Consider the following 144,179-nt stretch of genomic DNA (forward strand, 5'->3'; position numbering starts at 1 on the left):
TCCAGATGGTCATTGGCAAACTTCAGACGGGCCTGGACATGCCCTGGCTTGAGCAGGGGGACCTTGCGTGCGCTGCAGATTTTAATCCATGACGGCGTAGTGTGTTACTAATGTTTTCTTTGAGACTGTGGTCCCAGCTCTCTTCAGGTCATTGACCAGTCCTGCCTGTGTAGTTCTTGGCTGATCCCTCACCTTCCTCATGATCATTGATGCCCCACGAGGTGAGATCTTGCATGGAGCCCCAGACGAGGATGATTGACCGTCATCTTGAACTTCTCCATTTTCTAATAATTGCGCCAACAGTTGTTGCCTTCTCACCAAGCTGCTTTCCTATTGTCCTGTAGCCCATCCCAGCCTGTGCAGGTCTACAAATTTTATCCTGATGTCCTTACACAGCTCTCTGGTCTTGGCCATTGTGAGAGGTTGGAGTCTGTTTGATTGAGTGTGTGGACAGGTCTTTTATACAAGTAACGAGTTCAAACACGGTGCAGTTAAACAGGTAATGAGTGGAGAACAGGAGGGCTTCTTAAAGAAAAACTAACAGGTCTGTGAGAGCCGGAATTCTTACTGGTTGGAAGGTGATCAAATACTTATGTCTTGCAATAAAAATGCAAATTAATTACTTAAAAATCATACAATGTGATTTTCTGGATTTTTGTTTTAGATTCCGTCTCTCACAGTTGAAGTGTACCTATGAATAAAAATTACAGACCTCTACATGCTTTGTAAGTAGGAAAACCTGCAAAATCGGCAGTGTATCAAATACTTTTCTCCCCACTGATATATTTTTTATATATATAAATGTTGCCTTAAGAGTATTTTTCAAAATGATTCACAGCTGTTATCGCTGCCAAAGGTGCTTCCAACAAGTATTAACTCTGGTGGGAAGACATGCAATCAAGACATCTTTTGTTTTGTTGTTTGTAGTTAAATAGGAACATTTTCTATAACATTTATTTCACTTTGAAAATGTGGAGTAGGTTGTGTAGATCGGTACATTTAAAACATTTTTTTTTAAAGTATTCCCTTTGAGATAAACATTTGAAGACATAAAAATATGTATACCGTGCAAGGGGTGTGAAGACTCCCTAGCGACTGTACATCTATTCATTCAAAGAATATCAGGGGCGAATTTTCTGTCAACTAACGAGGAAACTACCCTTGAGGGAACCACTAATGTCATGCCATGATGTAATTTCACATAATAGAACACTAAAACTAGAACAGCATTTACACTTTCCTTCAGTTTGGGACATTTAACTTCTGTTATGGGAAGGTTAAATGTCTGACAAAAACACTATAAACACATGAGCCATCTGTTTGGCTGGGGGTTATCCAACATGTGACTGAATTAGCTGTGCTTTAAAGGAAGGTCACTGCAATCAGCTCGTTAAAGTGGAGAGGTAGAGAGAGCACCCTCCGCCCTCTGGACAGGTAATCTGATTGTAGATTGGGGCAGAAAGAACTGATTACCTGATGGGACTCACTCTCAGTCAGATCACAATTGGTGATGGTGGACATGACCGGAAACATAAAATAATTTCACTGGAAGAGACCATGCAGGGTGGGGCGAGGAAAGAGAGATAGTGTGGATGAGGTGGGGAAGGGATTGGAGATGGGGGGGGGGGGGGGGGCACTGATTGAGCTGAAAGGAGGATGGTATATATAGGAGGAAGTGCACGCCTTGGTCCAGAGATCAATCCACTGTGTTATCGCCTCAGCAAGAGAGAAACACAGAGACGAGAAGAAATAAGAGAACGAAGTAGACCAGAGAGACAATCCGTGTGCGGGCGAACACAGATACACACACCCTCACAGTGACCCACAGATATCAATCCAGCCAGCCGTGATGCGTGTGTTGCCAGTAATTCTGCCCCTGCTGCTGTGTGTGGCAGTGGGGTTGAGCCAGGTGAGGGCGGAGGTGAGCTTAGTGAAGATGTGTGGCAGAGAGTTTCTCAGGGCCGTCGTCTACACCTGTGGAGGCTCCCGCTGGAGACGGCTTCTCAACGAACCGGAGCAACTGGAGGGTGAGTTACCCATCTCTACCTTCTACTTTAAACCTCTGTTAAATCTGTTACTTTTCACTTCTTCCTCCCGACTACTTTTCCATGTTACCCTTTTTTTTTTTTACATGCTTAGGTTTACAGACCTGATTATCCATTTCTGATCCATATCCTCCTACTTACACTTCTTTAAACGTATTTAATGTAGTATCGTCACTTAAACTCAAGATTCCCACTCACACCACTGACATTTTACGTCAGGAGTTGTTCCACTTGATTAACAGAATTACATAAATTGACCAGACAATGTATCTGTGAGTCAGTGATGGGGTCTGTCTGCAGTGATGTACAGTGACACTGCTCCAGTGGGGTGTGCAGTCAGGAAGGCAGAAAGTTGATACTCTGGCTGGGTCATGGAGGTCTGTTACACTGTACTGTCCTCTGGAACATTCAAACCCAGTGGAACTCAGGTCTCCTCATCTGATTGTGATGCTGACCCTATCAGGGTCAGCCAGCATGTTCCCACTGGACAGACAGCAGCAGGCTAACCCAGTTAGCATATTAGCCATGCTCATTAGAACCAGTTAGAGGAACAGATTCTGGACAAGACAGATAGCACCAGCAAAACCTGTACAATAATTTAGGGGTTTCCTCATTTGACAGGACCATGTATAGCAATTACACTGTTAAACATAGACTGCATATAAAATATCACTCACAGACAATCAGCAAGCAGTGAGAGAGAAAATATTTTTTGGGCTTGGATAACATATTTTAGTTGACTGCTTTCATTCTTGAATAGCTGTTTTTGTAAAGCAAGATGGAGTTATGGTATGAAATACCTGAACTCATATTAGACTGTAATAACATGTTATTTTATGTGATAATTAATGATATTGATCAATGTCATGTGCAGGTTTGGCAAATGGGGAGCTGCAGCAGAGCAGCCTGGAGGACCTGAAGGCCAGCCTGGGGTCAGAGTTCAGCAGACGGGACCTGAACCTGAACCACATGCTGACCACCGTGTGCTGCAAAGTGGGCTGCAAGAAGAGTGACCTCGCATATCTCTGTTGAGACCTGAGGGTCTTTGTGGTTAACTTCTCACCCCCTCTTAAACAGACTTGCTCTCCTCCTATCCAAACCTGTCTTACCTTCTTCACGAAAAACAGAAATAGGGTGCATTTGTTTTATCTCACCCTGTGCCCCGGTGTCACTATACGACATTGGAATGGTCTAAAATGTGCAAACTCCGCTCACCCGGTGAGGTAAAGCCAATGCATCCATAGGAGAAAAAAAAAGAATGTGAGGTTTTATATTATATCCTCAACCGTTTCAGCCAATCACAATAATTGCACAGAACAATCAAAAATAGATGTATGAAATCAGAGCTTAATAAAGACAGAGCTTTTTAGCTAGTTGTTGTCATAGATTTAGTACATAGTAGTGGTTGAGAGGACTTTTACTTGACGTGCCTGTGTGTGTGGATTACAAAGAGGAACTTTTCTCCTGTCATAGTTTGTATCGCATGAGGTTTATGCACAGGATGGAAACCAGCCTCTGTTAAATGTGTCAATGATGAGAGAGTTAAGAACCAATGCTGAATTCAGGGACTTTCACGTAACTTTTTGAAGACTAGTCCTGATCGTACCATATATCTTGCTAGCCCTAGTCTAATAAATGTTCTTACATATTGGACATGCATGGGAGTGTGATCCTTTTATTTCTCTGTTACGTGAGTAACAGTGTGAAGCTTTAATTCACTGTGGATTATTGAAACGCTTTGATCATTTTTGACTCACGGCATTCTTTCACTACATGCTGTTAGTCATAAGCTCATCTCCATCTATCTTAAAAAGAACAGTCTGCGGTTGCTACATCATTTTTTTGTTATGCCTCATGAACATAGTTCAACTGTCATACCCCATCAGAATCCAAAACGGAAGATTGTAAACAAAGTAAACGTATAGCTTTAAAACATTATTAGAACTATAATGTTGATATTATGGATGGTCAGTCCTTGAAACTGTCTCGGTCTATGAATTTGAGAGGGATGACATTTTTGTAACCTCACATTTCATCCTCTGGGAGAAGATGATCTGAATGTTTGGCAGAGGAAATACACTGAATGTACAAAACATTTCCATGACAGACTGACCAGGTGATGCTATGATCCCTTATTGATGTCACAGGTTAAATCCACTTTAAATCAGTGTAGATGAAGGGGAGGAGACAGGTTAAAGAAGGATTTTTAAGCCTGAAGACAACTGAGACATGGATTGTGTATGTGTCCCATTCAGAGGGTGAATGGGCAAAACTAAATATTTAAGTTATTTTGAACTGGGTATGGTAGTAGGTGCCAGGCGCACCGGTTTGAGTGCGTCAAGAACTGCAATGCTGCTGGGTTTTTCACGCTGAACCGTTTCCTGTGTCTATCGAGAATGGTCCCCTACCCAAACGACATCCAGCCAATTTAACACAACGGTGGGAAGCATTGAAGTCAACATAGGCCAGCATCCCTGTGGAACTCTTGACAACTTTTAGAGTCCATGCCCCGACGAATTGAGGCTGTTCTGGGGGCAAAAGAGGGCGCAACTCAATATTAGGAAGTGCAGAACTTCAATAACCATTAAGGTTATTGAAAGGAAATCATTTGTAATCCATACTGAATTGGACCAAAATAACAGAATGCAAACAAATTGAGCAAACATAATTGATACACCTACTTTATTTCCAAGAAAACTGACAATGATTGAAAATCTTGATAGCAGAGTAGGTCATCCTGCATACGTTAATAACATTTCATTAGTACGGTACATTACATTAAACAATTGCATATTCAGTATCCTGTGCATTGGATAACACAAATAGATGAAATAACAAATATATCCATAGAAATATAAACGAAGCAAACAGAAATATATACAGGACATTGAATTAAACTACAAGGCTAATCATATGACAGCAACATCTCCGTTTGACGTCATCCCTCATAGCACACAATCATAAACCGCTGCTTATTCGCAGGAAGGCTTAAAAGACGACGTAATTACAGCCAACCTCGATGTGGCTGGAGGACATATCGAATAAACTGCATTCGGGAGGTGAAAAACACCTCCGTTGTGAGTTGCAAAGAGAAAAGAGCGCTCCGTACACGTGTCCAGCTCATAACTTTTATTGGTTTTTTGGAAAGAAGCAAACTCAGTTTCCCCATCAGTTCCTCTTCACATCGTCTGGACAAACACAGCTTGCACAGGTGATTGATAAAGAAAGAGTACAGAACCCAAAGCAGTCTGGCTTAGCAAGCCACACAGAGACACTCCCTGCTCTGGTCTTCAGTTCTCACATTTAACAAAACAGGTTATAGCGTTGGTTGGAGCACTTCACTTCAGGACTATACCGCAACTGTATGTAGATGTACATTATATTATCCATGCCGGAAAACTTCGCTTGAACCCTTGTTCCTAAACTGCTATACAGAGAGCCCGCACCACACCATTCATTAATGCCTTACATAGAAATGCCTACTTTATGTTCAGACAACATGCAATCAACATGTAATCACAGCGCAACACCCTCTAAGACACTTCTATGGCACTTCTATGACAGGCATATCAATGGTGCCATGTAGCTTCATGAAGCACAGATATAATTTTTTTGACATACTTGCGATGCCTACACGAGGAGACGTCTTAAGTTAAATGTCGTCACACACATTTTTTGTTCTCTATGTTGAATATCAGAGCATTCAGGGAGTTTATAACATTATCAGCAGTGCTCTTCAAACGAAACAAGATTTTTTTTTGTCAGTTTTAATAATATTCAGCTTATTTCTCACTCTTATAGAGGACTGTCTGGAGTACACGCATAAATACAAAAAGCGTTTTGGTCATCTAACCTCCCTCCAAAAACCTCGTCACCATGTCATCTCACAGAGACCGTTACCATTATGCAAAATAAAGCCATGGATTCAAGCGCTGGTTGGTTTGATCTGAAGGGGAGTGTTCATGCTGTTTGATGCAGAATAATATCCATTCAGGGGGTTTCAGGTAGGTAGGAACACATCGCGGTGAATGGAAATAGGGCCTAAAATGGTCAAAAGCTGACTGACGATCCATGGTTATAACTTTCATAAAGCATGACGTACGCATCCAGGTAGTTATTCATCTTGTTTTTTTCTTGTCATTTATACCCCCTCCCACCCAATGCCCATATATAGCTCAAATTGTCTGTTGCACTTGAGTTAAAAAAATTATATCTCAAATAAATTCCAAAATTATACCTTATACATTATACTGTACACAGGTTACCCAACTACACAGATAACAAAAAAGATCATTCAAATATGTATACCTTTAAGGATTCTAAATTGTGATACCATGAAATTATATTCATATACAGAATCACATACTTTTTACATACTTTTTAAATCATTATCATCAATAAATAAAAATAGAATGCTGTAATGTACTCTGAAGTAAGTCTGCCACTGCTGTCTCAGGAACAACAAAGGCTATTTGACAATACACGGAAAACACCAAAACGCCCTTTAAGATATATATATTATCAATTCAAAATGACACTTTGTACAGGTTTTTCTAAAGGGAAACGTCTTATATTTGTTTTATATTGCAACCAGGAATTGACTTATTGTTGCAGCTGCCCAACTACTCAGGACTTATGAGAATTATGAGAGTAAATGTTTCAACCGGGTATTAAATCAGTGCATTCAAAGAAGGGAGAGGAGGAGTGTGGTGGTGAATTACATCATCAAAATAAACAATGTCCTTTGACCCTGTTGTGCCTGTGTAGAGGGCATGCTAACAAATCAACTTTTAAAGCCAACAGTATAAAAACTCCATTACCCAGAATTCTATGGTAGCTCTAACTGTGTCGAATCACAGGCATGCGAGAGGCAGCATGAGGAAGAACTAGCCCCTCTGTTAAGCCAGAGATCTGTATATTATGACGAGATGCTCAGGTCTCCGCCCTAACATTGGGAGTCGTTGTCCCAAAGGCAGGCGACAAAGCTTAAGTCCAAAAAAAAGCCCATAGAAACACACTGGGCTTATTTTGAAAAGATTTTGGCGAGAGCGAAACCTCTCACATCATGGTGCGCCTATTCATCTATAGTTCACGCAATGACACAACCAAGCAGTCTTCTTTTTCATGCATCCTCATCCTCTCTTAGCATAACATCTTTGTTAATGCGTCAAAAATAAATAGTGTTTCGTTCACCATTGAAACCGCGGGTTTCTGGTTGCGTTGCGGTTGATTAGCTAGGCAGCTGCGTTAAGGGTTAAACAACACCACATCTTGGAGAGGGGAGGGAGACAGAGGCATGTAGCTTTAGAGAGGGTAAACCTGGGATGGGTGTCTATAACTGCAGCAATACAGATGTTCTGAAATGAATACATTTTTACAAATACAATAATTACACCTTTAAAACTGTCCACAACGCTAAATGCAAGTTATACAATACTGCTGGGTACAGTAGGCTGTGTGGCCTGGGCCTGTCTATCTCGCGGGTTTAGAAAGGAGTGTCTGTCTGTCTGTCTGTCTGTAGGGAGGTGGTGGTGTTGTAGGTTTCCATTACTCAGTAGAAGTCCATTGAGATGATGCCGTTCAGTGTATTTGTTCAGTAGTGTTGTGCAGTAGTAGGGTGGAGTATCAGTTGTCTGCCAAGTATTTTCCTGAAAATGACAAACATGCTTAGATTACTATACGTTCGAATGCTTTTGTGCGAACAGAAACCGACGCGAAGTCGCGAATCCAAAACATATTGCATGTTAATATTGTATTACAACAGCGTAGTATGACAAATGAACACACGTATTCGAGTTGGCGATTCAGTGATACTACTATTCCATTGTTTAGGACAGGGTCTCTCACCTGCTGCGAACCTCTTCTTGACGAGTGAGAAGCGGTACCCGGGCCCTGCCAGCTCTATATCACAGCCTGACAGAGTGCTGCCCTCACTGGTGAACTGGACCGCCAGGGAAGAGGGCTTACTGGGACCCTCCGACAGCTGGAACCGTGCCAACAATGAGCCAACGCCTGGGGACGCACAGCGAGAGGGACACCGGCTCAACATGACAGCCATAAAAAACAAATGTCTTCATCAGTATGCTAGGAGTTGTAGCACTTTTGAGTTTGGGAGACAAATACAATGCTTTATTGTTATTATATGCACAGACATGTCAAACACACAAGTGCAACTCCACAGCACACAGTAGCATATCATGACTGTAGGTTGTCTGTTCCTTTTCTATTAGCTGATCGACTGTGTGTGGAACCCTCTCCTGCCTGAAGGAGGGGGGGGGGGGGGGGGGTTCTACTTCACTAACATATGGAATTGTTTTTGAGACGGTCATACCGTGGTTCATTTGCTATTTGATTTTGAATTTTAGGGGCCCTTTAGGTATCCCCCCAAAAAATATATATAACAAAAATGTTATCAAATATTGTATTTGGCCTTTACTAAAAAAAAAGAAAAGAGTTAACAAATAAATCATATGGATTAAGGTTTTGAAGTGTCTGTCCTATATCTAGGAGATATAATAAAGCTCAGGAAAAAATTTGTTTTTTTGGACCCCTTATTTTTTGGGGCACAAAACTATCTCCATACTCCCATTCATTTGTATGAGTTACCTTCATACGAGTCCCGTGACACTTGTGGGGGTCGTAAAGCAAAACAGAGAACACCATTGTGTTCGCGAGAGTCATATTCGTTTGTAGCCTAAACAGTTCGGATGCTACAGACTTTTTCGTGAGAAGACAGATTTATTTTCAGGATGTCTCATGGTCTGGCAAACACCCCTGTATAGTAGTAGCTCATCCACCTTCCACTGCAGATATCTCTAGCTTAAAGTGATGGAATTTGATGGGGATTTGTGTATTATGTTACTTAAATTGATGCACAGGTGTGCCAATAGACGCTTACGCAAGGTGCAAATTACGAGAGAGCCAGGGGAGGCTCAGCTCCCCTGAATGAGGTTAGCTCCCCTAAATGCATTCTCCTATTTGTTTCAAATGTAGTGATAAATATGTTTTAAGGTGGTAAAAATGAAAATAAAAGCTTCCAAATGAAACGAACACCCCCACCTCTATGTCATGGTTCAAACCGTTTATTTATATGTGGCAGCGTTGTCCACTCAGTAGTGTGGAACTTTAGCCTCAGCTGAGCTCCTTTACGTATAGATTTTCCTCCGTACTTCCTAATTTTCGCCATTTGTTTGCCACGTGTCCTTGATAAAAATAGCCTATGCCTCCTCATTGTTTGTTTTGTCAGTCAGCTATTTAGAGAGCTCATTGCTTTGTTTTTCAGGCTGATCCCCCCGGATCAGCTGATGGTCAACAATGTCACTAGACAACAAGCCTACAGCTAGACACCAATGCGCATCCATTCCATCCAACAAGTAGGCCAGGGTTTCCTAAACACTGTTCTCGGGACACCAATGGGGTGCATGTTTTGTTTTTCCCCTAGCACTACACAGCTGATTCAAATAATCAACTAATCATCAAGCTTTGATCGTTTGAATCAGCTGTGTCGTGTTAGGGCAAAAAACAAAATGTGCACCCCTTGGGGAAACCCTGAAGTAGGGTATACGTTAATGACAGTAGGCCTATAAGGTGACTCCTTCAGTTAGAAGAGGAACAACGTTATTCCTCTCGATTCTTTTCCCCCTCTCGATTTTGCAATGGCATAGGCCTACATTATTTGGGATTTGTGTGCCCATGAGAACTGTTTTCACGGTTTAACATAATGAAACGTTACGTTGGCATAGTAACACTTACAGTGCATTTTCAGATCTCCCCAAGATCCAGGAATCTTACAGGGTTTAGGTGAAATGTTCTAATTAAATTGTCAAAAGCTTAATAATTACAAATAACGCTGTCATAAATGTCATTCATGTAAGGAAAGACAGGTAGTGTTTTATGTCACACCATCTGAGAAGACTCCAAGCATTAACTCAGGAATTATGGACAACTCATGAACTAGGGTGTAAACATGTTTTGATTCAAATGTATGTATTATATTGAATGTAGGCCACCTGTTCTGCGTGTGTTCATGTGTGTAAAATTGCCTCGGCTGAGAGATTAGGCTGCCAGCAGTGGTGTAAGCCGAGTGGAGGGTAAACGAGTAAATGCCGTTTAACCATCTTTTTCAGAAAAACGCATTAAAAGTGTAGGAAACGTTACTTTTTTTCACCACGACCGTTAATCACAGTTTACCCACTTTTTTTTTTTTTTTACCACTACATCACTGGCTACCGGTAGCCCTATTAGAAGTTCATGGTCACACACATTGTAGCCTAGTCTAGTAAATTGACTAGGTGTGTAATGGTGACAATCCAGTTTTTTCCCGGGGTAGTCTCAGCCCCATTTCAGGTGTCCCGACTGTTCAGGCTACAAAACGGTACATTTGTCAGCAACACGCATCAATTAATGTAGACCTAATCGATGGCAATCGCTGAATGTCATTAGGGACACTTTTTTGGTGTTTTGTAACAGATGTCTATTTCCATTCATCACTTGGCGCGAGTATACACGCAGTTTGGATGCTGGAATTATTTTGGAGTGGCCAAACATGTACAGGTAGCCTACATTTTGAAGTTGACTGGTTGTGTCATTCCACATTAAAAGGTAACTCATTCTTACCTTTTAAAGGACGTCTCTATTATTAGTCCCCTTTAAAAAGAATTGTGYACGCCCCCCGAAATGTCATGGTGTAATTCGCACTCTGTTCATAAGGATTTTAATTCCTAAACATACACCCCAAATAAAGTTAGTTATGCAAAGCCAAGCTAAGATAGTAAGTATTAGAGCCTGCTATTGGCACAAGATTAGTACATTAGTGGAAACAAGGATAACACACTGTGTTCAAAACATTAGGAACACCTCCCTAATATTGAGTTGATCCCCCTTCTGTCCTCAAAACAGCCTTAATTTGTCAGGGCATGGACTCTACAAGGTTTCAAAAGCGTTCCAGATGGATACTGGCCTATGTTGACTCCAATACTTCCCACAGTTGTGTCAAGTTGGCTGGATGGCCTTTGGGTGGTGGACCATTCTTGATACACACGGGAAACAGTTCTTGACACACTCAAACCGGTGCATCTGGCACCTACTACCATAGGCACTTCAATCTTTTGTCTTGCCCGTTCACTCTCTGAATGGCACACATACACAATTCATGTCTGAAAGCTTAAAAATCCTTATTTAACCTGTCTCCTCCCCTTCATCTACACATCTATTGAAGTGGATTTAACAAGTAACATCAATAAGGGATCATAGATTTCACCTGGATTCGCCTGATCAGTCTGTCATGGAAAGAGCAGGTGTTCCTAATGTTTTGTACACTCAGTGTATGATATTAGTCATTTCTCCTGGGCTTTGGTGTAAACAAGGTTATTTACCTCCATTTTCAGATTTCTGGGAAATATCAGGAATCTTCCACAGGATTCTCTTCTGCTCTGCGTTCCTGGAAGAACAGAATCAAACGTAATCTGTTACTCTTTAAAAGCCAGGAATAGGTTTAATCTGGGTTTGGGAAACTTTTCAAACTTGCTGTCTTCAGCACAGGGCTGAGCCATAGAGTCATGGGCTGTCTCTGGCTGGTGCAGCCTTCTACTTTTAATTATCAAATAAATTCAACAGAAACGTATTGTATATGGTTCTGACATACAGTATAGTCCTCTGTCTTACCATGCGGCGGGGGGAAGCACAGCCTGTAGCTTGGTGACCCCTCCGTCCACGTGGATCAGGAACTGGACGTTGTTGAGAGCCACAGGTGTTGTCATGGCGCTGGCGTTGTATTTGTAGTCTATTCGGAGGTCCGTGCTGGTGGGCACACACCGCCAACTGGCCGCCAGGTTCAGGGGTGTCGAAATGAGGCCCTGCGCTGATACCTGCCCACACAACAACCATAGAGATGAATCAACGACACAGAAATGTCCAGAGAAACTGTGCATAATCGAGTACAAGAGTTGCTGACCTGGTACTTGAGCATGTCCACATTGTAGTATGTGGCCTGGGGTTTCTGCTCAGCCACCTTCTTTAGATGGGTCATCAGGTTTGGCATGTTCACCCAGAAGTTCTTGCAGTCAGGGTTGGGTGTTGTGGCGGTGTCACTACGTGGGCAATAATAGAACACAATATGCATTTTATCCTATGATCTAATGATTGATCCGTCTTATTATTCAACACCGCTATTCAACACCGGAGACACAACGGAGTACAGCACGAGTGATATTTGCGTCTACCACACGGAGGTCAGGACTACGGCAGCGCTGAGATTGCAAACGGACACACGTGCTACACAAAAACAACCGCGATGCCTTGTACGTACGAGAGTGCGGAATAACCTTGGAATGAGGTGGTTAGTCAAACCACTGGGACCAACTCACAGTGACTCAGAGCCCAGTGAGTCACTGGAACTGGAGTTGGGTGTATTGTTTTAGTACAGTATGGATTTAAAATGTTCAATTTGACATGTTATAAATACTACAGTGCCACGTGATGTTGTGAGTGGTATAATATGAGGGAAGTTGCAGTGGTCTTTACCAGCATAGGCGTTTTTGGTACAGTATGTTAAAGCTACAGTGTGATGATGTAATATTATAAACACTCCAGTGTATAATGTTGTGAGGGTTCCAGTATAATGAGGGGGTGTTACAGTGGGCCTTTACCAACAGAGTAGCTGGGGGTTAGGCAGCACATGCTCCAGCCGGCTGTAGTTGGTTATGCTGAAGGTTAGCACGGCAGGGGACGGGTTATTGGCAAAGTGCCGAGTGATCCCCGCTGGAAACGACAGCACCATCTCACCTGTGATCTTCACAACACACCTTTAGACAGGGGAGGAGGAGGTTAGAATGTCTAGAAGGGGAGAGAGAGGGACAGAGTGAAGCAGGGAGATATAGAAAGGGTCAAAGAAAAAGAAAAAAGAGAGAGAAAGAAAGGGACAGATAATATAAAGGGAGCGAGAGATAGAGGACAAGAAGAGAGACAAAGAGAAAGAGAGACAGAAAGAGAGAGAGAGAGCAAAAGAGCAAGACATACATTGACAGACATCTCTCTTATCAAGAGGTCTCTGAGTGGACCTACTTGTTGGGGTCGGCTCCTTTGAAGAAGGCATTGACTGTTTCAGTAAAAGCTGCCGCCACCGGAAGGGTGTCCTGTGCCCCCATGGTGAGAGGGCTGGGTCCCCTGGAGCAGCCTGTTTTAAATCAGTACACACATGTTTAATAGCAATAAAGAGAAAGAGAAAGAGAGAGAGAGAGAGAGAGAGAGAGAGAGAGAGAGAGAGAGAGAGAAGAAGAGAGGATAGAGGAAGAGAGAGAGAAGAGAGAGAGAAAGAGAGAGAAAGAGAGAGAAAGAGAGGAGAGAAAGAGAGAAAGAGAGAGAGAGAAGAGAGGAGAGAGAGAGATGCAGACAGATAGAGAGACTCAGAGAAACAGACTGAAATAGACCAGAGGGAAACAGTATGAGAAGCAGAAGAGAAAGACTATCAGCATTAAACACAAGTCTATAGTCCTCACAAACACCTCCTCTAGCCAGCTCCGCTACATAATTCATCCAGAACGACTCCTCCCGTTCCTGTAGTAACCAACCCCATTTCCATTTACTAAACTCTCTCTCACCGGCAGTGTATCGATGAAGATGGAGAACCAAAGACGTGTGAGAGAACCACGTGATTAGAATGATCAAAATGAAACCAATACCTGTGTATGATGGTTGGGTTTTGCATCTATAAACAGCTCATCGTCTTTGCTTGTGAAATAAATATTTAGATGTACTATGTAAAGTCCCTCACAACTGTTACAACTGTACACAGAGTAACAATTCCAGGCTTCGCTATATTTATGAGGACTAATAAAGCCCAGTTCATTGTGATTCAGAAACACTGAAAAGAAAAGGAGAGAGAGAAAGAGAAGAGAAGAAAGAGAGAGAAAGAGAGAAAGAAAGAGAGAGAGAGAGAAAAGAGAGAAAGAGAGAGAAGAGAGAGAAGAGAAGAAAGAGAGAAGATTCATGCGTAATCCAGACATGCTGTTGATGGCCGATCATTGGGACAAGATCAAAGATCAAAAACCAAAACCCAGAAACCAAAGAGAAGTGAGTCCACACAAAAAAGAAAAACGACAAAAACTAAGATTAGTAGAGCACCTAAGAATGACGATCTTCCAGGAAAAGACAGACTTGCGGCCACGCATGTGAAATGGGAACGAATGAGACGCGAGGAGAGTGTAAGAAAAAGGCATGTAGAGAGTCTCGGGAAATAGCTGGTAGGCAGTGAGTGGCGGGCCATGGGATGGAGGGGAGAGAGTGAGGGGGGGGGGGGGGGGCTTGCACAGAAGAGGCCGAGCCGGGTCGGGTGAGTGTGCACACTACAGTTAGCCGTTGCAGACACAACACGCTCAAATTAGGTAAATTAAAACTTTCCCGCAAACCAAACCAGGGAAGGCTGGTCATTCTCTGTGGTAGGGGGAGGGAGGAGGGAGAGGAGGAAGGGAGAGTGGGTGAGGAGGGCGGGTGAGAGGGGGAGGAAGAGAGAAGGACAGTAGCGTGAGTCACACGGCAGGTCTATCACACATCACAGTGAGGTGAGGTGGGGCATGGCACAGCAAGCCAAAACAGTGCCATGATAGAACCAAATGGTGTGTGTCTGTCTTCGTGTCGGCTGCCTACGAGCTTTCACACTATTGTGCTGACCTGAACCGTATTGTTCTGGCTCGGATAATACCTTTCTACATTGTCCTTTCCAGCATGGTTCCAGGCAGCAAAGGATCCATAGCCAGGTCAGAAAAGCGCTGACCAGCTCTGCTCAGCTCAGTAGTGTGAAACAGGTACATGCGTGTGTGGGAGGGGGCTGGACCAGGTGAAATAAGGTATCTCTTGGTGGAATGGCGGATCTCTAGGGGCGTGGCGAAAACAAGCCAAGCCTGGAGAGGACTGACTGGGAACGATACCTGGCAGATCATTCATACTGCACATACAACGTTCATCTACACACTGCTATAGAAAACCCTTCATTATCATTATTGTTACATGAATACTTTTACATCACATGCCAATAGTAGCCCGTTTTCTTTTTGTGTCACACCGGCCATAGTCTTTCAGAATAAATGGACTCTGGCTGTTGTACCTGATGATGTACACCAGGGGGCGGTGATTAGGGTAAAACCAGGGGTGCTGGAGGGGGTTGTTGGGCTCACTGTTAAGGTGTGACCGCTGAGGGTGGTTGGGACCTTGGGAGGTTGTGAACGGATGGATGGAGTGGAGGTGAATGGCGGACAGGTGTTCTGATGGGGGTTGCATGGTTAGAGTAGTGGAGAAACACGTTCCCATGGGTGGAGTGAGAGGGTGAGAAGGCAGAGGCTAAGGGGATGTCTAGTACGGGGGGGGGGGGGGGGGGGTTGGGATATGGGCACCAGAGAGCTCTCTCACTGGCTGCCTGCCTGTCTGTGATGATCGGAGTGGTGAGGATGAGTGTGGCGCGATGAATACCAACCAGTTGGAGACACTCAGGCTAATTCTCCTGCCAGACTTCAAAAGCAGCTAGGCTCTGTTTCTATCACAGAGTGTGTGTGTGGATCGAGAGTGCCCACAGATGCCACAGAAGCTCTTCAGACAGGCTACACTCTTTACACACAGGAACGAACACACACACACACACACACACCACCGCAGAGTAACAGCATGGTTGAAAACACAGTGCACTCCATACAGTACACACATAATAACTATCACACAAAAATGGATGTTGCCATGGTGATGTGGGCAGCAAAGGATGGACAGTCATAAAAAAAATTATACTAATAACCTTGTAGGAGTGGGATGATAAAAAACAGATGCATGACATTTCAGCTTTATCATTGGGATGCTTTTCATTCAAGTGAAAAATGGAAACGAAATCTGTGGCGTACTCCAATATCTCAGTTCAAATTCACTCCCCTCATATGATAGCTGCCATCAACTCTGAGATGGATTGACAAAAACAAACAAACAAAGCAAGAAAATGATAATGGATGGATGACCTATGACATCAGACGGTCTTCAAAGCTTGGGTGGAACTTTGACCACTCCTAGGTGCCACCCCCTTCCTCTCAGAAAGCCTCCCTCCATCCACACTATACTGTACCTGCCAGGGAATCAAAGGGCCTCCCAAACGTGGGCAGTTTGTCTACAAAAGCATCATCTTCTGACATCACAACAAGCGACAGCCCAAAAGAAAAAAAAGGACAGAGCAAATGCAAATCAAAACAAATCAAAACAAATCAAAAACCCTGTCAGGAATAATGGTAATACATTTTAAAAAATGGACAGTGTCACAGTAAAGAGGGCACGTTGTGAACGAAAAAATGATGGGATGGATGAAAAATGTGGAGAGAAAAAAAACAACTCACGACTCAAATACAAAAATCTATGGGATGAGAAACACACAAGGCATGATCAGCATTTCAATTGTGTGCTCTCCGCTCTAAGCCTACTTAGGTTGCAAATCATATTCCACTGTTCTCCTCACAGATCTAAAGAACATGACGTACACTACCGCTCAAAAGTTTGGGGTCACTTAGAAATGTCCTTGTTTTTGAAAGAAAAGCTAATTTTTGGTCCATTAAAATAACATCAAATTGATCAGAAATACAGTGTAGACATTGTTAATGTTGTAAATGACTATCGTAGCTGGAAACGGCTGATTTTTAATGGAATATCTACATAGGCGTACAGAGGCCCATTATCAGCAACCATCACTCCTGTGTTCCAATGGCACATTGTGTTAGCTAATCCCATGTTTATAATTTTAAAAGGCTAATTGATCATTAGAAAACCCTTTTGCAATTATGTTAGCACAGCTGAAAACTGTTGTGCTGATTAAAGAAGCAATAAAACTTCTTTAGACTAGTTGAGTATCTGGAACATCAGCATTTGTGGGTTCGATTACAGGCTCAAAATGGCCAGAAACAAAGAACTTGCTTCTGAAATTTGTCAGTCTATTCTTGTTCTGAGAAATGAAGGCTATTCCATGCGAGAAATTGCCAAGAAACTGAAGATCTCGTACAACGCTGTGTACTACTCCCTTCACAGAACAGCGCAAACTGTCTCTAGCCAGAATAGAAAGAGGAGTGGGAGGCCCCGGTGCACAACTGAGCAAGAGGACAAGTACATTAGAGTGTCTAGTTTGAGAAACAGACGCCTCACAAGTCCTCAACTGGCAGATTCATTAAATAGTAACCGCAAAACACCAGTCTCAACGTCAACAGTGAAGAGGCGACTCCGGGATGCTGTTGCTGATAATGGGCCTCTGTACTACTATGTAGATATTCCATTAAAACAATTGTTTAAATCAGCCGTTTCCAGCTACAATAGTCATTTACAACATTAACAATGTCTACACTGTATTTCTGATAAATTTGATGTCATTTTAATAGATTTTTTTAAAAAGTGCTTTTCTTTCAAAAACAAGGAAAAGTGACCCCAAACTTTTGAACGGTAGTGTACGCATTGTGTATCTAACGAAACAGTAAATACCCAGCAAACATTTACCACATCATGCTTCGTTTAAGGGATGATTTAAAATGTCAATCTCTGGGATTAATACCATGTGTCTTTATGACTGACTGAATGACCTCGTAATATACTGTCGGCTCTTCTGACAGTAACCTTCTCCCCTAGCTGAGTGAACGGTTACAGTATATTTAACCATTCCATTACGACTTATTAGGCATGTTGTAGTCTTTAAAATCGTTTCCCGCATTCACAGAAATGCAGTGTACAATGAGTGAATACACTGAGTGAGTGTAATACATAACACTGAGTGAATAACTGTAACTCAAGCATCCGCTGGAGGAGTGCATGAGGATTTATTGAGAGAGAGTTGAGAGTCACAGAAAAGCACCAGCAGCCGATGGACGCCGCCATCTCAGCAGCAGCACAGAGATTGACCCGAAGCAAACGCTCAACACAGGTAACAGCACAAGTACTGTAACACTATCACAGGTACAGTAGCACAGGTAGTGATGAGAGAGAGATGACGCGGTACACACACCTGACACAGAGACAGTGAGATCTTTACCGACGGTGGGGGTGGTGGCTGCACTCAAGGAGTTGTTGGAGGAGATAGAGGAAGTGCTCTCGGCCCGAGCCAGGGGGGCGATTGGAGGGGGGCTGGACGAGTGACTGACCGGGGGACTAAAAGGCCGGCTCTGCATGGGGACAGAGTGACAGAGAAAAAAAGATAGGTTTTCATGTTAGATATCCTATTAGTGATATGATTTAATTATCAGTAATTTAATGTTCAATCATCCTCACAGTTCAGCATCGATTTTTTGGGGGGGGATAAACGTGAAGAACACTTGAAACTAACGGTCAAATATCTACTACAGGTCAATTGCGGATGTACCATAAAGTATAAAAAAGGTTTTGTTTACGAGGAGGAGTGTGCTGCTTGACGAGGTTTGAGGTTTTTATTACTGTATCGCGTACCATATCCCCTACGCTGTTTTTTATATATATATAAGAGTTGTTACTGTGCAAGTAGGGTGTTATTACAGTGTGTAGTAAGTCAAGTGTAAACAAAGATATCATCACGTACCACGTCCCCCATGCTAGGTTTCCCAGGAGGCAGTTTGGGTCGTGAGGAAGGGCGTGGCGGAGGTGGGGGAGGGGTGGGGCTGCTGACAACAGCTGATGGCGCTGACGGTGTAGCAGGTCGAGCCGGAGAGGACGCTCCTGCAAGGGGGACAAGAGGACACCTGGCTTAGAAGAACACTAGGACATCACTGTCCAGAGAAATCGAAAATAAACATGCGGGGAGATCCTAGCACATCAAAACAAAACTGACCAGACAGTCTTCTCTAGAACAGGGGTGACAAACTCATTCCACGGAGGGCCTAGTGCCTGCGGGTTTTTTGTTTTTTCCTTTCAATTGAGACTGAGACAACCAGGGTAGGGGAGTTCTTTACTAATTAGTGACCTTAATTCATCAATCAAGTACAAGGGAGGAGCGAAAACCCACAGACACTCGGCTCTCCGTGGAATGAGTTTGACACGAGCTCTAGAACATCTAGTTTATTCTAGAATAATGATTGGATAACCTGGTTTCCTGTTGACGGAACAGTATGTTTGATTGAATTTCCACTGAGCTAAATTGAATTGGATAGAACGACAGCGAAACAACACACACCAGTCCACCATGGCTATCTATGAGGAAGGTTTTGGCAGACAGTAGTGCAGGGGTGTCAAACATATGGCACAGGGGGTCCAATCTGGCCGCTGGTGGTTTGAATATGTTTTTTATTTTTTATAAATATACTTCAAAATGACTAAAATCAAATTGAAACTGTGTAGAAATGATAATGGACCTGTATTCATACAGGTTCTTGACTGTCCAGCTCGCAAATAATCACTTGACAGCAAAGGAGCATTGAAAATTCCAAAATCTATGGATAGAGGACTATTTTATGCCAATTTTTAAGGCAAAGAAATATAACAAATTACCAGTGCGGCCCTCTGGACCTCGTTTAAGACCAAGTGTGGCCCCTGGGGAAAAATGTGTTTGACACCCCTGCAGTAGTGGGTGATATGATATATATTTTTTAAACACTCTGGTCTCAGTCAGTCACTTTATTGTTTATCTTGAGGGCCGATTTTCCCACAGGGGGACAAGAAAGTCAGAGCCAGAATACCCACTCATCCCGGCATTCCGAAGTGCTGTGTCAGCAGGATCTGTCCCGGCTGTGTTTTCAGTCCTGAATCCGGTTGTCCCGTTCCATGTGTTAAACTAAACTAACTAATGCCCCTCATCATGGTCACATAGAATACACACACAGTCAGGTCTACACTACACACTTCTCTTTTTAGTCTACAACAGAACAATACTGCATAACGACCGTCATAATTGTAAAGCACCGTACATAGTCCATCGGATACACTGGAACATACTGGGTTTGATATAGAGGCTTCAGATAGAATTCTCTAGCCCACACACACTCACACAGCACACACAGCTACACTAACACACATTACCCACACACACACACTACACACACCACGAACCACACCACCCATCTCACACACACACACAGACACCACCTACTCAACAGAACACACACGGACATACAGAGTCTCGCTAGCACCACGAGAGCCACACGTAGCTGCACACACACACACGATTTTTGGCGTAAGACAGCTCTCAGGTCTACTACCTAAGAGCAGTGTTTCCTGTACCTAGATACCTTCTCTTTTAATACCTCTGGGGGTCTTAATGTGAGGATTGTGAGACATGAATAAGGCAAATCCAACAAGCATTCAAACACATCATACTTATCTTACACTACAGACGTTTCAACACATAGCTCCTCAAGATCTCAGCCGCACAGAGATCTATAAATCTTGAATAATAAATTCTGGGAAAGTTTCCATGTGGTTTCATCTCCAGCACACCTTTAAAATATGCAATGAGGAGAGCTGTGTTCAAAACATAGGAGTTGGCATGGGCAGTAATGGGTGCTTTAGCATGTCAATATGGAGGCTATATATACACTGAGATCGCCAAATTGATCGTGGTTTGACTGTTTTGTGCGGGAACTTTTGAGTAGCGATTGAGGAAAAACAACCACTAACATGAAGGTTGGCTTTTAACATTCCTGTCCTGTAAAAATGCAATCTTTTTATATAGAACTATTGAGTAGACATGTTTAGATCAACAGATTATGTCAACGGAAACGCACGAGTTTTTGTAATCTACCTAATCAATCCAAAGGACTCAGAAAATGACGGCCATTGCTGGCACAGTAAGCTAGCTAGCTACGTCGTTTACCTAAAATAACTGAAATTGTTTTCTTCTATCGGCCCACAACCAATTGTGAAAATGAAAACTCTGGAAGAATCTAATGGTGGTTTTGCTCAAACTCCTGACATCCTCTCTCCTCCTCTCCTTTCGTCTCCCTTTTGAAAAAGGTCCAAACGTAATTGAGAAGATGGCGGAAATGAGAGGGTAATGGATGAACATGGATAAAATTTCTGAGCACTCACATGACAAACATCAAGGCAATTGGAACATTTAACAAAGCCTTGGAATCCCAAAATAATGTGCAAAAGTGATAAAACAAATGTTAGCTAGTTGTGCAACGATACAATTTTATAGATAAAGTGTTATATGTCTTTTTGCGGTTTTCATACCACGTTGTTTTAAAAATGCAATAAGATTAAGACAGGAAGACAGGAATTCAGTTCAATCCATTTATGCTAGAAAGTGGGTTGTGTCTTAATAACCATAAAACCAGGCGTATGATTATAAATCCTCCCTTACCAAGTGACTACAACGGGCCGCTCCAGGTCAAACAGAAGCCACCTAAACCTAATTTCAACTTGCCTTAAAATATGGATGGTGCATTTAATGTTCCTAGTTTTTAATCAATCCAACATTTATTTATACAGACAAGTCAATTAAGAACAGATACTTTTACAGTACAACATAATTAAGTTGTGCTTACACTACTTGCTGTTATACATCAGCAGTCTCTACGGGCTGAGGCGTAGGATGCGACAGTAGGTCAGATGTAATGGCAGGCAATCCGTGGGGTTGGTCTGTTATGGATGGGGGTGTTGTGTAGGATGAGGTTAGCCTTCAGGGGTACTCACCACTACCCGTACCACCTCTGTCGTTGGTCCTGGCGAGGAACCACTGCGCCTGTACGTAGGGGGTGGAGGAGCGCGGAGGCGCAACACGGGAACTTGGCCAACATCTTGGGTGACACTGTGTGGTGTGGTTTCACTGAGGTCCTCTTTTCGAGGGGCAGGTGGGACAGGCAGAGCTGCTGCTTCAGGACTCCTCCGTTCCTCCGCGGCCAGACGAGGTGCGGGGGATGGTGCGTGAGGGTGCCTCCACAGGGGCAGGGGGGCTGGTGGTGGAAAGGTGTTCTTGCTTTGGGAGAAGAGGGACGCAGTCAGGGGAAGGGGCACAGCTGGGGGTGTGAGGTGACAGGGGGAACAGGGGCGATGCTGGAGGTTAAGTCCGAGAGTGGGGACGCAGTGGGTGTGGAGTGGGGGGTGGTGTAGGGTCCTTTGGTGGAGTGTGAGGGTGGGGGTGTAGGGTTCTTAGGTGTGGGTGGGACTGTGGGTAGGGGGGGCACTGGTTCCTCTGTAGGGGGTGGGGAGGTGGGTAATGGGAGAGACGACAGGTCTTCCTGTGGGGCGAGGGGAGGTGGGGAGCAGGGGAGAGAGAGGGGGCAGGGACAGGTCCATCCAGAGGGAGAGGGGAGGTGGGTACAGGAGGGGCGGGGGGATCTTCTGGAGGGGGTGGACGCGTTGGAGGGGGCGGTTTTTCAGAGGCTGCGGAATCCTCCTCGCTGAAGCAGATCCACTTGTCGGCAGACTCCTCGCCAAAGGCAGAGGGCTCCGCTGGGCCGAAAATGTTGTCCAGGTTTGGGATGGAGGTCTTCCTTTCTGAGCCTTCTGTCGATACTGACAATTCTGACAGACAGTCATGTGCAGGGAGAGAGGATCATAACAGTTTGTATGAGAATGAGAGAGAGCCGACAGAGATAGAGAGAGACAGCAAATGCAAGAAAAAGAAAGCAATACAGAGAACAATTAAACATACAAAGAGGGGATGGTTTGGAGATATATGAGGTGTAGCGAAGAAGGGAGGGAAGGGAGGAGGGCTGGAGGGAGGGATCGAGGGGTCTTACCGGCAGCATCTGCAGAGGGGGAGCCAGTCAGAGGGGGGGAGGTCGGTACATTCTTGGGCGGAAGCGGGGGCGGAGCTGCAATGATATCAGTGCATCCGTGAACAGCCTGTCACTCTAAAGGGTGGCGCCATCTAGAGGCACCTGGTGTTAGTGCCTGGCTGCGCCACACCAGCTCAGCACAGCACAGTACAGGTAGGGAACTACCATACAGCCCCATGCCATATATTACATACACCACCATGCATATGGCCCATAATCCATGCAGATGCAGGGGGGGAAGTGGAGGAAGAGGCAATTGAATCATGATGCTCAACATTAGTATGGATTTAATTATGTCTCTAACTAATGACGGATGAAATGAGAGGGTTAGTACGGGCTGCCGAGGAAAAGGAAGAGTTAATGGCACACTTGTTCACAGACTCTCTCTCCCTCTGTTCATCCGTCCAGATCGCTCATTAGGTTCAGTCATGAGGGTGAGGTGGTTTATGAGGTGAGTTGATGGTTCCGTGCAGTCATTCCAGGAAGTGCAAACACAAATGGAAAACTTACTGCCTGTAGGGAAGGGTCTTGTGAAAGAGAAGTCTGGGCTCAGTGACTCAGACTCAGGTAGAGGAGCACCCCACACGCCACACATCACTGGCTCAGATATACCCGCTACGTTCAGGACAGACAGGGGACATAACATAGAGGGGGCGTCAGTTTAATAAGCTAAAAATAGATACCTCTTGGTAACTGCATGTTAAAATACTGCATGTTAGCATCTACAATAAAGACATGAATTGAATCTGAATTCTTGGACCCAGATTACCATTAACCTAAACGTGTCATGCCTATAACCGACCAATCACTGCTCAAACAAAAAACAGCAAGAAGTAACGAGGTAATATCAGTTTAATTAGCTATCGTCGTGGCGAGTATCTCCTACAACCGAAAGCAGCATCTTATACAAGCTCATCCGTTACTTACAAATAGAGAATAGCAACCCTATCAGTCTCACAGAATCACGTACTTTTAAATAACCCCTCCATTGAGAAAGAGGGATATCAGCAGGGACTAACAACCTCGTCGAGAAACCTCTATCCCTGAATGGTGTGTTAAAAAAAAAGCAAAGGCTGCTGGATCTGTATGTAGTGACATTAGCTATGCTTCGGCAGGTAGTTATATAACAAGCTAAGAGCTGTCCAGTCAGAGCCTGCAGAGCTAGTATAGAACCCTGACTGTGAGAGGGGTGAGGGGAGGATCCACACAACAACAAACCAACCAAGGTGGAATCTCATTTACCTCATAGTGCTTCTGACCACTAGCATGTTTGTGAGAGTTTTAGTTTGCAAGACATAGTGGCAGTGTGTGCAGCTGACAAGGGAAGAGGGATAGTGTCTTTAGAGGTGGCCGAAAGGCAGTGGAGGAAATAGGAAGCATCCATCTTGTTGGTGCTATGCATCTGCGGTGTGTCTTCAGTGTCACAGCCAGCGTCAGTGCTCCCACGACAAGCCATTGTCGTTACAGTGCTCGATCACAGAAAAACAAGGTAGGGATGGACACATGCATGCACACACACACACACACGCACACGCATTTACATTTACATTTAAGTCATTTAGCAGACGCTCTTATCCAGAGCGACTTACAAATTACACGCACACGCACACACGCTAGTTCTGAGAGATTTGTGCTTTTTGAGGTCAGTTCGAGTTTTATTTTTAAAAAGAATCACAGTTTACGATTTCTGGTTATTTCTTTATTTTTTATTTTTACATGAAATTATTTTAGTGCTTTTTAATTGAAATGCCAAATACTGAGAACATTCAATTGCCAAAACATTGAAAACCATCCATTGTCTTATTACTTTATTTGATGACTTTCTTTTATTTAATTCTTTAGTCACCAACTCTGCTCAACTCATCTCAAATCATCTCAACTTCACGTTGGACGCGTTCTTCTGCCCAGGTGTTGCTGACGCATGCCAGATCTTACATATCAACTAACCACATCATACAGTACTGTATGTTATAGCAATCTGGTGCCCGACGGAACAGTCGATGACTTGGCACGCAACCATGGGTTGATGCATGCAAAGTCTGAGCAGGGAAACGTGACCGTAATCTCTGTGCTCCCTAACGAGTCATCCTGTTCAGCTAGGCTAGTAGCTCACTAGATGGCTAGCTAGTAGCTTCCTTATGCTGCAGAGCTGTCTGACAAAATTACAGAGTCCTGCAACTATCAATTGTGTAGAGCTACTTCACGAACTGTCTCTATCCCTCTCGTCGTTGTGTACATTCCTCTCTCATGAGTGTCAGGGGCCTGGATAAACAGGGCGGGCAGTGGATTATGGGCATTGTAGTTCATTAGCATGTTTTCTGCGCTGAACTAAGTTGAATTTTTTCCTGTTGAAAACTACAAATTCCTATAGCATCCCAGAGTTTGTTCCTGATCTGATTTCTCTCGTGCTTGCTTGGATTTCTTTCTAGAGAAACGGCGAGTTGATCTCACAAAGAAAATACTAACTAAATGCAATTCAAGTAATTGAACCAATGTCGATGCTGGTTAAATCACTCAGCGCGCGCACACACACACACACACACCAAACAAACATCAAAGAAAGTTGATGTACCTTCAGTTTTCTGCTCTCCGAAGGCTGTCTCCAGCGGAGGCCCAAATAAGGCTGCAGTGTCCTCTGGTACTGGTGCGGCTTTCTTCTCTGGTACTGCTTTCTTCTCTGGTACTGGTACTGCTGGGGCTCTCTTACTTCTGGGAGGGAGATAAAGAGGGACAGACAGACAGGGTTAGTAGGCTGTAGCATTCTCTGGTACTGTGGCTTTCTTACTGCTGAGGGATGGAGATAAGGATAGACAGGGACAGCAGGACGAGTCAGACGATCAGTCGACCACAGAAACTAAGACAAACATGCTTCAGTCACCTCACTCAGCACACTACAACAAGAGAGATGCATTCATGTCATAAGGGAAGGAAGGGGATGTATCAGCTTCCGAATTAACGTTACTAAATCAGTGACTGCTGATTGTCATCAGAGACTGGAAGTCAACAAGAGGTTCATGTAAAACTACGGATGTACAGACCAGTGGATGACTACACAGCCACAGCACCTGGGGCGAGTCTGTAACAGGTCAGTGGGCAACAGATAAAGACGTACCTGGGGACTTGTAGCGCCGGGGCTGCCAATGTGGGGACCTCAATGGGTGCAGGACGTCTTGGCCGAGCTACCTGTATCTCTTCACCTGAGGAGAGATTCGTTCACAGTCGTTCACCTCAACTGACTCATCATACAAACTGAAACACATTGAAGCTAATCAGTGACTTGGCTTTTCACCTGAGGCTTTTAGCTTTAAACAACAAGAGGAGACAACTTAGGTACTTACCAGAGTCCTTTGTCATCAACCCCTATAATAACAACACATACATTTGAAAAAAGACAAGAAAACATATCACACATTACATTTCACACTCAAATGACTCATATGGAAATATTAAAGGGTTTTAAAAATCCATGAGTCACACTGTGTTAATGTGCACATTAGATACAGTATTCCCAGGAGGGAGTCTATCCACTAGGTCAGAAAATGGTCTTGGTAGCCTAAGAATGAGCTAATCGGATGAGAGCATTGGCTGGGCTGACTTAGCAACTGTCTCCACAGGGAAGTGGAGATCCACTAGGTCTGTTCTCTCTACCGCAGAAATACTGTGGAACAATCTAGGAGCAATTGGTTTCAGTACAGTACACCATCCATGTCTCAATTGTCTTAAGGTTTAAAAATAATTATTTACCAGGTCTACTACCCTTCATCTACACTGACTGAAGTGGAATTAACAGGTGACATCAATAAGGGATCAAGGCTTTCACCCGGATTCACCTGGTCAGTCTATGTCATGGAAAAAGCAGGTGTTCATAATGTTTTGTGCACTCAGTGCATAGTGGGAGTTCAGTGGTCACAGAAAGCTGTCAGAGACAGATAGAAAGAGTAGGTCTTTGAAGCCTCGTGTAAGCCCAAAACATTATACACCCTGCACAAAATTGAGAGGGATAGATATATAATACAGATGAGATTGTGTAATGAGAGAGAGAGATACAGAAACATGGTGAGAGAGACAGAGAGAAACTCAGAGGCAAAGAGAGAGAAAATGAGAGAAAGAGAGAGCAGGGAGAGATAAAAAGAGCAAGAGACCAAGACAGAGAGTGCTGCTTTTTAGTGAGAATACAGTGCATGAAATAACTCTCAAAGAGACACGATAAGAAGGAAAATAGAGGGAGAAGGGAGGAGGGAGAGTGAGAGAGGAATCACTAGAATGCGGGTCTGAAGTGAGAGATCAAAGGGTTCAGCTGTCGACAGATGGGGTGAATCTCAAATGCCCTTTCTCAATTTCTTGCGTCGTGTCATCCCTTCTCCTACCCAGCTCCTTAATATATCAGAAGGAAGCAAGGAGGCGGCGAAGACAGAGGCTATGAGGAATCAAGGAAAGACTATTCAGATTCACCCAGGGACTGGGTGAAAAATTAGCAATATTTTCCTGATCTGTTTCAACTGTCAACTCCACCGCAACCTTCTCCCCTCCACTCCTCCAGCAGGTTACAGGAAGCAGAGTGAGAAAAAGCGTTTGTAATTTACCCCAGGGACAGACACGGAATGGAGGGACACTTACCGGGCTACGTCTCTATGACCAGCAAAAAGGAAGAGAGAAGAGATACCTGGTCAGAGAGTGATGAATCAGTAAAGCACACCTCTCCAAATTAATACAGTTACACTCACAACACAACAGTTACACTCACAACACAACAGTTACACTCAGTCAGTTAGAACCAGTAGCCTACTTCTCCAAAAGGCCCAACCAGATTCATCACCATTAATGGCTGTAATGGAAATTCAGCTTAGTCATCGCCGCACCAGAGAGACAGAGTGGTAAAGAAAGGTACAGTAGTTTACTGTCATAGTGATGTCACTACGAGAGAACAATGAGCCAGATACTTCACAGGACGTATACATCTGAAGCATCTCTTTAAGTTCTTTTCACCACCAAATATGGTGAGAGGAGAGGAAATCCTGTGGCAGAAAGTGGGAGACGTTAGAGCTAGATGAAACCTGGCCAATATTCTGCTAATTCTCTCAGAGATGAAACACTCTAGCTCAATACAGTTTTCTGCTCCCGAAACTATTGTAAATGACCTGACTAGATCATAAAAGGAACAATTGTCCAGACAGAGGKTTGAGTTTACGAATTGACGGTTTATTAACCCAACTTTACACAGGCTACTGTTTGGCCGTAGCCCACGCCAAATAAACAAAAGATACCCCACAAGCCAACCGTGACCTTCTCTTGTGAAGCCCAGACGTAAGAGAGAGAACAATGGCTAAACCTGGTCTTAACTTCCAATGCTCCATCCCCCTGCCCAACCCCCCTCCACGCCACTCCGCCAACCCCCAGGATGCCCGGCATCAGAACATTCCAGGCATCCCCGTGATTGGCAGATAGCAGGTTTATTGGCATGTCGGACCCCGCGACCACTGGTAAGTACAACACAACCCACTAATAGCCTACCACATAACACACCGCTGTCTGTGCCGGTCGCTACACAATCATCTGTTACGAACAGAGTGCACTACGTTTTGTGGACTTAAACCTCTCAAAGTTTTTAAAAAGTTGCATTGTTTTAGAAGGAGTGCAATGGCGAATTGAGTTATTGCATACGCTCACTTCACAGGAGTAGGTGTTCCCTAAATGAAACATGCAAATACATGCTAGAACACGCCAATGGGATCTCGGGTAGCTTGTGCTTGGCCCTGCCCACCTCCTTGCTTGTCCTGCCCACAACGCTTAATTTGCTCCGGTTGGAAACGACACCCTGTGATCTATCTTGGGTTATTTATTTTAAAAAATTGGTATAGGGGCTCCGGCACTTAGCTGTAGGCTACTTCCTGGTGGACGGGGCAATGAGGCAGGAACATTGTGTGACTGGAGCAATGACAGGTCAAGCAGAGCGCTGCAACATTTTAATAGGACTGTGGTGTCATCATTAGCCGTGCCAGTTCGAATAGTAGCATGCTTTTTAAGAGTGCATGAGCCACAGCCTGAATGTGCTTTAAAATAGATCAACCACATTGTCTCACATCTGACCTGTCTGATAACTTGCAAGCACATGGGATAGCTACAAATATGTTTGGCTACAATATGCTGTCCTAACATTCGAAAATGTTACCAAAGTGACATTGTCAAGAGTTTTTTTTTTTTACTATAAACTTGTAGCTAATTTTGGGTAGTCTTCACCACCCAACTCTACATCTAGCTAAGATGTTTTGTGGTGGTAGAATCTGTATTTATGAAATTTGAAATGTGCACGAAAATTTGCTAGCTAGCACATCAGATAGCTTGTGTCTGCTTGCTGGCTGAACCAGTTTCAAATCAATCCATATGAAACATCAGTTCACACACTCAATGCTGAATACTCCCGCTAGCTAGTGTATTGAAGTTTTAGGTAATGCACAAATTAGTTTTCATGACATCTGTTCTGGCGTGATTAGTGTGCGGAGTTCTACAACACAGCTGACTGCTCTCTGCGGTGTTATCGCGTTGGCAACATGTTTCAAAGTAGCGAGGCACAGTGCCAGCTATCAGATACATGCGGATTTCTGAGAACAGTTCAATAACTTTGGTGCAGTACAACTTCATCAACAAGCTGGCAAAATAGCTACCGTATGGCCATTCAAACAAGCCTTCAATAGGCTGCTAGCAGGAGAAAGTTTGCTCAGCTGATCGAACATGGTTTGCGGTAGTAGCCAGTGTGTCATCTACCGAGAGCGGAGTGATTTTCAGAATTAGGGATGAGTTCCACAGATCAGTTGAGGGACGAGCTTCGCGTAGAAGTGATGGCATCTGACGTGAGACACTGGGCCGCCGACTGACTGATCTACAAATCACCTTGCATCATAAATAACTATTCCTTATTATTTGTAGATCAGTCAGCCAGTCACAATTTGCCCATGATACATTATGGTTTTGATGCTCTTGAACACAGCTATCGAGATCAACCATGCATAATGGAGTAGAAAGCAGAGAGCTGAGAAGGGCTTAAGAGGAGCACGGATGACTCATTCACGCGCGCGAGTGAGCGTGATGATTCATCCGTGGGTGTGCGATCATGCATGGGTGTGTATGTCAATATGTTGAGAGAGAAAATCACAGTCATCCACAACCCATAATGACTGATCCAATTGGCCCGGTCCTCTCCACTGTTCGGTGGACCTGCTGTGGCTTCATTCAGCTGTATCCTTCTCCATCTCCCTTTTATATCTGCATCATTTTCTGCCCTTCGCCACCTCCCTTGTAATTCTTCCCATCATTATGTTCGTGTGGAATGCAACTGACTGACTGCTACAGCCTCAATTTAAAATCAGATTCAGGGGACCTTACTCAGAGGAACTGAAATAAAAGCACATACTCACACACACACCCCGCACATATAATCTGCTGAGCTGTTGTGTCTTAGCCGCTAGCCAAAAGGTGCATGGATATTATGAGAGAAAGAAGCCAGATTTCTATCTTATCAAAGGTCACTATACAGCAGCTGTCTTCGTGCTGGTACTGTGGTAGTCCCAAATCCCACAACCATTGGTTCTCATTCAGAGCAACCTGTTCTCCACAAATCCTGGTTCACCAGTACACCTGTGTTGTATTGCTATTGCATATTTCTCATACTCTATTACAATGGACCCAATGGACACCCACCAGGCATTCAATGTGACCCTTAGAGAGAAAAGTCAGTATGCCGAATCACAAACAGAAAGGGAGAAAACAGACATGCAAGTGTGCAATTCATGCTAACAGAGAGACATCGAGGGAGAGAGGAGAGAAAAAGAAACCGACAACGACATGCCAAGAACAGGCTTACCGGACTACTCCTCTACAGAAGTTAGCAGGTAGAAGGGGAGGAAGGTAGAGGGAGGAGGCAGGACAAAGAGAGAGAGAGAGAGAGAGAGAGAGAGGAGAAAGAGGCAGAGGGGATACTATGTTATCGTAGATCATCCACAATTACTGTAGACACAAAATTGACTGACCAAACAAACAAGCGTGGCAATAGTTATCTACTCTGATTTACGTAAGCGCCGCGGAGAGAGCATAAGTATCCCCTATCTACCAATCGGTCCATCCATTTCACTTTCCACACCCATTCGTTCATCCATTTACAGTATATCGATAAGTGACTTTGATCTGATGAGTGACTGGATGTTTAATCAATAGTGATTGTTGTTGAGTACAAGGGAAAATCTAAAGGATACATCTATTGCGCCGTGTACAGAAATGCCCATGGGAGTATAATCTGCTCTCACACACACACACACACGTCTTCCTCGGTCTCTCTTCTCAACAGCCATCCCCCTCTAAAAGCACCACATTCCACTTTAATACAGAGACATCGAGGTCAAGGGAGATAAAGAGGGAGGAAGAGAAAGAGGCGAAAGGGAGAAGGAGAGAGAGAGAGAATGCAGGAGAGATCAAATGAGGGAGCAAGAGAAAGCCAGGGAAGGAAATGTGGAAATAACCTCGTTGTTCGATTTAGCCTGTTAACCTTTGCTCTCTATCCCAGCTCTCTTTAGCCAATGTCCTGGTAACCGTTGCCAGGGCTACCTGGGTAAGCACACAGTTGCAATGGCGAGTGAGGGTCCAGCATGTGACTCATGTTTAATTCATGACTGAGGTAAAAAGGTAGATGTTCCAGCACTCTGGACAGACTGGAAAGGTTTTACTAAATGGAGGAGATGCTAATTGGCACAGACTTAATCTGGAGAGTATAGGACAGAGGTGGCACTGCTTTCTATTCAGACGTGGGAGTTGGAACCGTTGCTTGGGGATACATCTCTATATTAAAGGACTTGAAAGACCTGGGGTTAAATCCTTCTACATTAAAGCTCTCTCCTAGACCCATGGCACGTAGTCTCCAACCCTTTCTGTCCCCTAACCTAGTACAGTGACAGACCTTTCTGGAACAAGGTTTTGACATTGAGTTTTAGGTGATTACTTGACCTACAGAAAGGAGGACATAGTACAACTCTCTATGACTGACTGGCCACACTCAGAACCACACAGCCACTGTCTGCTATTCCCTGATCTATATTGTAAAATTCCTCTACACACAGAGAGAGTCAGGTACACCTTAAAACAACCAAACACCTGCTCACTCTTCCAGGTTAGTGAGCTAACGGCTAGCAAGCGGCTCTACAGCCAGTGGATGGATGAATTATTGAGTCTGTAAGGTTCTCGTATGACCAGAGACGGTCTTTGCGTACGTACAGCATACATCACGGCCTCACTGTGAATACCCACTTTCCAGGCTGAATTATTTACACCAGGTATGACACTAGAGAAGGGCTGACGGGTGTGGAGGGGGTTGGAAGGGAGGGGCCCCATCCCAAAGAGAAACTCCTTAAACACCTCTCCCTCATTTGGATCACTCTGCTAATGTAAGGTTTTAAGTGATGTTTTTAATTTGAGTAGGTTTGAATCTCATGGTTTCTCATGAAGTTGTCGTCATTGTGGTGGAGGAACGCTCTCTCCGGTTTAAAGTGTATAATGAGACTCAATAACACAGTGTCCGTTGGTTTCTGTGGGCTGCTTAGAGACATCTGCCTTGGGTTAAACTCCACTCCAGTAATTGGTAGTCCACTGAGGTCACAGCAGAATGCTGAAGACCTGCCAGCCACCATTTCTCTCCCCAACATCCCTAGCATCAGCAATGTATTGTGTAGTAGAGGGTAAACAAACCCCAGTGTCTCTCTCCCTAGCTCACTGTTACTACAGGTATATGGATGGAATGAGCCTCTGAGATAATATAATTCACTCACAGACAGGCATATACGTGGATTAATGAGGAGAAAAAACATGCGGTGTGACAGAGAAACACACAGAGACCGTAAGAAATGTGTTTTGAACGTTGGAAAGAATGTCTTAATGAGGAACAGAACAGCAAGCAGACAACAATTCAAACACATTCTAGAATACAGTATACAGTAAGAGAAAATGACACCATGGCTCCAGTGAGGGCAGAGCAGTGATGGCGGAGGGAGGGACTCACCAGAGGAGAAGGAGACAGCGCTATGTTGCCTATGGAGGCTTTGAGTTCATCTACTGAGGGGGCCAAACAGCTGGCACTTTCCGCTGGTAAAGGTTTAATCTTGATCTTAAACTTTTTCCGGTGGTCCTCCTCTCCCTCCGACTCGCTGGAGGAGAAGAAGTGCTCCTTGGGTGGTTTGGAGCCAGGTGGGTTGCCGTTAAAGACAGTCATCTTTTAATATCTGAAGATCATAGGTCATTTACAATTGTATTTCTAGGAGCAGGGTGATGTTGCCCCTAGACGGTGAGCTTAGGCCAGTTTAGCATTTTCCCCACTAAATGGTTAAGGTTAGGATTGTGGGAGGCGAAGCTGATCCTAGATCTGTACTAGGGGAAACCATTTCTATATCTACAACTCTACCAAATACTAGATACTACAGCATACAACAGCTTCTAATCAGGAGACCGTAGAATCTCCTCGCAGAACAGCAGGTTCCGAAAAGCCTGGCGAATCTCCAAGCAATATCAGTCTAATCAATATATAGTTGTTCTAGGCCATATGCTGTAAGCTGTTATTGAGTTGAAGTAACACTCAGTTATTTCTCGGCTGCCTGTTTGTTATTGAGCTGAGATGAAATTATGCTCAACGGTCTCAATGTTGATTTGTACTCATAGGCTGTTCTGTGGTGGGATGAATACAAAATGTTTCTGATCTAGATAGATAGTCATTCACTAAGTCAGTCATTGAGTCAGCCAGTCAAACACAGACTCTACATACAAACAGCAATGTGCTCATATTGTGACATAAAAGCTATAAGTCATCTGTGATTTGGTGGAACTATAGTGCTATAGGTGTAGTATTAGGTGTAGGTGTACTATGTAGTGTGAAATAGTTCATATCTAGCTCCATTAGGGTGTAGCTAGATGATAAAGGATATCTGATCCTGGCCCCTCCTCCTCGTCTGGCCTGAGACTGTAACCTTCATCGTCCACTGTAGGGGTGTTCTGAAACACACGAGCAACAGACACACCAACATCACACGCTGTATTTACAACATGCAATCAGGGTTGGGCTCAATTCCATTTAAATTCTGTCAATTCAATTTACTTCCTGAATTGATTGAATTGGAATTAACCTCAACCGATTGATTCTACATTAACATACACTCAGAATCTTTAGAAACGACAGTAACAGAAGGGTCAGAAGAATATCTACTGTCCATGACATATAGATCTTTGAGAGTATGCCAGTAACATAATCATAGGTTTGTTTTTTATATGAGCTTGTTCAAAGGAAGATGATTCCATACATATCTGTCCCAGTCGATCTCTCCAGAGAATCCATTGACAGCCGCACCATTGGCTTTCTTCTGTGACTGAAAACAGAATGACACAATCACAATCAATTCCACCAATCAGGATCCTGATTACTCAACCCATGCACTACTACGCTAAGTGATTGGCTACTCAATGCTACCGATACAGAAACTACCAATTAGTAACTATACACCTAAGGATTACCTAAGGTCTAGTAGAGTAGAGTCTATAGTAACTACATATCCTACACTAGACGGGACTCCAATAGTGTTCAATACCGATTCAATCTCTTGGGGATCCTGGATGATGACAGTCGAGTCCACAATACAGAGAATACAAATACAATCAAATCATGTAAGGAAATTCAATACCTCACAAAACAGTTAAGTTCAACAATAAGACTAATTTCATTTGATTCTGGAGTCAATGAAAAAGGGGCACCAATGTCACAGTGCTGATTCACCTAAAGGACTGCGCAGTATTAAACCGAGCTTGTAAAATAGGCAATCATGTCTTCACCTTCTAGCAATGACATTATTAAGCATCTTTATTGACAACACAATTCAATAATTGTGAACTATTTCACAGTTGAACAAGTTGACCGATTAATCCATTGGATAAAGCATGAATGATTTTGTGATACTTACACCCCCTTCTCTGTCAGGGGAGCCCCTGTGAAAGAAAGAGAGAGAAAGAGAAAAAAGGACGGGAGAGGAGGGAGCAAAGAGAAAGTAAGGATCTTGATATCCACTTTCCATATTTTCTCCTAACACTTAAGCGCACTACCAATTAGCAAAGCAGCTCACTGGAAAACCGCAGTATGTAGGGGCCGTACAAGACACACTTAAGCTACCCTGATCACAGTCAACACACATAGTAGGCTAAGAATAAAATTAAATATAACAGAATAAAATAAATTATATTTTTCCCACACAACTTGCGTCACGGCAACGTGTGGAACCGCTGTCATGTAGAAAAAGTTACACTATATATACACAAAAGTATGTGGACACGCCTTCAAATGAGGGGATTCGGCTATTTCAGCCACACCCGTTGCTGACAGGTGTATAAAATTGAGCACACCACCATGCAATCTCCATAGACAAACATTGACAGTAGAATGGGCCGAACTGAAGAGCGACTTTCAACATGGCACCGTCATAGGATGCCACCTTTCCTTCAAGTCAGTTCGTCAAATTCCTGCCATGCTAGATCTTCCCCGGTCAACTGGAAGTGCTGTTATTGTGAAGTGGAAACGTCTAGGAGTAACAAAAGCTCGGCCGCAAAGTGGTAGGCCACACAAGCTCACAGAACGAGACCGCCGAGTGCTGAAGCGCATAGCTCATATAAATAGTCTGCCCTCGGTTGCAACACTCACTATTGAGTTCCAAACTGCCTCAGGAAGCAACGTCAGCACAAGAACTGTTCGTCAGGAGCTTCATGAAATGGGTTCCCATGGCCGAGCAGCTGCACACAAGCCTAAGATCACCATGCTCAATGCCAAGCGTTGACTGGAGTGGTGTAAAGCTTGCCGCCATTGGACTCTGGAGCAGTGGAAAGAGTTCTCTGGAGTGGTGGACGAATCTGGGTTTGGTGGATGCCAGGAAAACACTACCTGCCCCAATGCATAGTGCCAACTGTAAAGTTTGGTGGAGGAGGAATAATGGTCTGGGACTGTTTTTCATGGTTCGGGCTAGGCCTCTTAGTTCCAGTGAAGGGCAATCTTAACGCTACAGCATGAAATTACATTATAGACGATTATGTGCTTCCAACTTTGTGGCAACAGTTTGGTTTGTCAAAATTGGTGTGGAAGAACTTAACTGGCCTGCACAGAGCCCTGACCTCAACCCCATCGAACTGCCTTAATTCTGCCGGACCCCAGGAAGAGTAGTTGCTGCCTTAGCAGCAGCTAATGGGGATCCATAAAAAATGCAAATACACCTCTGGGATGCATTGGAAAGCCGACTGTGAACCAGGCCATATCGCCCAACATCAGTGCTGCTCTTGTGCTCTTGTGGCTGAATGGAAGCAAGTCCCTGCAGCAATGTTCCAAAGGTGTGGAAAGCCTTCACAGAAGAGTAGAAGCTGTTATAGCATCAGCTCAACTCCATATTATTATCCCATGATTTTGGAATGAGATGTTCGACAAGCAGGTGTCCATATACTTTTGGTCATGTAGTGTACAGTACATTCGGAAAGTATTCAGACCACTTCAATTTTTCCACATTTCGTTACGTTACAGCCTTATTCTAAAATGGATTAAATAAATAAAAAAATCTCATAAATTTACACACAATAGCCAATAAAGAGAAAGTGAAAACCAAATCTTTTTATTTTTTTTGCAAATGCATTAAATATTAAAAACAGAAATACATTATTTACATAAGTATTCAGACCCTTTGCTATGAGACTCGAAATTGAGCTCAGGTGCATCCTGTTTCCTTTGATCATCCGTGAGATGTTTCTACAACATGATTGGATTCCACCTGTGGTAAATTAAATTGATTGGAGATGATTTGGAGAGGCACAAACCTGTCTATATAAGTTGAGAGTGCATGCCAGAGAAAGAAAACAAGCCATGAGGTCAAAGGAATTGTCCGTAGAGCTCCGAAACAGGATTGTGTCGAGGCACAGATCTGGGGAAGAGTACCAAACATTACTGCAGCATTTAAAGTCCTCAAGAACACATTGGCCTCCATCATTCTTAAATGGAAGAAGTTTGGAACCACCTAGAGCTGGCCGCCCGGCCAAACTCAGCAATCGGGGGAGAAGGGCCTTGATCAGGGAGGTGACCAAGAACCTGATGGTCACCCTGACAGAGCTCCAGAGTTCCTCTGTGGAGATGGGAGAACCTTACAGAATGACAACCATCTTTGCAGCACTCCACCAATCAGGCCTTTATGGTAGAGTGGCCAGAGGGAAGCCAATCCTCAGTAAAAGGCACATGGCAGCCCGCTTGGAGTTTTCCAAAAGGACTCTCAGACCATGAGAAAAAAGATTCTCTGGTCTAATGAAACTAAGATTGAACTCTTTGGCCTGAATGATAAGTGTCACGTCTGGAAGAAATCTGGCACTGCTCAGCACCTGGCCAAAACCCTCCCTATGGTGAAGCATGGTGGTGGCAGCGTCATGCTGTGGGAATGTTTTTCAGCGGAAGGGACTGGGAGACGAGTAAGGATCGAGGGAAAGATGAACGGCGCAAAGTACAGAGAGATCCTTGACGAAAACCTGCTTCAGAGCGCTCAAGAGCTCAGACTTATGCGAAGGTTCACCTTCCAACAGGACAACGCAGGAGTGACTTCGGGACAAGTCTCTGAATGTCCTTGAGTGGCCCAGCCAAAGCCCAGACTTGAAGCCGATCGAACATGTCTGTAGAGACCTGAACATAGCTGTGCAGCGAGGTTCCCCATCTAACCTGACAGAGATTGAGAGGATCTGCAGAGAAGAATGGGAGAGATGCTTCAACAAAGTACTGAGTAAAGTCGGAATACATTTTTTTGCAAAAAATAAATTAAAACCTGTTTTTGCTTTGTCATTATGGGGTATTGTGTGTAGATTGATGAAGGGGGAAAAAACATCTTATCCCTTTTAGAATAAGGCTGTAACGTAATTTTTTTTGTGAAAATGTAAAGGGTCTGAATACTTTACTAATGCACTGTAAACAGAGGCCAATGCTTTTATACCCTCACTTCCCTTTGTTAGGGAGCAAGTGTGGGATCATACTTATATTGAGAGTATCTTCATCGTGATACCGATAGAAAAGTTGTATTGGTTTGAAAGATGTATAAGGGATGACTTCCCCTGCAAACAATTACATACAGTACACACACACACACACACACACACACACACACACACACACACACACACACACAACACCACACACACACCACACACACACCACACACACACACACACACAAACACGTGTTGTAGTGGAGGGTAATACCACTACATCACTGGGTACAAACACTTGCATGCACGCACACACAGCAACAGATTCATACCCACCTATCAGATGTCATGAATCAAAATGAAAAGCTATCATGCATGGATGCACATACAACTCAGTGAGGGGAATCGGTACTTCCCAAACAGCATTAGAGAAAAGACTAGTGTCAGGTAGTGATTGATCACAGTGCTGAGCCTTGAAGCCAGAGTTACAGGCAGTTTCACAGAGGCATGGGCACAGCCATACAGCTGGCCAAGAACACCATTCCTCGGATGAGCGGACTTATGGCTCAAACTGTAGAGCTCCTCAGGTGGAACGAAACGTCCATGGTCAACAGACCTCAACGCCCTCGATGGAACGTTCACAGCCAGTGGAATCATCTTGGGTGACAGCCGTGTATATGAATGTACGAGTGTGTGTGTGTGTGTGTGTGTGTGTGTGTGTGTGTGTGTGTGTAAGTTAGACTTACGTTGAGTCATTGTCCTTGTCTCCTTTTCTTTCTTCCGTATCCCGAAGGCCTTCCTGGTACGCTTTTTCAATCCTGAGGAGAAACCAGAGGAGAGACACAGTTTAGTGTGTTATCAGATAAACACAGTCCACACACACAGTCACACAATCAACAGGCATCAGCATCAAAGAGCAAAAGTCAGAACTCCCAGCTGTGAGCCGTGTGTGTGTGTGTGTGTGTGTTGTGTGTGTGTGTGTGTGTGTGTGGTGTGTGTGTGGTGTGTGTGTGTGTGTGTGTGTTGTGTGGTGTGTGTGTGTGTGTGTGTGTGTGTGTGTGTGTGTGTGTGTGTGTGTGTGTGTGTGTGTGTGTGTTTATATCAAAACGTGTCTAGGTACTGTATGTGTGAACATATGAATGTTTGTGTATACACATAGTGCATGTGTGTGTGTGTGGTGTGTGTGTGTGTGTGTGTGTGTGTTGTGTGTGTGTGTGTGTGTGTGTGTGTGTGTGTGTGTGTGTGTGTGTGTGTGTAGTGGTGGGGTGTGTGTCCGTATGTACAGTATGTGTGTGTCCATCTTTGTGTATTCATAGAGTTCGAGCCAGGTTAAGCTGTCCAGCGTTAGAACAGAGGCCCAGATCTATGGTCCGGTGGATCAAAGGTGAGCTTTTCATCTATTATTTAGTAGCAGAACACTCTGTGAAGGCCAACACTATCGCGCTGTGAAGGCTAATATTCGTTCACATCTCAAATGGTGCTCATGGCCAATGCATATGGATGCCTTTCTGTTGATCATCGATCTGTCAAGGCCCCCTCTGATACTGACACCACCATTAGTACCGAGTCTAAATTCGGACTCGACCCAGTCTAAATCAATACACTGGATCATCAACAGAAATAACTCATAGTATAGCCAATGAGTAGGGAGGAATCTGGCACCTACTTTGCCTATAATTTATCCTTACTTAATATTTTAGAGTAAAACAGAGCATGGCTGATAAGATAATTGCCTTCACAGCAGAGAAACATTTCTCATTAAACACAAATCAAGAGTATTCTGCTTCAAGAGATATGTAACCTGCCGTGATACTAGACTATTAAAACACGAACTCAGAAGGGAAGCTAACTTTATTGCTCTCCATATTCAGTCCTCCGCAGACCAAAGAGACTGCAGCCGACTGAAATGACTTGGAACAGAATATTGAAGCAGTACAGCGACTGTTAAGATTACGTTCTAACAGCTCTAACAGAGACTGAAATTGGCATATATTTTTTGGGCCATATTAACTTTCCAATGTTCCATTCTTACCCAAAATGAAGGCCCAGTTATCTCCCTGCATTTCTGGTCCCAGTATTCAAGCCTTGTCATTCTCTCATGTCTCTCGGTCTGTCGTCTCACGCCTCCACAGTACCTCTCCAACTACAGTGTGACACGCACTGGTGGACCCAGAGCCTTGAAGTGTGTGTCTGCACGGAGCAGCCTTGAACGCACACACACTATCTTTATCCCTAGCCTCTAGGCCAGTGCTTGAATTCAACACCAGTGGCTCAACTCATGAATTAAAAACAAATGCGATGGTTGACGAATGAAGAATCAACACAGCACGGGGAGGAGGAAGCCTATCTCCATGCAATCTCCTAAAGCACAGTCTAAACATGCCTCGTCTGTAGCATGCAAATGAAACTGCCAGTCCAAGAGATACGCGACAAGAGTCAAAATATGCCGCTATGCACGTCTGTTTCTTTCTCTGTCTCTGCCTATATCAGTACATACCTGTCCCTGTCTGTCTACAAGCGCTGTGAAGACCTGTCACTACCTACCTACCTGTCTCAGCTGCCTCTGTCCTTCTGGGTGTCTGTCAGTACCTGCCTTTGTCACAGCCTCTGTCCCCGCTGGATTTGTGGTTGCTTGTCACAGCCTATCCCTACATGGAACCAAAAATGGTTCTCCTGGGGACAGCCGAAGAACCATTTTGGAACCCTTTTTCCCCCCTAAGAGTGTAGTAGGCCTATGGGTAGTGGGTACCTGTCACTGCCTAACCCTGCCCTGACTAGGGTTTGCTTCTGTGGGTACCTGTCACAACCCAAATGAGAAATCGATCCGGACAGGCCTGCTATCATTGATCCTGCTAACATATTCCCCCCTGCATCATCAGGGCTCAGCCACAGAACTATAATACCCTCAGAACTATAATACCCTGGAGCAGCAGAGCTGTACACACACACAGGACACACGCACAGGAAGCATAGTAAGTGTCACATATATAGTATCAGTGACTCACACACAGCAAGACCCCCACCACTGTAATAATGGAGCCGGAGAAGAAGGCAGACGTTTTACATGTCCCCAACCGATTCGTTTTTTTGTTTATTTGCGGTTTTTGTAACTTATTTAAAAAAAAATATATATTTTACATAATGTTGCTGCTTCCATCTCTTATGACCGAAAATAACTTTTGGACAGCAGGACTGCGATTACTCACCACGGACTGGCAGAATCCTTTTTTCCCTTGAACGAGTCTGACGAGCCCGGCGCGAACGATATACTGCTTTCTCAGGAATAGGCCCAGATCCCCGTGATTTGCGCGAAGAGGAGGCAGAGAAAAAAGGGCCAAAGGACAGGCTGCCTTCTGAGAATTCGTAGGCGATCGAATAAACCCCCACTTCCTTCCATTCTGCAAGCAAACGTGCAATCTGGAGAATAAAATAGATGACCTACGAGCAAGATTAAACTACCAACGGAACATTCAAAACAGTAATATCTTATGCTTCATGGAGTCGTGGCTGAACGACGACACTATCAACATACAGCTGGCTGGTTATACGCTGTACCGGCAGGATAGAACAGCGGCATCTGGTAAGACAAGACATGTATTTTTGTAAATAATAGCTGGTGCACGATATTTAAGGAAGTCTCGAGCTATTGCTCGCCTGAGATAGAGTATCTCATGATAAGCTGTAGACCACACTATCTACCTAGAGAGTTTATCTGTATTTTTCGTAGCTGTTTACATACCACCACAGTCAAAGGCTGGCACTAAGACAGTATTGAATGAGCTGTATTCCGCCATAAGCAAACAAGAAAACGTTCTCCCAGAGGCGGCGCTCCTAGAAGTGGGGACTTTAATGCAGGGAAACTTAAATTACCAAATTTCTATCAGCATGTTAAACGTGCAACCAGTGAAAAAACCCAAAAACAAACTCTGGACCACCTTTACTCCACACACAGAGATGCATACAAAGCTCTCCCTCGCCCTACAATTGGCAAATCTGACCATAATTCTATCCTCCCGATTCCTGCTTACAAGCAAAAATTAAAGCAGGAAGCACCAGTGACTTGGTCAATAAAAAAAGTGGTCCGATGAAACAGATGCTAAGCTATAGGACTGTTTTGCTAGCACAGGCTGGAATATAATCCGGGATTCCTCCAATGGCATTGAGGAGTACACCACATCAGTCATTGGCTTCATCAATAAGTGCATCGATGACATCGTCCCCACAGTGAATGCACGTACATACCCCAACCAGAAGCCATGGATTATAGGCAACATCCGCACTGAGCTAAAGGCTAGAGCTGCCACTTTCAAGGAGCGGGGCTCTAACCTGGAAGCTTATAAGAAATCCCGCTATGCCCTCCGACAAACCATCAGACAGGCAAAGCGCCAATACAGGACTAAGATCGAATCGTACTACACCGGCTCTGATGCTCGTCGGATGTGGTAGGGCTTGCAAACCATTACAGACTACAAAGGGAAGCACAGCCGAGAGCTGCCCAGCGACACGAGGCTACCAGACGAGCTAAACTATGTCTATGCTCGCTTCGAGGCAAATGGCATTCAAACATGCGTGAGAGCACCAGCTGTTCCGGAAGACTGTGTCATCACGCTCTCCGCAGCTGATGTGAGTAAGACCTTTAAACAGGTCAACATTCACAAGGCCAGACGGATTACCAGGATGTGTACTGCGAGCATGCGCTGACCAACTGGCAAGTGTCTTCACTGACATTTTCAACCTTTCCCTGTCCGAGTCTGTAATACCAACATGTTTTAAGCAGACCACCATAGTGCCTGTGCCCAAGAACACTAAGGTAACCTGCCTAAATGATGACCGACCCGTAGTACTCACGTCTGTAGCCATGAAGTGCTTTGAAAGGCTGGTCATGGATCACATCAACACCATTATCCCAGAAACCCTAGACCCACTCTAATTTGCATACCGCCCCAACAGATCCACTCCACACTGCCCTTTCCCACCTGGACAAAAGGAACACCTATGTGAGAATGCTATTCATTGACTACAGCTCAGCGTTCAACACGATAGTGCCCTCAAAGCTCAACAATAAGCAAAGGACCCTGGGACTAAATAAGCAAAGGACCTCCCTCTGCAACTGGATCCTGGACTTCCTGACGGGCCGCCCCAGGTGGTAAGGGTAGGTAACAACACATCCTCCACACTGATCCTCAACACAGGGGCCCCTAAGGGGTGCGTGCTCAGCCCCCTCCTGTACTCCCTGTTCACTCATGACTGCACGGCCAGGCACGACTCCAACACCGTCATTAAGTTTGCCGATGACACAACAGAGGTAGGCCTGATCACCGATAACGACGAGACAGTCTATAGGGAGGAGGTCAGAGACCTGGCTGTGTGGTGCCAGGACAACAACTTCTCCCTCAACGTGATCAAGTCAAATAAGATAATTGTGGACTACAGGAAAAAGAGGATCGAGCATGCCCCCATTCTCATTGACGGGGCTGCAGTGGAGCAGGTTGAGAGCTTCAAGTTCCTTGGTGTCCAAATCACCAACAAACTAACATGGTCCAAGCACACCAAGACAGTCGTGAAGAGGGCACGACAAAACCTATTCCCCCCCATGAGACTGAAAAGATTTGGCATTGGTACTCAGATCCTCAAAAGGTTCTACAGCTGCACCACCGAGAGCATCCTGACTGGTTGCATCACTGCCTGGTATGGAAACTGCTCGGCCTCCAACCGCAAGGTACTACAGAGAGTAGTGTGTACGGCCCAGTATAACACCGTGGCCAAGCTTCCTGCCATCCAGGACCTCTATACCAGGTGGTGTCAGAGGAAGGCCCTAAAAATTGTCAAAGATTCCAGCCACCCTAGTCATACTGTTCTCTCAGCTACCGCACGGCAAGCGGTACCGGAGCGCCAAGTGAACAGCTTCTACCCCCAAGCTATAAGACTCCTGAACACCTAATCAAATGGCTACCCAGACTATTTTCATTTGCCCCCCCTCCTCTCTTTTACACCGCTGCATCTCTCTGTTGTTATCATCTATGCATAGTCACTTTAATAACTCTACCCACATGTACATATTACCTAACTAACCGGTGCCCCCGCACATTGACTCTGTAGCGGACCCCCCCTGTATATAGTCTCACTATTGTTATTTTACTGCTGCCCTTTAATTACTTGTTACTTTTATTTCTTATCCGTATTTATTTTTATTTTTTAAAACTGCATTGTTGGTTATGGGCTCGTAAGTAAGCTTTTCACTGTAAGGTTACACCTGTTGTATTCGGCGGATGTGACTAATACAATTTGATTTGAACCGTAGAAATAGTGACCACAACCACTTTGTTCTACTCTCTCTCATAACTCTATTTACTGCAATACGTGTTTACGCCATGTATCTACGCTCAAAGCAACAGAGTCTGCCAAAATGCAGTCCTCTGACATTGGGATTGACAACACATGAAGGCCTCCCTCCCCATGCGTAGGGGTTAATTAGTGGATATGAAAATAACAGAGTGCCTGGTTAGTGGACGCTATTTAATGACTTAATGGCTTCCGTACCAGAGCTAGCAGAAGTGCTAACGTCATTAGTGGTCTCTCTTAAAGACACAGTAATGTAATAGAAGGAAAGGCCACAGGAACTCCCAGACAATAAGAGAGCAGGAGCGCCACCTAACTATGGATGACATCTGGGCCAATGAGAGGGAGGAGAAAATACACTGCAAAGCAATCGTTTTTCTGAATTCCATTTTGATATCTTGGTATGCCGTCTTTTGATATATCTTCATCTAAGGTAGCTCTGTGTCTGTCAATCCCCCCACAAGTGTCTCCAAATCTTGAGATCTATTCCAAAACAAAACAACAAGTCTCACAACTAATCTTCCAAAGGTAATCAGGCCTTAGTTGAAATAGTTGAATGTAGGTTATCTTGGCTTTGACAGGTTGTTGCTAGTTTGCTGCCCTGGAAAATCTGCAGGCATAAAACAGACTAGAAATACAGGTAGCATAGAGAAGATTGAATCTCTCCAAGACTCCAACTGCACCTCCTGGGGCCACTGATAGTGATCTACAGTGCTACTCTACAATAGCTCTGTTATTGCTGTGCTTTACTAGATGTTTGTACTTTGGCTATCCTGTTAGTTCTTTGCTCGTTTCTGGCTTCATGCGTGTCTGGAGTGCATGGGGACACTAGTGTTGTGTGCCACTCTGTATTCTAAGCAACACAATGAGAGTGTTGTGGGCTTTTATGTATTTATGTCTCTCCGTGTGTCTGGGTTTAACTGTAGTCTGGAGACATTGACTGTCTGATTCAGACCCTCCAAGGCAAGAAAGCTATGATTGAAAGCATACGCACACAGATGCACACACACACGTGCACAATTTGTGCACACACACACACAAACTGTTCCACTCTCTTTCCCCCAAGCCGGTGACTGGGCCCATTCAGGGTGCTCTGCACTCTCTGAAACAGGGACAGTCTTTTTTCTCCGAAGCAGGGACTGTTTTACAAGCTGGTTTAAAGGGGGACAGCTGGGGAGGCTCTTTATCCACAGTGAACCAGATTCAGGCTGGCCGCCAGGAGGGCTCTCCACACAGACAGGCAGCAGTGAGGGGGAGACGGGTGCTCCTGTGCATACTGAGTCGTGAAGAATGGCACACACTGAGGAAGGAGAGCAACACAGGTGTCTGGTCACTCAAAGAGTGGCCATTCTAGGAAGGCGTGTGGTCGTTCAGGAACACTTATTCTTGGAAGGTGTGAGGTTATGGAGGTGTGGGCGGTCACTGGTTCCCGAGAGACTATGCTCAGGATCTTAAAAGCATGGTTCTTCAGGAAGGCGTATGGTAGTTCATAAAAGGGTGTTTTTGTGGTGAATCATACAGAAAAGGGAATAAGGGATATTTGCGGTGATTCATACAGGTGTGGTACGGATAAGTAGGGCTGACCCCATTTAGTCGAATGGTCGATTGTTTGGTCGATAGGCCGTTGGTCGACCAAGATTTCTGGGGTCGAGTAGTTGCAAATAAACATGTATTTTTCATGGCACAGGAGACACCTGTATGATTTAAGCCCGTCTCAGTGGACTAATCCATTGAGGAGGCCGCGGGGATGCCATGGTCCAAGAATAAGGGGAGTGTGGCTCTCTCTCTCTCTCTCTCTCCAGAATGCGCTCCCTCCCATCATTTTGTGTGCATTCATTGTTTCATAACTTAATTGTGTGCATTTCCAACAGACCCTGTGAGACAAATTCACCTTTCAGCAGGACAATAACTTAAAACACAAGGCCAAATGTAGACTGGAGTTGCTTACCAAGACGACATTGAATGCTTCTTAGTGGCCTAGTTACAGTTTTGACTTACTGCCAAAGGTGATTCTAACATATACTGACTCAGGGCTGTGAACACTTATGTAAATGAGATGTTTCTGTATTTCCTTTTCAATACATTTGCAAAAAAAAAAAAAAAAAACATGTTTTCACTTTCTCATTATGGGGTATTGTGTGTAGATGCGTGAGATTTGGTAAAATATTTCATCCATTTTGAATTCAGTCTGTAACAACAAAATGTGGGAGAAGTCAAGGGGTGTGAATACTTTCTGGAATGCACTGTAGAAGTAGGCCTAGGCTACCTGGACCGTATGCAAATGTAGACCTATAAACGTTCCCATTTGGGGTTGTCTGATAGTAAGCGAAGACAATTAGAAATACTATTAATTTTCTTAAAGATTAGTTCTACAATTTTCTAGACAGATGGCTCCTGTCACGTTAGAATGACACCATCTGACGAGAGACAATGGGGCTACGGTGTGAAACAGGCTTGTGATATCTGAGTCAGAGTATGGGCTGGGGAAGGCCGGGGAGAGCTGGGTTATAGAGGCTGGCAGGGAGGTTTAAAATGGCTCCAGTGTTGGCATGAGTCATTCCTGTGAGGATGGAGGAGAGAGAGCGAGAGTTGCAGCAGGAGACTGGCAGATATGGCTCTATGCACTAACAAATGTGCAGTCTCACACACACACACACACTCAAGTGACACACAGCCAAGTACGCAGGCACAACTGCACACACACAGCGATTCTCCATTTTGTGACCTGATGCCATGTCTGATGCCCTGCCGTGATTTAAAATGAGATCAAGAGACCTGCTGCTTCACCTGAACTTTCTCTTTAAAGATGACTAGAGCAGAGCAGGGGGCAGAGGAGAAAAGGATGAACATAGAGGAGTGAGAAGATTAGAGGAGGCAGAGTAGAAGAGCAAGATTAGACAGAGAGGCTGCCTTTGCACCTGTCTGTTCTTATTTTCAGAAGAAGACTGAAACCCAGAGAGACAGAAAGACAGAGAGAGAGGGAAACAGAGAGACAGTGCGACTGAGAAACAGAGACAGAGAAACAACAAGACAGAGAGATAGAGAGAGAAAGAGAGGGAAACAGAGAGAGAGAAATAGAGAGAGGGAAACAGTGAGACAGGGAAACAGAGAGACAGAGAAACAGGGAAAAGAAAAACACTGAAAGACAGAACAGAGCCCTGGGCAGCAAGCGCCGACTCACTTGGACTGAGATACGAAAATGGCCGCCAAACTCAGGTCACCAAATCAAATCAAATCAAATCAAATTTTATTAGTCACATACACATGGTTAGCAGATGTTAATGCGAGTGTAGCGAAATGCTTGTGCTTCTAGTTCCGACAATGCAGTAATAACCAACAGTAATCTAACCTAACAATTCCACGCTACTACCTTACACACACACACAAGTGTGAAGGGATAAAGAATATGTACATAAAGATATATGGATGAGTGGTGGTACAGAACGGCATGGCAGATGCAGTAGATGGTTATAGAGTACGGTATATACATATGAGATGAGTACTGTAGGGTATGTAAACATAAAGTGGCATAGTTTAAAGTGGCTAGTGGTACATGTATTGCATAAAGATGGCAAGATGCAGTAGATGATATAGAGTACAGAGTATACATATGAGATGGGTAATGTAGGGTATGTAAACATTGTATTAAGTGGGCATTGCTTAAAGTGGCTAGTGGTACATTTTTACATAATTTCCATCAATTCCCATTTTTAAAGTGGCTGGAGTTGAGTCAGTATGTTGTCAGCGGCCGCTAAATGTTAGTGGTGGCTGTTAACAGTCTGATGGCCTTGAGATAGAAGCTTTTTCAGTCTCTCGGTCCTCCTTTTGATGCACCTGTACTGACCTCGCCTTCTGGATGATAGCGGGTGAACAGGCAGTGGCTTGGGTGGTTGTTGTCCTTGATGATCTTTATGGCCTTCCTGTGACATCGGGGTGTGTAGGTGTCCTGAGAGGGCAGGTAGTTTGCCCCTGGTGGTGCGTTCTGCAGACCTCACTACCCTCTGGGAGACCTTACGGTTGTGGGCGAGCAGTTGCCGTACCAGCGGTGATACAGCCCGACAGGATGCTCTCGATTGTGCATCTGTAGAAGTTGTGTGAGTGCTTTTGGTGACAAGCCAAATTTCTTCAGCCTCCTGAGGTTGAAGAGGCGCTGCTGCGCCTCTTCTTCACAACGCTGGTCTGTGTGGTGGACCAATTCAGTTTGTCCGTGATGTGTACACGAGGAACTTAAAACTTTCCACCTTCTCCACTACTGACCCGTCGATGTGGATAGGGGGTGCTCCCTCTGCTGTTTTCCTGAAGTCCACAATCATCTCCTTTGTTTTTGTTGACGTTGAGTATGAGGTTATTTTCCTGACACCACACTCCGAGGGCCCTCACCTCTCCCTGTAGGCCGTCTCGTCGTTGTTGGTGATCAAGCCTACACTGTAGTGTCATCGCCAAACTGATGATCGAGTTGGAGGCGTGCATGGCCACGCAGTCGTGGGTGAACAGGGAGTACAGGAGAGGGCTCAGAACGCACCCTTGTGGGGCCCAGTGTTGAGATCAGCGGGGTGGAGATGTTGTTACCTACCTCACCACCTGGGGGCGGCCCGTCAGGAAGTCCAGGACCCAGTTGCACAGGGCGGGGTCGAGACCAGGGTCTCGAGCTTGATGACGATTTGGAGGGTACTATGGTGTTAAATGCTGAGCTGTAATCGATGAACAGCATTCTCACATGGGTATTCCTCGTGTCCAGATTGGGTTAGGGCAGTGGTGCAGTGTGGGTGCGGATTGCGTCGTCTGTGGACCTATTGGGTCGGTAAGCAAATCTGGAGTTGGGCTCTAGAGGTGGGCCGGTAGGGTGGAGGTGATATGGTCCTTGACTAGTCTCTCAAAGCACTTCATGATGACGGAAGTGAGTGCTACGGGGCGATAGTCGTTTAGCTCAGTTACCTTAGCTTTCTTGGGAACAGGAACAATGGTGGCCCACACACACCAGCCCTACTCACAGTGTGAGAGTGCACTAAGGCTGGCCTCTTACTGTATTGTCCAGGTGGCTGCACTGTCAGCTATGGACAGACACTCTTACTGTACACAAACACGTGTATGCACACACACACACACACACACACACACACACAAATTGAACTGTCACAGACATTGTGCATACACAATATATGGCACATTACACAGCTCTTGAACACACACAACGAAATGCAGCACCGGATTTGTCAGTTGCTGAACGGATGCACACACAGATTCTTAAGCTAATGACGTGCGACTGGACACTAAGGAAAGTGGGTCACGATGGGCAGATCCGACTACACTAGCACACTGACAGTTGACAGTGGACAAAAGGTGTCATGGAATTCCAGGATGGGGGGAACCGTCCATCTGTACACCGACCTTCTTTCTCAGTCTGTAGTCTCTCTTTTTCTCTCTCCATCTTTCTTCTGGTTTTCCCCTAACAGCTGGGACTCATATCCCAAGGCTCCCTATTACATGCACCAAAGGCTGACATTTTCACCATTTTCAGCAACATCTGCTTGTTCCATACACCGCTCAATGAGCAGCTTGTGTTGATCAGAACATGCCTCACTCTGACTCTCATTATAATAACAATGACTGGTGTGTTTGCAGATACTGTACGTCATACTTTAGAAGACAGCTCAACACTCAAAACACATTATAAACCATCAGTTGCATTCCAGAATATGACGACGTTCAGAACTTGTTGGTTGAAGTTGTATATTAGATTGAACTGAACTGACCGCTGGATGGGTTAGCAGCAGGGCACTGTATTGGTTAGGCCTGTACATTCTGTCTGTACCATTTTCTCTCTCTCTCTCTCTCTCTCTCTCTCTCTCTCTCTCGAGATCAAATCCAACTATTCCAGACAGATGCTTCTCCTATCACAACAAATCGCCCTGGAGAGTCACGCTCAACAAATCGGTTGAACTAGAAGAGGAGACGGTACCAGTCTTATTTGGGCGGTTGTTCCCGCTTCATGCTCACTGAGTAAACACAAAATGCTGTGCGCGCCCCAAATGAGTCCCAGGGCCTACATCTATTCTTCACGGTAACCACCCTTGTCTAATACAGAGGGGAAACGAACCTGTTTTGACAGATGAATAACTCTGGATTCTCATTGCAAAAAGTTGTCAATATAATGAACAGGGTTAAACATTCATTAAAAATACAGTAAAAACAAACAAACAAATGTAAACCCATATTCATGAACGATATCCAAATACTTACAAGAATAGATTTTTTTTTTTTTTATGGTAAACTAAACGTGTGCCTGTGTACACCACACAAATAGCAACCGTAAGCTATGCCAAGTGCCCATTTCTCAGTAACAGCAGTAGGTGGAAGTACCGGTAGCGTAAAGATGAGCCAGCCAGCAGTATGAGCTCCGTGATACCTTTATGAGGTCTGCAAGCCTTTACAGCATCAGTTCCAAACAAAGCGCCCATAGAGGACTCTATAGTGGGGAAACAAGACACATTTTGTTACTCAACAAAATACATTGAAATTGCATACAAATTTCCCTGGCATGTTGTAACACACACACCATCTGATAGACACACAGTGAGAAAGTGTGCCTGTCTCATTCCACACCTCTGACCTTATTGATCCTACACAGCCCTCAGAGGAGTCATGAAAGACAGACGGAGTATTCTTTGCGCGATAGAAGTAGTAGTTTAACCTTTCACTGAAAAGGCCCGACGATCAGAAAACAGACGACCCTTTGCTCTGAGAGAATAGAAGGGACAGACCATGTATAGCCCGAAATAGATTGCATCGGTAGTGCTTGCACATAGATTGCCCATCTCGTGCACCGGTAATAAAATCGATCCACCTGGTTAGTACATGTCTGAACATTACAGATTACATCCCCACCTGTACTGCTATTCACATGATAGAGAGAGACAATGAAACAGGTCTCCACGTCAAAGAGGCACTGTGGAGACAAGAGTGAAGGATAACGTCACCCGAGGGACCCTCCACAACGTTGCAGTAACATAAAACAAATGTTAAAGAGAACATCAACTACTAGATGGGAACCTATGGGGGGGGTCTGACTACTCATAGACAAAGGCCCTGTATGATAGCATTGGGCCGCGAATCATCGTTAGGAAGCATATCGGCAGAAAGCCAAAATCTTAAAACAGTAGGCGAGTGACCCGATTGATCTGCGACGAGAGCAATTAGTGTTTGACTCAGTCAGTAAGACAGAGGGGCGTTCGGTCGGTCCAGCGCCAGCTCCTAAACCAGGTGGGAGGAGAAGAAGAAGACGAGAGGGAGGCCTGTGAAGGTCTGCTGTGGTCTGGGGCTGAGCGGAGCAATTCACACACCCACACTAACACAACAACAACACACACACAAAAACATACTTGACCTGTACTTGACCGTAGTTTTATAATGTGACGCAAAAAGGCGGTTTGTTGCTCCATTTAGCCAATATTCATGTCTGTAAAGGTAAGGTGGTTTGGTGCTCCGTGCGAGTGAATAGAATAGGCAGCCGCCTTCAATCTTCTTGTCAATTTCACTTTCTATTCCAGATCAAAAGGGCTCGGACCAAATCATGTTGAACAGGCTGAATAACATTAACAGGTTAAATGATATGATATACTTTATTGTCCCTGAAGGAAAAATGGTACTTGGACAATAGAGAGTGCTGCTGCTTATACATAAATACATAAAAACCGACTCAATTGACACAACATACACATACAATTTGAACCATCATCCCCACCCCACACAAAAAGTTAATCAGATCATGTCAGGCAAGGCTGTGACTAGGTGCCAGTTCCACATGATGAAGGCTAATACACAGCTCTGATACTATATTCCCGCTAAAAGCCTCACACACAAGAACACGAATCAACTCAACTCATGTCCAGCTCTAAAGTTAAATGTGAAAACAATTTAAATGCAGAGAAGATGATGAAACGTTGTACTATTCTTGTGGACAACAATGTAGTCACGTCCTCAAGTCAGCATGATGATTTTAAAACTCAGAAAACCACTCCGGTTCATTTAGGTAAAAGCTTCATCAGAAGGGTAGCAGGTAGCGTAGACGTTAAGAGCGAAGGGCCAGTAATCGAAAGGTTGCTGGCTCGAATCCCCATGGCAACTATGTGAGAGAATAAAAAAAATCTGCCGATGTGCTATTGAACAAGGCACTTAACCCTAATTGCTCCTGTAAGTCGCCTGATAAATTAAACATTTTTTCATTTTTTATTTTTTTTAAAAATTATAAAATCGGGGGAACGCTCATTGTCGTGGAAATAACGTCAAGCAATACAGTGTTTACAAAGCTAAGTATGGATATTTGCCACGATGCCAGGGAAGTGGAGGATGCAAGAGCTTACAACCATAACCATAGGAAACAAAGACGATGTGAGTTGGATCAGTCTGATATGACCCTTCTTCTCTGGCACACCTCCTAAACCTGCATAGCATATTTCTAAATATGGGAAGCTACCAGAGGCACAGTTCAGGACCTGCACAAAATATTGTAAGAAAGCATATGGTTCAATTGAGCTTTGCCCGCTTTTGAATGTGAAAAGGTGAAGGAGTTCACTTCAAACTAAACTGCCTTTTTGAATGCAGTTACTCCACATCCCGGATCGCAATTTAATCCTTGACCCAGTAGCTATCCATGGTGCCTAACCAAGGTTAGAGGATTTATATATCTTCCTGGTCCTGCGAGTGGCTGTGTCCTTCCACTGGCTTTCTATGTGATGTGTTCGTCACCTGAATGCCAAATCCTCTCAGGGCTTGCCAACGCGCCGACCAGCCAATCACTTAAATGGCTTCACCCCCATATCCTCCATATAGTGACAGCACGTATGAATCATAACTGCAGTGTGATGACTGATATATCCCTCTGCTATTGTTTTAGGCAGTGTGGAAATATTACTTATTTAATGGAGGGAAAATTTGTCATAGACTAGTCTGATTAGTATGTGGATGATTTGGTGGGCGCTGAGCTTTTTCAAAGGAAACAGCAGATGGTATCTCTCTCTATCTCCCTCCTTCCCTCCCTCCCTCCTTCCCTCACTTGGTCTGCATCTGCGTCCAAGTGTTTACGTGATGGTGGGGCTGAGCGTTTGTGAAAGTGTATCATGGGGGTTCATGGTGTGTGTGTGCTAGGGATGTGACAAATGGGGAAAAGCAATGGACATTCTGACATTTTATATCTAAGAACACACACAGGGAGAGGATATGACAAAAAGGGGGATAGATAACTCCACATACATACTACCTCAACTAACCGGTGCCCCCGCACATCAACTCTGAATCGGTACCCCCCCCCCCCTGTATATAGTCTCCCTACTGGTATTTTAGTGCTGCTCTTTAATTACTTGTTACTTTTATCTGTAATTCTTATCCGTATTTTTTTGAAACTGCATTGTTGGTTAGGGGCTCGTAAGTAAGCATTTCACTGTAAGGTCCACAGCTGTTGTATTCGGCGCATGTGACAAATAAAATTTGATTTGAAGTCATTAGTATCCATCACCACAGATGGCACTCCAGCCATGATAGGAAGAGAGAGAGGGGGCTGGTCGCACGTTTGAAAGAGGATCACCATGATCTGACATCATACCACTGCATCATCCATCAATCTGTCCGGTGTGCCCGTCTGGGAAAAGAGTATTCCGAGGTCATGACAACGATGATGAAACGGATCAAGTTTTTCAGAGCAACATCATCCCTACAACACCGGCTGCTACGAGGGATTCTGACAGAGGCCAGTGGCAGTTTTCTTTCTACTGCAGAACAATTTCAGAGGGCTCAGCAAAGGCAGGGTTTTGAAATGCTTGTGGGATAAATCGGGAAGAAGTCAAAACTTTCTTATCAGAGCAAAAGAGTGACGAGGCAACTCAGTTCTCAGAGTTTTGGGAAGATGAGAAGATGGAAACAGTTGGATTTTTGACAGACATTACATCAGACCTTAATCAACTGAATGTTAATCTGCAGGGACGGTTCAACACAGTGTGTGATATGATAACAGCAGTCCGGGCTTTCCAAAAGACATTTTTGCTTTTCAAGAATGATCTCCAGGGAGAACTTGTCCACTTCCCCAATCTTCTGGTGCAAACGCAGGGAGACAAAGACATTCCCAGCCATGTTGATTTCATCCAGAAGCTGATGGATAACTTCAAGGCTCACTTTGATGACTTGTTGGGGAAAAAAACTGATGCTGCTCAGCAGGCTGGTGAATTTGACCCTGTCACTGTTCTCAGGAAACTAGCACTATACAAGCTGACATATTTTTGGCTCCACATACAGCTGTGAATCCGCCTTCTCCACTATGAACTTCATTCAAAACAAATACCGCACCAGGCTCACCTTCGAACACCTGCACCAGTGTCTCAGAGTTGCTCTCACACCATTTGTGCCAAAGTTCAAAGCATTGGCAGAAGACAAAAAGTGTAATTACTCTCATTAATGCAAGGGCAAGGCCCAGAGTGACTTACACATGAATATTGCATGGCATAGACAACCACTTTTTTTCCCCCAGTAATGTTGATGCAATCATGCACATATTTACATTCAAAAGAAAGTTGCAATTCATTCAAATGTGTGTCCTATTGTCTCATTTCATGTACATTTTATATAAACAACACGTTTCCTAAGTCGTAGACGACTATGTTTGTTACTACGCTGTACCACAGCGCCAATAAAGGATGATATCCATCCGGACCTTGGCCACCTACGAAATATGTGTCACTGGACCTTATCAGATAGTAGTTGAGAACCCCTGCAATAGAGCATACTTTGGATGAGACGGTACGGGCTGTTCGCAGCATGAATGCACCGCCGTCCAATCTGCAGCAACTGCATGATGCCATCGTGTCAGCATGGACCAACGTCCCTGTGGAACTTCTCCGAACGCCTTGCAGAATGCCAAACATTTCAGGCTGTTCTGGAGGCAAAGGGTGGTCCGACCCGGTACTAAATGGGTGTACCTAATAAACTATCTCCACACTACGAGGTTGGAATAATACTGTGAAAACTATGATACTGTTTTTTTGCGTAAGAGCTGTTAGAAAAGACAGCCTGAAATTTCCACCTGTTTTGGTGGGATGGCGTTTTGGCCTTCCATGATGCGGTAAACTAGCTCAAGTTTCAAATTCTATTAGTCATATGTACAGAATACAAATAGTATACACTGTCCGATAAAATTCTTACTTGCAGGTTCCTTCTTGACAATGCAACAACATTTTTGCACAAGTGTAATACAGGAAAGCACAATGTACAGTACAATATTTATTACACATGTATCAGGGAAGGGGGGATTGGGGGGCAACTGTTTAAATTGTGCAGCAATAGCAATATTTAATAAGAGCCTGTTAGGAACAGTTGTGATGTGCGTGTAGCATGAATGTGTGTGTGTGTGTGTGCGCGCGTGTTGATGTGTGCATGTCTGTGTGAGTGTGTGCATGAGTGAATGCATCTGTGCTAAGATGCGGAGAGTCAGCACAGGTGGTCAGTCCAGTTCAAATGTTCAGCAGTCTGATGGCTTGTAGATAGAAACAGTCCCTGAACCTGTTGGAATTAGACATCATGCTCTGATACAGTCTGCCTGACAGTAAGGGAGTGAACAGCTCGTGGCTGTGGTGTCCTTGATGATGCTACAGTACTTCCTCAAGGCACACCTAACCTTTTCAAGCGTGAGTTCCAAATATCTCTAACCGTCGCCCCTGTGTGAGTTTTTTCATGCGCGTGATGTCAGAATGCTCTCACTGTTCCAAAATCTGATTGTTACGCAACAGGACAGTTACCCGCGCTGCGCTCAAACCAAGGCACGTTGCCTGCTAATTATCAATAGGCTGTGTTTCAACTTGTCAATTCCAAAATATTTTCTAACAACAGTTTGAATTGAGGTGTGTTCCACCTCCTCATTAATTTGCATAATAAGTAGCCCATTTCACTCATGCGGACAATTTATGTTTGAGGCTTTACTGAGTAGACAAACTTCTCTCTTCAACTTGAGCCCAAGCACTTCCTGAGTGCTTCCCCAGATCAAGGATGAAGACATTGCGCATCTCTAGTCAGAATAGAACTTGCACAAACGGACATTCCCCATCACATTTTCTGGCTGGCGCCCGCATTGCCTTTCTGTTTGTTGGTCTTACAATTTGGACATGTGTGTGTTCCTATCAAAAGTAAGTGGCTTATTTTCTGTATATCGTGTTGTCGTTTCTGTCAGACCAAAGATGTTATAACAAGGGACAGTTCACTCGACTGACTTATGGTGCTTTCAAGACAACTGTGAACTCGGACAAATACCAGGGAAAATCATGACACCAATCATCTTCAGGTCGGAAAGTCGGAGCTCTAGACAGAGGCCCAAGTTCCCGAGTTGGAATTCCGAATTGGATGACCGTCCAGTTCCCAGTTGTCTTGAACGCAGAACCAGATTCAGGGTTGCCAGCTCAGACCCCACTTTCCAGGGGGTTTATTTTTCTTTAGCGCATAACCTTCTCTTGTGTTTGTGCCCCCCCCCCCCATTTATTGACGAATCCCCCATCATACTACTATTTCCTGCATCATATCCCCCCACGATCCCTTCCCCCATTTCTACCCCCCACGGACTTGAAAACCCCCGAAATGAACCCCCCCCCACAAACCCCAATAGAAGGGTTTCATCCCTGTTTAGCTTTTGCGCTATGGTGGGGTATGTCTGTTTGAAGTGAAAACACATATTATACACGTGGTTGACCATTTCAACACACAAATGTTTCTTAAAAAGAGTAGAAGAGAAGTAGTTAATTGAAAGACTATCATGCATGTTGTTGATGTTAATTCTGTATGTGCAGTTAAGGGAAAGGTGTCCTGCTTTGTTTTGAGCCAGCTGCAGTCTTTCTTTGCTGCACCTGACCATATTAGCGGACAGTAATCAAGATGGGACAAGATCAGAGCCTGAACAACTAGTACAGTTTATCTTCCGTGTCAAAAACGCTTCACATATTTTTTATAAAACAGACATACCTCTCCCCATATTTACAACAACTTTGTCAATATGACTTGACCATGATAATTGACCATCCAATGTTCCTCCTAGGAGTTCAGCTTCTTCAACTTGTTCAATAGTCACACCCTTCATGCACAAATCCAGTTGAGGTTTAGGTCTAAGAGAATGTTTTGAACCAAATACAATGCTTTTGATTTTAGTTGTATTTAAGACCAGTTTATTGTTAATTACCCATTCTGACACCAACTCCTTGCCAAGAGTCTCAGTGAGCTCACTGGCTGTAGGTGCTGATGTGTAGTGTGCAATCAGCATACATAGTCATTTGAACTTCTTGAAAGACAAGTGGCATATCATTTGTAAAAACAGAGAAGAGTAACGGCCCAAGTCAACTCCCTGAGGGATACCACACTGTACATATCTGATGTTAGGGAAGCTTCCATTGAAGAATACTCTGAGTTCTATTGGATAACTAACTCTCCAACCATGTGACGGCAGGTGACGTAAAGCAATAATAATTTGTTATTGAAAAAAATAACTTATGATCAATAAAATTAAATGCTGCACAGAAATCTAACAATACAGCTCCAACTATCATCTTATTATCCTTATATTATCTTTTAGACAATCATCAGTCATCTGAGTCAGTGCAGTACAAGTTCCCTATGGTGCCCTTCCCTATATGCATGCTGAAAGTCAGTAGTTAACTTGATCTTTAAAAAATTGCATTGAATTTGTTCAAACACAGTTCTCTCCATCAGTTTACTAAGAACAGGCAGCAAATTGACTGAGCGACCTTCCATGCCTGTGGACACACACATTCCTTTAGGCTTTGGTTAAATACGGGTGGCAATACAGGCTGCTGGTAGAGAGGCTGAGAGAGCGTTGTTCTCAATACTAAGTTGGGCACCCTCTATTGACACACATGATCAGAGCTCACAGCACATCCTCGACTTTCTGGAGAGAGACCACTTCAGACCGGATCAAAATCAGATCCAGACAAGGAGATATATATATATTTTTTAAACCAACGAGCTGTTTGTGGTGTGCTGTCCTGGACATGTATGCAACTACTGACCAGCAAGGTTAGGAGAGAGAAGAGGTTAGGAGGAGATATGAAAAAGACAAAAAGAGTGAAAAATATGGTAGATAGAGGAAGAACAAGCTTTCACATCAGTCATCAGCCTCCACACACACCACTGCCCTCTACCTCAGCACGGCTCGACCAATCACATCACTCGCAGCTGCCTTGCGAGACGTTCTATTGGTAGAACAGAACACAAGAGAGAGAGACTCCATAAGAACAGTATGCTGAGACACATTGTGGCTGGCTTTTGGCTCTGTGTCCTTGTTCAGATGAAACATAATGGAGGAGCAGCTATTGCGAATCAGTAGCTGAGATGAATCAGGGTCATGTTCACATCTAAGCTCCCTGAGGAAGAGGAAATGACACTGTTTGCAAAAACAATTAGTAGAATCAGGACACAGCGAGGGAGACGCGTCCTGACAGAGCAGAGCCTCACTACGCTGAGGAGACACAGGGATGTGACAGCATACGGCAGCGTTTTAAAATGGACGGATCAACAAGGAAACGACTCCATCTTTAAAGATGAGGCTATTTCCTCTCCTCTCTGTCACTATCCCTCAATTTAATTTCTTTCCCCTCCTCGCTCTCCTTCAACTTACTATGCGTCCCTCCCTGCCTCTCCAGTGTCTCCCCCGTATTCATTTAAATCATTGGCACCACTCCCCAAAATATTCTTAAAAATATATATATTTACAGTACCAGTCAAAAGTTTGGACACAATCATTTAAGTGTTTTTTTGTTGTTTTTTTACAATTTTCTACATTGTAGAATAATAGTGATGATATCAAAACCATGAAATAACACATATGGAATCATGTAGTAACCAAAAAAGTGTAAAACAAATACAAATATATTTGTGATTCTTCAAAGTAGCCACCCTTTGCCTTGATGACAGCTTTGCACATCCTTGGCATTCTCTCAACCAGATTCATGAGGTAGTCACCTGGAATGCATTTCAATTAACAGGTGTGCCTTGTTAAAAGTTCATTTGTGGAATTTCTTTCCTTCTTAACGCGTTTGAGCCAATCAGTTGCGTTATGATAAGGTAGGGGTGGTATAGAGAAGATAGTGTAACGAGTGAGCTGAGAGTCGGGAAGCAAGTTCAACGAGTGAGTGTTTTAATAAAAAAAATATACAATGACCACAAAACACAAACGCACCGACAAGAAAAAAAGAGTCAATAACACCTGAGGAAAGAACCAAGGGGAGTGACGGATATAGGGAAGATAATCAAGGAGGTGATGGAGTCCAGGTGAGTATCATGACGCGCAGGTGCGCGAGACGATGGTGACAGGTGCGCGGGATAAATCAGCAGCCTGATGACCTAGAGGCAGGAGAGGCAGTATACGTGACAGATAGCCCTATTTGGTAAAAGACCAAGCTCATATTATGGCAAGAACAGCTCAAGTAAACAAAGAGAAACAACAGTCCATCATTACCTTAATACATGAAGGTAAGTCAATGGTGAAAATTTCAAGAACTTTGAAAGTTTCTTCAAGTGCAGTCACAAAAACCATCAAGCGCTATGATGAAATTGGATCTCATTAGGACTGCCACAGGAAAGGAAGACCCAGAGTTACCTCTGCTGCAGAGGATAAGTTCATTAGAGTTAACTGCACCTCAGATTGCAGCCCAAATAAATGCTTCACAGTGTTCAAGTAACAGACACATCTCTGAACAGTTGATGTTGAGGAGACTGCGTGAATCAGGCCTTCATGGTCAAATTGCTGCAAAGAAACCACGACTAAAGGACACCAATAAGAAGAAGAGACTTGCTTGGGCCAAGAAACACGAGCAATGGACCATAGACCTGGTGGAAATCTGTCCTTTTGTCTTAATGAGTCCAAATTTGTGATTTGTGGTTTGAATCGCTGTGTCATTGTGAGACGCTGAGTAGGTGAACGGATGATCTCCGCATGTGTAGTTCCCACCGTGAAGCACAGAGGAGGTGGTGTGTGGGTGCATTGGTGATGACACTGTCAATGATTTATTTGGAATTCAAGGCACACTTAACCAGCATGGCTAACACAGCATTCTAAAGCGACACGCCATCCCATCTGGTTTGCACTAAATGGGACAATCAGTTGTTTTTCAACAGGACAATGAGCCAACACACCCCCAGGCTGTGTAAGGGCTATTTGACCAAGAAGGAGAGTGATGGTGCTGCATCAAATGACCTGGCCTCCACAATCACCCGACCACAACTCAATTGAGATGGTTTGGGAGGAGTTGGACCTCAGAGTGAAAGAAAAGCAGCAAACAAGTGCTCAGCATATGTGGGAACTCCTTCAAGAGTGTTGGAAAAGCATTCCAGGTGAAGCTGGTTGACAATACAACATGTAAAGTGTTAGTCGCATGTTTCATAAGCCGATTTTTTTTTTTTCTCCATATGCACAAAAGGCTTATTTCTCTCCAATTAAGTGCACAAATTTGTTTACATCCCTGTTAGTGCTAATTTATCCACTGCCAAGATAATCAAACCACCTGACAGGTGTGGTATTTCAAGAAGCTGATTAAACATCATGATCATTACACAGGTGCACCTTGTGCTGGGGACAATAAATGGCCAATCTAAAATGTGCAGTTTGTCACAACACAACTCCACAGATGTCTCAAGTTTTGAGGGAGTGTGCAATTGGCATTATGACTACAGGAATGTCCACCAGAGCTGATGCCAGAGAATTTAATGTTCATTTCTCTACTAGAAGCCACCTCCAAGGTTATAGTAGAATTTGGCAATACGTCCAACTGGCCACACAACTGCAGACCATGTGTAACCACGCCAACCCAGGACCTCCACATCCGGCTTCCTCACCTGCGGGATTGTCTGAGACCAGCCACCCGGACAGCTGATGAAACTGTGGGTATGCATGCTCACTTCTGATGGCCACTGGCACGCTGGAGAAGTGTGCTCTTCATGGATGAATCCCGGTTTCAACTGAACCGGGCAGATGGTAGACACCATGTATTGGGTTGTGTGGGCGAGCGGTTCGCTGATGTCAACGCTGTGAACAGATTGCCCCATGGTGGAGGTGAGGTTATGGTATGGGCAGCCATAAGCTACGGACAACAAACACAATTGCATTTTATCGATGGCAATTTGAATAAACAGAGATACCGTGACGAGATCCTGAGGCCCATTGTCTTGCCATTCATCTGCCGCCATCACCTCACGTTTCAGCATTATAATGCACAGCCCCACGTCACAAGGATCTTTACACAATTCCTGGAAGCTGAAAATTAACTAGTTCTTCCACGGCCTGCATACTTACCAGACATGCTCTGGGTCAATGTGTACTACAGCGTGATCCAGTTCCCACCAATATCCAGCAACTTCACACAGCTATTGAAGAGGAGTGGGACAACAACAGGCCACAATCAACAGCCTGATCAACTCTATGCGAAGGAGATGTGTCGCGCTGCATGAGGCAAATGGTGGTCACACCAGACATGGACTGGTTTTCTGATCCACGTGCCTATTTGTTTTTAAAAGATATGTGACCAACAGATGCATATCTCTATTCCCAGTCATGTGAATTTCATAGATTAAGACCTAATGAATTTATTGCAATTGACCGGTTTCCTTATATGAACCGTAACACAGTAAAATCTTTTAAATTGTTGCATGTGCGTTTTTTTGTTCAGTATATATGGATACACACACTGTACAAAACATTAGGAATACCTGCACTTTAAATGACAGACTGAACAGGTGAATCCAGGTGAAAGCTATGATCCCATATTAATGTCACCTGTTAAATCCACTTCAAAACAGTGTAGATGAAGGGGAGGAGACACGTTAAAGAAGGATTTTTAAGCCTTGAGACAACTGAGACATGGATTGTGTATGTGTGCCATTCAGAGGGTGAATGGGCAAAATATTTACTGTAAGTGTCATTGAACAGGGTATGGTAGTAGGTGCCAGGTTTAAGTGTCAAGAACTGCAACGGTGGTGGGTTTTTCCACACTCAACAGTTTCCCGTGTGTATCAAGAACGATCCACCACCCAAAGGACATTCAGCCAACTTGACACAACTGTGGGAAGCATTGGAGTCAACAAGAGCCAGCATCCCCTTGGAACGCTTTTGACACCTTGTAGAGTCCATCCCCCGATGAATTGAGGCTGTTCTGAGGGCAAAAGGGGGTGCAACTCAATATTAGGAAAGGTGTTGCTAATGTTTTGTACACTCAGTACCGTACCGTCAAAAAATACTCATACTCCTTGACTAATTCCACATTTTGTTGTGCTACAGACTGAATTCAAAATGTATACACTATTTTTTCCCCACACTCATCTACTCACAACACATGACCAATGGAAAACATGTTTGCAAATGTATAGAAAATTAAAAACAGAAATATCCAGCACTTTGTAGAAGCACCTCTGGCAGCGATTACAGCTGTGAGTGTTTTTGGGTAAGTCTTTAAGAGCTTTGCACACCTGGATTGTACAATATTTTACATTATCCTTCAAGCTCTGTCAAGTTGATTGTTGATCATTGCTAGACAGCCACTTTCAAGTCTTGCCATAGATTTTCAAGCCGATTTAAGTCAAAACTGTAACTAGGCCTCTCGGGAACATTCCCTGTCATCTTGCTAAGCTACTCCAGTGTACATGTGGCCTTGTGTTGTAGGTTATTGTCCTGCTGAAAGGTGAATTTGTCTCCCAGTGTCTGTTGGAAAGCAGACTGAACCAGGTTTCCTCTAGGATTTTGCTTGTGCTTATTGCCTTATTACGTTTCTTTTTATTGTAAGAAACTCCCTAGTCCTTGCCAATGACAAGCACACCCATAACATGATGCAGCCACCAGCATGTTTGAAAATATGAAGAGTGGTACTCAATGATGTGTTGTGTTGGATTTTCAAACATAATGCTTTCTATTCAGGACAAAAAAAGTTAATTTCTTTGCCACATATTTTGCAGTGTTACTTAAGTTTCTTGTGCCAAACACGATGCATGTTTTGGAATATTTTTATTCTGTACAGGCTTCCTTCTTTTCTCTTTGTCAGTTAGGTTAGTATTGTGGAGTAACTACAATGTTATTGATCCATCCTCAGTTCTATCACAGCCATTAAACTATCTAACTGTTTTAAAGTCACCATTGGCCTCATGGTGAAATCCCTGAACAGTTTCCTTCCTCTTCCTCTCTGGCAACTGAGTTAGGAAGGGTGACTATCTTTGTAGAGACCATCCAAAGCCTAATTAATACACCATCCAAAGCCTAATTAATAACTTCACCATGCTCAAAGTGGTATTTAGTCTGCTTCTTTTTTTTACCCATCTAGGTGCCCTTCTTTTCGAGGCATTGGAAAACCTTCCTGGTCTTTGTGGTTGAATCTGTGCTTGAAATTCACTACTCGATTGAAGGATCTTACAAATAATTGTAGATGTGAGGTACAGAGATGGGGTAGTCATTCAAAAATCATGTTAGCCAAAATTTCACTTTGACATTATGGGGTATTGTGTGTACATCAGTGACACAAAATCTCAATTAAATAGCAGGACATTAGCTTTAAAAACAGCTAAATTGTGTCTGTGTGGCCAAGAGGAGGGCCTCTAGAAATTGTCGTCGGAGACAGCGCTGTTGGTCTCTCCCCACAACCACACCCCCGCCTCACCATGAGAACTTTGCCAATGCTGCTGAAAAGAATCCTAGGGGAAACACTGCTCTCTCTCTCTCTCTGATCCCACACAGATAGGAAGATCTGACTGCTAAAAGCTCAAAGCTGTTGGGAATTCCTGTGGATTTCTCCTCACTCCCTCTTTCCCATCCCTCTCTCTAATCAGTGGGTCCCAGGCAGTCCTGATCCCCGGAACCCTCCTCTGCCCCCCTCCTATAGGGATTACAGGTTGGTCAGGGAGGGTTCTGGTGGGGAGAGGAATGTACTGTCCTCAGGCCCTTCTAACCAGAGTGGCTATAAAAACCAACCCAGAGACTTCAGTTTCTCACAGCTTCAAATTCATCTCATCAACCACCATCAGCCCTCTCTCTCGCTCTCTCCCAGGGAGAGAGAGAGGGAGAGAGAGCGAGAGAGAAAGAAACACACCATAAATTCCTCTCTCAGACCCTGACATTTCCCAAAACACCACGCAGAGGGAACGTTCGCTCAGTGCATCGTTGAGGCATATGTCGATACCGGTAGGATCGAAAGAAAGGAAGTACTGCTATTGGATCAGCGTTCTCCCTTTCCAATCTTACCTTAACATTAGAATTATTCCACAATACTGATGGATCAGCTCCTAGAGAGATATTATCACCTATGGCTACAAATATTGAGGAGGCTCGTTCTAATGCTTACCCTATAATAATGCACTAAATCAAGATTTGGCACAGCAATGTGCACATTTCACATTAAATATATAGAGACAGTAGCATACAAATAGCTAATTAAAACTAAATTAGCATGAAATTGATTTCAATATCATTCAAATATATAGGTCTATGTAGCCTATACATTTGAAACGTCTTCATATCCTTTGCTTGTAACGCAAAGAAACGGGCAACTTTGTATTTGTAGTCACTTGTCACATTCATTCTAAAGTTAACGGCGGTCACAGAAAAACAGATAAACATCTGTTCTACAACTGGTCTGAGGCAGTTGTTAAATAACAAGCGTATTCAATAGCAATTTTAGTAACGATGGTTTTGGGAAACAGCTCAGAGATTTAACGATGCTCCTAGGAAGGCTCTAACACGGAACCCAAACCGGCTGCGTGCGTGCGCCATCGTGCGCTATCGTGCATACATTTATTTTGTCCCCCTACACAAAACGCGATCACGAGACGCAGGTTAAAATATCAAAACAAACTCTGAACCAATGACATTAATTTGGGGACAGGTCGAAAAGCATTAAACATGTATGGCAATTTAGCTAGTTAGCTTGTACTTGCTAGCTAATTTGTCCTATTTAGCTAGCTTGCCGTTGCTAGCTAATTTGTCCTGGGATATAAACATTGAGTTGTTATTTTACCTGAACTGCACAAGGTCCTCTACTCCGACAAATTAATCCACACATAAAACGGCCAACCGAATCGTTTCTAGTCATCTCTCCTCCTTCCAGGCTTTTTCATCGTTGAACTTATATGGTGATCGGCATCTAAACTTTCATAGTATTACCACGACTACAGGAGAAACAGTTCGTCTTTCAATCACCCACGTGGGTATAACCAATGAGGAGATGGCACGTGGGTACCTGCTTCTATAAACCAATGAGGAGATGGGAGAGGCAGGACTTTCAGCGCGATCTGCGTCAGAAATAGAAAGGAGTTCTATTTTAGCCCTTGGCAACTCAGACGCTCGTTGGCGCGCGCGCGCAGTGTGGGTGCAATAATTGAATAACATGGATTTCTAAATGTATTTTGCGACGCTCGCACATGTGACGTGTCCGGTCTGGTCAGCATGTAATGCTGAACATAGCCTTAAGATGCTTTTGGGAAACCGGGCTCAAATAATTGGGCAAAAGATCAGAATTGAGCTGCCTGTGTAAACGCAGCCTTGGAGGAACAAAGTGGTTTCATCAAAAGCAGTCAGAGGAACAAAGTGGTTTCGGGCCTCATTGACATGACCTTCAAATGTCGAGTCACACTGAGCCACAACAGCACAAAGCGCCGAGACCGCCTTGAGCTTCGGCTCGGCAGGCTAACCTACAAAATGCCCCTTTCCTTCTCCGACCCACTTTGTTCAAGAAGAAAAAACCTCAAAATACTTTTATTTGAGTGTGTTTTAAATCTGGTTGAGACATTAATAAGGATGTTCCGTATTTGTATATATTTTGGTTACACAGCAATGGTAACACTGTCACAACAGTGGCTGCCATTTTATACAGAATGTTATGGAATGCTATAATCCTTAAACAGCCAGTGGCAAAAACGGTATCAAAAGACATATGCTCTGCGACGCGGTGAGGTGAGGTCGACTCCTTCCTCTGACTGTAAGATATAAGATTCAGAGAGAATGACTGGTATTCTGCCAGGCAGCCCAGTGTTGCAGGCAGCGAGGGAAGAGCATGAAGAGATAAAGCTGTCCGTGTGTCCAAGGAGATTGTTCTGACATCACCGTGACCTTTATAGGAACATCAATAGAGCCGTCATAATAAAAAGCCCCTGACCTCGACTGTCAGCATGTCACAGAGAGAGAGAGAGAGAGAGAGGAGAGGAGACGATCGGAGAGAGCGAGAGAGAGAGAGAGAGAGAGAGAGAGAGAGAGAGAGAGAGAGAGAGAGAGAGATTGAGAGAGAGAGAGAGACAGATCGAGAGAGAGAGAGAGAGAGAGAGAGAGAGATGAGAGAGAGAGAGATCGAGAGAGAGAGAGAGAGAGAGAGAGATCGAGAGAGAGATCGAGAGAGAGAGATCGAGAGAGAGCGATCGAGAGAGAGAGAGAGAGAGATTCACTATGGTGAATCACTAAAACAATACAGAAATACACTACGGAAAAAGAAGGAACAGCACGTCAGAAATCAGCTCAATGTAATTGAAACTCCATAGACTCTAACCAATTCTGGGAAAATTGGAAAACACTAAACAAACAACAACACGAAGAATTATCTATCCAAAATGGAGATGTATGGGTAAACCACTTCTCCAATCTTTTTGGCTCTATAAAAGAATAAGAGCAAAAACATATACATGATCAAATCAACTCTAGAATCAACTATTAAAGACTACCAGAACCCACTGGATTCTCCAATTACCTTGAATGAGTTACAGGACAAAATAAAACCCTCCAACCCAAAAGGCCTGTGGTGTTGATGGTATCCTTAATGAAATGATCAAATATACAGACAAAAATTCCAATTGGCTATACTAAAACTCTTTACATCGTCCTTAGCTTGGCATCTTCCCCAATATTTGGAACCAAGGACTGATCACCCCAATCCACAAAAGTGGAGACAAATTTGACCCAATAACTACCGTGGGAATATGCGTCAACAGTAACCTTGGGAAAATCCTCTGCATTATCATTAACAGCAGACTCGTACATTTCCTCAATGAAAACAATGTACTGAGCAAATGTCAAATTGGCTTTTTACCAAATTACCGTACAACAGACCATGTATTCACCCTACACACCCTAATTGACAACCAAACAAACAAAACAACAGGCAAAGTCTTCTCATGCTTTGTTGATTTCAAAAAGCCTTCGACTCAATTTGGCATGAGGGTCTGCTATACAAATTGATGGAAAGTGGTGTTGGGGGTAAAAACATACGACATTATAAAATCCATGTACACAAACAACAAGTGTGCGGTTAAAATTGGCAAAAACACACACTTTCTTACACAGGGTCGTGGGGTGAGACAGGGATGCAGCTTAAGCCCCACCCTCTTCAACATATATTACAACGAATTGGCGCGGGCACTAGAACAGTCTGCAGCACCCGGTCTCACTCTACTAGAATCCGAAGTCAAATGTCTCTGTTTGCTGATGATCTGGTGCTTCTGTCACCAACCAAGGAGGGCCTACAGCAGCACCTAGATCTTCTGCCAGATTCTGTCAGACCTGGCGCCTGACAGTAAATCTCATAAGACCAAAATAATGGTGTTCCAAAAAAGGTCCAGTCACCAGGACCACAAATTCCATCTAGACACCGTTGCCCTAGAGCACACAAAAACTATACATACCTCGGCCTAACATCAGCACCACAGGTAACTTCCACAAAGCTGTGAATGATCTGAGAGACAAGGCAAGAAGGGCCTTCTATGCCATCAAAAGAAACTATAAATTTCAACATACCAATTAGGATCTGGCTAAAATACTTTGATCAGTCATAGAGCCCATTGCCCTTTATGGTTGTGAGGTCTGGGGTCCGCTCACCAACCAAGATTTCACAAAATGGGACAAACACCAAATTGAGACTCTGCTGCAGAATTCTGCAAAAATATCCTCCGTGTCACAAGTAGAACACCAAATAATGCATGCAGAGCAGAATTAGGCCGATACCCACTAATTATCAAAATCCAGAAAAGAGCCGTTAAATTCTACAACCACACTAAAAGGAAGCGATTCCAACCTTCCATAACAAAGCCATCACCTACAGAGAGATGAACCTGGAGAAGAGTCCCCTAAGCAAGCTGGTCCTAGGGCTCTGTTCACAAACCACAACACACCCACAGAGCCAGGACAACAGCAAATTAGACCCAACCAAATCATGAGAAAACAAAAAGATAATTACTTGCACATTGGAAAGATTAACAAAAAAACAGAGCAAACTAGAATGCTATTTGCCCTAAACAGAGAGTACACAGTGGCAGAATACCTGACCACTGTGACTGACCCAAACTTAAGGAAGCTTTTGACTATGTACAGACTCAGTGAGCATAGCCTTGCTATTGAGAGGCGCCGTAGGCAGACATGGCTCTCAAGAGAAGACAGGCTATGTGCACACTGCCCACAAATGAGGTGGAAACTGAGCTGCACTTCCTAACCTCCTGCTCAATGTATGACCATATTAGAGAGACATATTTCCTCAGATTACCACAGATCCACAAAGAATTTGAAAACAAATCCAATTTTGATAAACTCCCATATCGACTGGGAGAAATTCCCAGTGTGCCATCACAGCAGCAAGATTTGTGACCTGTTGCCACAAGAAAAGGGCAACCAGTGAAGAACAAACACCATTTGTAAATACAACCCATATTTATGCTTATTTATTTTAACTTGTTGTGCTTTAACCATTTGTACATTGTTACAAACTGTTATATATATAATATAACATTGTAATGTCTTTATTGTTTTGAACTTCTGTATGTGTAATGTTTACTGTTAATTTGTATTGTTTATTTCACTTTTGTATAATATCTACTCACTTGCTTTGGCAATGTTAACACATGTTTCCCATGCCAATAAAGCCCCTTGAATTGAAATTGGAGAGAGAGAGAGAGAGAGAGAGATCGAGAAGAGAGAGAGAGAGGAGACGATCGAGAGAGAGAGACAGATCGAGAGAGACAGAGAGAACAGAGAGACAGACAGAGAGAGGAGAGAGAGAGGAGAGAGAGAGAGAGAGAGAGGAGAGAGAGGAGATGAGAGAGAGAGAGAGAGAGACAGATCGAGAGAGAGAGACAGATCGAGGAGAGCAGAGAGACGAGAAGACAGACAGAGAGAGAGAGAGCGAGAGAGAGAGAGACGAGAGAGGAGACAGATCGAGAGAGAGGAGATCGAGAGAGAGAGAGAGAGAGCAGAGAGGAGACAGATCGGAGAGATCAGATCGAGAGAGAGATGCGAGAGACCGAGAGAGAGAGACCGACGAGAGAGAGAGAGCAGAGAGAGAGAGAGAGACCAGAGGTAGAGACCGAGAGAGAGAGACCGAGAGAGAGAGCCCGAGAGAGAGAGACCGAGAGAGAGAGATCGAGAGAGAGAGATCGAGAGAGAGAGATCGAGAGAGAGAGAGAGAGATCGAGATCGAGAGACTAGGGTTGGGTCAACCTTTGCCCTATCATGATTATGTACCCATAAAACATTGTGATATATGCCTCCTATTTTTTTTTTCAAATCTGCTGTAATTTTCCTTTCTGGTGGAGAACAGGTTTGTATGTGTCCGTATGTCTGTGTGGCGCGTACATGATGGAGCATTGACTGTCCGATAAGGAATGGCCTTTCTTACTGTAGTGCGCTAGGTTAGAGGTCTACTTCATGGTCTTGATAGAAGCAGTCTACAGTCCTCAGAACTGGACAATAATTGCTTTATTTGCCTCATAAAATAGAAAAATAACTAACATTGTTATGTCTCTCATGAAAGCTGTGACTTTCATTCTTGTTATTTTTGAAAGCCACAACAACATAGGAACAACATCGTCGTAGGCTAGAATTTGGGGAAATAAGCTACCGTTCATAACTTTAAATTATATTTTTCCTGTGTTTTGTATCATATTGTACAACAGCTGATGAAACGAGCACTGTGAAAAAAATGGATCTGTGTTATTTCCTGATAGTTGAAAATACAATCTATGCAGGACCTTTAAAATCAGCCTGTTTGCATGGTTTCGGCTTGCCTGGTGACATCACCGGTTATGCGAGTTAACTACACATGGTTGATGATATTACTAGTTTAACTAGCTTGTCCTGCGTTGCATATAATCAATGTGGTGCCTGTTAATTTATCATCGAATCACAGCCTACTTCGCCAAACGGCTGATGATTTAACAAAAGCGCATTCGCGTCAGCAGTTTGGCTGCCTGGTTCGTTGCCAAATGTGTGAAGACCATTTCTTCTTAACAAAGACCGTAATTAATTTGCCAGAATTTTACATAATTATGACATAACATTGAAGGTTGTGCAATGTAACAGCAATATTTAGACTTAGGGTTGCTACCCGTTCTATAAAATACGGAACGGTTCCGTATTTCACTGAAAGAATAAACGATTTGTTTTCGAAATGATAGTTTCCGGATTTGACCATATTAATGACCTAAGGCTAGTATTTGTGTGTGTTATTATATTATAATTAAGTCTATGATTTGATATTTGATAGAGCAGTCTGACTGAGCGGTGGTAGGCAGCAGCAGGCTCGTAAGCATTCATTCAAACAGCACTTTCCTGCATTTGCCAGCAGCTCTTCGCAATGCTTGAAGCACAGCGCTGTTTATGACTATCAACCTATCAACTCCCGAGATTAGGCTGGCAATACTATAGTGTCTATAAGAACATCCATTAGTCAAAGGTGTATGAAATACAAATGGTATAGAGTGAAATAGTCCTTTATTTCCTATAATAACTACAACCTAAAACTTCTTAACTGGGCATATTGAAGACTCATGTTAAAAGGAACCACCAGCTTTCATATGTTCTCATGTTCTGAGCAAGGAACTTAAACGTTAGCTTTTTTACATGGCACATATTGCACTTTTACTTTCTCCTCCAACACTGTGTTTTTTCATTATTTAAACCAAATTGAACATGTTTCATTATTTATTTGAGACAAAATTGATTTTATTTATGTATTAAGTTAAAATAAAAGTGTTCATTCAGTATTGTTGTAATTGTCATTATTACAAATAATAATATATAAAAATTGGCCGATTAATCAGTATCGGATTTTTTGGGTCCTCCAATAATTGGTATCGGCGTTGAAAAATTATAAATAGGTCGACCTCTAGTGTAGATTGATATATTCAAAAACAATTTAATCAATTTTAGAATACGGCTGTAACCTAACAAAATGTGGAAAAAGTCAAGGGGTCTAAAACTTTCCGAAAGCACCGTTTATAATATTATTGTACATAAAAACAAAAAGGCAAATTCGTCTCTATTGAAAATTCTGGAGAACAGATATAAATTTAACAAAAATAGCATAATTGTCACCCTCAAAATGTATGACAACCACTGGATTAGGTTCCATTTCAAAGAACAACACGCATTCCGGCTTGGACATGGTATTTAACAAATAAGTTACTACATCTAACATCTCAGCAGTCTATTAACATTTCGTATTAAAGCATTGTGAATTACTTTATAACGACGTGAATAAGATGACTCAAATGTATTCTATTGTATGTCACCGCAATTATTTTTGTTGAAAAGGTTAGGGGAAAACTGTTAGTCTGGAGCATTGTAGGGAGTTATAGCAAATTCTTTTGGTCAGCAAACAGGGTTTGTACGGTCATGAAAATCCTGAAAAAGTCATGGTGTATCATCACCTGCATGTGTGCCATTGCAAATGGGCCAGAGGAGAGCGAGAGAGACATTGCAGCAGATTGCTCATTAAACAATGATAACAGAGCAACTACTCAACACGTACCGTGTAGACTGGCTGGTTATCTTGATAGTTAGGCTAACTATTTAGACAATGCACTGTTGATGAACTGCTAATAAACCAATGCTAAATACTCTGGTTTTAAACCGCCTCTCAAGCGCTCACTATTAGGAGTCAAAAAAGAAATATGACAATGTTGGAAAGCTGGGATTCACCTCTTTTCAGCATTGGCAATGTCATTCTGACAACATAAAACAAATATTCTTAGAATAGCATAATTGACAAAACCCCCATGCTGTAAATAGATCTTCTCTGAAACATGTGTATTTTAGAATTACACGGTTAAAGATAAACATGTCTTAGTTAGAAACGTTGCTTTGAAGTTGCATACTTTAGCCATTCGATCCCTGATTCAGGAAATTATTTTATAAAAGACGTAAAATGCATTTGATTGTAATTTTGTAATGTTACAATATTTTATAGGCTATGAAGGGTGGCCAACTATCCTACAGGAGAGCCTTAAAGGGGCAGTGTTTTGAGACAGGCTTGAACATGCAAAGACCAATTTTGTTTTTAAGTGGTTCCTTGCATCACACAATTTCCAGTTACCTTTTTGAACCCATGATTTTTTTCTATATTTTTGGAAAATAAAAAACATTTCTCATAATTGACCAAAGAACAAGTGGATAAAAAAATTCATTCATTTTCATTCATTCAAAATTCAACATTTCAAGCCCTTCACAAGACTCCAGACCAAGGCCAGAACACATCACACACTGTCTCTCTATGACGTCAGCCGAGAGAGTCTTACAAAGCGAGAGCGATAGAATGACCATCAACCTTTTCTCCCTTTCATTCCTCAGCCATTCAGCTTGAGGGGCTCTTACAGTAAGCATTGAAAAGGCAGTTTTTTCCCCCTGTTGTATTGTTGCTGATTCGCCAAGTCTCCTGTCTCTCTATGCTGATGGTGAAAATCAAATGGGTCCTCTATTCAGTAATAGGGCTAATGTCTGCTAACGAAATCCTATTTGGCCATGAGTCATCCATAACACTGGGACAAGAGAGAGGAGGACTGGCAGGGTGTCCATTTGTGAGTTGACAGGGTGAAACACACAACGCACACAGTCAGTTAGACTAGGCAAGCATGCACTTACGCATGGAAACACAGATTTACCCCTCCCAAAGACGCATATGAACACAATAACGTAAATGTAGCCTCCAAATAATTTGCTATAATTATATGAAAACCTGATGACTCAATAGCTGTCTTAATCCCAATGGTCTTTACAATGACAGCTTAGCCCCAGACACAAACTGACACACAGAGACACCCACAGAAGGTATCTTACTCTCCTGCTCATAGGTGGTGGTTTGGTGCAATTCGCTCAGTGTGATTCAGTGAAAGTACATAGGAGTGCTGTGCTGCTATGTCTGGCCTGACATCTGAGCAAGCATCTTCGCCAAGGCTAAATGATTATCCCGAAGATAGATGCGAAGTACAGGTACAAACCACTGATTCAAATGCATTACAGCTATTCATTTATATCTAAATGGGCAGTATAGTGTATCTCATTGACTTGAACAAAATCTGTATCATGCGTGTATAATTATCAAATCAAGTACCAGGGACGTTGTGCCAGCGGGGATGAAGCTGCCTAAGAAATCTTTACTGGACATAACAATAACAATTAACTGTCTCACAAAGGGCCAAAGCTGTCCTCTCCTTAGCTTTTGGAGGACCAAACTGCACTGGAGAGATAACTAGGGGAGAGATGTAAGGTCCAGAGAGCATCAATAGTCTCAGACTAAGGACTGATCAGCCAGCATGGTTAGAAGACAGGGAGGAGCAGTCATAACAAGGGAAACTATAGAGTTGGGACTGGAAATTATGCTGGTAGTGGTACCAGTTATCACTGGTATTACTACCCTTGTGGGGGATCAAAACATTTATTCCCATTTAAAATTATATTTTCCCTAACCCTAAATCTTACCCTAACCTAACACTAAGCCAAAACCCTGAAACTAAACCTAACCCTATAACCCCTGACCCCAATTGTAACCCTAAACCTAAGCCCTAAGCCTAAAATTGCCTTTTTCCTTGTGGGGACCGGCGAAATGTCCCCACTTGTCCGAATTTTCCTCGTTGTACTATCCTTGTGAGGACTTCTGGTACCCACAAGGCTAGTACAACCAAACTACACACATTCACAAAACACACACAGACCACCTACCCTCCAAGATGTTACACATTCAGCTTCTGCTCAGTCACAGCTGGCTGACTGGATATACTACTCCTTGTCTCACACATACCAACACACACATACAGTACATGAAAAACACACACACATATACATACATATATACACACACAGACATATGCACACATATACTGTACAACACACATACACATCAAACATGTCAGCCACTTCAAAACACAGCTGGCCAGAGATACTTACACACACAAGCTGTGAACCACATTTTAAATCACAAAACATCCTTTCATCCCTCCACCCATCCTCACAGTTTCCATCTAAAACCTAATCTCTACTCTTTCTGTTGTTGTGTTACTGTCTCACTGCGTCCATACTAGTCTCCATCCCTCTTACACAGTGACTGACAGCTGTTACTGCTCTGGCACTGATACCATCACAGAGAAACACAGCCAAATGGAGGTGGCCATACTGCTACACACACACAGAGGTTCTATAGCCTACAGCAAAATGGATGCCACTGCTGCAGAGTTGAATTACACATGACCTACACTATACAAGTGGCTAAGTCCATCTAAAATCCTCTTCAACCACTGGTTGAATTCCATCCAAATCTTACACACCGCACATCTATTGGCGAAGTTTGATCAGGTTGACCACTAAGATTTCCCGCAAATGTGAGTCTAACACTATTAATAAAACTAACAGTGTACTTTTTATATTGTGTCTGTGTAAGAGTGTGTATTAGTTCAGACACTATGTGGTCCAGTGAGAGAGACATTGCCAAAGCATTTGAGTTTAGGCAGCGTGGGAGCAGCTGAATTAGTTATGGAGGCAAGAGATTAATAAAACATTACAAAAATAAAAATCACACTAACTTCCCTCACGGCATCCCCTCTCCTTCTTTACCCCATCCCTCCATCCATACCTCCCTCCCCAACATAGGAAGGAAGGAGAGGAGAAGATGTCCACAATCAAATCAACAGGAAATGGAGGACACTCAGTGGAGAGGAGGAGAGGGAGAACATTCTAATTAAAAGAATATGAATTATCAGATGCAATGGGCTGGCAGCCTGGCACAGCCCTCTGGCTAGGGCACATGGCTGGAGCAACGGGATAACAGAGCTGCATGCAATATCAGGGTTGGCACTGTTTTGGGAACTAATAGGGGCAAAATGAAATGTCTACATTCTGGTAGAGAGTATAATGAGTGATTTGGCCCCCTACATAATTCTCAGACCCCCTCTGGACTTCCTGATTCAGAGCCAATAGGAGTTCCAGCGGCCAGTGATGTTACACACAGGACAGTGACTCAATAAAATATTGGCCTGCGATGGCTGCCATCCGGGGACAATTGGACCACAGAATTCTCCCTCTCTCCCCCCATCTCTCCCTTCCTCTTCTACTCTCACGCTATCGCTCTCTCTCAGTCTATCTTGACGCATTCTGACTGTTTTCCTCTCTCTCTTCATCCCGTCCTCCATCTCTCCTCCTCTGTTTACCTGTCTTTTCCTGACACACACCATATATGTCTCGTTGTCCCTCTCCCTCCTACAGCTATTTCTCTCTCTCTCCTTCGCTTTCTTTTTCAATCTATTTTTCCTTCTGCAAGGAGACATTATAATCATCAGAAGTTTCTGCAGTGTGAATATGTGTGTGGGTGTGCCTGTGTGTCAGAGAGTAGAGACAGAGAGGCCTCCTAATCCAGTGTCACATGCTCAGGAAGGCTCTAATCTGTGACCTGAGCTTGCCCGCTACGCTCGCTAATGCACACTCGTAGATACACAGACAGACGGACAGTGATACACAAACAGATGAAAAGAGATAAACCCAATCAACGATAGAGACAAATGGACAGTGGAATAACAAAATGTGTAATAAGGTTATGAATATTTTATGACGGCACTGTATCTCTGCTAGTTGGCACAGTAGCAGCTGTAACATTAGCAGAGTTAGCTAGTTAGCTAGTGTCGTGACGTGACTATCGTTAACGTGATGACTGCTATTCATCGTATAATTACCTACTACGTTTAATTACTACTCAATTAAATTGATCATGTAACAATTAACTCATTAGGAATTTGGGGCACCACGGGAAACGTTTGTTTAATGAGTTACCGTCTCCCGAATTAACTCAAGAATACATATATACAAGGAACAGCAAGGTAACCTGTCTAAATGACTATCTGTAGCAATGAAATTATTTGAAAGGCTGGTCATGGCTAACATCAACACACTCATCCCAAACACCCTGGACCCACTCCAATTCGCATACCGTCTCAACAGATGACACTCTCTCTATTGCACTCCACACTGCCCTCTCCCACCTGGATAAGAGGAACACCTTTGTGAGAATGCTGTTCATTGACTACAGCTCAGCATTTAACACCCTAGTTCCCTCCCAGCTCAGGACCCTGGGACTAAACACCTCCCTATGCAACTGGATCCTGGACTTCCTGACTGTCCACCCCCAGTTGGTGAGGGTAGGCAAAAACAAATCCGCCATGCTGACCCTCAACACGGTGGCCCCTCAGGGCTGCGTGCTTAGTCCCCTCCTGTACTCCCTGTTCACCCACGACTGCGTGGCTGCGCACAAATACAAAACCATCATTAAGTTTGAGGATGATCACCGACAATGATGAGCCAGCCTATAGGGAGGAGGTCAGTGACCTGGCAGTGTAGTGCCAGGACAACAACCTCTCCCTCAACGTCAACAAGACAAAGTAGCTGATCATGGACTACAGGAAACGGAGGGCCGAGCATGCCCACATCCACATCGAAGGGGCTGTAGTGGAGCGGGTATCCAACTCACTAAGGAATTAACATGGTCTACACACACCAACAATCATAGAAGGCACGACAACACCTCTTCCCCATCAGGAGGCTGAAAAGATTTGGCATGGGCCCTCAGATCCTCAAAAAAGTTCTACAGCTGCACCATTGAGAGAATCTTGATTGGCTGCATCACTTCTTGGTATGATAACTGCTTAGCATCTGACCGCAAGGCGCAGCAGAGGGTGGTGCGGACGGCCCAGTACATCAATGGGGCCAAGCTCCCTGCTATGCAGGATCTCTATACCAGGCATGTCAGAGGAAGGCCCGAAAATGTGTCAAAGACCCCATACACCCAAGCCATAGACTGTTCACTCTGCTACCGCACAGCAAGCCGTACCGGAACCAAAAGGCTCCTGAACAGCGTCTACCCCCATACCAGAAGTCTGCGGAGTAGTTAATCAAATGGCTACCCGGACTATTTGCATTGACCGTTTTTTGCACTGACGCTCTTGCGCTGACTCTATGCACACTCACTGAACTTGACCCTAACACTCACACATACTTACACTCCAACACACACACATGCATAATGATGCCACACACACACTTTCATACTCTTCACATATGCTGCTGCTACTCTGCTTATTATCTATCCTGATTGCCTAGTCACTTTTACCCCTACCTACATATCACCTGAACTACCTCGTATCCCTGCACATTGACTTGGTACCGGTACTCCCCGTATAAAGCCTCAATATTGGTATTTATTGCTACTATTTAATATTTTTTATTTGCTAATATTCTTACTTCTTAACTCTGCATTGTTGGGAAAGGCCTCGTAAGTAAACATTTCATGGTTGTAGCAATGGTGAGGTGGTGTCAGGATAACTACATGGCATGTCTCAGGCTGGACACAACGCAGTCAGGATCTCTAGTCCCACCGAATGTTGCTAACATGGTTCCCCTTATCCAACTGTCGGTGGAGAAACCAGATTGAGTGTTCAAAGATAAAATACTGAAGTTCTTCTGACTGGTGTCATGACTGTCCTGATCTGACCTATCCAAATAGGTCAGATCAGCCTTGCAATAAGTAACTTCAACCAGACCCCCTCGAGAAAGGAACTAGTTGGGGTCGACAGCTCACGCCCTGCTGTAAATCAAGGAGAGAACATTCAACTCTCTCCCTCTCCAAATTCACCGGAGGAATGTGCCTTTGTTTCAAAGATTTTCCCGCCGAAACTAACATGTTCTAAAGCAAATACTAGAACAATATTTCTAACATAGAACGTGGGGAATGGTCAGAAGCGACCTAAAAGAACACTGATGTTGGTTAGGTTGTAATTTTGTGATGTCATTTAAAATGTTATAAAGGAAATACTGTAACTTGAAAAGTATACCCACTACATGTACGAAGTCTCCATCCTCCACGTTGTGGATGACATATGAAATATGATGACAGTGTTTTTGTTGAGAGGGAGGTGGTTTTAGAAACTATAAAGGGAAGTTATTTCTATAACTGTGCACAGTAAGTAGTCACCGCCCCCTTGAGTGAGGTCAGAGAACGTGTCACAAACGCCTCACAAATCCTCAACTGGCAGCTTCATTAAATAGTACCCACAAAACACCAGTCTCAACGTCAACATTGAAGAGGCTGCAGAGTTCCTCTGTCCAATGTCTGTTCTTTTGCCCATCTTAATCTTTACTTTTTATTGGCCAGTCTGAGGTATGGCTTTTTCTTTGCAACTCTGCCGAGAAGGCCAGCATCCCGGAGTCGCCTCTTCACTGTTGACGTTAAGAATGGTGTTTTGCGGGTACTATTTAATGAAGCTGCCAGTTGAGGATTTGTGAGGCATCTGTTTCTCAAACTAGACACTAATGTACTTGTCCTCTTGCTCAGTTGTGCACTGGGGCCTCCCACTCCTCTTTCTATTCTGGTTAGAGACAGGTTGCGATGTTCTGTGAAGGGAGTGGTATACAGCATTGTGCGAGAGCTTCAGTTTCTTTGCAACTTCTAGCATGGAATAGCCTTCATTTCTCAGAACAAGAATAGACTGACAAGTTTCAGAAGAAAGTTATTTGTTTCTGGCCATTTTGAGCCTGTAATCGAACCCACAAATTCTGATGCTACAGATACTCAACTAGTCTAAAGGCCAGTTTTATTGCTTCTTTAAATCAGGACAAACAGTTTTGAGCTGTGCTAACATAATTGCAAAAAAGGTTTTCTAATGATCAATTAGCCTTTAAACTTGTATTAGGTAACACAAAGTGCCATTGGAACACAGGAGTGATGGCTGATGATAATGGGCCTCTGTACACCTATGTAGATATTCCATAACAAATCTGAAGTTTCCAGCTACACAAGTCATTTACAACATTAACAATGTWTACACTGTATTTCTGATCAATTTGATGTCATTGTAATGGACAAAAAATTTGCTTTACGTTCAAAGACAAGGACATTTCTAAGTGACCCCAATCTTTTGAACGGTAGTGTAATTAAACCAATTTGTGTAGTACTGAATCATAAGTAAGGCTCAGGTTTTTGCAGAGGCAGGAGGTTACGACAGTTCAGAATGATGATATGATACGAGGTTATGATTAATAAGAGGTGATAGGTAAATACCTTTAGAGTTTAGTTCAGGTGATGATAACTCTTTAAAGAACTGCTCTCGAAGTCCCCTAAATCCTAGTGAGTTAATTGTTACATGATTAATTTAAATCGGGTAACAATTAAACATAGTTAGTTGATTAGATAAATAACAGTCATCAGATTAATGAAAGTAAAGTCACAACACTGGCATGGAAGTGGCTAGAGTCTTGTAAGGTGTAAGGATAATTACAAGTCTGAAACTAGGGTATTTGGTGCAGTGAGAGAGACAGGTGGACAGAGAAACAGAGAAAGAGAGACAGACGGACAGAGATACAGAGAGACGGTGATACATTACAGCAATAAAAAGGGAAACAGACAAATAGCTAAAAATACAGAAAGAGAATCTGGTAGGCATACAATTATACAGACTAACAAATCATACTGCGTGTATGTCTTAGGGAGAGAGAAGAGGTGGATGTTAATGTGTGTGTGAGAGGTATACTAGCAGGGGCCAGAGGTGTGAGGGCATAAAAACACAAAACAAATGAAGGACAATTAATCCAGATGACAGTCCCCTTCCTCTGCCTAGTTCATGTCCCTATTGCTTTGCCTTTGTTGGGAGGAAGTTCATTTTGAGTCCTTTGGGTCTCTGTCAGAATCATTGTCCCTCACAGCAACAAAGACACTATTCTTCCCTAAAATGAGCTTTTCCTCTTCTGTGGCCTGTTTCTTCATTCTGACACACACAATTTCACACCTCAGGGGCTCCACACACAAACGGGTCACCTGTTGAGAATACCACCAGATGTCACTGCCCCCCCCCCCCCCATTTTTCCCCTCACCTCTCTGTCCCTTGTTTCCAATCTCCCCTGGTCCACTCCCCAGTCGACAGCCACATCTCCAGTCCCTACACATGTTCTAAAACCATCTGCTGCCAGCGCAGAGCAGAGTGACTCTCCTTTCCCAATGAAGGCATTTCCTTCTGAGCTGCTAGAAGCCCCGAACATTATGCACTACTGCTTCCTGTCTAGCTCTGCCTCTGCAGCTCAACAGACCAGGACAGTAACACAGGGGTATGGCACATCTCTTACAACACTATGCTAATAAAATAAAATAAAAACAAGGGAAGATTAAAGGACTACTATTGGTGTGTGACAATATGTTATCTAGTGTGCAGGGTTGGTTGTTGTAGGCTGAGGTTGGCACCAACCGGCTAGGGAGGGAGAACCCTGCGAACCGTGGTAACACCCACATGGGCGAGGTCATGCAGTGTAATGCTAGGGTGGGTCCTAGCACAGACCTAAAACTAGTTACAGGAAATAAAGAGCAAAAACACAACTATTTAAAAAAAACTCATATTTAAAGTGGCCCTCCTAGGCCCTTGTCTTGTCCTGCTGCCAACCGTGGTGATAGCCCTAGCTGGAGACCATTTGGAACCACCCGGGCCTCCCCGTTGCCGTCACAGCTTCAACTATATTAAAACCTTTGAGCCAATACTACATAGCATTAGGCGGTTACCCAGGGCTAACGCGCCCAAGAATGGGCCTCCCTCTGGGGTGTTATTCAATGTCCTTAGGGCGTCTCAAGTTCCGTTTAGTCCCTGCCTATCAACCTTAACAGGACTCAATCATACCATAATAAGCACCCAATGATGATTGTGTGATAAGTCTTGTTTCTCCACAACAATACCAGGAACCTACAGTACATCCACATATTCCAATGCGTCCCACACCTGTCCTCGAGTACCTCCAACCAGTTTCACTTATTTTGATCTATTCCAGTACTAGCACACCTGATTCGACATGTTCAACTGATCACTAAGCTCTGGGGTTAGTATCAGGTGTGCTGCTAGTCCTGGAACAGATTACATGTGAGACTGGCTGGTGTCTGAGGGTATTCGAGGAGAGGTCCGGGGATCACTTCGCATTCCAGATTAGGGCAATAGCTTCACATCTATCCTTGACAGCTAAGCCGGGTGTTTACTCTGTAGAGATACAACTCTCTATGGTTTCCGGTATAGTACCATTACCATTCTCGGTCCTCCTGGCAGTGGGACTTTAAACAGCACTGCTAACAGGGATTAACGTCCGCTTTACACCTGACAGTTAGTAATCCAGTGTCACACAGCCACGCTAAGACAGCGCTAGCCATGCTAATGGAGGGCTATTTAAAGACACACGGCACACCGTGACTGTCGTTTCCCTCCCCATGCAACCTCCAACCCCAACCCCTACCTGACGTTACCTAACACCTCGCCCGTGACACGTGCAGGGAAGCCTCTGCCAGACCAGATCTCTAGCTAGCTAGCAAAGCATAATCCCCTCTCTGGAAAGACAGATAGATAGATGGCATGGACTCCAATACAATACATTGAATAATAGCCAACGTTTTGACAGCAAGCCTCCTCATCTGGGTTTCAGGTGGATGGCATGCACACAGCAGAGAAGAGGAAGGAAGGGAGGGAGGGATGGATCACAAAGTCACTGGGGGCTGTAGGGCATGTCTTATAACCTATAGCTTTTTGTATTGATTCAACATCTCATCAGTCACCGCCAATGGACTGGGGAAGTGAAGAGCTTTGACTGGGGTGAACTGGAACAATGTCATTCAGAAAGCGTCACATCATGTGACCTGTACAGAGGTCACGATCCGGGACCAAGAGTAACACCATTATGATACACTGATTAAGACAGAGCACATGATGTACAGGATTTCTCTCACAAACAAACTGTTGGTCTGTCAATAGATATCTATAGGCTTGGTTTAAATCATTACATTGAAAACAACGTCAGAACCCAGTAAGAATGCCAGGCCAAATTGATAATTGATTGTGTTGTGTGAATGTCACTAACAGATAATCAGGTGTTCTATCCATGTATAAAAATCATGTGGGTTTTCTGCTTGCCTTTCTGGATGGGTTTTTCACGAGACTCAATACTGCCTTATGATACAATTCTGTCACTGCACCCAAATGTCCTCTAATGTGGCTGGACTCTGGAGCAGAAGCCATAGAAGTGACTAGAACAGGAAAAGTTCCTTAGGCCACAGAACCATGACTTGAATGGAGATAACCATTCAAGCAATTGTATTTCTATGGCACAAGCCAAGCCAACAACCTGTGACCACCAACGGGCCCACCAGGGACTGGGGTTGACAGACAGACAGGCTGGATCACTCTTGTCTAAACACAGAGACAGGCAGAGCCAGCCGATGGTTAACAACACGTTTCTACTGTAATGTAGGGGGAACGCCAAGGTGCTGATGGTGAGGCTTAGAATGAAAAATAGAACAGCATTAATTGGATTCAGTTGCAATTTGAGTTTTTTTCCTTTTCATTATTAAGGTAACATGTCTTGCTAGAACACACAGATCTGATGGCGAGATGGAGGACAGACGGCCTGGTCTGGGTGTTCATATTACCAACACTGTGCTAACTAGGCTTGAATGACGCCATTGCTAACGCAACAGCAATTCATTGCACTTAACGTCCTGGTAGTCTGACATGCTATAAACCTAAAACTAGCATGCTTAAATATACTGAGCAAAAATATAAATGCAACATGTAAAGTGTTGATCCCATGTTTCATGAGCTAAAGTGAAAGATCTCAGAAATGTTCCATACGCACAAAAAGCTTATTTCTCTCAAATTTTGGGAACACATTTGTTTACATCCCTGTTAGTGAGCATTTCTCCTTTGCCAAGATAATCCATCCACCTGACAGGTGTGGCATATCAAGAAGCTGATTAAACAGCATGATCATTACACAGGTGCACTTTGTGTTGGGGACATTAGAAATGCCACTCTAAAATGTTCAGTTCTGTCATACAACACAATGTTTTGAGGGAGCGTGCAACTGGCATACTGACTGCAGGAATGTCCACCATAGCTGTTGCCAGATAATTTGATGTTAATTTCTCTACCAACGTCGTTTTACAGAATTTGGCAGTACGTCCAACTGGCCTGACAACCGCAGACCATGTGTAACCACGCCAGCCCAGGACCTCTACATCCGGCTTTTTCACCTGTGGGATTGTCTGAGACCAGCCACCCAGACAGCTGATGAAACTGAATAGTATTTCTGTCTGTAATAAAGCCTTTTTGTGGGGAAAAACTCACTCTGATTGGCTGGGCCTGGCTCCCCAGTGGGTGGACCTGGCTCCCAACTGGGTGGGCCTATGCCCTCCCAGGCCCACCCATGGCTGCGCCCCTGCCCAGTCATGTGCAATCCAGAGCCTCATTTATTTCAATTGACTGATTTCCTTATATGAACAGTAACTCAGTAAAATCGTTGAAATTCTTGCACGTTGCGTTTATATTTTTGTTCAGTGTACGTCCAGATTAATAGTAATATTGCCACAACAGTGATGCTTTCGGAAGATAAATCACAGCATAAATAGATTATAGATCTGTATTGCTTTTCTGTACATCGTAGATTATGGAGATGAGATTCAAAATGGAGCAGGCGGATGAAACGTATTAAATGAATCATGTCGTTTACAGAACGCAGAAATAAAAGGATCTCCATCATTGCAGACAGATGCTGTCATCAACACATAAAGGGCCAAACATGACCCAGAATGTCATGCGTGTTTCCCGAACAGCGTTGACTGTGACAGATCAATCCATCCATAGGGTGCAAACGCAGCTACCTCCTGTTGAAAAATGGCCTCGCAACGCAATCAGGCTATTGGCCGCGCAGATAGAGGCTACAGCAGAACACACCGTGTGTACCCTGTGTGTGTGTACCGCTCCATACAAAGAGAATTTATACAAGCTAGCCAGCTGGGCACATAAGCCCTTCTGCACAATAAATCCCAATAATCCTTTACGGGAAGGGAAGACGGTGAGAGACAAAAACACACAGTGTTCAATTAGCTCGGCCATTCTGTTGGCATGGTAGAGAGAGACGTTCTCTACAGTGGCTGTGCCCTTCCCACCAAATGACATGTAAGATCACTGGAATGCATGCACTCAAAATAGGAGCGCAGCTTATGACATTTGAAGATGCCAAACACACACACACACACGAGGAGACGGATAAATAAATTGAGAATAAATCGAGTGTCTCTTACCTTCCATCATGATTGCAGATTTGCATTCCTCTACCTCCAAGGAGCCTGAAAAGAAAGCAGGAGGGGAAGAGAAGCCCCTGGTTAGCAAATGATAAACTAGAGCACAGATCCTAGTGCCACGGATAACACCCAGCCTCAAACACCCCCACACGTCGTCTGTCAACTGGCCCAGGGTCCATGCACCGCGACTGGGCAGAGAGGGGAGCTGGCTGGGCTCAGTGCCGATCAGAAGCCCGAGAGAGGCTGTGGCTTAGGCCATGGATGCTGCTTCCACTGCTACAGCGCCTCTAACTTACACAATCAGCCAAGGATGCTGAGAGGAGGAGAAAAAAAACTATTGGGAAAAAAAGAGAAAGAGAGGGGGTAGAGAGGGAGGGCGGCAGAGCGAGAGAGAAATAGAGAAAGAGGGAGGCTTGCTGAGGTCACAGCTGCTCTCAGCCAATCCYTGAGGTTCTCTGCAGAGTCACATGCATTGGGCTTGCATCCCCTGATAGCCTGGCCCTAGAGAAAGACAAACTAGTAGCCTCCCTCCATCACACACTCATTTATACGCACACACATTCGCACACACCCACACAGAACACGCACGCGCACACACGAACAAACATAAATAACGCACACACATCCCTCCCCTGCCTACCTTGTGTGTATGTACACTCTGCCGAGTGATGAATGAGATTAATTATTTGCTCGTCGCCAGAATAACGAGCAGGTTAAAGTGAACTGACAGCCCATTTTGAGGACACACACCCTGATCCTGGTTATAGAATAAATGTATTTGCCCTCCTAATGGGTATACTCCTTTTCTGTAGGTTGAAAAAAGTATATTTTCACAGCACTCTGCCTTCTCACTGTCTGCCTGCTACTCCCTCCCTTTTCTATATCACTGTTTTTGCTCTGCCTGCTGGCTCAGTATGCCTGCTCTCTCTCTCCACCTCCCACCATCCCTCTCTCTCTCTCTCTATGCCCCTCCCTCTCTCTCTCCCTCTCCGCTGCCAGTGCCATTGGGGATAACGATCAATCATTGTGACGTCAGGGAGACCGACGCCGTGTACAGCTGCCTCTCTAGACCCAGCCCAACCGAGGGAGGAGCTACGGTCTTCTATCGTTTATGCTGCTACTGCTACTCTCAGCCTGGATGGACCCAGATTGAGGAGAGGAGGAGGGAGGTGTGTGTGTGTGTGTACTGCTACTCTCAGCCTGCTGCCAGCGAGAGGGGATGAGGGAGAGATGGAGGAGAGAACGAGGGAGGGAGGTGTGGATGTGTGTGTGCATGGAGGCTGGTGATTACTTTTAAAATGTGGGGGTGGATGGAGCCAGAGGCTAAGGGATGACCACTAACGGAGTAAAGACAAAGAGTGAAAGAGAGAACAAGGGGGAGAACAAGAGAACTGAGAGAGAAAGAGAGAGATTGGGGGTGAAATAGAGAGAGAAGAGGATGTTTATGTTTCTGGCTATGGAGCAGAGACTGAATAGAGAGAGACATGAGCTGCTGAAGCCTCCATAACAACAACAGCAGCCACGATAATAGTGACAGAGCTACTCTTGTAATAAAAAATGATATTACTCAACAAATGACTAAATCACTTGCAGATGCAATTCAGATTTAAAGAAAGATGTAAGTTAGGCTTCTTACACAGGAAGACAGATGAGACACATGCTGTCCTGCCTGTTTATGAGTCCGCCTGTCACACTTTAAATTGAGCCAGCCCTGTGTCTCTTCGTGTTCAATGCATTATCCAGGTCATGCTCAAGCCCATGTGAAATGCTCTCCCTCTCCCGCTTCTTCTCTCCTCTTTTTTTCTCCCTCGCTCTTCATTCCCTCTCGCCCCCTCTCTCCCCTCATTAAGCCATGGCATGCTCTCTCCCTCTCCACCCTCCCTCTCTCTGTATACTTAACACCCAGCAGATGCTTCCTGAGAGAAGTCCCCTCCCTGCCCACAGCTTTATCTCTTCTCCCCCCTCTCCCTCCATTCCTCAGGCTACCCCCTAGCTCTGCCAGACGAGGTGGCTACTCTCCTCGACTGTCCCCCAGAGGAGATTTAGCCACCAGCCGGTGAGCAGTGACAAAAAGAGGGAAGGAGGGAGGGGACTTGCTAAATAAAGCCTAAAGTACTACGCTGGGTGATGGTGGCATTGAGAGGAGACACTGGTGTTAACTAGGAGAAGACTAGACACTTACAACCAGCAGGCTACACTGACTCAGTCATGGCTGTACAGCAAGGGGCTGGGAAACTGCCACCTTAATCACCAGAGACTGCTACCGCATGAGAGGGGCAAGGAGGCCACAAGACAGAGAAACAGGGAAGGTGGGCACGCAAGACAACCGATTGAGAGAGGGAAGGAGAGATGAGGAAAAAATGAGAAAAATGAGGAGGAGATGATGAGGGTAAACAATAGAGGATATGAAAGAAGAGCTGATGAGGGAATGAGGGAAAAGAGATGAGAGGAGCTGGCAGGAGAGAACAGGAAAGCAGTGCCTTAGATCCACTAATTTGAAGGCCATGTAGTGTATTTGGCTACTTCAGCCACACCCGTTGCTGACAGGTGTATAGAATCAAGCACACAGCCATGCAATCTCTGTAGACAAACATTGGCAGCAGAATGACCCATACTGAAGAGCTCAGTGACTTTCAATATGGCACTGTCATATTGACACCTCTCCAAGTCAGTTTGTCAAATTTCTGCCATGCAAGAGCTGCCCCGGTCAACTGTAAGTGCTGTTATTGTGAAATAGAAATGTCTAGGAGCAACAATGGCTCAGCCGCGAAGTGGTAGGCCACACAAGCTCGCAGAACGAGACCGGTGAGTGCTGAAGCGTGTAAAAATCACCTGTCCTCGGTTGCAACACTCACTACCGAGTTCCAAACTGCCTCTGGAAGCAACGTCAGCACAAGAACTGTTCATCGGGAGCTTCATGAAATGGGTTTCCATGGCCGAGAAGCAACACGCAAGCCTAAGATCACCATGCGCAATGCCAAGCATACGCTGGAGTGGTGTAAAGCTCGCCGCCATTGGACTCTGGGACAGTGGAAACGAGTTCTCTGGAGTGATGAACCATGCTTTTCACCATCTGGCAGTCCGACGGACGAATATGGGTTTGGCGGATGCCAGGAGAACGCTACCTGCCCGAAAGCATAGTGCCAACTGTAAAGTACGGTGGAGGAGGAATAATGGTCTTGGGTGGTTTTTCATGGTTCGGGCTAGGCCCCTTAGTTCCAGTGAAGGGAAATCTTAACGCTACTGCACACAATGACATTCTAGACGATTCTGTGCTTCCAACTTTGTGGCAACAGTTTTGGGAAGCTCCTTTCCTGTTTCAGCATGGCCCATAAGTAAGCATTTCACTGTTAGTCTACACCTGTTGTTCACGAAGAATGTGGCAAATAAAATGCGATTATGATTTTAAATTGCGGGGTCTGAGGGGCTTTGCCCGTTTTAGTTACTGTATTTGTATGGCTGGAAAATTGGAGTACAGCTCAGGGCTCTGTAAATGGTAGGTCACTGTCACAATAACAGCCTACTGCAAGCATGCTTATTGACACATGCTTACTGGCCAGGGCATGCCGGCTTTTGTTCCAGCTAATCTCTAACACACATGATTCAACCAATTGTGATCTAAATTGAAGATTGTGATGAAGTTATTGGCTGACGCAGGAGTGTTAGACCTGGGCTGAAACAAAAAAAACATGCACTTGCTATTGCTCTCCTGGACTGGAGTCTGGGACCCCTGCATCTGGCAGATAATGGTAGCTTCCATCAGTAGCAGCACTCTGCACAACTACAAGCAGTTAAGTCAGATAGCCAGTAGGAGGAGCTGAACACAGTCGGTCCTGAGCAAAACCCACAGAAAGGAGAACAGAAAGTTTCCTGTGGCGTAGATATCCTCATCCAGAGCCACGCATTTAGTATTTGTATGTATTTATCTTAAAAACACATGGCTCGGTCCTCACCTACCAATTGTCTACCCCTCTGTGGTGCAGCTCTACTCTACTAGTCCCTGACCCATTTCTACTGCAGGTAGATTAGAGGATCCTTTAAGGCCAGCAGCAGACCACGTGGGCACTGTTCTGTTCTACACTGTGGGCCTCCCTCTACTATACCTCTCTGTGACGCCTCTGCACCAAACACAACCAAGAGGGTAACAGGTACATTTGGAAGGGGCATGTATACATCCACACGCACAGAAATAAAAAGACAACGCAACTATAGGACGCACACATACTCGTAAGCATCGCAACGCACACAGTTGCAGTGATGTAGTGCACCCGCACACATTCGCACAGAGGAAGTTGACAGAGAGGTGAGGAAAGAGAGAGCGAGAGAGAGAGGTGCGCATACCTGCGACAATGCGAAACCAGCCGGTGCACAGCTCCTCAGCCATCTACAGCAATCTCCATGGAGCAGGTCGCATATCTGGAATATCCACAGGCAGACAGAGGGATGGAAGGACGAAGGGATGGGAAATAGAGACGGACGGCAGAGAGTCTGTGAGGAGAGAAAGAAAGAGAGGGACCAGTCGCATTAAAGGAGGAGTGAGGATGACTGCACCTGACTGAGCTCCCTGGCTGAGAGGACAGATGCGCACACACACACACACACTGAAGGACCTGTGGAAAATGCTAATGTAGTTCTGTAGAAGTGCTCTCTGGACCGCTCTCGGTCAGTGAAGGTGACTATACACAAACAGCCTGAGTGTACCTGACCTGTATAGAAAAGAGCCACTTCTCTGTGCACTGAACACTGGGCCAGTGGCATTAACTCCTTGCACCCTGGGAGAAAGAGGGAAACGAGCAAGGAGAGGAAGGAGAGATGAAGGAGAGAGGAAGGAGAGAGGAAGGAGAGATAAGGGTGAGAACAGGGAAAATGTGTCAGATTAGTAGAGAAATACGATGAAATAGGACAAATCCTCCTACTTTTAACAGTCTTTCAATATCGTATGGAGGAAATAAAACTGCAAACCGTACAATAAACAGGATGGAAAGACAAACTTTCTGCAGAAGAGACATCAGTGCCACATGCCTCTGCTGCCTCCTGCTGGTTGTATTCTAACAGTGCATCTCTTTCTATATATCTGACACTTTGCCAGAGTGTCATAACACTGGCCTTGTGAACTCATCACTCTGATTATTACACTTGGCAGAAGTGTTGAGATGTCTTTCAAACGTCACTGTGGTTGACACAACGGTTAACCACCCTTAGATGTCAGGGGTCACATATGTTACATAGACGGGGTTGGTATAAAACAGATCAAATTACCGACCACATCAAAATGCAATTGAATTAAAAAGGCAGAAAACAAATAATGTAATAGACTGCAGTTTCAGCTCCGAATCAGATGTCGTCTCAGACACTCTGAAAACAGACACTGAACTGACTGCATAACTGTAATGACAGTCGGACAAATTAAAATGCATCTAGAAATGTAAAATCGGACAGGACACATTTTTACTAAGCCTAGAACATGCCGTTGAAGTGGTGCCTCAAGCCTGAGTCGGATACAGTCTCCATCAAACAGTTCTAGTTGTGACTGGATGATCTATTGTGACTGGATGATCTACATCTATTACACGTGTGTAACTCGTACAGAAAACATGACTACTGGCTGGCTCAACTGACTCTTCATCCCAGAATACTGTATGACCCATCCTTTTACAAGCACTGCCTTCTCCGCTCTTGAGCGGAGAGAAAGCTGTCATTGATATCAGAATATCAGAGCAGAGCCTGCTGCTGCAGTGTCATCTCAACTCAGTATCTCTTTTCCTCCTCCCCTTTTAGCAGAGCTCAACAGCCTGCTCTTCGACACTTACAGAAACGATCATTCATCCTCTGAAGTGCATGATACAGCAGTTCTTAATTGCCAGATATTCCTCCCACAGGTTTGACACCGTAACAAGGTGGGGGATTTTCCTTTTCAAATGCGGCAGAATTGGAAAAACAAATAGGCTGCAAAGACACTTCCCCTCATCCTCTCCCGCTCGCTCTCTTTTTCTCCCGCTCCCCCCCCCCCCTCTCTCTCATGCTCCCCCCGTCCTCCCTCCCTCCGTCAGTCTCTCTCTCTGACCTACTTTTATTCTCTGTAACACCGGCAGAGGGCAGTCTTGCACTTGGCACATCGTTCCTCCATCATTCGTCTCTGATCCCTTCACATCCCTTTTCAACAACAAAAACAGCAGTTTCACACAACCCAGAAACCAATTGAATATCTATCTGATAGTAAGCTCAAGGTAAAGTGTCGTAGTTTTCTGGTGATCTATTTGAAAGGAGGGCGATTGATGATTTGAGTGCTGGAGGAGTGAAGATGGAACTTCTGTCCCGAGTGCTGGGCAACGGTCAAACGTGTCCCCTCGGCGCGTGATAGCGGTGCAAAGACTAGAGGGGAGACCAGGGGTGACGTGGGGAGAGCGGCAGTCAAGGGGACGACTAAGGGTGTCAAACTGAGGCTGAGCTGACACAAACGAACATTAGGATAGAACGGTGAAAGGTCTCCTGCTCTTATATTGGGGGGGGGGGGGGGGGGGTCAGCTTTAATATAAATTGTGGCTTCTATCAATGTAATTGTCTGCATCATTTGCAATCCCCATTATAGTATTTTCTATAAATATATATAAATTATTTTATGTACAATATATATTTTTTTAAATATATTTTCCGTTATTATTTTCCCCTAACCCTACCAAGCCCTCCTCTAATTGGAGTAAACTAATGGAAAACAAAACTTAGGCTTCCACTTCCAGCTTATACATACTATATACAGTTGAAGTCGGAAGTTTACATACACTTAGGTTGGAGTCATTAAAAGTTGTTTCTCAACCACTTCACAAATTTCTTGTTAACAAACTATACTAAACTTTGTGCATAAAACAAGTCATTTTTCCAACACTTTTTTTCCAACAATTCCAGTGGGTCAGAAGTTTGTTTACATACACTAAGTTGACTGTGCCTTTAAACAGCTTGGAAAATTCCAGAAAAGGATGTCATGGCTTTAGAAGCTTCTGATAGCCTAATTGACATAATTAGAGTCAATTGGAGGTGTACCTGTGGATGTATTTCAAGGCCTACCTTCAAACTCAGTGCCTCTTTGCTTGACATCATGGGAAAATCAAAAGATATCAGCCAAGATCTCAGAAAAAAAAATTGTAGACCTCTACAAGTCTGATAAATGGGCCTCTGTACGCCTATGTAAATATTCCATAAAAAATATTGCCGTTTCCAGCTACAATAGTCATTTACAACATTACCAATGTCTACACTGTATTTCTGATCAATTTTATGTTATTTTAATGGACAAAAAAAATTGCTTTTCTTTCAAAAACAAATATCTAAGTGACCCCAAACTTTTGAACAGTAGTGTACATGTATTTTCCTTTCCATGGTAGCAAGATCTTGTCTATTTTTGCTAACTTTCTATTAAAATGTATTGTAACGAGATAAATGATTTCATTCGGGATATGAATACTGAGTATGTCCACGTCACTGTCAGACCATTTTATTGGTAAACTACACAGTAATGTAAAAGTTGTATTTTTTGTGATTCAATACATAATATAGTACACATCATAATTAGATTTTAATAGGTAACATCTCGATGGCCATAATAAATGCATATGCCGATAGTGGATTATTTATTCATTATTTACTATTTTACACCTAGGGTTACTATACATAACTTTAACCCATTGAAAAAGATATTCTCCAAAATTGAAACATTCCATTTATATATAAATTCAAGTCGTACTTTATCAAAAGCCTTTTCAAAGTCAGATATGAATACCAGGCCTGGTTTCACAGTTTTCTGTTGTTTGCAGTACTAGTCTTATATTATCTTCAAGGTATCATCCATTTAAAAAACCTGTCTGATTAGGATGAATAATATCCGACAATACCTTTTTAATTATATGCACTATGCACTTCCATAGAATTGTTGCATCACAACCCTGAAGTTAAAGGGGTCTCCAATTTTTTAAATGGACTGAATCTTTCTACTTACCACCTGGGTCCTGTTTTAGTAATAGTGAAATCAGATCTTCTTGTTGAGTATCTGATAATCTACCATTTTTATAGGAGTGGTTAAAACATGCTAATAACGGTCCTCTGAGTACATCAAAAAATATACCTCAACTGGTTCGCCATCCAGTCCTGGAGTTTTCCCAGATGTAAAGGCTTTAATTGCACCAAGAAGTTCCTCCTCTGTAATTTGGCCTTCACATGAGTCTTTCAGTACAGCTTTTCATTTTACATTATGCATAGAAAAACAATCATTACAATTAACTTCGGACGACGCTGAGAGAATTGTGCGCCGCCCTATTGGACTCCCAATCACGGCCGGTTGTGATACAGCCTGGAATTGAACCAGGGTCTGTAGTGATGTCTCTAGCACTGAGATGCAAAGCCTTAGACCGCTGCGCCACTCGGGAGCCCACTTAGATCATGTATTTTCAGGTAGAAATAAGTTGTGAAGCAACTGCTCTCTATTCCTCTCAACACACATTATTCTGTCTCTTTAACGTAGCAGGCATAAAAAGAAACACACACCGGACAAGTAGGCATGCAATGGTTTATGGCTAAGAAGAGGTTTTGTAGGCCTCCCGAGTGACGCAGCGGTCTAAGGCACTGCAATGCAGTGATAGAGGCTTCACTACCGATCCGGGTTCAATCCCGGGCTGTATCACAACTGGCCGTGATCGGGAGTCCCATAGGGCGGCGCACAATTGACCAAGTGTCGTCCGGGTTAGGGGAGAATTTGGCCAGGGTTTTTTTCTTGGCGCATCGTGCTCTAGCGACTCCTTGTGGTGGGCCGGGCGCCTGCAGGCTGACCTCGGTCATCTGGTGAACAGGGTTTCCTTGGACACATTAGTGCGGCTGGGTTCCGGGTTAAGCGGGTCATGTTTCGGAGAACACATTACTTGACCTTCGCCTCCTGAGCCCGTTGGGGAGTTGCAGCGATGTTACAAGATCAAAATTGGGGAGAAAAAGGGGGTTAAAAAAATACTATTTGAATATGTTTTGTGATAACTACACTGTGATTTTTCTTTTGTAGAAAAAAATGATTTTTTTTCTTAACGTTTACGACAATCCCATTTTTGTTTTAACGTTTTAAACATTCACAACCCTACTTCTTAGCAATGAACAATTTTTAAGCAATCATTTTGCTAGGACTGTCAGGGAGGGGTCTGAGTGGGGAGGGGAAAACTAGCTGTTATTGTCAGAGAGGTTTGGAACTCTTTCTTATTGGTCTATTAACTAATTTACCACATGGTAATGTCACCATGGAAAGGCCAAGGCTCCATTCCACCAAAACAGGCTGCAATTTCTGGCAGTCTTTTCAAACAGTTCATACACTCAAAACCTCAGTGTGGAAATATATATAGAACACAGGTAAATCACGTTTTTGACTGCACTGGGCCTTTAAGGTAGTGTGTGTCCCAGTCTCACTACAGGCAGAGCTAAACCCCATCAGCAACAGACTAAACAAACCAATCAAACGTCAGCAGACCAACAACCAGTAAGTGGATGCTAATTACCCTAAAAGGCCCGGATAACCCCACCCTTACACCAAGTCTCTCCCTCTCCCTTGGGCAGGGCAAAGTGATCTGTGTCTGGGGTGTCATTGTATCATTAGGTCACTGTGGGCAAGACAAACAGAGGACATGGCTGGCCGAGCGGCACGTAGGCACATGGACATAACCCAGTCTTATCACCGCCTTGCTGACTCTCGCTCTCGCTTGGCCTGGTGGAATGTTTTGGTTTGAGCCCACCGCTTCCTAATCAGCATTCCTCATCACCAGTGCTGACAGAGGGGTGAGAGGGGACTTGTGGATCGCCACGGCAACCTGCAAGAAGAGTCACGCTGCTGCCGTTCAGGGCTGAGACAGAGACCTGACACACAGCACAAGGGCCAGGGGAGCTGAATGGACTTCCCTTTCAGAGGAGAACATCAGGACACATTGACTCAGTTAGACGACTCACTGGGGACATTGGTGCTTTATCTTTCTGCAGTGGTCCCAATGGCCTTAAACTAATAAGGGATAACTGCTGTATGTGATGGTAGCAACACACCATGCCTCTTCCAGTAAGACTGTGCAGTGAGCCCACCTCTTCACAGAAACAATACGTTTACTGTTTACTCCCCAGATTGGTTCTGTTTATTGTGGAACCTCTCTCTACTAAGCCTCTACCACAGTCTACACTAAATAACACTCTGTAAGACTACAGACACCTACAGTTTTTCCTCTCTACCTGGCCAGCACAAAACTCTAGGCCTTAGGTCATGTAATCTGGGAAAACTCCTGTCCATATGCATATTATAATAATAACAACAACTAGATTGTAATTGTACATGAAGTACAATTGATGGGACTTGCTTTAACTCTTTAAAAGTATTTTTGTGGTAATGGTAAATGTTTAAAACGTTTTACTGTACTATTTAAAGCAAATCAGTTTTAAAGTATGTATGGTTTAGAAAAACATTATAGTAGTGATACTGTTTGCAGTAGTAATGATGGGGACTGGTTATAGTTGAAAAAGTAGGTAGATGAAAAGTTAAAATAGCCTGAACATATGAACGTTGGTTTGTTGTATCTAGCTTGAACGCTTATTGTTGGTGGGTTATTGTATGCTAATTTCTATAGTGATAGACAGTAAAACCTGTTAAGACTTTGAAGTTAGGATAGTGTGAACATGTGGAAGTTGGTTTGGTGTCTTTAGTTCGAACGGTTCAAGAACGAATGTAGGTGTGATATTTTACGCAAATGTCTATAGTTCATAAAAGTTTTCATGAATTTGAAGTTAAGATAACTTTCACATGTTCAGGCTGGTTTGGTGTATCTAGCCTGAACAGTTCAAGAGTTACAATTATTGTTGGTAGTAATTATATGCAAGGACATTTAAGTAGATACCATTTATAGCACAGACCAGAGCTAGTGCGAGGCACAGCTAGCTAGCTACACCCAGGACCAGAGCTAGCGCAGACCAGAGCAGTAATTGTGATCAGTAGTTGTGGTTCAATAGTTGTGGTCAGTAATTGTGGTGGTCAGTAGTTTTGTGGTCAGTAATTGGGTGGTTGTAGTCAGTAATTGCGGTGGTCAGTAGTTATGGTGATTAGAAGTGTGGTCAATAGTTGTGTGGTCAGAATATATGTGGTTGTGGTCAGTAGTTGTGTGGTTGTGGTCACTAGATGTGGTCAGCAGTTGTGTGGTTGTGGTCAGTAATTGTGGTAAGTAGTTGAGTGGTCAGTAGTTGTGTGTTCAGAAGTTATGTGGTTGGGGTCAGAAGTTGTGTGGTTGCGGTCAGTAGTTGTGTGGTTGCGGTCAGTAGTTGTGTGGTTAGGGTCAGTAGTTGTGTGGTTAGGGTCAGTAGTTGTGGCTAGGTGGTTGTGGTCAGTAATGGTGGTGGTCAGTAGTTATGGTGATTTAGATGTGTGGTCAGTAGTTGTGTGGGAAGAAGTTGTGTGGTTGTGGTCCGTAGTTGTGTGAATGTAGTCAGAAGTTGTGTGGTTGTAGTCAGTAATTGTGGTGGTCAGTAGTTATGTGGTCAGAAGATGTGTTGTTGTGGTCAGTAGTTGTGTGGTTGTGGTCACGAGATGTGGTCAGCAGTTGTGTGGTTGTGGTCAGTAAATGTGGTCAGTACTTGTGGTCAGTAGATGTGTGGTTGTGGTTGTGTGGTCAGTAGTTGTGTGGTTGTGGTCCCCAAATGTGTTCAGTGGTTGTGTGGTTCTGATCATAAGTTGTATGGTCAGTAGTTGTGGTCAGCAGTTGTGTGGTTGTGATCACTAGCTGTGTGGTTGTGGTCACTAGACGTGTTCACCAGTTGTGTGGTTGTGATCAGAAGTTGTGTGGTTGTGGTCAGTAGTTGTGTGGTTGTGGTCAGTAGGTTTGTGGTTGTTATCAGTAGTTGTGTGGTTATGGTCAGAAGTTGTGTGGTTGTGGTCAGAAGTTGTGGTCACTAGATGTGGTCAGCAGTAGAGTGGTTGTGGTCAGTAGTAGTGTGGTTGTGGTCAGACGTTGTGTGGTTGTGGTCAGACGTTATGTGGTTGTGGTCAGTTAGATTTGTTGCCAATGAAATGTACCTGGCTAAAAGGTGAGCCACTTTCGTGGTACCGGTTAACCTGAGTTGAACTCAAGAGTTCACCAAAGTTTCAAGCCTGATTCATAGTATAGGGCACAGTAGAACCAGTTCAGTGGCAAATGTGATGACGGTGACATCTCAGTTTACCCTCAGCCTAGTTTTTTCTCTGATCCACAGTTTAACACACACCGAGTGGAAAAGATTGGTTAGTCACCAGTGTGTGTGACGCTCCGTGGTCTGGTCTGCAGCCTGAACTAATGAGGTGATGTCAACACCAACCCAAAGTGTTCCTCTTACGCAGAACCTATTAGCACGTCCACAGGGGCCAGGTCTGTATAAACATACAGCATTACTCACTCCAATATCAGATCCCATCTTTAAACATACGTATACAATACACTGCTTGCTCTGATGAGCTAGTTTCCCCAAACCCTCAAAATGGAGTTAGCAACTGGCGTGATTTGAGGACGTTTCAAAGGAGATTCAAAAGTGCAAAAATTATGGAATGATATCAGGAAAGAGTGTGATGTTTTTCAGGCATAGCAGGCCATCACCACTAGGCTAAAAGTAGAAAGTGACACCTCTAAGCATTATACAATTATAAATGGAATGGCGTTTCAGAAATGATCCATAAACGATCACACTTTCATAACCATATCAATCTCTTTCTCTCCTCTGTCAGTCTCTCGCTCTGACTGGCCACCCACGAGGATGCTAATATGGGTTTTGCGTACACAGTGAAGTACTCAGCAGGCTAAAAACCTAATGTAGGGCGTGAGCTCCGCCGAGTCCAAGACTATTCTGACCTGGCCCCCTTTTCAGGCCCCGATGGCTGGTCTCCATGGAGATAGAGTCCTATAATTCCTAGGTTAACTGGCAGGAGCCCTGGTGCTATTGGGGTGAGTCCTATTGTAGGACTACTGACTGGTGCTATAATACTGTGGTGCTCTGCAATGTTGTTTTGTGCTATGATGAAAGGTGCATCTGTGCTATATTGTTCTGTGCTATGCCATACCGTGCACAGTTGCGTGGTGAGGTCCCTTATGGAGCCAATAGAGAGAACATGAATATTGGACACTTCTACACATAATACACACAAACAACCACACACACCAGAGGCCGGAACATCATGTCGGAGCTTCCCTCCAGCGAATAACAGCAGGAGATATCGGAGGGACACACATATAAACCTTCCTGGCAGCCCTGCGCCTACAGTCGTACTCGTCAGCGAGGTACTTCACACCAGCTGAAATGTGTCACATAATAAAGCATATGTTCTCCCTCCCTGACTCCATACGCAGAGCCTCGGCTCACCGCTGCACTACTGAAACAGTTCACCTCGCTACCTCACACCGCTCCACCTCATACCGGCATGCCATGGGGAGACCCGGGGAAATGACTCAGCTATGACATTTACAGACTAACGCCATGAGTTTGAAGTCCAATTTAAAAGTCTGGGTTAGAAGAGAAAGACGAACTGCCTTCCTCAGCCTAGGATCTACCGTTCCTCTTCCAGAATCAACTGTTTCTTCCATTAGGGCCCTGTCAAATCCGTGACGTGGAGAACACAGACAGAATCACAGAATGCATACATTAAAATGGAATAAAACAATATTCAAAAGTCTTTTTAGTAGATGGAAACGGTTTCCCCAAAAAACTTATTAAGTAAATGTTAACTACAAAGTAGCCTATGCTTACCTGGCAGAAGGATATCATGATTATTTGCATCAATCCAATGGATATTAGTTTTACAAACTCTACCATCACGTGCGCTACAACAGGAAGGCCAAAAAGATCATGAAAGGACATCAACCACCCGAGCCATGGCCTGCTCACCACGCTATCATCCAGAAGGCGAGGTCAGTACAGGTGCATCAAAGCCGGGACCGAGAGACTGAAAAACAGCTTCTATCTCAAGGCCATCAGACTGTTAAATAGCCATCAATAGCAGGCTACCAACCAGTTACTCAACCCTGCACCTTAGAGGCTGCTGCCCTACATACATAGACATGGAATCACTGGCCACTTTAATAACGGAACACTAGTCACTTTAATGTTTACATACTGCTTTACTCATCAATACAGTATATACTGTATTCTACTGTATTTTAGTCAATGCCACTCCGACAATGCTCGTCCTAATATTTATACATATTTTTTCTATATTTCATTCTTTTACTTTTAGACTTGTGTATTGTTAGATACTACTGCACTGTTGGAGCTTGGAACACAAGCATTTCGCTACACCCGCAATAACATCTGCTAAATACGTGTATGTGACCAATAAAACTTGATTTGAACACTGCTAAACAAAAGCAAGCGTCTTGCTAGGTGCACACTGGAATTAAAGGGTAACTACACCGAAAAGTCTACATTTCTCAAATTTTTCCCAGACTTCAAAAGTGGTCTCATGGCGTGGTTTAAGCATTGTTGTGGACTTAGAACATCCAAACTAGTAGTTTGTCTATTTGAGAGTGAAAAGTTGGAGAAACAGAGGGAGGGAAACAGAATTTCGGAAAAAAACAAAAACATAATCAGGCAGAAATTAAAACTGATTTTATAGGGCCCTATTCCTTCTACCAACCAGAGATTGATTATTCATGGTTGATGGACTCCCACAGGTGTGCTGCGTGTTCATCTGTGCGTACTTGTATGTGTGCATCATCCCTGCCTCAGCAGCTCGGGTGTTATCCCCTGCTATTTATGCTCCGGTATTCAGACACCGTTCTAATAACGTCATAAAGACAGGTCTGAACAGGCTCTGACTAGGACACAAAACACAAACATCCCTTTTTCTATCTCTCTCACAGCCAGGCAGTGGTGTGATGGTGACTGCGTCACAAATGGCACCCTATTCCCTACGTCACAAATGGCACCCTATTCCCTACATAGCGCACTACTTTTGACCAAAGCCCTGTGGGCCCTGGTCAAAAGTAGTGCACTATATATGGAATACGGTGGCATTTGGGTTGCAGACGGTGTGGTGTAGGTGTCAGACCTTTGTATAGAGTAAAGCTCTAGGATCAGTCTGTTTTTGCTGCAGGGTTTAACTGTGCAACACAAGACAGAAGACGGGAGGGGAGGAGGAATTTTCCCAGGCAAGCACACCCAAAACTCACACCCCACCCGGCCTGCTTGGCACACCGCTCCCTCACAATTTCCCATCCTCAACCCTGCCTTGAACTCTCCATGGCTCTCCCTGGCTGGCAGACTGTCCTCTTCTCACATTCAGACTTGGGGTCAAATACAATTCAAAATCATTTTAAATAGATTTAAAATACTGCGCTTGCCTGGCTTAATGGATAAATAAAATAGTCCCAAAACAGCAAAACCTGCCCATCTAGCAGGGTAGAGCAAAGATTTCAAATCGTATTTCAAACGAGATCTGCTCATTTACCATAAGCTAATGGGACATAAACATCATGTGTTGCCTAATATAATACCCAGAGGGAACCACAGTTCCGTGTTGAACATCCTGTTGTTTTTGTTGATACTACGGCTGTGACCGTCATGGAATTTTGGATGACGGTTACTGGTCTACGTAATAACCGCTCGAATAATACATTTCTCCTTTCCTCTGCTCCGGCCCGCGTGTGTTGCCATAGAAATAGAATGAATAGAATGCCCGTCTCCATTCAGGTCAATGATGGCATAATGGGTGGACTGGCGGCCAATGAGTGTACCAATAGGAGCAGAGCAGGAAATAGAAGCGGGACGTGTACATATGTGCTGTGATTTGTTGATTCAACTCAACTGACATTACAAAAAAATAGATTCCATTGCATGAGCCACATCAGATAACATCAGTTGAATGAACATTCTATATAACCATTGAAACGATTGCGCCATAGAGTGCGGCTTGAGAGAGTTCATAACTATGGCGCAATGCGACCAAGTGACGCAGTTGAAATCTATGAATAGGATCTTTGTGGTTAGAAGTTCCAAGCCCATTCTATTAATCGTTTGCTACAACACTTTGCTTGCTTCAGCAAGGGGCAACAAAGTTGAATCATGTTGTTAAGAGTCCATATTATTGCAGAAACGGACTCAACCCCCCCGAATGCCTCGCCGTCCCGTCTACGGTCAGCTGTTATTTTAATGACGGTCTTCATCCATAACCGCCGGTTACACGGTTATACAGTAATTGTGCCACCCCTAATTGATACCCATTTCAAACTTCTCTTTCTACCAGAGAGGCCAGGCCAGAGAGCTGACAGTATCAGCGACCATGCCAAGACCATGTCTGATTTACGAGAGTATGGAGAGGAGCAGGAACACTAGCTAAACATTAGGACCAACATTAATGACCCTGTGACTGGTCATTATGCATAGTCAAGTGGGCCAGTGTGTTACAGAGAGGAATGAGAGGCCTATGTGTACAAGGATCCTGTTACAATAGACAAGACGACATACACACACGTCAGATGATAACTGTCTAACCCTCGGAGTTAGGAAAGATACAGTGTAAGCTGTTGAACCTGCTATGACATTTCAAATCTGACACTCTGAAGCGGGCCCTGACTCAACAGATCTTATGTAATCTACTCAGGCTAATCAATCAGACCGGCTGTAGCCTAGCTAGCTAACTGTAGTTAATTTCCAAAATGGAAATCAAGATTTTTCAATGGTGAGACAGACAGACGTCTCAAATCGACCACCTTAGCCCAAATCGACCTCACTAAATGACCACCCCTCGCTCTGCCAAAAGACAATTACTCAACCCTTTCAAAAAAATGTTGGTTCTGCTTTTCTTCCTTTTCTTTCCCTCTGTTCTAACGATGTTGTGCGATTCCAGAAGACTTTTTCATGTGGTAGATCTCAGGGTTGCGTAATAAACATTGACCAGCTGCTAGATTCTCTCAAAGTGGGCATGTGTGTGAAGAGTTAGCCAGGCCAGAAGAGGAGGGCAGTGGTGGTTGTGATGCCTGCCAAGGGGCCCAGAGTGGAGCCAGGCTGCGTCAGGGGCCTCTTAGCTCTGGTACGCCACTCGACTCTTAGTCCTCATTAAAACATCCCTCAGTAAATCAGATAAATGGTCCACTATGGCAAAGAGAGAGGGGGGGGGGAGACTTCAACCCATGACATCCATCTGTCTGTCTAATTCATGTCTGTCTGTCCTGGGATCAGAGTCTAGTTCATTTCTGGATTGAAAATTCATGAAGTCTTGTAGGAGTACCAGAACATATGGAAAACTCCTCCATAATGTCATATATACAGTATGGCACATAACAGCTGATGTGGCTGACAGCCATAAAATAAAAGTAGTACACTTCAAAGCTAATTATAGGCAATTCCACAGTAACAGAGTGATACTGGGACTCACCTTTTCACTTCAAAATGTATACCAAGCAAAAAGACATTGATACGTCTAACAAATCATACACCTACATGCAGAAGTCTACTTTTAATTTACTTGAGGAACAGGTCAGATGCAAAGTTTGGTAATAGAATGACATTAAAATCTCCTTCAGATTTTACGTGACTACACATTACCCAAAAACTCTTAAGTATCTACCCCAAGTAAAGATGTCTGCAGAAAGACTGGAGTGTTAGCTACGATATGACACCTTGAGTTTGAAAACATCTATTTTGGTTCTGAACTAGAGTAATGGGTCCTTGATCTGTACAATACAGAAATGCATAATTATGAATGGCATTCTCTTCGTGGTGATGTATCCTGAGGTACACAAAGGTAGACAAAATTAATATCCTCCTTGGCATGTGCGGGTATTATTCTACTCACTGGCTATCATTCTAATGAGTGCTGCCCCCAAACAAGACCACATTTGGTTGGTCCAGACTGGACTAAATCTGTACCAATAATAGACGTCTAAGTTTAACAGGTTTGCTCATCACCATAGAGCACAGTAGAGTCCAGTATAGCATAGCACAGTACAGTAAAGGGTGGAGTACAGTGCAGGAGAGTACAGTACAGTAGAATACAGTGCAATAAAGAAAAGTTGAGTAGAGAATAGTTCTGTACAGTACAGTAGAGTATATTACATTATACTGTACTCTACTCATTTGTGATCTACTGTACTGAACCCGACTTTTTTTTACTGTACCAACCATATACATCTATGTTTCACAAGTTTGGACATCACAGTACAGCTTATTAGAGCACAGTAAAGTACAGTATATTATACTGTACTCATGTGTGCTCTACTGTACAGAACTATACTCTACTTTTCTTTACTGTACTGCAACTGTGGTTTGTGACTACTATGATTTCTCATTGTGGCCAATTCAATTGCAGTAATTCTGATATTTTTCAGGTCATTTGGTTACAGAGTGAAGCGTTTTAAATCACTTAATAATTCATAAACAAAATTGTTATCAGTAAAAACACTAACTAATTGGTAGTTCTACCTTCATTTGTTACTTCTGTGAACTTTCATAATCCTCCCTCCTCAAGAGGGAGGGAAAATAGAAAATATCTTAAAAGGAAAATTGCACAATTTCTCGACTTCATATTGATCATCTCCAGCACAATCATCTGTGAAAATGGCATGTTTCTATGTTTTCCAGTAAAAAGATAGAGGAAGTGTTTCCAATGGCATCATTGGTGTGCATCATGTGATTTTAGCCCATTATGAGCAGGCATTGCCTACTAATTGGTTGATGATGTCATTAGAAACACTTATTTTCCTCCATCTTTTTTACTACAAAACATCTATATCTAGTGGTCAGAACCTGGTAATATCAGGATATAGGATGGGATATAAACCTAACAACTTCAATTATATATTTTTTCCCAAAAACCTTCTCAATTAAATGTTTGATGATATCATGATTATTTGCATCGATCCAGTGGGTATTTGTTTTGCTAACTCTACCATCACATATGCGGTACAAAAACACCACTAAACAACAGCCTCTTCCTAGGTGCACACTGGAGTTAAAGGGTAACTACACCAACAACAACAAAAATATCACAACAGAAAATCCAGACGTCAAAAGTCGTCTCCTGATGTGGTTTAAGCATTGTGTGGGCTTCAAATATCCAATTTATTGTTTGTCTATTTAAAAATTTGGGAAAATGGAAACCTGGAAATTAATTTGGGAGAAAACAAAACAGAGTCAGGCAAAATAAAGCTCATATTTTATAAGGCCCTATGGGTGTCATGGCTTGCGGAAATGAAATGGAACGACCCAACAAAAATATTCGTAATGTTTCCAACTAACTACTGTAAGTGTTTAGAAAAACAAAAATATTTCCTGAGCTTTCTTATACAGTGCATTCAGAAAGTATTCAGAACACTTGATTTTTGCCAAACTGTTTGTTTCGTTACAGCCTTATTCCAAATGGGATTAAATCTTTTTCCTCATCAATCTACACACAATACCCCATAATGACAAAGCAAAAACAGGTTTTTAAACTTTTTAGCAAAAGTTTTAAATTATGATAATCACATTTACATAAGTATTCAGACCCTTTACTCAGTACTTTGTTGATGCACCTTTGCCATCGATTACAGCCTTGAGTCTTTTTGGGTATGACGCTACAAGCTTGGTACACCTGAGTTTATCCCAATTCTTCTCTGCAGATCCTCTCAAGCTCTGTCAGGTTGGATGGGGAGTGTCAGTGCAGAGCTATTTTCAGGTCTCTCCAGAGATGTTCGATTGGGTTCAAGTCCGGGCTTTGGCTGGGCCACTCAATGACATTCAGAGACTTGTCCCGAAGCCACACCTGCGTTGTCTTGGCTGTCTGCTTAGGGTCATGGTTCTGTTGGAAGGTGAACCGTTATGAAACCCTTAGGATTTCTTTTTTGACTGTCTGTTAATTTTTTTATTAAGACTGTGTTATTCAATGCATTTCTATGGGCTATAGTAGTAAAGGCCAAATTCCATATTTTAACAAATCATTATACATTTTTATATACAGTGGGGCAAAAAAGTATTTAGTCAGCCACCAATTGTGCAAGTTCTCCCACTTAAAAAGATGAGGCCTGTAATTTTCATCACTTCAACTATGACATACAAAATGAGAAAAAAAATCCAGAAAATCACATTGTAGGATTTTTTATGAATTTATTTGCAAATTATGGTGGAAAATAAGTATTTGGTCACCTACAAACAAGCAAGATTTCTGGCTCTCACAGACCTGTAACTTCTTCTTTAAGAGGCTCCTCTGTCCTCCACTCGTTACCTGTATTAATGGCACCTGTTTGAACTTGTTATCAGTATAAAAGACACCTGTCCACAACCTCAAACAGTCACACTCCAAACTCCACTATGGCCAAGACCAAAAAGCTGTCAAACGACACCAGAAACAAAATTGTAGACCTGCACCAGGCTGGGAAGACTGAATCTGCAATAGATAAGCAGCTTGGTTTGAAGAAATCAACTGTGGGAGCAATTATTAGGAAATGGAAGACATACAAGACCACTGATAATCTCCCTCGATCTGGGGCTCCACGCAAGATCTCACCCCGTGGGGTCAAAATGATCACAAGAACGGTGAGCAAAAATCCCAGAACAACACGGGGGGATCTAGTGAATGACCTGCAGAGAGCTGGGACCAAAGTAACAAAGCCTACCATCAGTAACACACTACGCCGCCAGGGACTCATATCCTGCAGTGCCAGACGTGTCCCCCTGCTTAAGCCAGTACATGTCCAGGCCCGTCTRAAGTTTGCTAGAGAGCATTTGGATGATCCAGAAGAAGATTGGGAGAATGTCATATGGTCAGATGAAACCAAAATAKAACTTTTTGGTAAAAACTCAACTCGTCGTGTTTGGAGGACAAAGAATGCTGAGTTGCATCCAAAGAACACCATACCTACTGTGAAGCATGGGGGTGGAAACATCATGCTTTGGGGCTGTTTTTCTGCAAAGGGACCAAGACGACTGATCCGTGTAAAGGAAAGAATGAATGGGCCCATGTATCGTGAGATTTTGAGTGAAAACCTCATTCCATCAGCAAGGGCATTGAAGATGACACATGGCTGGGTCTTTCAGCATGACAATGATCCCAAACACACCGCCCGGGCAACGAAGGAGTGGCTTCGTAAGAAGCATTTCAAGGTCCTGGAGTGGCCTAGCCAGTCTCCATAGAAAATAGAAAATCTTTGGAGGGAGTTGAAAGTCCGTGTTGACCAGCAACAGCCCCAAAACATCACTGCTCTAGAGGAGATCTGCATGGAGGAATGGGCCAAAATACCAGCAACAGTGTGTGAAAACCTTGTGAAGACTTACAGAAAACGTTTGACCTCTGTCATTGCCAACAAAGGGTATATAACAAAGTATTGAGATAAACTTTTGTTATTGACCAAATACTTATTTTCCACCATAATTTGCAAATAAATTCATAAAAAATCCTACAATGTGATTTTCTGGATTTTTTTTCTCATTTTGTCTGTCATAGTTGAAGTGTACCTATGATGAAAATTACAGGCCTCTCTCATCTTTTTAAGTGGGAGAACTTGCACAATTGGTGGCTGACTAAATACTTTTTTTGCCCCACTGTACCTAAAGGGGTCCTAAAACTCAAATAGCTAAATGATCCATGGTATGACCATCATAAAACAAGTCTATATGTTAACTTAGTACCCCCATCTGCTGTCTCAGCCACTGCCTGTCACCAAGCGTGTAACCCAATGCTCGATCCTAGGCCCCACGCTCTTCTCAATTTACATCAACAACATAGCCCAGGCAGTAGGAAGCTCTCTTATCTATTTATATGCAGATGATACAGTCTCATACTCAGCTGGCCCCTCCCCGGATTTTGTGTTAAACACTCTACAACAAAGCTTTCTAAGTGTCCAACAAGCTGTATCTGCCTTTAACCTTGTTCTGAACACCTCCAAAACAAAGGTCATGTGGTTTGGTAAGAAGAATGGCCCTCTCCCCACAGGTGTGATAACTACCTCTGAGGGTTTAGAGCTTGAGGTAGTCACCTCATACAAGTACTTGGTAGTATGGCTAGACGGTACACTGTCCTTCTCTCAGCACATATCAAAGCTGCAGGCTAAAGTTAAATCTAGATTTGGTTTCCTCTATAGTAATCGCTCCTCTTTCACCCCAGCTACCAAACTATCCCTGATTCAGATGACCATCCTACCCATGCTAGATTACGGAGACATAATTTATAGATCGGCAGGTAAGGGTGCTCTCGAGCGGCTAGATGTTCTTTACCAATCGGCTATTAGATTTGCCAACAATGCCCCTTAAAGGACACATCACTGCACTATACACTCTTCTGTAAACTGGACACCTCTGTATACCCGTCGCAAGACCCACTGGTTGATGCGTATTTATAAAACCCTTAGGCCTCACTCCCCCCTATCTGAGATGTATGTGGAAGATGAGGGCTGCAGTAGACAACACCCGTTCTACCAGTCACATTCTGTTAAAGGTCCCCAATGCACACACATTCCTGGGTCGGTCGTCTTTTCAGTTCGCTGCAGCTAGCGACTGGAACGAGCTGCAACAAACACTCACACTGGACAGTTTTATCTCAATCTCTTCATTCAAAGACTCAATCATAGACACTCTTACTGACAGTTGTGGCTGCTTTTCATGATGTATTGTTGTGTCTACCTTCTTGCCCTTTGTGCTGTTGTCTGTGCCCTGTTTTGTGCTGCTACCATGTTGTGTTGCTACCATGCTATGTTTATTTTATAATTTTTTTAATTTCACCTTTATTTAACCAGGTAGGCTAGTTGAAAGCAAGTTCTCATTTGCAACTGCGACCTGGCCAACATAAAGCATAGCAATTCGACACATACAACAACACAGAGTTACACATGGAATAAACAAAACATACAGTCAATAATACAGTAGAGAAATAAGTCTATATACAATTGGAGGAGATGAGGTGAGAAAAGGGAGGTAAAGGCAAAAAAAGGCAATGGTGGCGAGGTAAATACAATATAGCAAGTAAAACACTGGAATGGTAGATTTGCAGTGGAATAATGTGCAAAGTAGAAATAGAAATAATGGGGTGCAAAGGAGCAAAATAAATAAATAAATACAGTAGGGGAAGAGGTAGTTGTTTGGGCTAAATTATAGATAGGCTATGTACAGGAGCAGTAATCTGTGAGCTGCTCTGACAGCTGATGCTTAAAGCTAGTGAGGGAGATAAGTGTTTCCAGCTTCAGAGATTTTTGCAGATCGTTCCAGTCATTGGCAGCAGAGAACTGGAAGGAAAGGCAGACAAAGGAGGAATTGGCTTTGGGGGTGACCAGTGAGATATACCTGCTGGAGCGCGTGCTATGAGTGGGTGCTGCTATGGTGACCAGTGAGCTGAGATAAGGCGGGGCTTTACCTAGCAGAGACTTGTAAATAACCTGTAGCCAGTGGGTTTGGCGACGAGTATGAAGCGAGGGCCAACCAACGAGAGTGTACAAGTCGCAGTGGTGGGTAGTATATGGGGCTTTGGTGACAAAACGGATGGCACTGTGATAGACTGCATCCAGTTTGTTGAGTAGTTGGAGGCTATTTTATAGATGACATCACCAAAGTCGAGGATCGGTAGGATGGTCAGTTTTACGAGGGTATGTTTGGCAGCATGAGTGAAGGATGCTTTGTTGCGATATAGGAAGCCGATTCTAGATTTAATTTTGGACTGGAGATGCTTAATGTGAGTCTGGAAGGAAAGTTTACAGTCTAAACAGACACCTAGGTATTTGTAGTTGTCCACGTATTCTAAGTCAAAGCCGTCAAGAGTAGTGATGCTGGACGGGCGAGCAGGTGTGGGCAGTGATCGGTTGAATAGCATGCATTTAGTTTTATTTGTAAGTCGCTCTGGATAAGAGCGTCTGCTAAATGACTTAAATGTAAATGTACTTGCGTTTAAGAGCAGTTGGAGGCCACGGAAGGAGAGTTGAATGGCATTGAAGCTCGTCTGGAGGTTAGTTAACAGTGTCCAAAGAGGGGCCAGAAGTATACAGAATGGTGTCGTCTGCGTAGAGGTGTATCAGAGAATCACCAGCAGCAAGAGCAACATCATTGATGTATACAGAGAACAGAGTCGGCACGAGGATAGAACCCTGTGGCAGCCCCATAGAGACTGCCAGAGGTCCGGACAACAGGCCCTCCGATTTGACACACTGAACTCTATCAGAGAAGTAGTTGGTAAACCAGGCGAGGCAATCATTTGAGAAACCAAGACTGTCGAGTCTGCCAATAAGAATGTGGTGATTGACAGAGTCGAAAGCCTTGGCCAGGTCGATGAATACGGCTGCGCAGTAATGTCTCTTATCGATGGCGGTTATGATGTCGTTTAGGACCTTGAGCGTGGCTGAGGTGCACCCATGACCAGCCCTGAAACCAGATTGCATAGCACAGGGTAGGATAGATATAGGTCTGTAGCAGTTTGGGTCTAGAGTGTCACCCCCTTTGAAGAGGGGGATGACCGCGGCAGCTTTCCAATCTTTGGGAATCTCAGACGATACGAAAGAGAGGTTGAACAGGCTAGTAATAGGGGTTGCCTCAATTTCGGCAGATCATTTTAGAAAGAGAGGGTCCAGATTGTCTAGCCCGGCTGATTTGTAGGGGTCCAGATTTTGCAGCTCTTTCAGAACATCAGCTATCTGGATTTGGGTGAAGGAGAAATGGTGGGGCTTTGGCGGGTTGCTGTGGAGGGTGCCGCACAGTTGACCGGGGTAGGGGTAGCCAGGTGGAAAGCATGGCCAGCCGTAGAGAAATGCTTATTGAAATTCTCAATTATAGTGGATTTATCGGTGGTGACAGTGTTTCCTATTCTCAGAGCAGTGGGCAGCTGGGAGGAGGTGTTCTTATTTTCCATGGACTTTACAGTGTCCCAGAACTTTTTGGAGTTAGTACAACAGGATGCAAATTTCTGTTTGAAAAAGCTAGCCTTAGCTTTCCTAACTGCCTGTGTATATTTGTTCCTAACTTCCCTGAAAAGTTGCATATCACGGGGGCTATTCGATGCTAATGCAGAACGCCACAGTATGTTTTTGTGCTGGTCAAGGGCAGACAGGTCTGGAGTGAACCAAGGACTATATCTATTCCTAGTTCTACATTTTTTGAATGGGGCATGCTTATTTAAGATGGTGAGGAAGGCACTTTTAAAGAATAGCCAGGCATCCTCTACTGACGGGATGAGGTCAATGTCATTACAGGATACCCCGGCCAGGTCAATTAGAAAGGCCTGTCCGCAGAAGTGTTTTAGGGAGCGTTTGACGGTGATGAGGGGTGGTCGTTTGGTCGCAGACCCATTACGGATGCAGGCAATGAGGCAGTGATCGCTGAGATCTTGAATGAAAACAGCAGAGGTATATTTGGAGGGCGAGTTAGTTAGGATGACATCTATGAGGGTGCTCGTGTTTACGGATTTGGAGTTGTACCTGGTAGGTTCATTGATAATGTATGTGCGATTGAGGGCATCAAGCTTAGATTGTAGGATGGCCGGGGTGTTAAGCATGTCCCAGTTTAGGTCACCTAGTAGCACGAGCTCAGAAGATAGATGGGGGGCAATCAATTCACATATGGTATCGAGGGCACAGCTGGGGGCAGAGAGAGGTCTATAGCAAGCAGCAACAGTGAGAGACTTGTTTCTGGAAAGGTGAATTTTTAGAAGAAGAAGCTCGAATTGTTTGGGTACAGACTTGGATAGTAATACAGAAATCTGCAGGCTATCTTTGCAACACCGCCCCCTTTGGCAGTTCTATCTTGGCGGAAAATGTTATAGTTTGCGATGGAGATTTCAGGGTTTTTGGTAGTTTTCCTAAGCCAGGATTCAGACACGGCTAAGACATCCGGGTTGGCAGGATGTGCTAAAGCAGTGAGTAAAACAAACTTAGGGAGTAGGCTTCTAATGTTAACATACATGAAACCAAGGCTTTTACGGTTACAGAAGTCAACAAATGAGAGCACTTGGGGAGTGGGAGTGGGGCTAGGCACTGCAGGTCCTGGATTAACCTCTACATCACCAGAGGAACAGGGGAGAAGTAGGATAAGGGTACGGCTAAATGCTATACGAACTGGCCGTCTAGCACGTTCGGAACAGAGAGTAAAAGGAGCAGGTTTCTGGGCTCGATAGCATAGATTCAAGGCATAGTGTACAGACAAAGGTAAGGTAGGATGTGAGTACATTGGAGGTAAACCTAGGCATTGAGTAATGATGAGAGAGATATAGTCTCTAGAGACGTTTAAACCAGGTGATGTCATCGCATATGTAGGAGGTGGAACAACATGGTTGGTTAAGGCATATTGAGCAGGGCTAGAGGCTCTACAGTGAAATAAGACAGTAATCACTAACCAGGACAGTAATGGACGAGGCATACTGATATTAGAGAGAGGCATGCAAGGCCAAGTGAACATATGGGTACAGTGAGTGGTTGGGCTGACTGGGGACACGGCGATTCAGACAGTTAGCAGGCCGATGCTAACAAGCTAACAGTTAGTAGGCCGGGGCTAAAAAAGCTAGCAGTTAGCAGACCGGGTTAGCAAGCAAGCAGTTAGCAGACCGGGGAAGGCAAGCTAGCAGTTAGCAGACTGGGGCAGGCAAGCTAGCAGTTAGCAGACCGGGGCTAGCAAGTTAGCCTTTGGGGGACGTCGCAATGGGGGTAAGTCTGTTTTTGCCTCTTCGTGCGGTGACATCGATAGACCAGTCGTGGAATTAGTAGGGTTCCAGGAAGACCTAGGTAGCAAGCAGGCCTAGCAGGTTAGCAGAATGGGCCTTCAGCGGGCGTCGCGCCTGAGGGGCCTGTTGGAGTCCTCGGGCAGATTATGTCGGTATTCCAGTCGTAGAGGATCGGCGGGGTTCCGTGCCCCGTACCGACAGTAGAAGGGGTCCGGATATTGTAGCCCAGGAGTGGGCTTCGGTGGTAGCACAGGAGCACTGGCCGGGCTAGCTTCAGGCTAATTGGTGCTTGCTCCGGGATGGAAACGCTAGCCAGGAGTGGTCACCCGGGATTGTGGTTAGCTAGTTGCGAAGATCCAGATGAAAATGTTCAGAGTTTGCGGTAGGAATCCGGGGATATGGAGAGAAATAGGTCCGTTATGCTCTGGTTTGAGTCACGTTGTTCGAACTGGCGAGAGCTTTCCGAGCTAAAGGTTAGCTGATGACCGCTAGCAATGGTTTGCTAACTGATAGCTGGTAGGTAGTTAGCCGGCTAGCTTCAGTTGAGTGATTCCAGAACCGAAGTAAATAGAAATACTTTAGAAAAAAAGCAGATCCACGCAACATTGGGTGAGGCGGGTTGCAGGAGAGTATTTAGAAGTTGATGTTTAGGAAAATATTTTTAAAAGATATGCGAAGAAAAAGATGTAAAAAGATATATACAAGGGACAGGAATCTTGGAATACTAAGTTGTTGTCGTCTTAGGTCTCTCTTTATGTAGTGCTGTGTTGTCTCTCTTGTTGTGATGTGTGTTTTGTCCTATACATTTATTTAATTGATTTTTAATCCCACCCGCCGTCCCTGCAGGAGGCCTTTTGTCTTTTGATAGGCCGTCATAGTAAATAAGAATTTGTTCTTAACTGACTTGCCTAATTAAATAAAAGTTCAATTTAAAAATTACCACACCCCCTCGGGCCTTATGGTTTAAATATAGCCTGACCTTATAATATAGACCAACCAATAATAGACTATATAGATAGTGATTTTTTTTGTTCTTTGTAGGGAAGGGGATATTCAAATATACATTTTTATATATTATGCAAATGTTGAATTACACTAACATCAGTCACATGTTACAATATAAACTAATTTGATCCAGTGTAGTTATCTCTGCATCACAAGTTCAAAAAACATGTTTAGAAATTGTAAGATCGGATAATAATAATAATAATAATAATAATACTGTAGCAAAAGTATAGAGGAAAGTTAGTAACGTGTTTTAGGAGGTTGCAGTGTTATGAAGCTATCTGTTGACGTTATAACTTAAGATCTTATTTCATGTTCCTAATAGCCTCCCTCTCTTTTGTATTGCGCCCCTCATAATCATCATGGTTCATCCGACTCATATTGAAACTATCAAAGATCTTCGACGGTCGAGAAGAAACAATAACATTTTCACACCCAATCGTACACCGATTACGTAATCATTTATCAACAGGGAAGCGCTTTCAAAACATCTCTACTCCACCTTCCAAAACAAATTCAAATGGTAAAACATGATGATATTCACCTGTGCGTCCGTCGTCTTCTCTCTGCAGTGAAATAGGTATTTATTCGACAGAATTGCCATGTAGTTAGTTCAGTGACGGTGTCTCCGCATCATTAAGGTTGATATGCACATGTCGCTGTACTTGTCACGAGTGGAGCAGCACAGGGACATGTGTTGTGAAGTCGGCTGGCTTTTCCAGCAGAACTACACTTGATTTTCTGGGCTTTAAAAACAACGTTTCTGTAACAAAGTAAGGTTGGCAAATGCATTATGTGAATGGCATTCAAAGTTTTTCAGCGGGGACCCAATTTTTTCGGGATGGTAGGGCGTTCACTCACTCTAGAATGTAGTGGAATATGGGTAAATTCAAGAGGGTGCTACTAAATGAATGTCTAAACTTTGTTTTATTTAGCCTATGCCATTATACATTACATTCAATTAACTATTAAATTGTTCTCTACAATATTACCACCTGATTAAAGCAGAACGTTAGTTTGTGGTGTGACCGTTGCTAGTTTAGACCGCGCAGCTATTTGTTGTATCTCGACCATATTTCGGCTTTGTAAAATTTGGAAAGGTTTCCGCGCTTTGGACCAATCAAACTCAACTTGATATCCTCGTCAGTTTCGTCTGTCCTCTAACCCCGACCAATCAACGTTGGGAGGGGCCGTTTCTATGGCAATTTAAAGGGAAAGACTCAGAAATAGCCATGAAAAGTGGAACAGGTTTATTCAGGGAGGGTAAGATGTTAAAATTCAGTCTGTTAGCTTTGTAAATTAATATACAGTACCAGTCAAAAGTTTTGACACAACTACTCATTTAAGGGTTTTAAATAAGTTTTACTATTTTCTACATTGTAGAATAATAGTGAAGACATCAACACTGTGAAATAACACATATGGAATCATGTAGTAACCAAAAAAGTGTTAAACAAATCAAATATATTTTATATTTGAGATTCTTCAAAGTAGCCGCCCTTTGCCTTGATGACAGCTTTGCACACTCTTGGCATTCTCTAAACCAGCTTCTTGGTAATAAATTATAGTCCCACTAAGCGGAAACCAGATGGATGGCGTATCGCTGCAGAATGTTGTGGTCGCCATGCTGGTTAAGTGTGCCTTGAATTCTAAGTAAATCACTGACAGTGTCACCAGCAAAGCACCCCCATCTGGGTTGTGCTTAGTTTGACTAGTTTGACTATAATTTCTTTTTCAACAGGACAATGACCCAACACACCTCCAGGCTGTGTAAGGGCTATTTGGCCAAGAAGGAGAGTGATGGAGTGTTGCATCAGATAACATGGCCACCCAATTGAGATGGTTTGGAAGGAGTTGGACCGCTGAGTGAAGGAAAAGCAACCAACAAGTGCTCAGCATGTGGGAACTCCTTCAAGACTGTTGGAAAAGCATTCCATGAGAAGCTGGTTGAGAGAATGCCAAGCGTGTACAAAGCTGTCATCAAGGCTAAGAGTGGCTACTTTGAAGAATCTCAAATATATTTTGATTTGTTTAACAATGATTCCATATATGTTATTTCATAGTTTTGATGTCTTCACTATTATTCTACAATTGAGAAAATAATACAAATAAAGAAAATGAGTGAGTAGGTGTGTCTTAACGTTTGACTGGTACTGTATGTATGTATGTATGTATGTATGTACAGTTGAAGTCGGAAGTTTACATACACTTAGGTTGGAGTCATTAAAACTCGTTTTTCAACCACTCAACACATTTCTTGTTAACAAACTATAGTTTCGGCAAGTCAGTTAGGACATCTACTTTGTGCATGACACAAGTCATTTTTCCAACAATTGTTTACAGACAGATTATTTCACTTATAATTCACTGTATCACAATTCCAGTGGGTCAGAAGTTTACGTACACTAAGTTGACTGTGCCTTTAAACAGCTTGGAAAATTCCAGAAAATTATGTCATGGCATTAGAAGCTTCTGATAGGCTAATTGACATAATTTGAGTCAATTGGGGATCTACCTGTGGATGTATTTCAAGGCCTACCTTCAAACTCATTGCCTCTTTGCTTGACATCATGGGAAAATAAAAAGAAATCAGCCAAGACCTCAGAAAAAAATTGTAGACCTTCACAAGTCTGGTTCATCCTTATGAGCAATTTCCAAACGCCTGAAGGTACCACGTTCATCTGTACAAACAATAGTACGCAAGTATAAACACCATGGGACCATGCAGCTGTCATGCCGCTCAGGAAGGAGACGCGTTCTGTCTCCAAGAGATGAATGTACTTTGGTGCAAAAAGTGCAAATCAATCCCAGAACAACAGCAAAGGACCTTGTGAAGATGCTGGAGGAAACAGGTACAAAAGTATCTATATCCACAGTAAAACGAGTCCTATATCGACATAACCTGAAAGGCTGCTCAGCAAGGAAGAAGCCACTGCTCCAAAACCGCCATAAAAAAAGCCAGACTACGGTTTGCAACTGCACATGGAGAAATGTCCTCTGGTCTGATGAAACAAAAACTGTTTGGCCATAATGACCATCGTTATGTTTGGAGGAAAAGGGGGAGGCTTGCAAGCCGAAGAACATCATCCCAACCGTGAAGCACAGGGGTGGCAGCATCATGTTGTGGGGGTGCTTTGCTGCAGGAGGGACTGGTGCACTTTACAAAATAGATGGCATCATGAGGGAGGAAAATTATGTGGATATATTGAAGCAACATCTCAAAACATCAGTCAGGAAGTTAAAGCTTGGTCGCAAATGGGTCTTCCAAATTGACAATGACCCCAAGCATACTTCCAAAGTTGTGGCAAAATGTCTTAAGGACCACAAAGTCAATGTATTGGAGTGGCCATCACAAAGCCCTGACCTCAATCCTATAGAACATTTTTGGGCAGAACTGAAAAAGCGTGTGCGAGCAGGGAGGCCTACGAACCTGACTCAGTTACACCAACTCTGTCAGGAGGAATGGGCCAAAATTCACCCAACTTATTGAGGGATGCTTGTGGAAGGCTACCCAAAAACATTTGACCCAGTTAAACAATTTAAAGGCAATGCTACCAAATACTAATTGAGTGTATGTAAATGTCTGACACACTGGGAATGTGATGATAGAAATACAGAAATTAAAGCTGAAATAAATGATCCTAACTGACCTAAGACAGGAATTTTTACAAGGATTAAATGTCAGGAGTTTTGAAAAACTGAGTCAAAACTGAGTTTAAATGTATTTGGCTAAGGTGTATGTAACCTTCTGACTTCAACTGTATGTATGTATGTATGTATGTATGTATGTATGTATGTATGTATGTATGTATGTATGTATGTACAGTGCCTTCGGGAATTATTCAGACCCCTTGACTTTTTCCACATTTTGTTACGTTACAGGCTTATTCAAAAAATTTAAAATCATCAGCAATCTACACACAATACCCCATAATCACAAAGAGAAAACAGTTTTAAAGAAATGTTTGCAATTTTATTTAAAAAAAAACAGATACCTTATTTACATAAGTATTAAGACCGTTCGCTATGAAACTCAAAATTGAGCTCCGGTGCATCCTATTTCCAATGTTCATCCTTGAGATGTTTCTACAACTTGATTGTAGTCCACCTGTGGTAAATTCAATTGATTGGACATGATTTGGAAAGGCACTCACTTTTCTTTATAAGGTCCCACAGTTGACAAAAACCAAGCCATGAGGTTGAAGGAATTGTCCGTAGCGCTCCGAGACAGGATTGTGTTGAGGCACAGATCTGAGGATTGGTACAAAAAAATGTCTGCAGCATTGAAGATCCCCAAGAACACAGTGGCCTCCATCATTCTTAAATGGAAGAAGTTAAATGCAAGATGGCCCCGACAGATGGCTCCGACAGAGAAGGTCGCTTCGCTTCAAGTCCTTAGGAAACTATGCAGTAATTTGTTTTTTATTGATTATTTCTTCCATTGTTATCCAAGAAAATCTTAAGTGTTATTACATACAGCCTGGAAGAACTATTGAATATAAGAGCGACGTCAACTTACCAACATTACGACCAGGAATACGACTTTCCCGAAGCGGATCCTTTTTTCTGAACTCCACTCTGGACATTGGATCTAATCCCAGAGGCCGACCCAAACAACGTCGTCGCCGCAGGAGAGGCAGACGGAGCGGCCTCCTGGTCAGACTTAGAAGGCAAGCACACCATCCACCATCCACGTCTAACCAATCGGATTCCATGCTTCAAGATTGCTTCGATCAAGTGGACTGGGATATGTTCCGGGTAGCCTCAGACAATAACATCCACGTATACGCTGACTCGGTGAGTGAGTTTATTAGGTCCATTGGAGATGTTGTACCCACTGTGACTATTAAAACCTTCCCTAACCAGAAACCGTGGATTGATGGCGGCATTCACACAAAACTGAAAGCGCGAACCACCGCATTTAATCATGGCAAGGCGACAGGAAACATGACCGAATACAAACAGTGTAGGTATTCCTTCCGCAAGGCAATCAAACAAGCAAAGCGTCAGTATGGAGACAAGGTAGTCGCAAATCAACGGCTCAAAATCAAGACGTATGTGGCAGGGTCTACAGACAATCACAGATTACAAAAAGATAACCAGCCCCGTACAACTTCTTTGCACGCTTTGAGGATAATACAGTGCCACCGACACGGCCCGCTACCAAAGACTGTGGGCTCTCCGACGTGGCCGACGTGAGTAAAACATTTAAATGTGTTAACCCTCGCAAGGCTGCCGGCCCAGATGGCATCCCTAGACCCGTCCTCAGAGCATGCGCAGACCAGCTGGCTTGTGTGTTTATGGACATATTCAATCAATCCCTATCCCAGTCTGCTGTTCCCACATGCTTCAAGATGGCCACCATTGTTCCTGTTCCCAAGAAAGCTAAAGTAACAGAACTAAATGACTATTGCCCTGTAACACCCACTTCTGTCATCATGAAGTGCTTTGAGAGACTAGTCACGGATCATATCACCTCCACCCTACCTGATACCCTAGACCCACTCCAATTTGCTTACTGCCCCAATAGGTCCACAGACGATGCAATCGCAATCACACTGCACACTGCCCTATCTCATCTGGACAAGAGGAATACCTATGTAAGAATGCCGTTCATTGACTACAGCTCAGCATTCAACACCATAGTACCCTCCAAACTCATCATTAAGCTTGAGACCCTGGTTCTCGACCCCGCCTTGTGCAACTGGGTTCTGGACTTTCTGACGGGCTACCAGGTGGTGAAGGTAGGAAACAACTTCTCCACCCCGCTGATCATCAACACCGGGGCCCCACAAGGGTGTGTTCACAGCACTCTCCTTTCCTCCCTATTCACCCATGACTGCGTGGCTATGCACGCCTCCAACTCAATCATCAAGTTTGCAGACGACACTACAGTGGTAGGATGGATTACCAACAACGACGAGACAGTCTACAGGGAGGAGATGAGGGCCCTCGGAATGTGGTGTCAGGAAAATAACCTCTCACTGAACGTCAACAAAACAAAGGAGATGATCGTGGACTTCAGGAAACAGTAGAGGGAGCACCCCCCCTATCCACATTGACGGAACAGTAGTGGAGAAGAGAAATTTTAAGGTCCTATGCGTTCAGATCACGGATAAACTGAAATTGTCCACCCACACAGACAGCGTGGTGAAGAAGGCGCAACAGCGCCTCTTCAACCTCAGGAGGCTGAAGAAATTTGGCTTGTCACCTAAAACCCTCACAAACTTTTACAGATGCACAGTCGAGAGCATCCTGTCGGGCTGTATCACCGCCTGGTACGGCAACGGCACCGGACCAACAAAAGGGCTCTCCAGATGATGTTGTGGTCTGCACAAGCATCACCGGGGGCAAACTACCTGCCCTCCAGGACACCTACAGCACCCGATGTAACAGGAAGGCCAAAAAGATCATCAAGGGCAACAACCACCCAATCCACTGCCTGTTCACCCCGCTATCATCCAGAAGGCGAGGTCAGTACAGGTGCATCAAAGCTGGGACAGAGAGCCTGAAAAACAGCTTCTGTCTCAAGGGCATCAGACTGTTAAACAGCCATCACTGACATAGAGAGGCTGCTGCCAACATACAGTCTCAAATCACTGGTCACATTAATAAATGAATTTAATAAAGGTATCTGTTAAGAGAATTTTGTTCTCAATGTTCATAAACTGAACTTCAATTAACTACTCAGTCTGTAACCCAGAATTTGTAAGATACTGGTTGAAATGAAAACAGACAGAGGCCCCAGCTATGATAGTCAAAATGTTTATTCACCGGCGCGCTGGTTAGTTGTAATAAAACCATTCATTTTATACTGGCTTCTTACGCACATACTTTCACACACAAACATTAGGTATCCTACGCACACACTGTCCCACTACCCAGCCGACAAAGATTAGGTGTAACGTTCGTTCTCCTCCTCGTCTGAGGAGGAGCAAGGATCGGACCAAAATGCAGCTTGGTATGTTTCCATATTTATTTTTATAATAATAACGAAGACGAAAAACACTTAGTAAACTACAAAACAATAAACAACGTTACAAGACCTGAACATGTGAACTTACAGACACCGAAGAACGCAAGGAACAGGAACAGACTAACAAACGAAACGAAACAGCCCCGTGTGGTACAAACACTGACACAGGAACAATCACCCACAAACAAACGGTGTGAACAGCCTACCTTAATATGGTTCTCCAATCAGAGGAAACGTAAAACACCTGCCCCTGATTGAGAACCATATCAGGCTAATTAACAATGAACCTAAACATAGAAACACATAACATAGAATGCCCACCCAGCTCACGTCCTGACCATACTAAACAAAGACAAAATAAAGGAAATAAGGTCAGGAACGTGACAGAACCCCCCCCCCTCAAGGTGCGAACTCCGGGCGCACCACCTAAAAATCTAGGGGAGGGTCTGGGTGGCATCTGTCCACGGCTCTGGCTCTGGCTCTGGACGTTGTCCCCCACCCCACCATAGTCAATCCCCGCTTCCGTGGCCTCCTCCTAACGGCCACCCTCCATATTAACCCCACTGGATTAAGGGCAGCACCGGACTAAGGGGCAACACCGGACTGAGGGGCAGCTCCGGACTGAGGGGCAGCTCCGGACTGAGGGGCAGCTCCGGACTGGCTGACGGCTCTGGCAGGTCATGACTAGCTGACGGCTCTGGCTGGTCATGGCTGGCTGACGGCTCTGGCTGGTCATGGCTGGCTGACGGCACTGGCAGGTCATGGCTGGCTGACGGCTCTGGCAGGTCATGGCTGGCTGACGGCTCTGGCTGGTCATGGCTGGCTGACGGCTCTGGCTGTCATGGCTGGCTGACGGCTCTGGCAGGTCATGGCTGGCTGACGGCACTGGCTGGTCATGGCTGGCGGGCGCTCTGGCTGCTCCTGTCTGGCGGGCGGCTCAGGCTGCTCCTGTCTGGCGGGGCGGCTCTTGCTGCTCCTGGTCTGGCGGGCGCTCTGGCTGCTCCTGTCTGGCGGGCGGCTCTAGCGGCTCCTGTCTGGCGGACGGCTCTAGCGGCTCCTGTCTGAAGGACGGCTCTGAAGGCTCAGGACAGACGGGCGGCTTTGAAGGCTCAGGACAGACGGCGGCTGTGAAGGATCAGGACAGACGGGCAGTTTCAGATGGCGCTGGGCAGACGGATAGCGTAGACGGCACTTGGCAGAGTCGGGCAGTGAGCGGACTGGGCAGACGGCAGACTCTGGCCGGCTGAGGCGCACAGTAGGCCTGGTGCGTTGGTGCCGGAACTGGTGGTACCGGGCTAAGGTTACGCACCATAGGGCGAGTGCGTGGAGGAGGAACAGTGCTCTGGAGACGCACTGGAAGCCTGGTGCGTGGTGTTGGCACTGGTGGTACTGGGGCTGGGGCGGGGAGGTGGCGCCGATATACCGGACCGTGCAGGCGTACTGGCTCCCTTGAGCACCGAGCCTGCCAACCTTACCTGGTTGAATGCTCCCTGTAGCCCGACCAGTGCGGGGAGGTGGAATAAACCCGCACTGGCTGTGTTGGCGAACACGTGGGAGGAAGGGGAAGAAAGGGAAACAAACAAGCAGGGGGTGGGGAAAACACCTTTCATAACAGCTCAAGCTTTCATACAGCATAGCAGGTACGGCGTGGCCAATGTATGGACACCGCCCGAGGAGACGCACTGGAGACTCAGACGCGTTGTCCGGAGAAGGAGCGCCCGGTGTCTCCTGCTCCAGGCCTTTTCGAGCTGGCAATCCAGCCCGGTTCGGGTACATTCCAGCTGGTCCACAATGCTTGGCTAAAATTCATGCCGGCCGATACGTGGAAGCTGGAAGTACCGAACCGGGCTATGCACACGTAACAGGAGACACCGTGCGCGATCTTCCGCCATAACACGGTGGTCTGCCCGTACTCTCGCTCTCCACGGTAAGATCGGGAAGTTGGCGCAGGTCTCCTACCTGACTTCGCCACACTACCCTTTAGCCCCCGCCCAATACATTTTTGGGCTTGACTTACAGGCTTCCTACCGCGTCGTCGTGCTGCCTCCATTCGCCGGTATCCCTCCGCACATTGCTCCATCGAATCCCAGGCGGGCTCCGGCACTCTCCCTGGGTCGACCGACCACCTGTCTATTTCCTCCCAGGTTGTATAGCCCTGATCCTTCTCATGCTGCCAAGCTAGCTCCTCAAAACGCCGCCTCTCTGCTTTCGCTGCCTCCAGCTCAGCTTTGGGGCGGCGATATTCTCCCGGTTGTGCCCAGGGTCCTTCCCTGTCCAGAATTTCCTCCCAATTCCATAAATCCTGCGATCGCTGCTGCTGCTTTTTCCCACGCTGCTTGGTCCTTGGTTGGTGGGGGATTCTGTAACGTCCAAACCTCCTCTCTGGTTTGATATGTTAATTCTTAACCCATAATTTTATACAGTTTGTTCTAAAGGGCGGTTCTGTCAGGCTGACATGCTCTCTGACCTCACTCAGGGGAGTGACTTGTCACTGTGCAAAGTTTATGTGAACAATTTTCTCTTATAGTTATATGGCTTCAGGGTGGAATATTCTAGTCATTCATTTAAACCTATAAATTCCATCAACAGTATCACTAGTCACTTTAAATAATGCCACTTGAGTAATGTAGGATATGTAAACATTAATAATCTCAAATGTGTATACTGTATTTTAAACCATCTATTGCATCTTGCCTATGCCGCACAGCCATCGCGCATCTATATATTTATATGTACATATTCTTATTCCATCCCCTTACATTGTGTGTGTATAAGGTAGTCATTGTGAATTTGTTAGATTACTTGTTAGATATTACTGCACTGTCGGAACTAGAAGCACAAGCATTTTGCTACACTTGCATTAACATCTACTAACCATGTGTATGTGACCAGTAACATTTGATTTGAGTTTGGAACCAACAAGACTCTTCCTAGAGGTGGCCGCCCAGCCAAACTGAGTGATGAGGGGAGAAGGGCCTTGGTCAGGGAGGTGACCGAGAACCCGATGGTCACTCTGACAGAGCTCTAGCGTTCCTCTGTGGAGATGGGAGAACCTTCCAGAAGGACAACCATCTCTGCAGCACTCCACCAATCAGGCCTTTATGGTAGAGTGGCCAGACAGAAGCCACTCCACAGTAGAAGGCACATGACAGCCTGCTTGGAGTTTGCCAAAAGCCACCCAAAGACTCTCAGACCATGAGAAGCAAGATTCTCTGGTCTGATGAAACCAAGATTGAACTCTTTGGCCTGAATGCCAAGTGTCACATCTGGAGGAAACCTGGCACCGTCCCTACGGTGAAGCATGGTGGTGGCAGCATCGAGTCAGGATCGAGACAAAGATGAACAGAGCAAATTACAGAGAGATCCTTCATGATAACCTGCTCCAGAGAGCTCAGGACCTCAAGACTGGGAGGAACATACACACTTAAAACGTTAAAAACAGGTCCATAACGGACTCACAACAGTATGGCTGCTTGTTATAAAAGACATGGAGAGTGCGAGAGAGAGAGATATTTAATGTTGGTACATTTAGAAACTCCTCTCACTTATAGTACTCCTATAATTTGCACACGGACCGCCACCCGCTTGGAGTAAGAAATCATGTATGTATTTACGCGAGATGCCTTAGTTTGCCGTGTATCTCTCTTGGAACCGGGTCGACTTGGAAAGGGTTTGGGCCTTTTCACTGCACGCTTGTAAGGCTCTGATTGTCCAGAAATGGTTCCAACAAGTCTTCTACTGTTGTTCTTCTCTGTAGTTGTCCGGTTTCCGGTGACTTGTCATGTAGTCCTGAACAGAAGTACAGAGTTGATTTTCCTTCTATTCGCTCTGGAAGATGCCTCTTTGAAGATAGGCTAGCCAGCCATGTCAATGGTTCCCAGTGGGGTGATGAGAGTAGCGTAATACGATGGTTTGAGCAGATTAGTAGAATGGTCCCACTTAAATTCACTTTTCTAGATACTTTACTTAGGACAGCTAATCAGCCGTACCAGTGATTGTCCGAGAGGTGTGTTTATTGTCTCGTGTTGAGATTCAGAGTTCAGACCACTTCAAACGTAAAGCTGCAGCTCTACGTCTCTGGTTTGATATGTTAATTCTTAACCCATAATTTTATACAGTTTGTTCTAAAGGGCGGTTCTGTCAGGCTGACATGCTCTCTGACCTCACTCAGGGGAGTGACTTGTCACTGTGCAAAGTTTATGTGAACAATTTTCTCTTATAGTTTCTCAAATCACATTCCTCTCTTATTAACAAAAACACTTTCATAACTTTTCATATACCATGCACAACGCATAGGATGGAAACTTTGTACATGTATTGGGCATACTTTCCAAGTTACAGTATTTCCTTTTACATTTTTAATGACATCACAAAATAACAAACAAAACAACATTAGTGTTCTTTAGATTGCCTCTGACCATTCCACACGTTCTATGTTAGAAATATTATTTCAGTATTTGCTTTAGAACGTGTTAGAGTTGCGTCAGGAAAAGCCTGTTGAAACAAAAGACATTCCTCTGGTGAACATTGAAGACGGAGAGCTGAATGTTCTGTACTTGATTTACAACAGGGCGTGAGTTGTTAACCCCCACCAGTTCCCTCCTCCCACCTCTGCGGGTGAGAGGGGGTCTTTGTCATTATAGGGTATTGTGTGTAGATTAATGAGGATTTTTTTATTGTTTTTTATCAATTTTAGAATAAGTCTGACAAAATGTGGGAAAAGTCTATGGGTCTGAATACTTTCCGAAAACACTGTATATATAAATATATTTAATATATGCTAGATTTAGTTTTGTATTCCACGGTTTTAATTTTGAAAATGACCATGTTATCACACAAACCTGCAGTCACTAGCTAGCTTGTCAGTTGACGTTTGAAGTTTGCGCCGTTCTGCCCACGGAGCAGTGACAGTTCTATTGAGCAGCGACCACTTTTGACCGTCCATGGCAGTAATGACATTCTATTCACTCTAATCATGCTAAATTCTCAGAGTAAATTGTCTGTAATTTATGAACCATACACTACCGTTCAAATGTTTGGGGTCACTTACAAATGTCCTTGTTTTTGAAAGAAAAGCCTATTTTTTTTGTCCATTTAAAATAACATCAAATTGATCAGAAATACATTGTTAATGTTGTATATGACTATTGTAGTTGGAAACGGCAGATTTTTTATGGAATATCTACATAGGTGTACAGAGGCCCATTATCAGCAATCATCACTCCTGTGTTCCAATGGCACGTTATGTTAGCTAATCCAAGTTTGTCATTTTAAAAGGCTAATTGATCATTAGACAACCCTTTTGCAATTATGTTAGCACAGCTGAAAACTGTTGTCCTGATTAAAGAAGCAATAAAACTGGCCTTTAGACTAGTTGATTATCTGGAGCATCAGCATTTGTGGGTTAGATTACAGGCTCAAAATGGCCAGAAACAAATAACTTTCTTTTGAAACTCATCAGTCTATTCTTATTCTGAGAAATTAAGGCTATTCTATGCGTGAAATTGCCAAGAACCTGAAGATCTCGTGCAATGCTGTGTACTACTCCCTTCACTGAACAGCACAAAATGGCTCTAACCAGAATAGAAAGAGTGGGAGGCCCTGATGCACAACTGAGCAAGAGGACAAGTACATTAGAGTGTCTAGTCCAGACACCTCACAAGTCCTCAACTGGCAGATTGATTAAATAGTAACCGCAAACACCAGTCTCAACGTCAACAGTGAAGAGGCGACTCCGGGATTCTGGCCTTCTAGGCAGAGTTCCTCTGTCCGGTGTCTGTGTTCTTTTGCCCATCTTAATCTGTTATTTTTATTGGCCAGTCTGAGGTATGGCTTTTTCTTTGCAACTCTGCCTAGAAGGCCAGCATCCCGGAGTCGCCTCTTCACTGTTGACGTTGAGAATGGTGTTTTGCCGGTACTATTTAATGAAGCTGCCTTTTTCGCTTAAGTTTTCATGTACTGAATGTTTCCATCCCATGTAGGTTAGTCTACATGATTCGATTATTATGGATACAGTGTTTTCGGAAAGTATTCAGAACCCTTCACCTTTTCCACATTTTGTTATGTTAGCCTTATTCTAAAATTGATAAAATAATTTTTCCCCTCATCAATCTACACACAATACCCCATAATCACAAAGCGAAAAACAAGTTTTTAGAAATGGTTGCAATTTGAATACAGAAATAGGTTATTTACATAAGTTTTCAGACCGTTTGCTCAGTACTTTGTTGAAGCACCTTTGGCGGCGATTATAACCTCGAGTCTTCTTGGGTTGTCATTCAGTCTTATTTTTTCATCTCTTTCTGCTGCTCAAATGTACTTCTTCCCTTCTCTCACTTCCCAGGCTGGTCTCTCAAGAACCTCAAGAGGGGCTAGACCCCTATTGTTTTATGTTTGTATAAACAGGGCATGATGATGTCTGCTCTGTAACAATCAAAATGCACTATCTTGAGTTCATATGCACGCCACATTGCAAAGATACTATGAGTATTATAATGCATAAAACTGACTAAACGTAATGGCTCAGACTGCCTCTGGTGCTGTTGTCATGCCAACACCTCTGCCATGACAGGGCCTAGGCAGAGCTATGATACAGTACACATTGAACCCAAAATTTTGTACACTCTCTCTCTCTCTCTCTCTCTCTCTCACACACACACACACACACACCTATCGACTGGCGAGGAGGAGATGAGACATCAGTTGCAGTGGAGGCTGCTGAGGGGAGGACGGCTCATAATAATGGCTGGAATGGAGTCAATGGCATGGTATCAAACATGTGGTTGATACCATTCCATTGAAGCCATGATTATGACCCATCCTCCCCTCAGTAGCCTCCACTGATCAGTTGATATGAGCAGATCCTGTTGGTCACACAGCAGTTACAGTTGAAGTCGGAAGTTTACATACACCTTAGCAAAATACATGTAAACTCAGTTTTTCACAATTCCTGACATTTAATCCTAGTAAAAAGTCCCTGTCTTAGGTCAGTTAGGATGACCACTTTATTTTAAGAATGTGAAATGTCAGAATAATAGTAGAGAGAAAGATTTATTTCAGCTTTTATTTCTTTCATCACATTCCCAGTGGGTCAGAAGTTGACATACACTTAATTAGTATTTGGTAGCATTGCCTTTAAATTGTTTAACTTGGGTCAAACGTTTCGGTTAGCCTTCCACAAGCTTCCCACAATAAGTTGGGTGAATTTTGGCCCGTTCCTCCTGACAGCGCTGGTGTAATTGAGTCAGGTTTGTAGGCCTCCTTTCTCGCACATGCTTTTTCAATTTTGCCCACAACTTTTCTATGGGATTGAGGTCAGGGCTTTGTGATGACCACTCCAATACCTTGACTTTGTTGTCCTTAAGACATTTTGCCACAACTTTGGAAGTATGCTTGGGGTCATTGTCCATTTGGAAGACCCATTTGCGACCAAGCTTCAACTTCCTGACTGATGTCTTGAGATGTTGCTTCAATATATCCACATAATTTTCCTCCCTCATGATGCTATCTATTTTGGGAAGTGCATCAGTCCCTCCTGCAGCAAAGCACCCCCACAACATGATGCTTTGCGGTTGGGATAATGTTCTTCGGCTTGCAAGCCTCCGCCTTTTTCCTCCAAACATAACGATGATCATTATGGCCAAACAGTTCTATTTTTGTTTCATCAGACCAGAGGTCATTTCTTCAAAAAGTACGATCTTTGTCCCCATGTGCAGTTGCAAACTGTAGTCTGGCTTTTTTATGGTGGTTTTGGAGCAGTGGCTTCTTCCTTGCTGAGCAGCCTTTCAGGTTATGTCGATATAGGTCTCGTTTTACTGTGGATATAGATACTTTTGTACCTGTTTCCTCCAGCATCTTCACAAGGTCCTTTGCTGTTGTTCTGGGATTGATTTGCACTTTTTGCACCTAAGTACATTCATCTCTAGGAGACAGAACGCGTCTCCTTCCTGAGCTGTATGACGGCTGCATGGTCCCATGGTGTTTATACTTGTGTACTATTGTTTGTACAGATGAACGTGGTACCTTCAGGCGTTTCTAAATTGCTCCCAAGGATGAACCAGAATTGTGGAGGTCCACAATTTTTTTTCTGAGGTCTTAGCTGATTTCTTTTGATTTTCCCATGATGTCAAGCAAAGAGGCACTAAGTTTGAAGGTAGGCCTTGAAATACATCCACAGGTACACCTCCAATTGACTCAAATGATGTCAATTAGCCTATCAGAAGCTTCTTAATCCATTACATCATTTTCTGGAATTTTCCAAGCTGTTTAAAGGCACAGTCAACTTAGTGTATGTAAACTTCTGACCAACTGGAATTGTGATACAGGGAATTATAAGTGAAATAATCTGTCTGTAAACAATTGTTGGAAAAATGACTTGTGTCATGCACAAAGTAGATGTCTTAACCGACTTGCCAAAACTATTGTTTTGAACAAGAAATATGTGGAGTGAAAAACAAGTTTTAATGACTCCAACCTAAGTGTATGTAAACTTCTGACTTCAACCGTATCTTCTGAACACGTCTATAGATGTAATCTCTGCTGCAGAGGGAAAGTTCCAGTGTTTAGCTAGTATACACCCTTCTCCTTGCTTCAGAACAGAAACACTGCAGTGAGAGGGAAAGACGGCGAGAGTGAGGCTAAAGTTTGGTTTGTGCTAATGTTGCCTCCTCTCCTCACTCTCTGTTCTCAGTGTATCCTCCTGCTTTCTCCTGCCTCTCCCATTCCCCCTTCTTTTTCCTTCCTTCCCCATTCCCCTTGCTTTCTTGTGCCTCTCTCTGTCCCGCTGCTTTCTCCTGCCCCTATCTCCCCTTGCTTTCTCCTGCCTCCCCTTGCTTTCTCCTGTTTTCTCCCGTCTGTCTTCTGACAGCTCCACTGAGCTGTACTCCCCTAGTTCCTCACACTCTCTGTGGATATGCTCACTATCTGTTTTTATTTCACAGGAGAACTCAACTGCCTGGGGTATAGACCCAGTCCCCAATCCCCCACCCTAAACAGCAGATGCTTAGGAAGTGGAGGATTTGAGGGGTAGTGTTACAGTTATTCAGTGTTATTCTGTAGCACTGTGCTGTGCGTCATTCACAGAAAAGGAGCCAACCAGACACTGAAAAATCAAACATAACTTAATCTGAACGGCCTGGAACACAACAGCAGCAACAGATGCTCTGCAGAGGGTGTGTGTGTGTGTGTGTGTGTGTGTGTGTGTGTGTGTGTGTGTGTGTGTGTGTGTGTGTGTGTGTGTGTGTGTGTGTGTGTGTGTGTGTGTGTGTGTGTGTGTGTGTGTGTGTGTGTGTGTGTGTGTGTGTGTGTGTGTGTGTGTGTGTGTGTGTGTGTGTGTGTGTGTGTGTGTGTGTGTGTGTGTGTGTGTGTGTGTGTGTGTGTGTGTGTGTGTTCACACTAGGCTTGGGCGGTATACCGTGTATACCGGGGTATTTGGAAATAGCCACAGGATGGTTTTTCAATACTGTCAGTACCATGGAAACTATTTCTTTAGATTTGAATATTTGTAGCTACTTTTCAAGTAAATACCTGCAGTCAACTCGTGTAATATGTTAGGAGATAAAGCAGATTGCGTTCTTCATTTCACCTGTCACATTATTTTACATTATGAAGCTTACCGTAGTTCCCCAGAATAGTTAAACTAGTCACGTGTTTGTTTGTAAATGGCACAACAGGAGAACGCGGGAGCAGATGAGTCCAGCTGTGTATTGACATGGGTCGTGTTTTATATTGAAAGTCAAGTGTTTTTTTTTGCTTCAATAGATGGATCAGGGACATGCAACTATAGTTGTCCTTCACAGAAAATACATTAGTGCAACACATTTGTTAGAAAATAGCTTCATTTTCATCAGATGACAACATAAGTGCAACACTATTTGGCTGGAAGCCACACAAGTTAATGAGCTTACAATGAAAAGGCAAGGTCTTTGAAAAGGCAAGGTCTTTTTTGGAAAAACTATGCATGGCCATCCTATATCTAATGTTTATCATAGAAACAATGTAGCCAGCTACATCTCCTGATGTTTTGCTTAAAGTTAATTTGGCATTTTACCAGAGAAAAGTAGGCTGGCTACACCAAGAAAAGAATAGGAGAAAAGTAGCACCATTCAGAGCACTGTCTGCTGATAGAATGGCCTTTTGTGAATTCTCATCAGAGTGAACAAGTGCAACCAAAGCCAGTGGTGTGTATTCAGGGATGCCAAGGGAAGCCAGGCTTCTTCAACTATTTTACCAATAAAACAATGTGTTTTCATCATTTTGTCAATTCACAAGTGGCTAAATCTCACCGGCGAAATCATCAGAGCGAGGGAAACAGCGCCCCTCTGTTTCAGTATGTGTAACAAACCGATACAAATGTATCTGATGCTGTCTGGAACAAAAGAGTATGAAATCTTGTCGCTGTAGCATTTGATTGATTGATGCCAGCAAGCATTTGGCCTCCCTTGATAAAAAAAATTATAAATTAATTAGCCAATCAGCGTTGAGTTGAGCTCAACTGTGGGTTGTCCTGGCGCAGCAAAAAGGCCCCTGATGGAGGACAGTCTGGATTTTGCTTCACACCAATAAAATCACATCCTAAGCAAAACGTCATCATTGTCAGACAAACGTGTCTGTTTCTGGTCTGCTTGTGTTGATGACCTGCTGTTGCTAGCTTGCTAAATCGTCCCTTTCATAAGTCATGGATGGAGATGTGGATTTGTATTTGTGGTTTTGACTTAATTCTCTGTACAGGACAATGATTATGACGGCGATTCTGAGCTAACCATAAATTAATATATTGTGCCACTGGCCTGAGATAATTGAACTGCAATACGTAGCCTAGTAGGCTCATGTTAACTAGCTGGCTAACTTAGCTGGTTCATTTTTGACCATGTAAGGAAGTTCGGCTAGCAATAATTTTAGCTAGGTAGCCTATGAAAACAAAAACTAAAAGTGTACCGTATGACAGAGCTGTAGATCGTTTTGCCAACACGAAAGAGAGGAGGATGGCATTGGCGTTCAACTAGTTTACAAGTAGGGTGAGTTCTTTATTTTATTTTTCTTGTGCACAAGCGCTCACGCACGCACACAGACACACACAGACAGAAATAAGTACCATGGACAGACACATGATATTTAGTAACATTGATTGGACTAAATTGGTTTTGGTATCTTTAAATTTGCTTTATATATATATATATATATATACATATATATATGTGTGTGTGTGTGCTGGAATAGCGAAGACAGTGCTCCTGTTGTCTTTGTGCTGACTTGCGGTAACTCTGTGGTTCTAAATCAGTTTAGTAAACTGTCGAAAACATTAACTTGCTTGACCATGCTGCAGGTCATGTAACCTTGTTACTTGCAATATTTGCTTTGTGGACTTCACCGGACAGATGTTGCTCTTCCGGTTTTGTGATCAAACAAACATGTGTTATTTTATATCACAGTGGATAATAAACTAATGACTTATAGAGCAAACAACGCAAATATCACAACACAGGTTGTAATATGGCTTTTTGATTGGCTTGGCTTCCTCTGGGACTTTACCCACACACCGCTACTGACTGAAGCACAAAATTAGTCTGATGCCGAGCAGAATTTGCAAAAATATATTTTTTTATTTCTGCGTTTACAAAATGAAGCAATATATTTCGTATGTGTTTTTCAATTTTTTCCTGGGTGAAAAATGCTGAATATTCCGTTAACAAGACCCCTAATTTTAACTTAGTTATTTATCTAAGCAAGTGGCTGAATAACAGTTTTTCTCAATCGCTTTGGCTCAATTCTCGAATGAGAATATATTTTTTCAAAACAATAAGTTCAAATCTCTGAACAATTAGGTTCTTGTTCACACCAGATTTGAATTTCTTATTCATTCAAGCAAATTGCACGTGTTTTGGCACATGTGTGCACAAGAGTAGGAACAATTTGTCTACAATTTGCACAATAACTACATGCACCTGGCTTGCTGATCAAAACTGATGAGTTGATTCTCAGTGAAATTGTCATACTCTTCACAACTTCTAAACATTCTTTCATCGTGTGAGCCATCACAAAATGATCCATTCAATTATCAAAATCTGTCAGTCCCACATTTATTTTCCATAAATATCTATGACATGGAATGTTTGTGATGTCTGCTAAATTGGCAAATTACCTGCCAGGTGGCATAGTAATGAAATAGGAAACACAATCTTACCAATCAACCAATCAAGTTTGGAAGCATATATATGGAGCTTGCCCACAGCACAATCACTACCATTTTTGAACATGGAGGAACATCACAAACCTGAACAGCAGCTACATGCTCGTGGAAGACAAATAAGAAGATGTGTAAGAATGTGTGGTGTTAGGGGAAGACCTAATAGAGGAGGAGGTAGAAGGCAAAAAATCAGTTCCTGATGAAATCAGAGCCACAATTGTGGACCATGTCATAAACCAGGTTCTTACAATGGAAGAGGCTGGTCGGAGAGTACAGCCTAACGTAAACAGGTTCACAGTGTCATCAATTGTGCAAACATTCCGTAGGGAAAACAGGTAAATATGTACTCGTTCTTTACATCAGATGTGATGTTGATGCAAATCTCTGGCCAGACCAACAAGAGTGACAGGATGTCCACCAAGAAGATGGGAACTTGTAGTGTTACGTACTGTGAGGAGGTACAATTCGTTTTTTACAGAACTACCGCAGGTTTTCTCATTGTTGTGGGTTTTTCTTTTTTTTTTGTCGCATGGATGTCATTTTCTGGCAAATTTTCTGTTCTCTATATGACTTTACATGTAAGAAATATGTAAAAATGGACATGCAAATGTGAATTTTCTTTTTACATGTAACACATTGCTACAAAAATGTACTGTACTACAGTATTGTACAGTATTGACTTTTCCAAGTAAACTTTTACCTACTGTTGAAATCGGTATCTAAAAAGCTTGGTGTGATACACATCTAAACATTTTGACTAATACGGCTCACACGATGACAAAAACTTTTCATTCCGGTGGCATTGGCCAATTTACTGACACAATAACTTGGTTTTGAAGCATGAATTAAATGTTTTGGGTGAGTTACTACATTTTGCCGACATGCAGTAGAGTTGTGGTGTCCCATAAAACAGTTGTCACAATTGCACTTAGAGTTTAGAGAATGTTAAGATTGTTTCAAAAAATGAGCCAAAGCGATTGACTAAAACATTAATTAGGTGACGGGGCATTTGCTTTCTGCCGTGTTTGAGAAGTCAAAGCCCTTTGGATATCTGTCCACAGCTTGATTTTCTTGCGTTTTTTTCCGCCTCTCTGTTCTAGCCCGTCTGCTCCTTCCCCCCACTTCTCCAAGCAGGATGTTGCCCTACCTACTCCAGACTTCACACAGACACAGTGTGTACACATGCTGCTCCAGAGCCAGTACTGTTCTTCCTTCAGAAAAGCATGCGTCAAAACTTTGTTCATTTGCACTGTCTCTCATTCACATTCGCTTGTAAATGTCCAAACTCATCAAAAATTACATTCGGTACTTATATAAACTCAGCAAAAAAAGAAACGTCCCTTTTTCAGGACCCGGTCTTTCAAAGATAATTCGTAAAAATCCAAATAACTTCACAGATCTTCATTGTAAAGGGTTTAAACACTGTTTCCCATGCTTGTTCAATGAACAATTAATGAACATGCACCTGTGGAACGGTCGTTAAGACACTAACAGCTTACAGACGGTAGGCAATTAAGGTCACAGTTATGAAAACTTAGGACACTAAAGAGGCCTTTCTACTGACTCTGAAAAACACCAAAATAAAGATGCCAGGGTCCCTGCTCATCTGCATGAATGTGCCTTAGGCATGCTGCAAGGAGGCATGAGGACTGCAGATGTGGCCAGGGCAAAAAATTGCAATGTCCGTACTGTGAGACGCCTAAGACAGCGCTACAGGGAGACAGGACGGACAGCTGATTGTCCTCGCAGTGGCTGACCACGTGTAACAACACCTGCACAGGATCGGTACATCCAAACATCACACCTGCGGGACAGGTACAGGTTGGCAACAACAACTGCCTGAGTTACACACGGAACTCACAATCTCTCCATCAGTGCTCAGACTGTCCGCAATAGGCTGAGAGAGGCTGGACTGAGGGCTTGTATGCCTGTTGTAAGGCATGTCCTCACCAGACATCACTGGCAACAACGTCGCCTATGGGCACAAACCCACCGTCGCTGGACCAGACAGGAGTGACAAAAAGTGCTCTTCACTGATGAGTCACGGTTTTGTCTCACCAGGGGTGATGGTCGGATGGCTCGTTAGCATATTTAGCTAGCAGCTTCCATAGAAATTCACTATTACTTGTGCTAAGTTTGTTAGCATTCTGGAAATAGATGCCCAATGGGCTTTTTTTGCGTTTTTTGGCACCCTTTGTGTACTAAGCCGGTAATACCGGGATGAGAGAAGGACAGTATGACGATATGAAAATCTGGATACCGCTCTACCCTAGTTCGCACGCTCAAATATAGAGCTCTGTGAAGGGCTCTACTTATAACTCCAGAGAGTGGGACTTTGGGAGAGGGGTGGGTGTGTGTGTGCGAGAGAGAGAGCCCCCTCACTGAGGCAGAAGAATGCTGCCTCTGTGTCGCAGACCTGTTTTATTTCGGAGGGGTGCGTGACACCAGGCAATGATTTCTGAAGTCTGTAGTAAAACAATCAATCCATCCAATGACCTCAACACACGAAGGGAGAAAAAAAGAAGAAGAAAGAAATGACCATCAAATTGGTCACGCTATGAAGATGAAAAAACTCCCTCAGTACCCCCTTGTCCCCATTCCCAGAATTTGGATTTTTTTCCCCTCCCACTTTTCCCTACAACGAGTAATCAAGGGAAACAAGTGGTTGTTTATGTCTGTTCGGTTCGCCAAGCCCAAGAAAGGGGCTGTTAATTCAGTGGAGTGGGCCAGAGCAGGCCAGGGAAGCGCTAGACTGGAGCGTTTCACAGCTCTGGGTGATTGGGTTTGAATGCTGTTGCTTTCTGGGGTCTGCTGATCATGCTACTCATAGCACGCGAGACGAAAGAGACAATGAGTAATGTAACTGTAATGGACGAGAGAGAGAGAGAAAGAGAGTGTGTTGAGGGAGAGAGCGTTGAGGGATTCATTCCTGGTTGAAAGCAGGCTAGTTCTAGCCTGATCACAGATATCATTGTGTTGTCTTGCCAATACGTCAATGACAGCAATGGAGCTGGCAAGACCGCAGAAACAGATCTGGGACCAAGGTAGGCTAGTTCCAGACATACTGTGCAGTTTTTCTTTGGCCTGTACTGTAGTTAGTCTGGTTTGGTCCAGCCATGGCTGTGTTCCTATTGGCTGCAACCACTTGGCACATACTGGTTGAATCAACGTTGTTTCCAATGTGGAATAGACGTTGAATTGGCGTCTGTGTCCAGTGGGTAGCTTTGTCTGGCCGGGCATCCTTCTCCACTCCTCCTGGAAGCCCGAGAGAGGTTTCTTTACGGTCACTGAATACCACAGCCACAGCACTCAGACATGACTCAGCTAGCGCTCACATCCCAGACACACATATGGCTCTTCCATCACATCACACAGGCCAGGGCTGGAGACAGTCTCACTGCCTTAGGCCATTCAAGCCAGGGCTCAGGGCAGGCCACCACTCACGAACAGCGTAGGGGCATTCACTGGAGAAATAGGATTCAAATAGATTTTTTTCTACTGTAGCCCAGAGCTATTGATATACAGTACATGTGTCTATACGGCTCTGCTGTAGCCTATACTGTATATTTATACATTTACTACATCACATGTACAGCAGGACCCTGTATCTTATAGCAGACATTATTTATATAGCAGGCAAGTAAAGTGTCTCTGACGTAACATATCTTACTGATCTCATAATAAACTTTTATAGCAGACCTTGCTCGATCTCAGGCCATTGTCACCATTTGAAAGTCTGTTCACAGTCACAGATACTCTGAGTGCTTTCCTCCAGTCTTCTGTTGGCGGCTGGAGGTTGGTAGGTTGGTAGGAGAAGGCAGGAAGAAACTAGTGCTGTGTCCCAAATGGCACCCTATCCCCTATTTAGTGCACTACTTTTGTCAAAGGCTCGTCTGGGATAGGGTACCATTTGGGAGGCATCCTAGACCCCAGGACCCTCAGGGTCTCCCTCCACCCCTCCACCCTGAGACACATACAGTGTTGTGAAAAAGTATTTTCCCCCTTTCTGATTTTCTCTGTTTTTGTGTATTTCTGATACTGAATGTTAAAAGAATCTTCAACCAAAACCTAATATTAGATAAAGGGAACCTGAATTTACAAATATAAAAAAATATATACTTGTTTTATTTATTTAATTTAAGTTATGCAACACTCAATTCCCCTGTGTGAAAAAACAATTCCCCCCTTACACTCAATAACTGGCTATGCCACCTTCACCTGCAATGACAGCAACCAAATTAATTAAGGCAAGTCATCCAGGTCCTGGGGCAGCAAAGCATCCCCAAACCATCACACTACCACCACCATACTTGACCGTTGGGATGATGTTCTTGCTGTGGGATGCATTGTTTGGATTTTGCCAGGCATAATGGGACCCATGTCATCCAAAAAAGTGATACTTTTGAGGCTTAATTAAGGCTATTTCACACTTACAGGCACCATCATTTCTCCCAGTGGGCATGTAATGTTAAAACAACACAGACTACGGAGGGGTTTGCACACATTCAAATGTTTCACAGGAACTGGACAAAGATCCAATATAAAGAGAAAGGGAGAATGTCCACTCACCATTGTACTGCTCCCAAACGGGCCTGTGTTTTATGAACGTAATCGAACGTAATCGTTCATGCTTGAAACCATAAAGCCAGGAAGGTGGATCATTCGAATAAGTTTTGTTGTCATAAAAATGTATGAAACCCAAGCAATCTTTGGTTTTTAAACGACAGCAACAATAAATACATGTAAAATGTAATGATATCATAAAACCTCCATAGTTAAAAAAAGGCACGCATTGCTGTTGAACCAGCCTTCGTTACAGTAGGCCTAAGGGAGGGCTTGGGCTTTGAACATATGAAACGGAAAACAAGCCATTTTTACAGGTTACGGATCACTTCTAAATACGAGGTTCACCGGCATTCACCAAAGGTTTCATGATGGGCATGGACATGTAGCCTACATCATGGAGGGGGTTTTATGCACATTCAAAAAGAGACCTGCGTGGCTAAAATAATGTGGGCCTGCCTACAATGAATAGATGAAAAGTGAATGTCAGTTCACAGTTTTACTCCTCTCAAACGTTATATTTATATTTGTTGATTCAGATTTGTTCCCAAGTGTACTCAGGAGCCAAACCCTTTATTGACCAATTGGACTACTTTGCGTTTGCATTGGGCAGACAAGAAAATGCCTTAATTGAGAGGTGGGGAGTCTATGCTTGGTTTTTAATCAAATACAACGAAACATTTTTTTTTTCTTTTGTGTGTTTCTAAATATGAAGTTTACAGGCACCAAAAGCACATTGGGCTACTCTTTTTCCATGCGCATATGGGCAATGTGCATTACGGCTGGATAGGCTGCATTTCCAATGTCAAAATTCATGCCATAACCAACTGCATTACTCCTAAATTAGCACTTTGGACATAGCCGCAGGAAGTAGAGGTGCTGAGGGTGCTGCAGCACCACCTGAAAAATACATATATATATATATATATATATATATATAATAGAATAATATATATACACTATATATACAAAAGCATGTGGACACCCCTTCAAATCAGTGGAATTGGCTATTTCAGCCACACCCGTTGCTGATAGATGTATAAAATCGAGCACATACCCATGCGATCTTCATAGACAAATATTGGCATTAGAATGGCCTTACTGAAGAGCTCAGTGACTTTCAACTGTCATAGGATGCCACCTCTCCAACAAGTCAGTTTGTCAAATTTCTGCCCTGCTAGAGCTGCCCTGGTCCACTGTAAGTGCTATTATTGTGAAGTGGAAACGTCTAGGAGCAACAACGGCTCAGCCCCGAAGTGGTAGGACACACAAGCTCACAGAACGGGAATGCCAAGTGCTGAAGCTCGTACCGTGTAAAAATCATCTGTCCTCGGTTGCAACACTCACTACCACGTTCCAAATTGCCTCTGGAAGCAACGTCAGCACAAGAACTGTAAATCGGCAGCTTCATGAAATGGGTTTCCATGACCGAGCAGCCGCACACAAGCCTAAGATCACCATGCGCAATGCCAAGCGTTGGCTGGAGTGGTGTAAAGCTTGCGGTAAATAAATACTCACCTTTGTCTTACTCTCCTTGTCCTGGTCTTGGTCTGCTTCTGGGTTCTACTTTAGAGAATCGTGACACCAACATCAGTGCCCGACCTCACTAATGCTCTTGTGACTGAATGGAAGCAAGTCCCTGCACAATGTTCCAACATCTAGTGGAAAGCCTTCCCCGTAGAGTGGAGGCTGTTATAGCAGCAAAGGGGGGAACCAACTCCATATTAATGGCCATAATTTTGGAATGAGATGTTCGATGAGCAAGGGCCCACATAATTTTGGTCATGTAGTGTATTTTTTAGATAAAAAAAATTCTCACAAAAGTAGTGCCCTGGGCCTTTAATAGTCCTGTATTAGTCCGCAGCATGTCCACCCCCAAACTACTTCCTGCGGTTATGACTTTGGATCATGTTTTTAAGGACACACCTCAAATATTTCCTACCCACCAATCGGAGCGCAAGCGAGCTGATTTAAAACAGGTAACTTGCCGAACCTGGCGTTAGGGCTGGAAAATGCCAGTGTGCCAGTTTTTACATGATGAAATTGCAAACTAACTTGTGTTTGATACTAGCGCAGCCTTAACACCAGCCAAAAATAGAGCCCTGAGAGTGGAGGAAGAAGGGGATAGAGTGAAATGGCGGGGCAAAGGTTACCTCCTTCCCTGCTGCTTGAGGCGAGCGACCCCCTGACACTTCAACTGAGGTGTCTCTCTCTCCCCACCTGTTTATGATTTTGCACATGATCCATTATGACGACCAGGTTTAATTTGGGCCTCTCACGGCTGCATTGACGTCAGAGGCCCCATGGATCACACACACACACTCGCAAGTGCGCCGCGCACACACACTGTAAAAAATGAGGCTAAGTAATTTTCTGCACTCATCATCCACACACTTTTTGAGCTTGCCAGAAAGTGCCCCACAGCGAGAAATATCTGTTACTGTTTGTTTTTGGTTCATAGCCATCTGAAAGAAGGGGAGGGTAAGATACTTTATTTTCATTTTACCCCTGCTCATCAAAATGTGACTCATTAGACTAGCTAGCTATTCCCAGAAGGCAATATTTGTCTTAATAATAAGGATATTTTATAGAATAAAAAATAATAGAATAGTTTATTTTTCTCAGAATGAACTTTTTTTTTTATGGTTGTAAACTGGCTTTCTGGTATTGCGGAAGAGGATACCACCAGACTCAGCGACAGGCTGAGGAGGATTGGGCCCAGACCAGGGCCAGCCTCCTGGAGCTGGAGAGAATCAGCAGAGGTGGCTGCTCATTGCGAAAAGGCAGGAGATCGATGCCCTGGAGAAGGCCACAAGCACCGATCTGAAGGAGTTGTTCCAGTTGACGTTCGAGGTAAAGATACTGTATGTTCCGTGGTTATTTGGTGAACGACCTGTGTCTGTTGAAATCACTGCTTTGAAGTTTTGATTTAGATACACCAAAGTCATTTATTGGGTAAATAGTAACACCGAATTGTGCGGGAGCTAGTGTGTAATTTTATACTCTCTTTTAGAGAACAAGATCAAGGTCTCTCCTTCTTATAGGGTCAGTGATGACAGTTATTTTGCTGTTGAACCATAAAAAAAATGGGATGAAGCAATATGTCGTTTATTTCTTTCAGTCAAGTCTTGGTGACTATAGCTATACTTCTGTGTCCTTAAATTACAAAAAGTGTAGTAGTAACTGAATTAGATATGTTCATCTCTTGATCAGTTACATCAGAGTCACTTATTATTTTATGAGAGAACAAGATCAAGCCATTGTCAGTTAGGAAATACCCTAGGTCATCTAGATCAGCGGTATCTGGGTCGTGACGAAGTCTGGGTCGTGACCCCTAGTGGGATCGCTGGGGAGCTGCAGTGGGGTAAATTTTTCTTACAAAATATTATGATGACAGGTTATTGTATGAGACAATATACAAACGTTTTCAAGAAAGATAATTAGAAAAATACTATTTTATTGAGTAAATGTATTTACGGTATTGGTTTCTTTTCATTTTGATAAGGGATTAGAAAAAGGCACGCACGCACGCGACGCACGCAACGCACGCACGCACGCACGCACGCACGCACGCACGCACGCACCGCACGCACGCACACCACACACCACCACACACACACACACACACACACACACACACACAACACACACACACACACACACACAACACACACCACAGAGCGAAAGTGAGAAATCTTAGCCTGATCCTCGTCATCATTTCCTTTCCTTGTTGAAAATATCTCACATTTTCTCCCTGGCCACTGGGGAGAGGCTAATGGTCTCTTATATCTCAATATGCTGCTGGGAACCATTCTGGGTATTTTTTGTGTTATTACACTTATTATTATATAGATTTTTTTTTTTAAGGGTTTCAAAATGTTTTTTGGGCTGTCCCATAGCATAACCCTTTTTGGTTCCAGGTATAACACTTTTGGTTTCCATGTAGAACCCTTTCTACAGAGATGGTTCTACATGGAAAAAATGAGTTTACCAGCAACAAAAAAGGTTTATTGAAAGGGTTCTCCTAGGGGGACAGCCGAAGAATCCTTTAAGGTTCTCGATAGCACCTTTTTTCCCTAAGAGTGTAGATAAGTTATCACTGTAAACGTCTTCTCTCTCTGTGTGAAGAGAGAAATCGGGCCTTTTATATCAGTCTCACTGTCATCCATGTGCGTAGGTAGACTGAGTTATCAGTCTCAGTATGTCGGTGTTCTTTGAGGCCATGGTGCAGTGTAAGGGGGCAGGCAAGGCCACGGAGAGAGTGAGATGAGAGAGCGAGTTGTGTTTGTAAAAACACTCCTCTTTGAAGATTTACCCAAAGAGCGAGGTCAGGGGAGGTTGCAACGTGTGTGTGTGGTGTGTGTGTGTGTGTGTGTGTGTGTGTGTGTGTGTGTGTGTGTGTGTGGTGTGTGTGTGTGTGTGTGTGTGTGTGTGTGTGTGTGTGTGTGTGTGTGTGTGTGGTGTGTGTGTGTGTGTGTGTGTGTGTGTGTGTGTGTGTGTGTGTGTGTGTGTGTGTGTGTGTACTTTAGTGCTCTGTATGTCCCTGTGTTGTCTATAAGGTCAACCAAGAGGTGCACATCACTACTTGAGGACAGGCTGAGGCTCATTAGGTAAACCCACATGTGGATCTTCTGCTTTCAAGGACTGAAACAGCCTCTCCCTGAGGCAACCTTTACCAATAAAACTCAAAAATTCTTTGAACCATGGAATATGAAGAGAAGTCCTGACTGGTTTCCTACAGCGAGTGTGTCACTGTGGGCCTTATGTCACGTAAGGAACCAGACTGTCTGTCAGGAGGAAATGTCGCAGCATGTGCCTGTCTCTCCAAGTTAAAACACATCTAATGTGATGACTGAGCTGCTGCTACTGCTGTGAAATAAGGACAAAGATAGATATGTCATGCTTTGTTTTTTAATTAGAAAAAGTATTTCAGATTTTCAGATACTTGAACACAATATACAATATTATACCATACATTGTGTGAAACATGTAATATGTCCGCCTGCGACTGTAACGCAGTAGGTAGGTATTCAACAGACATATAAAAAACCCACCTCTCATGCAGATAGTGCTAAGTCTGGCTAGTCACTTGGAAACGACTCAGACCAAAAGCTTGAACATAGATTAACAATGTTATACTGATGACAAATTTGAATTTCAAAACTGCTAACAAGTTTTGGTCAGATAAAACTAGTTCACATTAGCACGCTCAATTACAAGAAGATCACATTTTTGTAACGATTCATCACACTGGTGCTCAGAGATATTGTAGCATGCCACCAATAATCCCCTTGAACTACTTTACATATAAGTAAGTGTGAGGTGTCAAGAAGAAGACACTTGGTTCTGTGTTTGTCTGTCTTTCTGTTATTTCTGTATGCTGTCGTTGAACCAGTAGATCTGAACCCCAAATCAGCAATCTGCAATCAAAATGTTGTATACAGAGGAATCTGGTTACTAGCCTACTACAAGCTGCTCAGAGAGTCTGATATTGATACCGAGCCAAGTGATAGACTACAGTATGAAAGCTTGTGTTCTCCACAGCTGGCTTGTAATTTTAGCTCTTCCCAGGTCTCTGTCGTTTAACATATCCCCTATGCGTTGTCAACCTACAGGTTGTGTATATGTCTCTTTAGCTGTTGCTCAGAGCACTCAAACATTTGTGTGAATATATTTACTTAGGATATAATATAGAAAAGGAAACAATATTATAATACAGGATATAAAAAGACTCCGACGCAGAGCCTTGAACACGTTAAGACACCACCACTTCCAGGTAATGCAAGTGCATATAAATTTAAATAGATTTACACTGACTGAAACAGTATTCTTATGTACAGCTGAAAGTAATAAATACACTGTTATAAACAGCAAAGGACCAACTTGAGCTCTAGTGACAAACAGGAATAGGAGTGTGGAGTCAGGTCAGGCCAGATGGCAAAGGCTAGACAGACGCACACACTCTCACAAACACACTTTCTGACACTCGTACACACACACACACACACACTCATTGACACACACGATTGCCATGTAAGTCTGCTGGAGTGAGGGTATAGTCAATAAGGCAGTTGAAGTACCTTTGAGTATGTCAGTAAACCTAAGGGAACAATGGAGGATTGGTGATATCTGAAAACTAGTCATGGAGACCTATAAGGGAAGATCTACCTAGCAGATTTTCAGGCGTGGATGGTTTTAATGCTGACCCAAAGATACAGTGAATTACACTGTCCGGGGGCTTTTTGGTTTGCTATCTCTGTCACGTAATCTCTAGATACCCTTCTGTGGGGTTATCATCCTCTTGTTCTCAAAATAAGCATTTTTTCTCCGCTGCTTTTGTTTTTGCAGCAGACACTCTACAGTTTGTTAAGTGCCAAATCTATTCTAAAGATTACATCTAACGGATCAAATCCCGATAAACTCCCCGGGCCGGCCAGGAAATGTGATACAGTTAGCGGGAAGGGAAGAGAAAAAAAAGAATGGTTTCGATTGACGTCAATGGGCAGACGCAGCACCTCCTTCCGTTATTCCCTTTTTTGGTGGAGGAAGAAATAGCTGACCTGATTGTTTTAGGGGTCAGATTCACAGAGCCAGGGGTTTGTAAAAAAACAAACATGTGAATAATAACACAGCTAACCAAGGTGTGACTGGGCTTCTACACAGGCAGCCGCCTAGCCACCTTTCATCATCTGGTCGGGTCCTAAATCTACAGTGCCGGGGGGGAGGGGGGGGTCTTTTGTTGATTTGTTACAGCATCAGAACCAGTTGGGTTCTGGAATCATTTGGTCGAATAGGATTAATACACAAGAGCAGGATACCTTGAGATGGAGCTAGAAATATCCTTCTAACTTGAAGTCTGAGTATTATCAGGATTTGAGCCATGAGGGTAGTGGGGGGGGGGGGGTCATTCAAGGAGAATGAGGGGAAGCAGGTTAGATGGGGAGAAATGGGTCTAATTGTTTTTTTTTGAGTTATAGTGATCTATCTGCCTACCGTTCATCTACAGTGAGGTCAGACACATGAAGCAACAATCTAGCAACAATGTAACATGTAACATGAATCATGATTTCCATAGAGAAGCATATATGTTGTGCTCGGATTGAAATGGTATCTTATTATGAGATGTCTTGTTTTAAGTATTTGATGAGTTTGTCCAAGAATTGTTTGTCTAAGTTAGTTTGATTTCTTCTATTGCCCAATACTAGTAAGGAAGACTGTTCTCTTTGTCTGAGATATAAAAAGAATTTTGCTCTTGAGCTTTCGGATAACTCTTTAGAAAAAAGAAAAACAATCACGTACATACTAAAGTGTGTTCAATAAATTAAAAAAAGGATTAAAAAGACAATAGTAAAAAAGGCACAGAAAAGTATTTTGACAAATGGTACAGGAAAAAAGTAAACAGTTTTCTCTCTCTATACAAACACACGTCCATCAGTCAGTAGTTTAAATGCTACCTCTTGACATCCCATTTTCGTAAAAAAGTCACAAGGTACAAAACTTCTCTCAGTAGTAGTGTCAACATTTCAGATGCCAGTCTGGATGGAAAAACAACCGTTTCCCAGATTGGCCCAAGTCCTTCATTTCCTCGAGGCCTGTCCGTTCCGTCAGGTCCAAAATGTTTGCAGCATTTTTCCTGAGAACTTTGTAGCCGCCCCACTGAAACTGTCCCTCTGTCGCCGGCTCCTAACGCAAGTGCAAGGATAGGGTGGGGTTAAACTGACACCCCATCCGGGCTCAAACTAAGCCCATCGTGGGCTTGTTAAAATGCACAGCTGCAGGATTTCTCCTGTTTAAAACATGAAACCAACCACCTTCGCGGTGCAGCAGAGCCCATTATGTGTCTGTGGGTGATGCATCGTGGGTAATGATCTCTATGGACGACGTGGGCTCCATGGATTCCTCGGGGTCCTGACAGTCCGAGTAGTCTACCGGAGACCGAGACGCCTCCCCCAGACTATCCTCTTCCTCCTCCTCATCCCCCTGGCTCTGTTCATCTTTCTCTGTACCCTCAGAGTCCTCTTCCTCCAGGGTGAGTTCAAACTGGAACTTGTCTCCCCCCTGACCCCCTTCGCCTCCCTCCTGATCCCCCTGCTCTGTGGCCCAAGGAGGAGAGGGGCTCTGGGGGATCATGCTCTGGTACCAGTTCCTGTTGTCCTCCAGAGTGTCCAGGATGTCCTGGGCGTCAGGGTGAACCAGGTCAGCCCAAGTCTCCCACAGAGGGTGGACAATGTAATCTATGAAGCCCACCTGGAGAGAGGAGAGGGGAAAAGAGGTGAGTCAGGAGTCAGTGAGTGTATATGCTTGAATGCTATGTGTGTGTGTGTGTGTGTGTGTGTGTGTGTATGTGTGTCTAGT

The 144,179-nt window shown here is 43.8% G+C and overlaps 3 protein-coding genes across 6 annotated transcripts in view; 1 reads left to right on the plus strand and 2 right to left on the minus strand.

Annotated features, from left to right (window-relative positions):
• Positions 1-1,692: 1,692 nt before the first annotated feature.
• insl5a (insulin-like 5a) lies at positions 1,693-3,477 on the plus strand. The gene is made up of 2 exons (XM_023998680.2): positions 1,693-2,027; positions 2,920-3,477. Exons 1-2 carry the CDS (start codon positions 1,850-1,852, stop codon positions 3,075-3,077), a joined length of 336 nt encoding a protein of 111 aa, XP_023854448.1. The 5' UTR covers positions 1,693-1,849; the 3' UTR covers positions 3,078-3,477.
• A 1,222-nt stretch (positions 3,478-4,699) lies between these two features.
• On the minus strand, positions 4,700-113,198 carry LOC111971230 (SH3-containing GRB2-like protein 3-interacting protein 1). Its single transcript, XM_070446232.1, is given in 32 exon segments — positions 4,700-7,693; positions 7,893-8,057; positions 11,420-11,484; positions 11,709-11,911; positions 11,998-12,133; positions 12,692-12,847; positions 13,107-13,218; positions 18,049-18,205; positions 18,595-18,731; positions 21,645-21,660; positions 21,663-21,864; positions 21,866-22,078; positions 22,080-22,191; positions 22,194-22,475; positions 22,694-22,768; positions 23,243-23,347; positions 25,305-25,441; positions 25,845-25,929; positions 26,071-26,092; positions 27,350-27,361; positions 30,591-30,602; positions 32,772-32,956; positions 33,688-33,754; positions 34,060-34,125; positions 34,345-34,365; positions 34,714-34,738; positions 38,487-38,514; positions 38,517-38,558; positions 84,477-84,521; positions 88,818-88,964; positions 112,646-112,864; positions 112,963-113,198. Coding segments are annotated over 30 exon segments (2,949 nt in total). The 5' UTR covers positions 88,861-88,964; positions 112,646-112,864; positions 112,963-113,198; the 3' UTR covers positions 4,700-7,670.
• Positions 113,199-140,719: 27,521 nt separating this feature from the next.
• LOC111971352 (3',5'-cyclic-AMP phosphodiesterase 4B) overlaps positions 140,720-144,179 on the minus strand; it is a 328,707-nt gene continuing 325,247 nt past the window's right edge. For all 4 annotated transcript variants that reach the window (XM_070446234.1, XM_023998090.2, XM_023998091.2 and 1 more), the window contains one exon: positions 140,720-144,071. In XM_070446234.1, coding sequence (XP_070302335.1) covers positions 143,658-144,071 — 414 coding nt within the window. In that variant the 3' untranslated portion in view covers positions 140,720-143,657. The remainder of the gene's footprint in view (positions 144,072-144,179) is intronic.

The sequence above is a fragment of the Salvelinus sp. IW2-2015 genome, linkage group LG13, assembly GCF_002910315.2.
Source record: "Salvelinus sp. IW2-2015 linkage group LG13, ASM291031v2, whole genome shotgun sequence".
NCBI lineage: Eukaryota > Metazoa > Chordata > Actinopteri > Salmoniformes > Salmonidae > Salvelinus > Salvelinus sp. IW2-2015.

Excerpts from the sequence above, each read along its gene's own strand:
- insl5a (XM_023998680.2), top strand. The coding sequence starts at position 1,850 with ATGCGTGTGTTGCCAGTAATTCTGCCCCTGCTGCTGTGTGTGGCAGTG. Across the intron at positions 2,028-2,919 it reads CGAACCGGAGCAACTGGAGG|GTTTGGCAAATGGGGAGCTG; the intron begins GTGAGTTACCCA and ends TGTCATGTGCAG.